Here is a 135,602-nt window from a genome sequence, read left to right as displayed (position 1 = left end):
GTTGAAATTTAGTATATTTTGAAGGTATTTATTAACGGCTGTGGTCTCTGCTCAATCTCTGTACATCTCTCTCATTATGGTTAAGGTAGTGAGGTGCAGACATTGCAGATGGGGCTGTGGAACCTGCAGCATGATCCCTGCAGGTGAGTGCTTTGCTCTGGGTTCATCTACATGAGCTTTGTTCCAGGACGCTGCTTTTCTAATCCTGGAGATGTAAGATTGCACGGGCACACACGTACTACTAACGTGGTTGTGGGAACTTCTCTTTCACTCATTGGAAGGGCCAACATGCAAGTTACAATGCATTCAGCAACAACAGGAGAGCCAGCAACTTACCTCTGTTTTAAGTCATTTGAAAGATAACACCTGAGGTATATGAAACAGGGAGGCATCTGTCCTTCCTTTTTGCAACAGGTCTTTTATTTCCTTCAAAAAACTGTAGTTAAGCTATAATTAAGGTTTAAATATACAAGAATATTTTTAATATTAGCTGGTGAGGTAATCAAGAATTGACCTCACTGACGTCAATGGCAAAACTCCCACTGACTGCGCTGTAGTCAGGTTTTCATTCAATAAAAAGATAATAAAGAATCTGACTCATAATGAAGGGAGGAAAAGATGAATCAAGCCAAGCTGTGTGGGTAGAGTTTTTCCTGTGTTATTAACTGTGCAGTGCCATCAAAACAACAAGGTCTGTCCTTATCTGCTGTAGTATTTATGATTATTCTTTACTTACATATGACTAAACACAATTAGCCCTCACGTTATTCCTGCCAGAGCATGTGTTGAGCTCTCATTGTTGTCAATGGAAACTGTTGAGTGCTGAGTTTTTCTGAAAATCTCTTGATAATATTTTAACACAAGAAGTATTTTTAAATTGTCATCTGAATTACAGCTTTTTTATAACATAAAGGTTGATTAAGTACTGTTTCTGGATGATTTTTTAAACAAATGTGCTTTTTAGTATGTATACTATATACATTAAAAATCTTTGTCTCTTTTTCTCCCATGATAGCAAAATGTAATGGTCGAAACTATCATAAGAGCAAATAATATGACCATTTATACCTATAATTTCATTTGACATATCTCGCTGAATGAACATACTAGAACATCATAGCCCAGAAACAATTTATTACAGTGTCCCTAATTATTATGGATTTGGGTTAATATTTGGAAAAATGTCTGATATAAACTATTCAATTAACTTTGTGTGTTTATTTCTCATGAATTATATTATATATAGTGCTTTTCTGTTAGAATAAATATTTACTGTCAGTTACAGAAATTGTCAAATAACATGTTAAGTCAGTTCTGTTTGGCCAGCCCTAAGTGGCTGTTGTTTTCAGTACTAGACTTCCTTTTTTTTTTTTTTTTTTTTAAAATTAACATTTTAATTTGTGTGTCATTTTTAGGCAAAACAGAATCACTCAGTTTTTTCTCTGGTATGGGTTATGCTCTTTTATTCAGTGCCTCTCATGGTCATTTGGGTTATCTTTACATAATAAATAATGCATCGATGCATTATCTTAATTGAGCCAGGGTACCAATATCCTATTATTTCCCTACCTTTAAAGCAACCCAAACCCAATCCTTGTATTATCTATATTAGCTGAGTTCTAAAGTTTGTTCTTTTGTTTTCTAATAGAATGTCCTTTAAAGTGTAAGAGCTGTGTGTCCTTATCACTATAACTGCACACACGTGTGTGATGAAGATTAGGATTATGCAGACTGTTCAGGTACCATTATCACATGGCATCCTTTTCTTTTGCCTGAGAAAATTTATCCAAGGTATTTCTAGCAAATTCCTTAAGTGAAACTAGAGTATGTAAGATTTGCATATTGAATAACAAAAAAAAGTGCTCAGGACTTTTACTTCTCGACTCTAACCGGCCGAAAAGATATACAGGTCTCTGTGTCCTGCAGTTCTTTGACTACCCAGAAAAATAAGCCATTCGGTGAATAGTTAACTTGGGGCACTTGGTCAAAATGAGTATACTGCCTTGGTTGCCATGGCCAAAATCTGCCCCTGTTCTAAGATGGCAAGAACAGGGTGAACTTCATGTGCTCCTTTAATATTATTTTCCATGCGGTCAATTGCTATTTCTTCTGGCAGTCTCTCTGGCTGCGGTCTGTGGAAACAGAACCTGGAAGATTAGGGGAGAATTAATGAATAAGTAGTTGCAAACACAAATTTGGAATGATTAGAGCCCAAGACTGCTATGAGTTAGCATGTCTCTTAAAAAGGTGCTACAGACCTAACACTGTAGTTTAGATGCAGTGGTCCAAATTCGGTGTTACATGACTAGAAATAAGAGAAGGATTTACTCACTTCTTTTGATACCATCTTGTTGAATCTCTGACTTAATAATTTCCAAATGATTTCACTTAAATTGATTATGCAACTGCTGCTGGTTTCTGTATTTCAGCAACTCTGAACGCGGGGCCCTCAGGAGAGCATAAAAATAGATTTGGGGCTGTCTTGGCACCACTGGCTTTAGGCCTGCCTGACACTGATCATAGCTAATTTGGCTGCAGAGCTCTTGGTTGGTACTGTACAATCTGAAGTTGATCCAGATCTTTGCTCTGTGTCTGTTCTTCCCTGTGAAGAACTTCAGGAAGAATATTCAGTAATGACCACCGTAGTGAAAATTGCCCGTAAGGAAGAGAGCATACCTTATTCAGTAAATACAAATACTTCTGAAACAAAGTTACATTGTGGTAATATTAAAATTGTCAATGCTTGCACATCAAGATTTATGTATCATTAATGTTTTTTGCATTAACTTTTTGTCACCTGAACTCTGGATGTTACAGAGCTTTGCAGAAATTCTAATGAGCCTTTCTGTGCTGGAATGCATCAAGTAAATTGCCCACAAATACAGCTAGACTTGTGCCGAGCTAAATGTGGGCACTGCAGTGAGTAATTGTAATTGCTTCCAACTGGGATTACTGTACTTTCAGTAAATCTATAGACATGGGGTGAAATATTTAAAATTGCTTGGTAGCTACATACTTGCTAGCGTGCCTCGCTTTTGAGAAATAGGAAACCTTTGTGATTCATACCTCTGTATCATTGCAATCCATGGGTGCTGCTTTGCCATTAAGTTCAGTGAACATAGGATTGAGAACAAATGAACTAATCAGAATACAAAAGTTCTTTGCAATAGGAGAGACAAGAAGAATTGAATTTGTGATTGCTACACCTGTGGCTGTGGAAATGGATCAATGGCATGTTGGCTAATGAAACAATGGTATTAAATATTATCTCTTTGGATGACTATTTTTTTTTTTTCAAGCTAGTACAATGCCATTTTTATGGACATAACTAACACTATTTTTTTGTGGTTAGAGCAGAAAAGCATTGCATAAGTAAGATAAAAAATAACAATTATTGTAATTACTGTCACTTTTGAAAGTTGACAAGTTACTGTAGCAGAATGATATTTTAAAATGCATAGATTTTCCTAAGTTGCATGAAAATGATACATGAACTGCCATATTCTTCGTACTCAACAACATGAATGCTTAAAAATATTTTTGTTCATTTGTTCCAAGATGGTCTGTGAATAATGATAGATTCATAAAAGCTAATTATAGTGAACTTCTAAAGCAACTGGTTGGTTGAGTTACTAACTGAAAAATCAACCTGTCTATAAATGATTCTGACAAAATGAATACAAATTTAAGTATAAATAAATACTTATTCTTTTATTCAAATAGGTTTTAAAACTGATTTAATCTTCACAGCACCTCCCCAAACATGGACAAACCAAAGAATATGCTGCCATGGGGAAAAGTGCTATAATGAAGGATATTTGAACACTGATAGCTGTAAATGCATATGCCAGTCTGGGTATCATGGGAATTTCTGTGGTATGTATATTGCATTACCCTGAACTCCTCTCAAATCTGTACAAGATCAAAGTACTTTTCTGTTAGCTACTTTTGATTTAGAATTTGTGACCCTGCTGGTTCTGTCTACCAGCTTGACTGCTTTCTGTTTAAGAGAATTTGTAAATGTGTAATCTATAAATACAGAGAAACGCATGTATAAATGTTTTTTTATTATTTTTGCCTGTTGCAGTATTCTCCTCCTCCCCCTCCAGCCCCTTTGTTTACTTTTGAGATTTCCCAGACTGAGAACTCTGTACAGATATGATATATTTAGGAAAGATAAAGTTACCTTCACATAATTCTGATTTTAAGTAGGTACCATTTTGTAACATTCCCGTTCATCTGCCTACTACTCCAGATACTGGTGGATATGATCTTAAGTTATTCTATTGCAATTTTTTTTCAATTTTATTTCCTTATTTCTGTTAAAATAGTATTTTTTTGTTAATTTAGTTGGCTTCTCTGTCTGGCACCTTCACTCAATTAAGGGAATAACTGGAATGTTTTGACAGCCATGTAAATATTCTGGGAAGGGATGACATCTCGGGGCAGTAGTGCATGCAACCATGCTACTGTTGTCCTCAAGGATAAATAAACAAACGTCAGCTCAGGGGAGTGCCATTGATCCCATGCGAGAGGTTGATGCATATGAAAGAGGATCTTGGATGACTCTACCTTCAGAAAAAGGGAAGTGCAAGGGCAGGAATTTTCTCATATTTTCCTTGACTTTGTCTTTCAATTTTTGACAAATATTTTGCCGCCTCTGTTTGGCATCGTATTTACATATGATGTTGTATTATAACAATGTGTACAGTTACATAGTCCAGGTCTTAAATTGTGCAAAGGATTTCTCAAAAATCTCTTGAAAGCTTTGTGAAAACAAGTATCTATGCTCTCTTAAAACAGTTTTAATACTCCTCATACTCTTTCTTTCTTTTTTTTTTCTTTTTCTCCCCCCCCCCCCGCACACTTGTAGACTATGTGTGTATGAATCCACAGGGCTGCTGTCTTGTTCATTCAGCTATTTTCTTATGATGTAGTTCTTATACAATTGTTGCAATGATTTTCCCTCACATTCTTCAGCCCATTTACCACAGGCTCTTCTATTTACGTGCTTTGGTCAGAACGTACAACTGGCATCCATAGCTCTGCTGTGCCGACCGAGTCATAGTTAAAGGGTATATTGGATTATGGGGTTTTCTTTACGCAAAAGAAAATCTGACTTTTCATGGTTTTAAGCTCCACTGAAGGTTGAAGCAGCTTTGATTCTTCTGCAAATCTGACATGAGTTTTGTTCCATGGTTTATGCTTATCCTGTTTTTTTGTTTTCTTCATCTCTTTCAGTGGTCTGAATTAGCATGCTCATTTGTCAAAATGTTACTCGGTTTTATATTAATCAGAGTTCACTTGCATGCTTCAGATGGCTTTTACTTTTTAGAGGTTTTGTACACTGTGCAATACTAAAAAATAGCCTAAGCAGCAAGGGACAGAGACAAAATCATTACACCTCCAGGGCAGGTATAATTTCCTATCTGTAGCTACTAGCCCACCATCCCTGATGACATGCTTCCAGTTTTTGTTTGGGACACTGTTTACATGATAAATACCCATTCTTGCTGTTGCTGCTAGCAGTTGGTAGAATCACTGAGGTGCCAGAGAGACAGTGTTTGTTTATTCAGTGTGACACAGCAAAGAGAGCAGAGCTTTTTGTATCGTGGAAACATACCTCGTGACTTAGTAGCGACGGATTTGACATTTCCTGTACCCCTTTTGTGGCAAGTATTGGCACACAGTCTGCATAATGATCTGACATTCACATGTGAGCACATGTTGGTATTTCTGTTTCCTGGTGCTTTAAACTTGCTTTGGCTTTTAGTGAAATTAGCTGAACAGATTATTGTCCTGATGAGCCAATACATTGTCATCCTTATGTCCTTGTTAATACAATACTGTGAGTCTGGCTGTATTATCCCTGTAAAAAATAGGGAGAATTTTGTAGGTGAGCTCATGCATTCCTTTACATACTTTCTCATTCTTCCTGTGCAACAGCCTCACTGATGCATAGTTCCAAATTTTTGCTCTGTCTTCTGTCTATGCATGTTAAGAAGAGCTTTGCAAGCATTTGGGAAATAAGCTGTAATTTGCCTGTTTATGAACCCAAAAATCACTGTGCTATGAATATGTCTTGAGAACTTAGAGAAAAAGATGTGGAAGAATTGTTAGTAATAATGATTTTAGCTGATTCCAAGGACACTCTCATACTGTAAAATCATTAGGACTTTTAAAACTATGTGGGGTATTGCAGTGAGTAAGAAGTGCAATGCTTTGTGCAGAATGGGTTTAACAGAAATTTATACTCAAAAACATGCCACTGGAACCTTAAAAATATAACTATAGTAGACATTTAAGGGAAATGAAGCCATAAATCAGTGTTGGCGACAGCCCCTTGGACAGATGGAACCAAGTTACATTCTCTAGGACCAAGCAAAGCCTCTAAGGAAGTATCTGGACCAAATTTTAATGAGAAAGAGTAGCCATAGCAGCTACATTTTGGGTATTGGTAACACAATGAGTAGTAGAAAAAAAATCAAAAAATATTTGTCAATGAAACATGAGAAGCCTGGTTATCCTTACCCTCTGTTGTGCTTTTCCTGCTGAACTGCTGGATGCAAGTAAAATGGCAGTCTATAATAAGTATACTGGATAGTATAGACTATATCTATATTCAGTTTACAGTGGAATTGCTGCAGTGCTCAGAGTCCAGCTGAGAATTGTACTGCGGGTATTGCAGTGATTTTTACCCCAGTGCTTGCAGGTGGCACTGGCAGAGCACCAGCTGTGAGTTACACACCGCACCATTCCTCAAACGCCAGCTTGCAGAACGTCATGCTCTGGCTAATGTATATCAGTCTGAAGTCTTTGCACAAGTTTCCCAGTCATAAGAATGGATGGAAGACAGCTCTAAATATTATTAGTGTTCCCAGCCAATGGGCAATGTTACACCAGAGAGCATTTTCTAGGCTGGCAATGGGAACACTACAGGGTAGCGTGACAGGGGGAGCTGCTCTGCAGCCTCTCCATCTGCGTTGCAGTTGTGTCCAGCCCTTCTCCACACAGTGCAAAAGCCAGTCACTGAACTCATTTGAAGGTGTCTGTTCAGTCCTAATTACATGTTTTGCTTTTCCATGTATGCTCAATTTTAGATATGCCTGATTGCATGCAACACCTTATTTAATTTCTGTTCTTTTTTTTTTTAAACAGAATTGGAGGCTGGAAGCACATTGCTGAGCAATCTCGTGGCTATTTTCATCTGCTTTGATAACAATATGCATACTGAGCAAAGAAAATATTTGTTCTCTCACTAGGAGATAGTTTTCATGCACATTCGCTGTATACGTCCTGTGACTTAGAGGAGCTTTCATGTTTCTAATTCCAATCTGTTTGATCTCCTACTTAAATTCTAAAATAAGTCTGTAGGAATTCATGCAGCTAGTGTATGTTTGGCTAAGAATGTATTGATAGTTTGTTTCATTTTCTTCTGTAGGAAAGAAGTAAAGTAATAAAGACAACTTCAGGCCTTACTGAGCCCATTATTTCCCTGAATTTCTGTATGTGAAGGGGAATCTGAAAACATGATTCAGCCTTACTTTGGCATTGCTCTTCTGTCATTTACAAGCAGAAGAGACTCACTTCTGAGTTACTTTAGCACTCATTTACCAAAGATTTTGTATGTCAAGGAGAATAGTAAATCCTTTAATGACTCCAGCTGTCAGAGAGAGTAAGACCCTAACATAACCAAAGCATAAAAGGATTTATCATAAACTAAATTAAATCATCCAAACTCAGCTCGTCAATAGATATGAAGCAATGGGCAGAAGAGAGAAATCGATTTAGCATCTTAGTAGATCAGGGGACTCGCTATTCTCTTGCAGTGCTTTTCCAGTATGCAGATAATAAAAACTAGCATCACTACAGTTTAAATCAATCCAAATACAGTTATTAAATGATAAAGTCACCGGGGAGGTAGGAGGTGTGGTGTGGTGTTGAAATAGCCTTTTACTGTGGAGTCACAAGTGAAATAAATTGGTAGGAACTCATTGTACTTGTGTAAGCTGCAGCACCTCTGTGCAACGTAGCAGGACTGGGAAGGTGCTCAAAGGATCCCAGGAACCAGAGCCGGGGAGTGTGCTGCAGGCTATGAGGTGTGTATATTGGCAGGTGGTAGATGAGAGCCTCGTGAAACAATTGACATAATTGCTGGCATAAAACAGTACCATGAGATTATACTTCTAAAACTGAATCACGCTGAAAATATTTAAAGGCAAAAATAAGAGAGAAATGAAACAGTGCTGGCCTTGGCCTGGCTTTGTCTCTTTCAGGTGTCCAGAATGACTTGCTGTCCGGTGGAGTTTATTGATAAAGTGCAGCTCAACGATTTTGATAAGGAACTCTGATAAACTTCCTCAAATTATTTCTGTAAGGATTAGAAACAAAGACAATTCTAATCTTCTTCTGTATTTATGCTGCATGCTTCAAAACTCTGATCTCAATAACTTAAATAAAAACAAGGCCTAATTTACTTGATGGAGCAGGTTATGTAGACCTTCAGGTTTTTTAAGAGAGCTAAGTTACAAGTATAAAAAAAAATTAAGATGCAATTAATGCTGCCTTGATAGTAGTTACAAAGACAACTGAACCCTTTCAAGAGAGAATGATTTTATTTTATTTTTCAAGCAATTACCCTAATGTAATTGCTACTCATAATCTGGTCTGCTTGATACAAATTCAGGATTTCGTTGAACATTCAGAGTGTCACAGAGGAATATCACAGCTTTGCGCTCTCTTTGGAAGAACGCCTGTACGTTGGTGATCTTATTATAGCATTTCTCCATCAAACAATTTGGATTCACTTTCCTGTAATACCAAGTTGTTTATTCTCATCACATTTCATAAAATGAATGTGAATTACAACAGGGTTTTTTCAGCTCTTCATAGAATACATGAATAAGAAATTCCTAAAGAAGAGTAAGGAAAATAGTTCTCTGTGAAGTTTAGCAATGATCTATAATGGATCAAGACACGAATAGCATTAGAGACAGTGCAGCAAAGTACCCTTGAGAATTTTCTTCCCTTTCAGGGAGAGTGCAGTTGTCACTAAATGTAAACCTTATTAAATCCAGGCAGATAGTGGTGTATTGTGGTGCAATATGAACCCTTGTAAAAATAACCGGTGGTAAACTATGTGAGATTGAGACAAATAATGCATGTTACCACACCTAATGTTTCTAACCAACTTTTCTTTAATGCCAGGTTCCAAAAGAGAACAGCGGTCATTAAAATATATGGGATTGCAGGCTTGCTTATCTACAAAACTCTGTATGTGCTGTCTTTGCATTGAAACTAATTTATGGTGAAAAAGATAAACACATAGAAAGAACTTGTGGAACAGGTAAAATTATAGTCTTAGTTTAAAGAAATCTCAACCAAATTAATCCAAAGAGAGAGATGCTTATAAAAGAAGCATAAACTTTTATGACTTACAAAAAATTAGATACAGAGGGAACTGATGTGGAAAATGCAATAAAATTACGTGTAGTCAGACTAAGACAGAGATTACTCACATGGACAGGATAAGGTTCCAAGCTATTTTAACATTCTTAGTACTAATATTGATGAAATCCATAATTTCTTTGTCAACATTGCGAATCATTTTATGATGTCTTCATCTTTTTACTGCATATTTTAAAAAATAACTTGTAGTATCTTTTGATTACACTCGGTAAAACTTTATCAGAACTTTATTTTGGTGGTGTTACATGATGTTTTTGTGATCCAATTCTGTCAGAAGCATTAAAATGACTGAATGTGTCTATAGCTCCAGCGTATATAATGTATAACTTCTACTAATGAAATTTCCTAGAGCCATCTCTGTATCACATGTTCTAAAATAAGGTATGAAGGTTTGACGCTTGGCTTGCAGTGATGGTTTAGCTTGGCGCAACTCTTAAAGTAGTTTTAAAATGATCTGCAAATCATCCTGAAGTAGAGCACCTAGAATGGGTTCTGCTGGTTGTGTTTTCAAGGTGTTTGTGTGGATGTTGTAATATGATCATGAATTCCCCTATGTCAGTAGATGCTGAAGCATATGTACATGTAATTTCATATATAATTTTCTCATTTGTACATATATTTCTGTGAACACAAAAGTGTGTGACTGAAAATCCAGCCTCGGAATTTTAAGTTAGGTTTACATGAACACCAAAGTATAGGAATAATTCTTAAACTGAGTGGGTTTTATCTTAACAACAAGTTAGTGGCATGGGTAGAATCTGCTAAAAAAGAACATGCATCTGTCTCTTTGCTTTCAGTCCTATATAGTCTACTGTTTCAGTGAGATGCAAGGATATTATTTAATGGAAATGAGAAATGCACTTTACTCATAATTATCATAAAAAGGGTTAATGCAGAATGTAGAGGTGGCTAGATACATTATTTTATTACAATAATAGACTCACTGAGGAAAAACTCTTTTATGACACATTCCATTATTGCTGTTACAGACCCGTAATTTGAAGATTACTGCTCAAAAACCGAGACGAAATGATTTTACAATCATGGGCCCATTAAAGATTTAAGAATTGTCTGGTTAGATTAGGAAGAATTTAGTTGTGGAAAATGTTGTGTGATTTATTATGCTACTTAAAAAGCGCACAGACACATGTATTTGTAAAGCAGGCTGCATCTGCAGAACAGCCAGATCCCCTCCGTGCTGCGTGCAGGGCCTTCTCACCTACGGGTAAACTTTGTTTTTATCGATCTGCTTATTATTTCTACTTTTTTAGCATAGTACAAGTATTTATTTTAACATCCAGTTCTCTCATCCCGAGTAGACAAGATGTGAAACTATTGATCCTCAGGCCAGTCATCCATTACACATCCGTTGAGATCCAGAGTGACAGACAAATGTGAATTACAATTACTGTAATTCCATCAAAGGGCTGCTAAGATGAGGCGCAAGTCTGTAGCTCAGCGAGGATAAGGATCACCTGAACCCCCAAGATACTACTGTAGCCACACTTTATATTGTTGAAATAAAAAGGCCTGAAGCAGTATCTCAGTGTGCTGAGAGATGTCCTTTGATGAACTGTGGTGCTTCCAGGCAGTAAAGCCCTTAGCCCTCTGTTTCACCGCTCTGCCAAAGTTTTTCACTATCAAATAAGAATCAGCAAAAGGGAACCTGAGTCTGTGCTTCGACTATAATGCGCTTTCTACATCCAATGCGATCTGCTTCCTGTAGGCGCTTCAGAAAGCGTCTGTCATCACCATTGCCCTAAAATAGTTTCAGCCTGGCCTGGCATTTTCTCATCCATTTCTGCCTTTTTCTTACCTGGTGTTTCCTTTCCCATGTTATAATTTGGTCTTTTTCTCTATTTCCCTGGCCAAATCTGACTTTGAAACTTTCTGCTGAGTGGATTAATTTCAAATAAGATACAGTGCCATGAGAGTAGCTCTGTGGAATGGTTTTATTGTAGACACATTTGAAAGTATTTGTTTAACTGAGCTGTGTGTTTAAAATTGCACTCGTGAGCTTATGGGCAAGTGAGGATTGTAGTTCTAATTAATATTTTTGAACTGCACGGCACCCCAGGCAAATTAAGTATGCTTTTCTCTCATATTTTAACCATATAAACAGACGTTTAGAATTGTGTAGCTGTCTTCCTCGATGCGGCACACATAATTAACAAATATCTGAAATATCTGTCTGAAAGTGTACCTGGGTGTGCATCAAATGGGCCTTTGGTATGAGAGACCCGATGATGTAAACAGCTGGACGAGTTACCTGTCATGGGCTCGGGAAACCCAGCTCCTCCCGCAGCCACTCGCTTCCCTCCCCACATCCACTTCTGTTACTATGCAAGCTTATTAGCATTCTTGCACGTGCTTATTTTTAACCTGGTTTTGGGCAGTACCTGATCTAAACCTGACTCTTAAGATGACAATCAGAAGTTTGAAACAGCACAAAGCTTTCAATATAGCATAGCAACTGTAATTTATGTTGTTGGATCTCTTTTGTGAGAATTTTACGCATGGTATGTGTGCTGCTAAAAGGTGATGTTCACTGTTAGCAAACACCTCAGCCTTACCTCAGCATCCCAGTTCCTCTTACTGCTGTCTCTTGCTTTTCTTATTCTTCCTCAGGAACGTCGCCCTTTTGATGCGATCACTCCACCAGGTCTAGTCAGAGTGAAGAGCTGAACCTGGGCCCATCGATGACAGAGTAGCTGAGTCCCTGTTTTTATAACTGAATTGCACCTACCGCAACTCGCCCTGGAGGGCATGCCAGCCAGTGCTTGTGCATTCCTCCGTGTGTGTCATTAGCACAGTTAGACCTTAATGTTGGATGGAAACCCCTTAAATATGAATTTTACTTGGGAATCACATCCCTTTCATGGGAAACTGGGTACAATAACATACGCTGTTGCTTGTTTTGTGATGTTGATTTTACCAGTCGGTATTTAATTTAGTGATCGGAGAGTTCGTGATGTAAATAGCCGCAGACTGCACCTCGGGTATCTCTCGTGATACAGCCACAGAATGCAAAGATGCTATTTTTTCAAAGCATGTAGGGAAATTTTAATGTGTTTATAGTGAAATGCAGCAAGACCTCATCTTTGCCCTGGAGGATTAAACTGTGCCCTCATTTGTGTAGTTTAAGAAAAGGTGCTGTCACGGAGTTTTGTACTGTTGTTGGTATCTGTAGCTGAATTAAACTGCTGCTCAGCGAGCTGCCGCTCATGTCAGAACAGCGCGGCAGCACTGTCAGGGCTTTGCTCCTTGGAAGAGAGAAGCTGTGCCACCAACAGAGGAGCAGGTACTGGTTTTCTGGGGGAGGATGTGAGCACCTGCAAATGGGGAAACAATGAAAAGTTCAGGAAATATGTGAAGTGGGGCTGGCTCATTTTAGCAGTTCGTCACCTGAACAAGGGTGTCTTTCATCTTTCACCGTTTTGCTATTCTGCTCATGAAGTTCCCAGTTAACTTTGTCATCTTGCTGCTTGTTGGAAACCGAGACTTTGTCTGTTTTCAGTGGAACAGGCTCGTTTTACGTCGCTTATACTGATCCACGTTGCGTTGACTTGCTGTGGACACAACCCTGTTTGTATGACCAGATTACTTGTTTCACGCGCGGCAGGGCCTGGAAGGATCTGGGTCCCATCCCTTCGGACGAGTGACCCGCAGCGTGCTTTGAAGGGAGTGGAGAGCTCCGGGGACAGCCGAGTTACTAGAGAGGCTCTTCTCCCTGTGCACATTACCGATGACATCTGATTTAAAGCCTTCAACGCGTTCACTTTCGCGAGCCGTGGAGGAGGCAGCTCCAGCAGGCGCCTTCCCGAGCCCCCGCTGCCGCCCACGGGCCCGCAGCACAGCTTCAGAGAGAACCCCGTCAGGCAACAAAGCACCGGCTCGGCCGGGCCGAGGGGGGCTCCCCCAGCCCGGCTGCGGGGGCCGGGGGGGCAGCTCCGCCCGCCGCGGGGCCACTTCCCCCGGCAGGGGGGGCCGGCGGGCCGCGGCGGCGGCGCTGGGCGCGGCCTCCCGCCATGGGGCCGCGGGCTCCCCGCAGCCCGCCCGGCGGAGGGGCAGCCTCCCGCGGGGCGCTGCGCTGCCGCCCCCTGCCCGGCGCGGGTGCCGGGACGCGTCATCGCCGCGGACCCCGCGGCGCAGGGGGCCGGGGCGAGGCGGGAGCGGGGCGCCCCGTGCCCGACAGGAAGCCCGGCGCCCTGGCGCTGCGCGGGCAGGCTCGGCCCTCGCCTTCCCTTCCGCCCCGGGCCGCGCTCCGCCTGCGCCGCCCGCCGGCTCGCGGCGGCCCCTCAGGTGTGCGCGGCGGGGTGCGGAGCGGGGCGGCGCTCCCCTCGCCCTCCGGCCCGGCCGCCGCAGCTGCACGGCGGGCCTGTCACGTGGGGCGGAGCGGCGGCGGCGGCGCTGCGGTCTGTCCTCTTCCACCTGCCCCGGAGCGGGGAGCGCGGGCCGGCCATGGGGCTGCGGCGGCGGCGGCAGGCGCCCGCGCTGCTCCCGGTCCCCCGGCCTGCGGGAGCACCGCGGGCTGGCCGCGCCGCCGGCTCTCGCGGCTCGGCGTAGAGACGAGGCGGGCGCGGAGCTGCCGTGGTTCCCCCCGCGCTGAAGGGCAGGCGGCAGCGACCCGCCATGGAGAAGGCAGCGGCCGCGGAGCTCCGGCAGGGCGCGCTGGTGCCGCTCACCGCCATCTGCCTGGGTGAGTGCCGGCCCGGCCGCTCCCCGCGCGGCGGGGCATGTCCGGGCACGGCGAGTGGGGGGGCGCGGGCACCTGCGGCGGGGCTGCCGGGCCCCCTCGTCCGCTACGGGAAGTTACCGGGGGGTGGGTGGCGGGGAGCGGGACGGGACGACGACACACCAAGCCGGGTCGGCGGATCCCCCTCCCGCCCTTGCGCTTTCTAAGGGGGCGGGGGGCGGCGCGGCCGCGGGTCCCGCAGGGCGCCCGCCCGGGTCGCCGTGCCCGGCCGCTCCCCGGCGGCGGGGAGGCCGAGCGGAGTTCTGCCCGGTCCCTGCGGAAACCAGCGTTTTGCCCTTGGCTTTGAAACGGCGACGGCAACCCCGCATAGCGCTTAAAAAAAAAAAAGTTTAGACGTTATCGGTGCCTTCTCCAGACTTTTAACTCTTGTGAGGCGCGATGCGGGCAGCGGCTCCCGGGGCGGTTACGAAACTGCCCGCGGTGCCGCCTCGCCTGCCCGGCGTTCGGTCGCGTTTCTCGCCTGCCTGTCGCTTTTCTGAGTGGCAGGGTGGAAAAGCATTTTTTTTTTTTCCCTCCCCTGTTTCTCTGCCATGTTCTGCTCTTCTCCCTCCCTTCTGCTTGAAGCAATTGCTTTCCGCTGTGCTTCGCAGCAGGTGTTAAGTTATGGCAACGTGATGAAGCCTATTACTGGTTTCCAGTCTGTCAGTCCTTTCTGTCAGGGAAGATGTTTTTCGTTGGGGAGAAGCGTTGACGCCTGTGACTGGAACGAGCGAGCGGAAGGCCCCGCGTATTTAACAGGGGCACGTAGAAATTGGGAGTTATTAAAGCTGACTGCTCCGTTCCTGCGTGCTGCCAAAAGATTCTGATGGAGCAGCGTTGTCGGAAGCACTGCGTGCACTGAGTGGTGCCAGAGCTGCTCTGAACTCTGCTGACGGTTATTAGCTCCTCGAACTAGAATGTGCTAAAACCATAGCTATTTGCTAATAAAGTGGATTAGAGTTCATTTTTACTAATCCCAAATGACAGTTAGTATTCGTTACGTAAATGATCGGAAATGGGTATCTGTGGCCAGACTGCTCGTTCTATTTTTGTAAAAGTGTTTTTTTTAACATCAGTGCTTGCCTAAAAAATGTAGGAAGTTGAAGTTGAAAAGCTGCTCTGGTTACTTCAAATGTATCTATTTTAATTAACGGAAGCGCAATGTAAAAAGCTATCTAAACTACACAACAGTTTGAACATCCGTTCTAGCTAGTACAACTTTTTTTTGCAGAGACTTAAAGGGATGTCAGAGATGTGCACAGCTTGAGGATAACGTCTGCTGCGTTGTTTATTTAAAGTTAGAGAAAGATACAAATTTCTGCCCTATCTCTGAATTCCTTGGGGGTTTTTTTGTGGCCCGGTCAGACCTTTATTAAAGCTTTTGTTATTGAACAGAAATAGCACGGTTATTATTTAAATGACTAATAAGATAGTGACAGATTACATAAACTCCAGAGTTTAAGTGAGAACACGTCTTGTATTTAGCTGTGGGTAATGCCAGGTTGAAAGTTGAGTAGATTTCTGCTTTCTGTGACTTCTAGAATTTCACTGTCTGGCTCTTCTTTTCAGCTGGAATTTATTATTCCTATTCCTTGCACAACTGACAGTAGTGGAAGTTGAGAAACATGAGAGGTGGGAAGCTTGTAAGGTATTCTGCTTCAGTGAACCCATAAGAATATAATGCTGCTGCTTCAACTATTTTTGTACTTTACTTCCTGCTTGTCTGTCCTTTCCTTTCATCCTTATTTTTGGTTCTTTCTTCTCGCCATTCTTTTCTTTCACTTTTTGTTTTCCCGTAGGCTGTATGTGGCGTTTGGTGTCTGTATCAATGCACTGCCACTGACCATTGCTGTATGTGACCTCGTGTGTAAACTGCTGCTCCAAAGACTGGAACTGGGTTTGTTGCAACTGTTCTTTCATGAGGTCATTTTGTTTCTCATTCTTGAGAAATTCTGGAGGACATAGAAAGTTATCAGATAGGAAGTAATCAAAACAGCGAAGCTGATGTCTCTCCTTCTGGCTGTGGGAAAAGCCTGGTAGCTGTCATTTGGTTCAGAGGTACCAGGATGTAAATTTCCCTTTTGATCCAAATAACCGCTTTCCCAGCTGAAAACCTCACCCTGAGAATTATTTAGCAATCCAAATGAATGGTACATTAAGCTTCCTACACGGAGTTCAAGCCAACTGAACCGCTTCTGTTTTTTCTGGCTTTCCCATAACTGCCCAACAGTTAAGAAAAAGAACATCTAGAAAACTTTCTTATACACCCCTAGTCTCTCACCTGTTTTTATTTTGAAAATATTTTGTTTTGACAAGAGACAAGAAAACCAGCAGGGAATGGCTGTTCTTTCTTTTGGACCTCTGACACTTTTGAGAGCTGAGTGCTTCAGAAAATGCTGGTTTACAGTGCTCTTGTGGTTTGATTTGACGGTCTTGAGTGAGACCGAGAGTGAGGAAGACCGATACTGGAAACTGTAAGCTTATTCAGTCGCTGGGGAAAGTACCTGATGTGAAACTTAGCTTTATTTTAAAGAACTGTTCTTGACTGCTGACTTCTTAGTGTGAAAGAGTTTGAAAATGAGAGCAAAAAACTTGCAACAGCAGCCAATAGATGTTTTGCATTTGCAGAGGCAAAAGAGCATTTTGGGGGGTTGTCTTTCTTAGGTATCTGCCAGACCTGGTGTGCAAAGCTGCCTATAACTCTGTCCTTCTGGTAGCAAACTAGGGCTGCCTGTTTAACAGTCCTCAGAAGAAAGTAACGTGGCTCTGAGTTGGTTAATTCCACTCTATCACGCCCCTTGTCTTCATGCTACTTATTTCCATTTAAAGGGCATGGGGGCCCCTCATCAGCCGTGCGAGGGATCCTCTGCTTGGGAGCTCGTGTTCTGTTATGGCCATCGGGAAGATTTGGGTAGGAAACAGGAAAAAAGATTGTAGGATGGTAGTACAGACCTAGATGTTTCCATACAACGTATCTTCAAATGCTCCTTTCAGTTGTGGTGATAATAGTTATGCAGAGTATATTCATGTACTTTCTCTGGAGCAAAACAAATAATTTTCATGAAATTAAATTTGTGACTTAATCACTGGTTAATTTCTTCTCAGTCTTTATGGCTATATTACTATGGTTACAGGAACAGCAGTGCTTTAATACCGTGTGAGAAAATGTTGTGTCGCCATTATTGCTGTGATCCAAGGTTTGTCACAAACGGATGTGCTGCTCTGTCACAGAGCAAGAGTTAACAGAGCCAAGCTGTTTACTGGTACAGGATGGTGGTGTTGCTCCTAGGTGCACTTACTGACCTATCAGAGCAAGCTAGCGCCGTGAAACAAAGGAAATAATTACGTGACACGTTGTTATTATCATATAACAAATGTTACTGTACATTAATTACATAATAAAATCAGTGCTGTTAAGGTCCTTTGAACATCGCGTTAATGCTTATTAACACAAATCTGCAGCTCAGGGCTGTTTCTTAAGCTACAGCATATATACGCTGCCATTCAGTTGCCCTCCTTCCCTTGTGCGTTACTACAATCCTGCAGCCACTTAGAAGGAGCGAGAAGTCGCTGCCCTTGCCCTTGTGGTGGTACCCTGAAGTCCTCTGCGATGGGTTACGCCAGGAGCAGCTGTTCTCTCTGGTTTGCAGGGCCTGGCCTCAGCCTGAGGTCCATAGCAGTCTGTGTGCTTGCCGAAATTGCTGTCTGCATTTAGCTCTTGGAGCTCTGGCTTCAGGAATGAGAAAGTCCAAATTGTGGACATCCAGACATAAGTCAGGGAAGGACTGCTGTAGGCACCTGGGCTGCTGCAGTCTGGTGATAGTTCAGATCCACTACTGACGGAAAACCGTGGCTGGGCTTGAACTGCCAAACTAAGGGATTGTTTTTAGCTTTTCTATTTCCACCCCTTTAGAGGTAGGTACTTTTTTCTTGCACTCGTTTAAGTTATACCAGAAGATGGTCGGGGCAAGGGTCACCGTTTTGTGATGTGTTTGGACGGTGTCGAAGACAATGGGGGCCCATGCTCGTACATGCTACTCTGAGACATAAATACTGTTGTCAGCAGCTTCCCAAGTGACTGTTGGGAACAGGGACGGTTTCTCTTCCTCTCTTCTATTGTTCATTTTTTAATGATGTTTTTTACTAAATGCTTGCCAACAGATTGACTATAATAAGAAGCCAAAGTGAGTGCTTGGGCTGGGATGTTGTAAATTAAGTTTTGTTAACCTTTTAAACCTTTCTAATTCTTTTAAACATTTGTCATTTTATTAATAGGCTGTCTTTGTAGATTGTAGAATACTGCTAAAATGAGAGCAGGTAGTGAAATACACTATAATTGTTAGAGAAGCGCCTTAAAGAATGTATGGGGAGACTAATATGGAACTACATGTTTAACGCTGACCTCTGGAGCAACAATGACACAGGAGAAAATTTTGGCAATAACTACTATTACCAGATCACTCTAATGGTATATACTGTGAAAGGAGACTTCTGAGAAAATGAAGAGTATTTGGAAACTAATTTGTAAGTCAGATGTGTGTTGCAAGCACCACCTCATCCTGTTTTGATTTTACCAGTGGACATTTTTGAAAACTTCATTGCCTTTGATTAGTCAAGGTAATTGTGTTAGCTTTAGCAGTTTATTTTCAAGGTGACATTCACCTGAGAGGAACAAACTTTGCTTTATGCAGAGGAGACATATTTAAAGATAATAATCTCAGTTATTTTCCAGCATTTAAGCAGGTAAAGTGACTAGCTGTGATGATGAATGCTTTAGAGTAATTGTTCTTCTGTCTTCCCCAATTAAAAAAAAACCTGCAGAAGACAACCTAGAATAGATTGGCAGTTGTTTCTTTAGGTAGCGTATTTGACAGAGACTAAACTAACATTGTATGTTGACTTTTTTCGTAGCTACAGTGAAGGATAATAGTTGATTACATGACTTGCCTGTGTAGATAAGCAGAGTTCTTGTCAGAAGACTGCAATGCATTTATATTAACACCCCAGCAAACACCTAGAAATGGTTAACTACTGACTGCCACCCTGTGCCACTGGAACCTGTATCAACATTCTTTTTCTGTCTTTACACAGTGAATCTCTTCCTGACTGGGAAAATAGAAAGTGCTGTTACCTCGTTAGGTAAGACGTACTTTTCTTATTTGTATTTACTGTTCTTTTGGGTTGTTACTGTTTCTTCCCCACGCAAAGAGATCTTTTAACGAAACAGTATGACCTTTGTTTGAGAGAGAGTAACAGTGACATTTTAGGAAGTTTAGGACTTCTAAGTATTCCTGGGGTTATAGACTCCACCAGTGTCACTGTGCTAAGAAAAAATCATAAGCTTGAGGCTAAGGTCATAGTATGTGCTGATACATTCAGGGGAAAACTATGTTTAGGAAATGTGCCTGGGAATATCAAGCCAGGGACAGTGGCCCATTCCTGGGGGAGCTAAAACAAGAATGTTAAAAATGTCTCATGAATGTCAAAGTGGAAATTCAACCAGAATCACAGCACTCAGCGTAATTTCCTTCTCCATAGCATTAATGTGACTTACTGACATTACGGGTACATTGCAATCAGGGCCCTCTTAGTTGTAAGGGCCCTCTTGTGCCTGTCAATCCACAGTCACGTTGGTAGGCATACTTCATGCCCAAAGAGGTTGCAACTTCAGTTAAAAGAAAAACCAAATAAGGGAAACAGGAGGAAAGGAAATGGGAAAACACGAAAATAATTCTAAGGCAGTGGGTTGATTAACATAGGAGCTTGAGCATTCAGGTCAACGTGGGGGTTTGAGAGAAGGTTTAAATTGGGAAAAGGTAGTAATTTTCTGATTAGGTAACTTCCTTAAATTTAGCTTAGGGGAAGTGTGGATGAACCATATAGGACACGTGTTGTTTGCAACATAGTATTTCCATGCTTTCATTGGAAAAAATCCAGAATGTCATCTGTGTCCTAGTCCGTTCTGCCTGGATGGTTCTTTGGCTTTTGATGGAGTTTGCCATCCGTTGGCTGTATGGTATATGAGTTCACAAAGTGTAACTTGAGTAATTACACAGTGGCTGGCCTAGACTGGTGATACTGTCTCGGTCTGAGATATATAATGCTTCATCCAGTTGGCTCTGCTGCCTTCTAATGCTGTTCTTTTGCTAGAAGCAGAGTTGTAACATTTAGCTCTTACTCTTTCAAGTATGCTGAAAACTTCAGAGTACTGTAGCCTTCATGTTTTCTTGTGTTGATATAGTTTGTCTCCTGACAGCGTAACTGGAGCGGGGGAGAAAAATGATCATAAAAGGTCATTGCAATAGTGTGATCCATGTGTAGCTTCTCTTACCTGTGTGTTGGAGGATAACAGGTTAGGATAGTGCAGTCGTAAGGCAGATGACCCTGCCAGGAATCATCTCGCAGGAGATGTTCCTTAGGAGCCCTGCTAAAAGTTGGGAGGAATGCTTGCTGTCCTAAACACGTCCTGACAAAGCAGCTTATTACAGAGTCGATCTCTATGACAAGGTATAGCACGGTTTCTTTTCAGAAAGCAGGTAATAGGAGAAATAATGAGTTCTGGAGAATGCAGGTCAAGCCACCATCTCAGCTGTATTTGTACAACGACTTTAAGCCAGAAAAGCTGCTGCTGCTGACAGGGAGCAGTCCTCCCCCTGAGCCCCCTTTCCCCAGGTTCGCAGTGAGCCAGTTCAGGCTGTTGATCCAACGGAGCGCAAGCTCAGATTTTGTCAGATCAGCAAGTTGAACCCTTGGGCTGTGCCTTTGCTGGTTCTGATATCGGGGGCAGAAGCAGCCTGCTGGAGACTGGATAAAGTGAAGGGGAGCCTTAAGTCCTTTTTTTCTCCTCAGGCGTAAGGGATCTGCATTAAGCAATGTGTGCAAGCCCTCCTTGAGGGAGCATTTGGAGAACTCGGGGAGAGTTTCCTGCTGACCCTGACATAGCTACTGAGGAAGGGTATATTGCCAAGCGTTTGGTTTTGAGCGAAGGTTCCTTGTGACAGGTGCAAACCATCCTTTATCCCAGAGCAGATGGTTGGGATGTGTCCCTTGGGACTGGGGCACACCCCGGGGCATTGCAGAGGAGTGCGAAACTGCAGGATTTATTTTCTTCTAGGATCATCTGAAAATTTATTCCTGCACAGCTTAGTGCCCCCAGCGCTGTCCTCTGGTGGAGCTCGACGTCTGTTCTGTTATAGTCCCTTTTGCAAAAATAGGAGTGATATTATTCATGTAAAGTTTTGGAAACTTTCTTGCGAGTATTTGTGGTGTATTTAACTGGCAGGGGGAATCTACTGCTGTTTACGGTAGAAGAAATCCATTTGATTATTACAGAAAGAGCCTCATTAAGATTTATACCTGCTTGACAGAAACTGTCTGAACTCAAACCTCTTCTAGCATTTGTTTAAAGGTTTTTTTTTTTTAATCTATAAAAGATTCATTATTGTCTGTCTTGAGAATTCTTCTTTTTTTAAAAGCACCATCCCAGTAAGATTTTTCGGTGGGTTGGTTTGCCAGTCCAGGGATTGGTATTCCCTTATGTTTCTTCAGTAATCCTAAATGTGGAAAATGTAAGCCGTTTGGGGCTTTTAGTAAATTGGGTTTTCACTTTTCTTCTGGCTTTGTGCAGAAAGGCTGCAGAAAAAGAGTTGCAGAACAATTGTTGAAAAAATGTTGTCACCACTCTTCTCGTGTTGTCGCTGATGATAAGGCCTTCAGAATCCAGGACTGTACCTTTCTATTTAGAGACTTCCCTTTCCTTTAGATGTTTTGGCAATTTGAAAACGCTTTTGTTTATTTTCCTTAAGGAATCACACTGTCATGCTGAAGCCCAACTTAATAACACAGTACTTATGCATGTATGTGATTCTGCGAACTTCATGGCCAGGAGCTGAGGAGGGAAGTGGGGCCCCTTTATTGACACTGAAACGCCAACAGTATGAAATTGTGCCCTTGTGTGGTTTTTCTGTTTTGTTGCCAGCACTGAAGGCTTTGTTTAGTACAGGTTTTTCTTTCAAAATGTATGTAGGTGAAAGAACAGCTGCTGAAAGCAGTGCTTGGATACTTCACCTTGTCTGCCACACAGTAGTCAGTGCACAAGGAGTAAAGAGGCAGATGACTGGTTAGGAAGGAGATCTATTGATTTATTGCAAATACCGTAGTAATGAGCATTGATGGGAAGTGAAAGGCATCAGAAGCATCAGGCAAATAAGTGAGGTTTGGGTAAACACAGTAGTAGTTTTGGGGGGTGGATGGGTGTGTGTCCCCTGTTTGCTCCAGTAGGTTTAGGGGACTGTGGATATATCCTTAAAATAGCGTAATTATGTTTGGGCAATATGGATTCAGATTAGTGGTCCGTTCGAATCGGGAGCCTTTGTAAAAGCAAAGCAGTTGTCCTTTTAATTTTGAGTAGGGCAAGTCTGAAATGGTTGTTGTGTGTCAGAGGGGTAAAGCTATGGGACAATATTGAGCAACAACGACCATTGCCAGATGAACTGCCCAAAATGGCATATAGTGTCAGTGCAGCCCTTACCTTGCTTATGTCCTTAGATTTTTACAGCTACAATTCTTCTGTTAAAATGGAAAATCTTTTTCTTTTGTCCGTTCTTCTTTCCATGTCCCATGTTCGTAGCAGATGTGCAGTGTTAATAAGAAAAAGCATTTCTCACTGAGAACCTGAACTGTCACGTTACATCAGATCCACTGCTTACAAGTTAGGAAACTATACATTATTGCAAAAGAAAAAATGCTAGTGATCTTACCTCAAAAAAAGCTGGGATACTACAAATAACTATTGCTCAGGATCTTTGTAAATACTTCCTAAAACTGAGAAACAAGTATTTGGGAGAATAAAAGCTCTGCTTAACCGCACTAATGAATGTGTGAGTGGAAGTGCTCATGCGGAGTCACCAGCATGTCAATGGGGCTTCCTCAGAATGGAAACTAAAATAAGCTTTGTGTAATTATGATTCTGTTCTGTGTGCTAATGCATAGACTATGAATAAGGGATATTAATCCAGAACAGTATTTGGTACAAGGACAACAGAAATATTTGCAGAACTGTTGCTGGAAGCCTCTGGATAGTGCTGTCTGGTGTATTTGCTCTTTCTGCTTTGTGCATTCTGTTTCCTTCCCATTGAGAAGTTTTCGTAATCTGGCAGTTACAAAATGCAGTCTTTCCAGCTCCTTTTAAGTGGTTGCTAGCTCTAGGTCCTCTTATGCTGCTCTGATATGTTGATGCAGTGACAAGTGTGTGGAGGAGCACATTTATAGACCTAAACAAACTGAGAACTAGAGTTGAAAAGTCCCGTGGACCTTAGATTTGCTTTTATAATTCCGTAATTGAATCTGCATCTCAGTATTTTGCCAGCATGTAGCGTGGAGCCTCTCTGGTTTTAGAAATGTGATAACAAAGATGTTCTTGTTTTTCGTAACTGCTTTACTGCAAAATATTTGTTTGGAAAATAGATGTTTTCATGTATTTGTGTATTCTGTATGCTTTTGTGGCCTTTTAAACTAGTAGGAATTATATGCATACGTTTCAGTGGAATGCCCTGCTTGGAGAGTAAAAATAATGGCTTTTTATATGTTTTGCCTCAGGTAAGTTACTCACCTCATGCTTTTTATATTCCTGTGGTTCTCACTTCAAAAGTGCTTACTGTGAACAAACAGAATAGTGCCAGGCACAGATTTACTGGTGGGGGAATACTGCAGCCTGGCCCCAGACCCAGCCAGGAGCTCTGCAGGCAGCCCTGCCACCTGACTTGATTGCAGCCAGGCAGCTTTGCTGGCACATCTTCACCCCGTCCCTCCAGTGCAGCTTAGTCTGATCCTGACTGTGAATTGAAAATGATGCATTTATGTAGCTGAATTTCAAGCAATACTGTAAATCTGTGATTTATAACACAGTATATTTGGACACGTATGCGTATGAGGAAACTTGAGGTATAGGCAACCTTTTTTTTCCTTGCCACCTTTTTAAGCTACGAGAAAGTAAGCTTCTGTCAAAAATTGGAATATTCAGCTGCAATCCACAAGTCATGCTCTAGATAGTCATTTGGTTTAAAAATAGTTTTAAAAATATTTTTGGAGAATGTTCAGAATAGCTATTGCATTACACAGAATTTCCCCACTTGTAGTCTGCTGAGACTACGTTTTCCCATCAGAACAGCTTTCCCACTTGTCCTTGGAACATTTCACTTTCATTTTTGAATTGCTTAATTACAAATTGTAAGTATTTGATGTAGCCTTAAGTGGCCTGCTGTTTTCCATAGGAAGATCTGAAAGTGCTTTGAAAATATTGAACTTTATTTAACCCTGTTTGCTCCTTTCCCTGTCTGGAAAATTTCTGCTACCTATGGGAGTTCAGAAGGAATTTAGAGTACTTAGTAATGTTCAATGAAAACATTTGACATCGGAGTCCAGTTTACTTTTTTCTTTCTTGTTGGAGATTTTTTTTAACCATTACAAACTCTTCAGGTCTGTCATATGGTTAGGAGAATAAACAACATGTCCAGGAACATGTTACAACAAAATGAGCTTCTAGATCCTTTACACTGAATATGGAACTTCTTCAGTTGCTGGGTGACGTACCCAGGCTTTGGGAAGCTGGTAAGAAGGATTTCTGTATTACATCCTCTTGGCAGATCCATGCAGTAATATTGATTGTAGCCTTTGGTAGATTCATACAAGGTTATTGATTGATCCTGCATTGAAATGCAGGTTATGCTTACCTACACTTACGAGTGGGTGTCTTAATTAAAAACCGGGGCAGGGAAGAAAGCAGTAAGAGGATAAAACTGTTGACTCGTGTTTGTCTGCAATCCCCAGAAATTGATGAAAGCTCTTGTAGCTAATGTGAATTGTTGATTAGGCAAAGCATTAACAATAACATTTTTTTCCCCCTTATTAACAGCTGCTTGCAGTGGAGAACTGGAACAGCACACAGAGAGACGGGGAGTCATCTGTAGTCCTTCTTGGCCATTGAACTATCCTCCAGCTGTAAACTGCAGCTGGTACATTCAAGGAGATCGTGGAGACATGATAACAATTAGGTACGGTTTGATACTCTGTGGAGATAAAGGATTGCTTTGCTGAAATGAAAAAAAATGCGAGTTCTTATCTGATATACCAGTATGAGGCTGTTTGTTAGAGCTACTGAACGGTCAAAGGAAGCTGATTACGCTGGAGCATGTCTGCAGGTTGGGCACCTCTCTCATTTTAGAAATGTTCCACTGTGTCTTGTTTCTGTAGGCTACTTCTGACATCCATTATTACATATGCAAGTCACTTGTAGTCTTTTAATATATTTATCTTCACAACACCTGTGTGAGATTTCATCCACCTCTGATAGATGAGGAGGTGGGAAACAGCGATATATTTACTCACACTAAATAGTCCCCCTTCTCTTCATTGCTTATAAATAGGAATAGGTGAAGGCTATAAAACCTGGAACAGCCTCAGTGGGATACATAAAATTCTTAGAGCAAAAATGGCTTTTCCTGTAATGCCTTGAAATGGTGCTATGTTTAATTGACAGTTGAAGATAATAATTGCTTATTGTTACTTGTTAACCAAAAGACACATGCTTTTCTGCTTAATACTTATTTCCAACAGAATTAAATAATAGTTAGCATTTGTGGCACAACTTCTGCTCATTCTATAAAAATACTATTCAGAAAAGACTAGAATTTATTACAAATGGTTTGTTAAGAATGTTTAGGCTATAATATCAGCATATTGTGAATGTGCTTAATTTCTCTGGGCTAATTGTAGTGTCCTTCTTAAACCAAGAATTTCTTATTTAAAAAAAGGAAAAAAAAAAAAAGCAAACCTAGGAAAGGGGTTTTTGTTTGGTTTTTAGTACTGTTGTATTTAACACCATCTGCTCATTCTTTGCTCAGCTGCTTAAAAGGACTGCAAAACTCTTCAACTGCAGATGCTCAGCAATTAAAAACAAATCTGCCACAGATGGAATAATAGGAGGGCTCCACCATCCGTAGTTCAAAATAGGAACTACTCATCAAAAGTAAGGAAGTAGATACCTGCCAGCATTTGAGATCCATAAATAGAAACACGCTTTTAAACCCCATTAAATTGTACTGGACTTGGGGAATTTGTTTCAAAGCAGAGATTGTTGGAAACTCTGAGGAAGCATATAAATGAGACACAGGAGTTGGCTCTGGAGAATAGTACTGCAATTTATGCTATGAAAACGTCTCAGAGCTCCCAGTTAGAATTAGGATTCTCTTCTGCAAGTAAGAGTGTAACAGAGGCTAAAGAAATAAAGGAAAGTAGGATGAGGAAACTGGTAATAATGTGCATATACAGTTTACATGTGTGCATAGCAATATGATTTGAAAGATTTCTTCTTAATGGGTTTGTTTTCTCTCACTGCCATATCCTGCCCTTCTATGCACATGCAAACAATGGGAGCTATGTGTTTACATCCTAGGGAGTAGTGTTGTGATGTTACATTTCTGACTATAAATGTGCTTGGAATGACTCACTCCAGTGTGTGAAATGCAAAATGTTACAGCATCGGAGGATTTCTTTAGAAGGTTGTAACCCTCGGAATGCCAAGGACGTAAAAGAAGCAGCTGACTTGCCTAGGCTAGCATGATATAGGCAAACTGGGAAAGAGGGTTCAAATACAAACATTTTTTCCTCTTAACAGTTGGGTATGCTTCTTGTCCTAACAGTGTGCTGATAAGGGCATAAAAGAGTAGCTTTTTAAATTTTCCTAGGAAAATCAAACACAGTTCTTGTGATAACATCTGGATTTTGAAAGGTTTAAAAAAAAAAACCCACCTCCTTTATGTTACGTTATGCTGAATGCATTTCCTTTGATCTTGAATTCTCATTGACAGTAAGACAGCAATGTTATATAAGCATCATATTTGAGATACAGCAGGAGTCATTAAGGGGTAAAATTGCAATTGAACGTAGTTTTGATTTCTAAAACATTTGCAGTCGGTAGTCATTTTTTATAAACCTATTATTCAGCAGCTTTCAATAGAACAGTGCCCAGATCTACATGTGGATGTAAGATGCTGGCTCCTGTGGGCATGTCCTTTAGAAGCTTTGTCTTAATATCTACCTTTCATGCGTGTGTACTGATTTTCTTCATATCCTCACATTTCCATGCTTATTGTTTTGCTTTATAGTTTACTTCTTAGAAATCCTTGGGGGACACTTCACAAGAACAGAAAATACATATTCTTTGTGCTTACACCTCTCTGCTAATGATGCACGTTTCAATACTTTCTTCCAAGATTGTGTGTCTGATGGAATGGTGCTGTTGAGACCTGGGAACAAGTGTGTAGCTACCGTTTTCCAGGACTATGTTGTGTCACTTTAGATTCAGGTAATCAGTCTGTTAGTTATTGTTTTGGAAACTACTTGATTTTTCCTCCCATTTTCTCTATTTTTATGCCTGTTTTCACAGAAGACTACATAAAAATCCTGTAAGATCAGGTAAAGATGTCATATGCAGTAACTGCCTTTGTACCATCCTTTACAGGCTTTATATGTGTATGTTTCCTCATATCTGAGAAAAAGATCAAAATTGGTTTTGTTTAGCAGTTGCTGTTACTTGATGGTTGTAATTAACCTGATGTGGGCAGAGTATAAATGCATTGCGTCTTATTACAGGAATTTATGGGACTGAGAGTAAAATGTTCTCCATGTTCAGAACTCAAGAGTATTGAAAAGTGATCTACTTGGTGATCCACTCAAGCTGCCTCTTATTAATTGAGGCGGGGGGGGATCACCTTCATTGGCTTTCACTTCAGTGATTCATGTCACTGGCTTTGAAAAAAGAAATTTTCAGATACCATCTGAGTTTCAATTTCTGAGTAAAACTGAGGCCTGGTCATGTAAAGGCTTGCTGTCTGTAATTGTATGAAGAATTACAGAGACTGCTTCATAGTCTCTTTACCAAATTCACAGTGTTTCAGAACTTGATGTTAATTGAAAAAAACTCATAATAGCCATTTATTCCATTTGTGCTCAGCTTTTGAAAACACAGCCGCCATGTCTCTTGCCTAAGGTTACACAGTTAGCTGGTGCTTGGGAGCTGGGAGTAGAATAGAGCTTTCCTGACTTCCAGATCCTTGTGCTTTAGTGGTTAAGCAGAAGTTTTTAATGAGTCAATTAAGTCATCAGTTGTTCACAGTCTGCACTTGCTGTGAGAGGTTGGCAAATAGAAGTAACTTTTCTTGCTTAATTGGCTGGTCTGTTTTATTTTGGGACTGTGCTCTACTGATCTACCCATAATATTTATTCTCCCATTTTTTAATGAGTTTAGAGGGCCAAATTGGACATTTTTTTTTTTTTTTTTATTTATTTACTAATTACTTTCATTCAGATTTTACATCTGCTGGGTGTCCAACAGTGTACGCTTTTTTGGTTCATTTTCCTGAGCATCCCATGTTTGTCCTTTTCCAGTTCAGAATGCTTTTTTTTTTTGCTTTAATCTGTAGTTGCTCGTGCTTAAATTACTAAGAGGATTGTAGGGAATTCCCTACATTATTTATAGAAGTACTTTTTTTTTCTAGCTGCTACTGCTCCTTTCAGTGCAGATGGCAAAAAGCTTAGCTCTGCTAAGCGTTAATTTTGCAGGTAGCACATTTTTTTCATATTTTCAGAGTGTAAATGAGTATTTCTGATAAGCTGGTTTAATGAAGTTCGTTCCAGCAACATAAAAATACTTGACAGTTAATAGGAAAATATCATTGTAGGCTACTGTTGCTTCGCTTGAGTAATTTTACAGGCAAGATCTGATATATGGCTGATCCCGTAATTTTCTGTAAGCTCCTGGAGTCCTGCTCAGTGTAGGAGGTAACCTTTTTTCAGTATCATACCACTGAAAGAAAAATCAGATGATTTTACGTATTTCTGCAGAATTCTGTAAAAACAGATTTAGTGCTGTATTTGTCAGTTCACGTTGAGTTGTTCTGATTCTCAGAATTTGAATGCTTCCAGTGTTTAACAGACTATTAAACTCTTGTACTTTTGTATACAATTAGGTTTTTTTAAAAGGAATTAGCTGTGGGAGAGATGTTCCAAAAGCAAGGTAACTGGAGTTAGTGCTTTTGAATAGCATCTTTCAGAAGAAAGAAAACCTGCAAAATTTGGTCCGATAATTTTGATCTTTTACACCAGTCTCCTCCTCTATTCCTGTATTGTGTTGGAGATCCACAGGTAACAGTGAGAACAGCCTAAGGGCCAAAGCATTTTAAAGGATGTTCTGTGTTTTAGTGATGGATGTTGTACTTTGTTAATATTGCAGTTCTAAGTACTCGAAACACCATCGTTTGATTCCTGCAGTATTGTGCTTGAGTGCTCCTCCTCTCCCTGCCCTCTGAACTTGGGCTGTGTGCTCTGGTTGTGGAGAGGAAAAAAGCCTGGAGGAAAGCTGGGTTCTCCTTCCCTTTGTTGTCCAGCACTGAGATGCCAGAGCAGAGGAGTGTTGCCCTATAAGTGAAGCTTGTGGGTGAAGGGGGATATTTGCATCCCAAGGAGCAGCTGCAGTGCGGTGGGGAAGGCTGTATTTGAGGGGTGCAAAGGCTGGAGTTTAGTGCCACTGTGCACTGCAGCTTGCCTGGTAGGATGGACCTCTGGGTCCACGTCCCGCTCTTTCAGACCCATCGGAGTGGTTTGCTGGAGTGGATTAGTGGCCGAACAGACCAGCAGCCTCTGTTCCTTCTCTCGCTTTTCCTCCCAAACCTTGTGCTTCCCTGCCCAAGATGTTTAAAAATGCCGCAGTACTGACTGGTGCGGCGTGAGGTGTGGATGACATTGTCTATTAGTACTCTCTGTTTCAGTACAACTTGATGCTGTTTCTTGTTTTAATCACAGAAAATGATGTGGGTTTTGGATACAAAGGGCCTGAGACCTCCCTCAAGAACCGTATCTACAGACTTCATTCGGTACTTTTCCAAAGACTATAAGATGTTTGTACAGTCCTACAAGCAGTAGGAGCACAAGACTTCGTCCCTTATTTCCACTGTATACCCTCAATCATTCAACCATTGGGCTAATCCTTTTGACAGAAGAATTTGCATTCCAGTTTGAGAAAGTTCAACTGAATAAGTAAATGTCTCTGCGCTCTATTTTGTGGGTAGAGGATTAAATTATTCTTCAGAAGACTGTAACAACAGCAGCACTAGATCTAATTACAGATTATGAAAGAAATGAAGTAGCAGAGGTTGAACGCACTATTCAGGACTCTTAGGTAAAATAAATCAGTGGGCTATTTAATGTCAGATTAGTGTGGCAGAAACTTCTGACACAAAACCTTGTTGTTGCTAATGCGTTATAAAGTGAAAACCAATTATATATATTTATACGTGCACATGTATGTATTCATGTTGTTTTGTATTTCTTTACAAAGGAGGGTTTTTTGTGTTGAGATTTGTTGATGGCTCGTTCAAATATATCATGCTTTTGGTCTTGAGTAAAATCACCATCAATTTAAATGGGGCAAAATTTGCTTCCAGTGGAGACAATATAACTTAAAAGGATGCTGGAGTGGAGTGACAATGCCTTAGTCAAAGCAAAATTTGTTCAAAATATGTCTGTTGTTTAGTTTGCATGAGGTAGAATATAATTGCTTTGACTTTGCTTTTGCCCTTAGAAGAAGAAATTTTATAACTGCTATGGTATCTATTACATATTTTCAGAGAAATTGTGTTTATTCAATGGTGTTTGAACCTCCTAGGCAACTGTGACTAAGATGCTTATTGGCTTTTAAAAAGAGTACATTCTTGTGACTATTCTGTATTGCCTTTTTTCGAATACCAAGGCATTTGTTTCAGTAGCTGTGCGTCCCTGAGAGGCATGGTGTTTTCAGGGAGGCTGTTAAAGATTATACTTCCTTGCAAGTCTATTCTGCCTCGTCGCCCTTGTACTCAGTTGGTTTTGTGGTCAAAGCTTGGATTTCGTAGTGGAGAAGTGTGGGATTCTGCTCTGAATCTATTTCAGATCCACAACTAATACTCGAAAATCAGTTATCGTCTGTATGCCTGTGCTTCTGCTTTGGAAGGTGGGACTAAAGTTTCTTCTTCTTCCACACCCTTTATGATAAACTAAAAAAAGCCCTTTATTAGGAATGTACAATACTACATTCTCAAGGTGTAAGTAGAAGATATTGTTGATTATACACAAATGCAGGCTCTCCAGAGGTATTGCTATCATCTGCAAAAGAGTTTGTAAACAAGGCATGTGCATGTAGCTGACTTTTCTGTACTCTTCTTTTGTATGAATCTTAAAAGTGTTAAACCTTTTCTTTTCTCCGCCCCGAAAGAAATGCATTTTAATGTAAGGTGCAGACAGCTTATTATACAGGCAAATTCTCCCCTGGGTGTGTGCAGTCTGCGTTGTGTAACAACACTATGGGTGAATTATTTACCTGATAGACAAAAGTAGCTCTTTTCAGCAGTGGGGAAAATGAGTGGATGTGGGACTTGGCTGGAGTGCTGGGAACTGGGTAGGGTAGGAGAACAAATTGTTTAGCTCTTTAAGGTTGATCCTGGTACATCTAAAATAACTATAGCAGTAAGAGATCAAAAGATTTAGTAAATGATCTTGTTTGTATAGCAGAAGCAGAAGTTTTCTAGTCATTCCCCCCACCCCTTCCCAGTTCTGAGTTTCCATTTCTTGATTTAGTGACTGTTCCCTTTTCTTAAAAATTTTTGTTGTTGGGCAGATAGGTATTTCTAATACTTATCCAAAAAGTCTTGATGACAAGAAAACCCTACAAACAATCCTGCAAGTAGATGATAGAAACCCTTGTTGATGTCTGGTGCCAAAATGAGTTACAGAGAGCAAAACCAGTGTGGTAGCTGAGCAATGCTGTCTCACATCTCTTGCAACAGACATTACGTGGGTGCCCACAGTTTCACTGATGCTTTGTATAATTCCTTTTCATGCTGTAGTGCCTGTTCATACACTTCCTTAGTCATTAAAAAGTTTTTTGCGGAACACCTGGGACAGATACTCTTTAGTTTTCCTTTGCATGGCTGAATACTTAAATCTTTTCATTCTGACTGCACAGTCATCTAAAACTTCTTTGCAAAATATGCTGGTTTCAGAAGCTTGATGAGATCGCTTATAGCAAAGAGTTAGGTGGTGTGGGAATATTTCTTCCCAGCTGGGAAGACTCATAGAGCGTGGTGGGAGAAAAAGAGTTAGAAAAGAGGAAGGACATATTTCTGGGTGGATTGTCCTTGCCTGCACATATGTTGTTGGACATCTCTTAATTTCCATTTTAACTTAACACTTTCAGTGCTCTCTTCTCATTCTCTTGCTGATAATTTTTTTTTTGAGCGTTATTAAGCCAGTACGTTTGGTAGAACCTACAGGTGTGTGTAGGCTGGGTCTCCCGCTTAAATGAATTGGCTAGTTTATGTATTTGCTGCTTTTTCCCTTTCACCTTCAAACAGCAAGATCTGGCAGGCATTGACAGCTTTTTGTAAATACACAGTGATACCAGAAAATTATCTTTCAGTTTATCTTTTTCAAAGAATTCTTCTTTTATTCTTTGTGGAAGGAGGTCTGTATTTCGTAGCAGCTTTTCAGCCTTTCTGAAACGTCTGTCTAGGTATTTGCACAGAGTATGCACAAACTTCTACCAAGTTAATATTGTGTAGCTGAGTTATATGAAAGAGGACCAAAATTTATTTCTAAGTGTTCTGAACAGTGTGCCCTTTCCTAATGAGTGTGCTTCTCTGTGCAATGCTATTGTCATTGCAGATTACTGAATGCAAATGTAATCTGTTTCATCAGACAACAAATACCCTGTATGGTTCCCAAGCTACAGGATAGGGAGTATTACCTGGTTGTGTTCAGTGTTCTGCAAACAATTGGGGCACCTCTTTGCACTGGGTAGGCTACTATTGAATAATCACTGGGCTTGAGTCAGCGGAAGGGCTGGAGGTTTGACTGTAAAAGGTTATAGGCTTGTTTGCTCTGTGTTTGCATTCCCAGAAAGAGAAAATTTTAGTCTTTGAATTAAAAAATAACAGTGTTAGACTTTAGGTTCCATTTCCACCCCTTGCCGTCCTGTTCTCTTCTTGCCCTCTCCCTGCCTATCCATAGCTTGAAGAGTTGATTTTTATCTCTCCTATTTATCCCTTTAGGGTTCTTTGTGCTGCTCCCTATTGTTCTTTTTCCAAGACAGTAGTCTGTCCTCTCATCTCATAATTTCATAGCTTTTAAGTTTGGAAAAGACTGCTGAAATTAATCTACCTTCTGTATAATGTATTCTGGAATTTTGCTTTTACTCATACCTGTATTTTAGGAAGTAGTTTTGTTTAAGGACTCTGAGTAAAAAAGGAATCATCCTCTCAGCTTTTGGAGCTACTTGGCATGCTGTTTACGCCCATGAGATGGGTGCTTTTCCAAATTGGGTGAATTTGAGTGCTCTGTTTATATGTACTCAAGATACTGTAGGTGTTTCATTATTTTTGAATGTGATCTCTTTACGTCAGCACTGCTTGGTGCAGAAAGTCAGCTGTTACAGTCTGTTTTTTCTCTGTTTGGCTTTGTTCCAGATACATCTCCTCTTTGTAACTTGTGTTTTCTTTTGTTCCTAACAGTTTTAAGAACTTTGATTTGGAAGACTCTCAGAAGTGTGCAGTAGACTGGTTGATGATTGGCCCATCTTCCAAGAGGGAGGAGTACAAAGTGTGTGGATCTTCCATACCTCCGTCTTTCATCTCTGCAAGGGACCATGTTTGGATATTTTTTCACTCAGATGCATCAAGCTCAGGACAGGCTCAGGGATTTCGCCTTTCTTATATTAGAGGTAAAATCTTACAGTTTTGTTGGCTTCACTTATACTCTCTCTGGCAAAACTTAAAGACAGTAGTATTTTTTGTTGACAGGAGTCTTGGGCCAGTCTTGATGACTGTAAGGTGTTAGCGTGGTAACACTGATATTATTTCCACTTTGCTTTTTAACAGTATTTCTGAAGTGTACTGTCCTGACCAATTGACTTGTGACATGCAGGGTCCTGCACTTCGGCCACAACAACCCCATGCAGCGCTACAGGCTTGGGGAAGAGTGGCTGGAAAGCTGCCTGTCGGAAAAGGACCTGGGGGTGCTGGTCGACAGCCGGCTGAACATGAGCCGGCAGTGTGCCCAGGTGGCCAAGAAGGCCAATGGCATCCTGGCCTGTATCAGAAATAGTGTGGCCAGCAGGAGTAGGGGAGTGATCGTGCCCCTGTACTCGGCCCTGGTGAGGCCGCACCTCGAATACTGTGTTCAGTTTTGGGCCCCTCACTACAAGAAGGACGTTGAGGTGCTGGAGCGTGTCCAGAGAAGGGCAACGAGGCTGGTGAAGGGTCTGGAGAACAAGTCTTATGAGGAGCAGCTGAGGGAACCGGGGTTGTTTAGCCTGGAGAAAAGGAGGCTGAGGGGAGACCTCATCGCTCTCTACAACTCCCTGAAAGGAGGTTGTAGCAAGGTGGGTGTCGGTCTCTTCTCCCAAGTAACTAGCGATAGGACGAGAGGAATTGGCCTCAAGTTGTGCCAGGGGAGGTTTAGATTGGATGTGAGGAAAAATTTCTTCACTGGAAGAGTGGTTAAACATTGGAACAGGCTGCCCAGGGAAGTGGTTGAGTCCCCATCCCTGGAGGTATTTAAAAGACGTGTAGGTGACGCGCTTAGGGACATGGTTTAGTGGGCCTGGTGGTGTTGGGTTGACGGTTGGACTCGATGATCTTAGAGGTCTTTTCCAACCTTAATGATTCTATGATTCTAGGGTAGTAGACATTAAAAAGTGACATCAGATGGTTCTAAAAGTTTTGATACTGACTTTTTTCTCCTTGCCCTCTTTCACAGGAAAGATAGGTCAGGCTGTATGCCAGTCAGATGAATTCCGTTGTGCAAACGGAAAGTGTATTCCCAGTACTTGGAAGTGTAATTCCATGGATGAGTGTGGTGATAACTCGGATGAGAGAAACTGCACTGTCCCTCCGACAGAGCCTCCATCCAGCATCTGTCCCTCAGGAATGTTCCAGTGCAGTGCAGCCCACTCCACCAAGTGCTTGATGAACGAGCTGAGATGTAATTCAGTTAAGGACTGCAGTGATGGTTCGGACGAAGATAATTGTCCTGATCTTTCCTGTGGCAAAAGGCTGGGTAATTTTTATGGATCTTTTGCTTCCCCAGACTTATTCCGTGCTGATCACAGCAGATCAGACCTTCGTTGCACGTGGTACGTGGACACACAAGATAATCGACATGTCCTGTTGCAGCTTGATTTGCAGTTAGGCTACAACGACTATGTGAAGGTGTATGATGGCATTGAAGAGAGAGGTGACAAATTAATGCAAACATTTTCGTACCACAACAATAGGCACTCGGTGAGTGTGGAGTCATCAAAGGGCCAGCTCACTGTCTCATATCATGCCCGCTCCAAGAGCACTGGCCATGGGTTCAATGCAACCTATCAGGTGAAAGGCTATTGCCTTCCTTGGGAACACCCTTGTGGAAGCGATGAGGAGTGTTTCACAGATAAGCAGCATTGTGATGGCTGGTGGCACTGTCCAAATGGCAAGGACGAGGAGAACTGTCCCGCTTGCCAGAAGAATGAATACCCATGTGAAGGAAACAGTGGGCTTTGTTACTCAATACTTGACCGCTGCAATAACCAAAAGAACTGCCCAGATGGCTCGGATGAAAAAAACTGCTTTACTTGCCAGCCAGGAAACTTCCATTGTGGTACAAATCTGTGCATCTTTGAGACTTGGCGCTGTGACGGCCAAGAAGACTGCCAGGATGGAAGCGATGAACATAACTGCCTGGTGATCGTTCCCAGGAAGGTCATCACAGCTGCTCTGATTGGGAGTCTTGTGTGTGGCTTGCTGCTGGTGATAGCACTGGGTTGTGCATTTAAATTATATTCTCTGAGGACCAGGGAATACAGGTAAGCATCTTGCTTTTATGATGCCTTAGTAGCTGTAGCGTTTTTTTTCCTTTTTGTTTAAAGGGAAAAAAGTCGATTGTTAACCAGAGAATTTGCAAAATACTGTGAAATCAATCCAAGGAATTGATGACAATTAAAGAGCAGTCACAGCATTAGGCTTAGAGAAGAGTCGTTAAGATTTTCGGAAGCAGTGAGGGGAATGTCAGCTCTTCCGTGGTCTATGAGAAATATACATTTATTGTGCAGCCTGGCAGAACCTGTATCTAACTTAAATCAAAACTGTTTTGAGCAGTTTCCTCTCTCACCTCCTCCTCCTGCAACAAACCCCTTGCACTGCCAAAAACTGAATGCTGAACTGTTAAAGTGAAGTCTTTGCTGAATCTGAACTAACTCTCCCCCTGCCCTCCCCAAAGACTCTAGTCCTCAGTTCTACTAAAAGCGGTGTCCTGCAGTGGCGGGGCCCGTTCTGAGCAGGAGTTGTTTACCTCCACTGTTCCCATTGGTGTGAGCTGTGCCCCTTTCCCCCGGTCCTTATATGCCTTGCTGTATGGATAGTGTGTGTTTCTGTGTCTGTGTTCTGTGTGTTTGTGCAAGCCTGGTTCTGCCCTTTGGGAAACAGTCATAAGGGACTTTCTGAAGCCCGTCTCTTGTCGTGTGCACCAGCTCTGTGCCGTGCTGCTGACACCATTTGTGTTTTCAGCGCAGTGTGCTTTACATTCTCTCCTGATCAAATCTGCATGATTAAGGAGCTGGAAACCAGCCGCTGTGCTATATTGGGAACCTCAGTGCCTCGGTTCTGGCAGGACAGCCAAAGCTCTCTGCAGCTGCAAGCTGCCCCTGTTGTGTGATTGTTTCCAGTTCTTAATGTTGTCTTTTCCAAAAATAACCTTTGGGCCCTTGCTGAACAAGTTATCACTGTTACTAGTGTAAGCTGGCCAACTGAAAAAACTTCAGTTGCCACAGAGCCCAACCTGGGACTGCACCAAAGAGTTTGCTGATTTGATTCACTGATTCTTATACCCTCTGCTCTTACTCCTTTTGTTTATTTTAGCATCCTGATAAGATTTTCATGGAGCCTAGTTGAAGGTTTGCGTTTTTGCTGCTAGTGTGAAGCCCTCTGCACTGCTTTTATACATTAATGTGAGGGAGGCAGGACAAACTGACTGTTACTTCTCTTCTATGTTTTCCCTCTGGTTCTGTTTCCAGAGCGTTTGAGACCCAGATGACGCGACTTGAGGCAGAGTTTGTGCGGCGGGAAGCTCCACCTTCCTATGGGCAGCTGATTGCACAAGGACTTATCCCCCCAGTTGAAGACTTCCCTGTGTACAATGCATCACAAGTATGGAGACGCAAGTGCCAATGAACCTATCAGCAGCCAAACTGCTATAAATCAGATAGAATCAATCTGGAACTGTATTCTTTCAGTAGCTGTGCTAATTTTATGGAAGTCTCATAAAAATGTGTATGTTTTACTTGGAGCTGAAGAACCACAGTTATGCATCTTGGTGCTGTGGGTAGTTTTGAACGCATTAAATGTGTTTACGTGTTAGGGAACAGCAGTGAGATAACCACATGCTGTTTTGCAGTACATCAAGATAGAATGAACAGAGACAAAGGTCAGAAAGTAAATAGAAAAAAGGCTTTTCAAGCTGAAACTGTAAATGTGCCTGAAGCGATAAGAAAGTAAGGTCTCTAGCAGCATTTTTTGGAAATTCTGGGCTATTTTTCATTTACAAATACATTACACTGGGAAGCCATTAAGTCATTCTTCTGTTTCATTGCTGAGTTCTCAAAAATCTCCTGTGCTCTGTTGAAAGTATCCAACTGTGATGCAGTTCCTAGTGTGATAAAGCTCTTGTAGTTTGTTACGCAAGTGGAGAAGTAGTTTGCCTTGGCCTTTCTTCTGTGCTGTTGTCATCAGCTTTTGAGGATCCTCTGCTATTGCTGATGATAGAGGACTCAGTGGTCTGCAGTCTGGTTCATTAGTAGTGGTCTGATCGTGTGAGTGGAGCATCTTCCTGGGCAGACAAGTAGAGCTTAAACTCATAAAGGAAACACTTCAAGGGAGAGTCTTTTGGTACAGGCAGAGCTGTCTTTGGTATTCTTAAATAGTTCATTAGAAAATACGCATTTAACAAGGCAGTGTAGGGATCAAGTCTGAGAATTCTGGTAAGGTGGATATACTAGTGGAAAGAACAAGGTTTAGGAGAAGTCTTTTGAGTATGTGTGAAATCATAGTCTGTTACATCTGTGTTACAGGCTTCTGTGCTGCAGAACATTCGAACAGCTATGAGGAGGCAGATGAGACGACACTCGTCAAGACGGAGCTCGTCTCGGCGGCGCTTGGGCAGGCTCTGGAACAGACTCTTCCACAGACCTCGGGTGAGAGGACAGATCCCACTCCTGACGCCCGCCCGCACTTCACAGACTACCCTGGGTGATGGAATCATCAACCGTGCTGATGGGACTATTCGGAGTCCTCCACCTTCTCCCGAAGGACCTAGTTTAGAGGCAGATGCCCACGGCCAAGCCAGGGGCCTACAAGAAGCTGGATGTAGCAGCTTGCAGCCAGAGACTGAAATCACAGAGCCATCGCCTTCAAATGTCTTACCGAATACTTGCACAGCTGCACATGCAGAGCCTGAGGCTGGACACGCTGATAAATCTTTAGGTGGTGAGACCTCTGGCAGTGAGTTTAAGCAGTCCAGAAAAGTGGATTCAGGAAAGGCTTTCAGAGATCCTTTGTCTGAAAGTGTCACAGAAACGATCCATGGAGGGTCAGCATCCAGGAGGACTGTCCCAGAGGGCAGTAGTTTAAGTAGAAGTCATCCACTGAGTGAAGAGCCGTGTAGGTTACCCTTAAAAAAGTGGGAGTCTGCTTATTCAGACAGCCCTATGAATGTTCATATCCAAGTGGATGGACAAAACCGATGTTGCCCTAACTCATACCGGGAGGAGCCTTTGGGTATTCATGCGGCTTGTTGCCATTCTGTGGAAGTGCCAATATTAGAGTCCTCTACTCCCCTCTCCGAAATTAATACCAGTGATGATGAATCTTTACTTGTTTGCTAATAAAAAGTTTTGTTTTGGCCCTGTAAATTTTGTAACTTCATTGTTTATATGACAGTGCACTTTGATGATAGGTGGTATGTCTGTGCTCTCAACTTTGTCTCTTAAAACCAGTGTGCTTTAATCCCCCAGGGAGTACAGTACAAGACTAAATGGGACAAGTTTTTGTCTTCATTGCTATTCCTGAAACTCCAGTGGGGCCGAAGTAGGCCAGTATACGATGTCAGGGGCTAGGAGAGCAAGAGTGTGTCACTGCAGTTTGGAGGCATCTCCATCCTCTGGTATTTCTTCTGTGCATTTATTCACTCTGCGTTCAGGGAATTAGTGTTTCTTTGCTTTTCAAGTGGTCTTACTGAAACTAGAGAGAACTCTGTTGGAATCTGGGGCAGGCACCAGTCATTGTAACTATGAGTACTAAACTAGAAATAATGTTGTCTTTTTACACATCGTAATTTAATTAAAATTCAATTTTAATTAAAAATACTTAGAAGGAAATAAAATCCTTTGTAGCTTCCTCTTTATAGAAATTTTTCACTTCCTTTGCTTCCTTCAGAAATGTTTTGATGGCCATATGTACCTTGAGGCATCCACTAAAACCAAAGTTTCTCTATGGAATACCCAGAATGATGCCAGGTGTCTTATCTGCTACAGCTTTGTAATAAGAGATTAGCAGTGCTCAGTATAAGCGGAGTGCATTCAACCCCAGTTGCAGCAATATTTCTTTTTTTGTTTTCTCCCTACCCTCTTTTTCCCCTCCTCCCCCTCCTCCCTTCTGTTTTCAGGGACTTTTATGATTATACCACTTTGGGTGTGCCCTGAAGGATATTGAGGCTTCACAGCTCCCGTTGGCTGCAGTAGGAAGCACTGAGCACTTGGTAACTGTCAGGATCAGACTGCTATTTTATTTTGAAATAAAATCTGCTTCACAAGTTTGCTTGTAAATCTGCTACCTAGGTGCACATGTATAAATATTTTTTTTATTTTTTATTTTTAGATATTTTTGTTTGCTTTTTTCTTTTAAGAACTGAAATAGATCAGTGCCATTTTCAAAGCTCACACTGTGGATTGTACAACACTTAAATGTAAACTGGTGCCTTTTTTTTTTTTTTTTTTTAGAGTGTAATTAAAAGCAAGCAAGTTATTTACCTGGAAGAAGGGTGACATTGCTTAACCAGGAGTGACTCAGTGCAGAATGACAGAACGTTGCTGTGTGATAGCTTGGCCCTGTTGCGATGGATGGGGCATTGTCCAGGCTCCCCCATGCTCTAACAAGAGCTCTGCTTCAATTCCCCTGTGAGACAGTGACAAACTAAAATGCTTTATATAGGAATTGATGCTGCTACTCTGTAAATGCCTGAGTGCTCTGAATTACTGCTGTAGGAATTCAAGTTGCCCGAAGTTATTAACTGAACCTGTAAAATTGAGGTGGACCTGGGCTCGGCTGTCCACTGGACCCTCCTGGCTGGAAAGGCAAACAGGCTTTCGCAGTGAACAGTTAAGTTTACGTCAGTGTCAAAGATTTTTTTCCTTTAAATGGGCTATATTTTTCCCTGGATCTTTTACTAGGACTCCCTCTGGGGGAGTGCCTTAGAAAGAACAAGGAATAGGACTTTGGCTTTACTGAACTGTAACATGGAAGGATTAAATTGAAGTTTGGTGTTTTGTTTTTTTTTTCCCAGTTGCAAACTGGTTTCATACTGTGCATTCCAGAGGCAGAAGATTCAAACTCCTTAAGGGCATTAATAGCAGGAAGGGCTTGTGGCAAAATGCATAACAAGTAAGAGTCGTAGTTACATTAAATAAATACTGCTCACTCACTTTTTCCAAGTGCTTTTGTGATCAGAATTCATTTCATCAAAGGAAATGTAGTTTTGAAAGAGATGTTGCTTTCACAGCATTTGTAAACATTTTAGGTACATTCCACCTTTGCAAGGCCATGTACTGTAGTCGTTACACTGCCAGGGTTGTTGTTTGCATCTAAGGCTACAGGTTGTATTGTCTTTTTTTTTTTTGGTCTAAAGGTAATTTTAAATACACAGAATTGTATGTGTAAAGTAGTTAATTATAATTGGGAGGAAGATTATATTTCAAGGTTAATATTGTGCAGATACGAAGGACCTTAGAAATAAGTATATATTTAATTCTGTTACAGAAATGTATTTCTATAATAAAATAATGTTGATCATACTATGCCTTAAACTGTCACCACTGTAAGGCTTTTAAAGTTGAAATATATGTACTTCAGAATACTGCTATATTTTGGGAACAACCCTGAACAGCTAACACTGTATTTTATTTCAAGATGTGTAACTTCACATAATTTCTTAATTATATTGTCCATATTTTGTGTACTGATCCATTTGGTAACTCAGTGGAAATTTCATTGAGAAGGTTTTATTTTTAGAAACTTGAAAAAATCCAGGTTAATGAAAATTTGATGCTTGAAGTGTACAGAAATGTTCACAGCCCTTACTACTGGAATTTATAGCCTTGCATCGAGAGGTACAAGCCTGGTGCTCTTTGTAAGCACCTAACTTTTGTATTCTGCAAGACAGTATTCTCTCCTGGCTCCCCTAGCTCATTCCTTGGAGGGAGGAGTCACAAATTTACTGTTAATTTTGCAGAAGAAACCTTTATATCTGTGCTGTGAGCACAAACAGGTGTGTTGCAGTGTCCTGGAATGTCAATATCTGAAGAAACCACAGTCTGCCGTAGTGTACGTCTGCCCTTCCTCCAGCTCTTGTAAGCATTTAGCAGTGAATCAACCATCCTCGAGGACACCTAAGTTCTGTTTCATGTAAGCTGCCTCCTTGTATTCAGAACTTCTTTAAAAAAAAAAAAAAAAAAGGGCAAAAAACTGCTACTATGCCAGCCGTGAACAGGAAGAGCTCATTGTTACATTTCTTTGCTCAGTGGAAAATTCCACACTTCAATGACTATACAACCGAACATTAATCAGCTAATAAATCTGTTAAATTTTTTGTTATTTTAGTAATGCTTTTCTGCACTCTTTAAGGATTTTTGTAGACAGAAGGGAAACAAAGTATTTAAGATCTTAAAAAAAAAAAAAAGCTACAAAACTCCCCTGTCCAAGCAGCCAAAAAAACCTTCCTAAAAAAATCTCTGAATAGAGAATACCTACACAGGTTTAAGAAGAATGGAAGCTCATAGGCAGCATTAAGGGAAAAGTGACCCTGTTACGTTTTTCTCTTACTGCTATTAAAACATGGGGAATATTTCTGTTTGAAATTCTGGCACCTTCCAGCTGTGTATGACTCTGTAACATCCCTTAAATGTACTTGTTTTCTTTTTCTGTTCTCTGCTTTGTTTTTGGTTTTTTTTATTTACATGTTGTATATATTCATTTAGATAGAACATTTTAGAGTAACATACGTACAGGTATATGGTTCAGGTATGGCATCGTGGTTGCTGATGTCTGCTGGTTCCTGGACAATGATACTAAGCAAGTAAGATGCTGGGCATCATCATACTTTGCTTGTGCTTTGGATCTCTTAATTTTTAATAAAATTTCACGTGCCCAGAGACTGGGTTTCTGACTGTCACTCACCAAAGATCGAGGGTGCCTAAATTGTACTCCCACAGCCTTTGTTTGACTCTGACTCTGCATATGCCAACCCATGGCTCAATGTGTTGACGTGAATATGAAGGGTCGGGGTGTTTGTGTTTTGCTTTGGGTGGTTTTGGTTTTGGTTTTTTTATCTGCTTTTTCTGGTAGCTGAAGCTGTGGAGGTGCATCACTTTTTTAGATAGTAAATGTGAAACCTTACCACTAGCAATTCACTGTTGTATACAACTGCCTTTAAAATGCATGTATGCATATACCCCAAATAACAAAAAGAAGTCCTGAAATGTATGACTCTAGGTGGTTAAAAAAAAATCATTTCTGAAGTACAGCCTCTCATTCCCATCGCTGAGGGCAATGCTTGTTTTATTGATGCTTCCCCTTCCCAGTCTGTGCTTTGGAGGGTACCGCTGGCTCTGTCCTGCTGTTCTTCAGTAGAAGGTGGAGGCCGAGTTATTTTGTGTTGGCAGAGATTTACTCTACAGACTTGGAAATCCTTATCTGTGTTGAAGAGAATTGGACAGACTTTATGGTCGTCCAGATTTATCCGTAGCCATGAAGTACGGGAGGACACAGCTTGATGCAGAGGGATAATACCTCCTAACCTAGTAGAAAGAGTGTTTGCTTTGCTTTGTCATGAAGTGCTGATTCAGCTGCAATGATAGTGGCACAAGCAGTAATACTACAAACCATATCCTGATGTAAGTGAGGCCAAAATGAATATAGCCCATAAAATGGAAATAGAGTAATAAATGATACCTGTGAGTTTGCAGCAGAGTTTGTTGACAGCCTGTGCAGTGCAATAGATATGTCTTACGACAAACCAAGGAGCTAACTCGAAAAGCCTTGAGGGAATTATGTATTTTTTAATCAGACCTTTCTCTGAGAGGGAAAAGAACTGCTTTTGCTTATTTAAGATTTTTGGTCTTTGCAGGAAACTGAGTTTTAATCTCCCAGGCAGGCATTAGGATTTAAAATCCAGTACAAATGGCTATCTGCCCGTGACCTGAACCTTGCAGGCAGCAAACCTCATCTGTCTCTTGTCAGTCTGTTACCCTAGCAAACGATTCAATAGGCCATCCTCCGCTTTTCAGATTCTGGCTCTTGTGTTCTTGGCTACGGGGACTAAACGGTGACCAAGGCTGATGTGAGTGGTAGAGGTTTACATTTTATTCGCTCTTCATTCTGTATGTTTCCTGCCTTATGATGCCTTCTAGGTCTCCCTCCCTTCTATCGCTATCTCCTACCTTAGGACTTTAAGACAAATTCTTTTTGGCTTCTCAGCATCTTTTGGTCACTTTCTAATCCTTTTCCTTGGATTTTCCTTTTTCATTTGTCCAAGTGCAGAAGTTTCTCATTGAAGTTAGAGCACTGGTGAGAAGTGTCAAGGACCGAGGAGGGGAGGTTTAAAAAACCAAAGAGACTTTGCCTGTATTCACAACTGGAGTCGGAGGTGGAGGCAGGGCACACCCGTCTGAACTCTAAAGCTTTAGGAAGGGACAAATTCCAAGCAAGTTTACCTTTCATTTTTTTCTTTACACTTCCAATTATGACATGTACTTCAATACCTCTCAAAACTCCTCAGCAGCTGAATAATTGCTAACTTCTTGTCATTCGGTGCTTGGTACGAAGGGTCTGGAAAGTAACCGTGTTTTGTTTTCAAGGTTTCAAGAATTCACAAATAAGAGAGTGAAACATGAGAAATACCTTGACAAAGGCATCTGAAAATGAAGCGTGGAACAGCACGTTTGCTGGGGGTTGGTTGTTTGTTTGTTTGTTTGCTTTCCCCTCGAAGATGAGTCATTTTATTTAGCTTCAGCTCTTTGGCATGAAGAGGCACGTTTGCTTTCACAGCATTAGCGTGTTCACAGAAAAGCAATGGTAGCGGGTTTTGTCCCGGGCTTCCCAACCCACTACAACTCGTCACCAGGTGATGGTGGTGCTTTTCTGGAGCCACCAGCTTGAGTCCCGTGGTCAAAGGCTGAGTCAGGGTTGTGCTTTCAGAAGTGGTTGAGCGTGGCTAATGAAATCTTCTCTGCATATTTTTGGATACATTTGTTGTAAAGATGCTTCCAACCCAAATGTATTATTAAATACACAGTGACTCATCAATCCTTCCTGAGTTGGATGAAAGCTCTGAGCTGATACGAGTCTCTTTTCTTGACCCTGCTGAGATCAAACTCTTCTGGTTTACATATTAATGTGAACTGAAAACAACCAATTCCTTTATCAAGTTTATGATGGGGCCAGCAGCAGCACCTCTGCCTCATTCTCCCTATGCTTCTCATCGGTGCCCACCCAGCTCCTATTTCCTATTGAATGTCATCTTATTTGGGAGAGGGACTATCTTCCCAGTCTCCATTTTGCACAGTGCGTAGCACAGTGACGTCGTGATCTGTTGCTGCTTTTCTCGATACTGTGCTAATGCAGATAAGAATAATCCAATACATCTTTCATTGACTTTGTATTAAGCTGACTTACAGGTGATACTCCTGTTAATACTTGCATTATCTCATTTTCCCTCTGAAATTCTCTGAATGCTGTATTATTGCCAGCACTAAAAGAATAAACAGCACAGACTATTTTTCTGCATTGCAGCCTCTAATATTTTATGCTACATAAATATAATAGCATATAATATCTAGTCTCATACAGTATTGCATTGCTTTTAAAGCTTTGTTTAAACTCATTTCTTTTGGAAACAACTTGCTTTTCCATATCAAGTATCACAATATTCTTGGCATGCTTGTAGTGTCAGCTGTCTCCAGGTTTTTCTTTTGTTCAGTGGGCTTTAAAGTACTAGTGATTATGTCTCCTTTGGGCCTGTTGCTTCATCTTTTGGAAAATTACACTTACACGGGGTTGAGCACACTGCTAAATTTCATTTAGCATATGAATTTATCTTTTTAGTTCTGTACATTGATTTCTATGGTTAGAAATTGTAGACATTAGAAACTAACTTTTGCAAAGTCTTTAAAAAACAGTATATGTGATGTTGGGAGCACAGATGAAGCTGTTCCTAAAAATGAAATAAGACATCGTGGAAGAACTTTTGGGAATTGCTATGTAATTCGAAGATGAGCTCTACTAAACCATCCTGTTCTAAATTCAGCCTTCTGATTTAAGGCCAAATGTTGATTGTTTTAAAGCATGGCAGTATAATCAGGGAAAATGTGAGCCAAACCCAGTTAACAACTATGAGGCAATTGGTCCTTTAATTTTGCTTTTGATTCCCTTAAACAATAGCCAAGGAAAGCCTTGGTAGCAGTTACAGCACATCATTACTATTATTATTATTACTACTACTACTACTACTACCTTTCTCATTATCATACAGACTTGTTGTCTCAAGAGCTGCAAAGTTTCCATGCTGGCTGATTTCCATACCTTAATTATTTAAACAAACAAAAATAAAACCACACCAAAACTTAGCAGTTCTGAAAGCAATCATTATTGCTGGTTTTAAAATACATTTAATTTTCCCACTAGATAATAAAGTGTCCTGGTTTCAGCTGGGATAGAGTTAATTTTCTTCCTAGTATCTGGCATAGTGCTGGGTTTTGGATTTAACATGATGTTGTGGTTTAACCTCAGCCGGCAACTAAGCCCCACACAGCTGCTCACTCATAACCACCCCCACCCCCACCCCCCCTCCGGTGGGATGGGGGAGAGAATTGGAAGAGTAAAAGTGAGAAAACTCATGGGCTGAGATAAAGACAGTTTAATAATTGAAATAATAATAATAATAGTAATAATAATAAGAATACACAAAGAAAGTGATGTGCAGTGCAATTGCTCACCACCCGCTGACCGATGCCCAGCCAGTCCCCGAGCAGCGGCCCCCCCCAGCCAGCTTTCCCCAGTTTATGTACTGAGCATGACGTCCCATGGTATGGAATGTCCCTGTGGCCAGTTGGGGTCAGCTGTCCTGGCTGTGCCCCCTCCCGGCTCCTTGTGCACCTCCAGCCTTCTCAGTCGGTAGAGCATGGGAAGCTGAAAAGTCCTTGACTAGTGTAAGCACTGCTCAGCAACAACTAAACCATCGGTGTGTTATCAACATTGTTCTCATCCTAAATCCAAAACACAGCACTGTACCAGCTACTGGGAAGAAAATTAACTCTATCCCTGCTGAAACCAGGACACGAGAATAATGTGATAACACCCTGATGTTTTAGTTGTTGCTAAGCAGTGCTTATACTAAGTCAAGGACTTTTCAGCTTCCCATACTCTGCCAGCGAGGAGGTGCACAAGAAGCTGGGAGGGGGCACAGCCAGGACAGCTGACCCCAACTGGCCAAAAGGATATTCCATACCATATGATGTCACACTCAGTATATAAGCTGGGGGGAGTTGGCCAGGAGGCAGCAATCGCTGCTCAGGGACTGGCTGGGTGTCAGTCGGCAGGTGGTGAGCAGTTGCATCACCTCTTGGTTTTTATTAATTTTTTTTTTCCTTCCTGGGTTTTGTTCCTCTCTCTCTCTCTCTCTCTCTCTCGTTTTACTTTCCATTACAATTTATTATTGTTGTTGTTATTATTATTTTATTATTTCAAGTATTAAACTGTTCTTATCTCGACCCACAAGTTTTCTTACTTTTGCTCTTCCGAGTCTCTCCCCCATCCCACCGGGGAGGGGAGGGTGAGCGAGCAGCTGTGTGGTGCTTGGTTGCCAACTGGGTTTAAACCACAATATAAAGTTATTGAAAAAATTAATCTGTTGGAAATTATACCACAGAAAGTGGATTTTGAACTATGGAAAATAAGGCTCAGCCACAAGAGCCTCCGACATGGGTTAAGTGTTCGGCTGCTGCTTAGCCAGTAGAAACAGGGGAGGTACGCTGTGAATTAAAAAAGAAAAGGCAAGCTGAATATATATGATTTTCATTAGCAAACTTTATATATTAATAACATTATTTAAAATATGGAATCTCTCCACATGTGTGCATATGTACATACAAACCCACACCTTTTTCTTTAGATAAATATATATTTTAATCTCTTATGATTAACAGCTTTATACAAAGAAAAGAGTGTAAGTTGTGTTTCTTTTTGGTGTCTGCCATCTGAAAGTTCTGAGAGAGAGGGATAGATATTTAAAAAAAATACTTCTAAATAATGAATTGTGTTGGAAAGATACGTTCCTTGAACTCACTCCTTATTTTGAGTCTATTCTTAAATCTTTGTAGAGCGTGTGGTACTTGACAAACTAGGAGATTAATGAACCCTTAATTTTTGTACCAGGGCCTGGAACGCATGGAAAGATACTTTTAAAATTAAATTCACATGGCTGTTACCAAGGCTACTGAATGTGATAGTTTTTGTTTTCAAAAGTTGCAGAAGAATAGTAGCGATTCAAAATATTGCTCAGAGCTGTTCTCGCATTTTGCATTTTCAAAAGATTCTTTGGTGTGAAAGTGGCCGTATTGCTACAGCAGCAAATCTCTATATATTAATTAAATACACGAACTAGAATTTTTCTAGTGTTTGCCACAAATAAAATATGCAAAACACTTTCTAAAGAGCATCTGATGTGAGAATGATTTAGGCTTGTTACTTGGCTGAGCATAGTTGAAATGGGGAATTTGTCTCTGAAGCAATGTGACATCACCTGATGCTTCAGTAAAAAGGAGAAACGTCGTGCTTTGTTCCCGTGTTTCCCTCGAGTTCCCACTGCTGAGCCTGCTGCAAACCCCTCCAAATCTCTGTCCTCCCCTGTTGGCACCCGAATTGTGCTGAGCTTCACGCAAGAGTTCCTGGGCGGTGCAATAATCTTCATCCCCATCCAGGATACAGGAGCCCAGCTCCACCTTCGCAAAAAGGATTCAAAATTGAGATATGTGAGATTTTATCGCTACTTCTGTATATTTTTTTCTCTGTGGCACCAAATGACGTCTGAACAGTCAAGCAGGCTGTTGATTTTTTACCTTTTACTCTAAAGTAAAGTCTGCCCAGGCTGGTTAGTGTTCAGCACAATGACCCTGCCCCTGGCAGGACGGATGCACTGTGCTCTTGCAGGTATGCGGAGGGACGATCTTTTGGATTGTAACTTTGAAACCTCATGTGTTACGTGGGGATTCACCCCACCCAGAGACAGCAACAGGAATTTTCCTGCTGGGATGAGTGTCCCAGGGTTTTCTTGCTTTCTCTTGATTTCTCCACTTTGATTTTGGGTCGGGAGCTGCCCTACTTTCGAAATGCCTAAATTTGTATGTCTCTGATGGACCCTTATGGCTGCTAAAATCAGTATTCCAGAGCTGTATCTGTGCTGCTTTCCCCTGCTGAGCAACTATGCTGCCAGAAAAAAACAACCAGCACCTTATTTTATATTTTATTTCTTTTCTTTTTTTTTCCTCTTTTTTCTTTTTTTTAGGGAAAAACTAAAAGCTACAGATGCCATAAAGGGTGTAGCTCATTTTATGGGCTTCACTATTGGAGCTCTAAAAACATTTTTTTTTTTTTTACAGAAAAACTTTTTGCAAAAATCAGCATGTAAACAAGAAGCCACTTCAGCCTCGGAGGCCGCGTCGTTATTTCCTTGCAGCCATCTCGCTTGCCAGTCGTCCAGAGCGGGCCGAGGGTGCCTCCTCCTCCTCGGCAACTCCCCCCTGAGGGTAGACCACAAAACACAGCTTCTGTCCCCAGCACGTCATGGACTCTGCGAAGAGCAAACGTGCGGGTGGTTAATGCGGATCCTCAAGCTCTTCTAAACAAAAGCGCGATGCCGGGGCGATGCAACGTGTGAATGAACGTGCATCTTCCCAGCTGGGGCCGCTCGACCCTGCTGCACAACCAACTGCCCCTCCAAACCTTTTCATCTCCAGCTCAGCCACAAAACAGTGTTTGCGAAGCAGGGGCAGGTTAAGACCAGGCAGCTTTAGGGACGCCCATCCACAGCCCTTCCCCGGCCCCTCACAGAGCTGCCCGGCGCTGCGCATGGCAGGCTGGCAGGGCCGGGCCAGGCTGGCTGCCAGCCCTCCTGGCACTGCGTCGGCCCTACGGCAGCGGTGGGGACCACTGGTCCTGGGGAGCTGCCGGCAGCGGGGCCCCACCACAGCCGGTGGAAACCTTCCAGTCAGAGAGAAGGGCCTGGCTCTTTGAAAGTCCTCACCTCGGAGCAAAACAATTCAAAGCCAAACACAACCAAAACATAAAAGACTTAGGTGCAGTTTTAATTTTACATGAGTGATAAAGTAAGGCTTTCTTATCTTTTGAGTATGAAATAGTTCATCATGCCATGCGGGGCTTGTGCAGCGGGACGTGCTGGTGGCACAGCGGGAGGAAAGCAGGGCTGGAGGGAGGCAAAGCTCTCAGCCATTTATTAGTCCTTTTGTGATAGCTCATTTAGTCTTCATATGCTTAAAGTTATACCCCTGTGCATCTCCTCCAGGACAGGCTGCCATGAGCGAGCTGAGCAGGTGGGGAGATGCACAGGGACGTGGAAGGAGGCAAACGTGCCCAGGAGTGAGAAAAGCAGTTGCTCAAAGGCAAGTGCTGTCTGGCCAGAAAAACGCCGCTGAAGCCAGAGCCACTTTGTGCCCAGGGGCTGCCTGTGACAGCAGTGGTCGGGCTTGCCACAGGCGGTTCCCTGGCTGTTTTAGTGCCGATGTGTCAGAGGTTAAGCAGATCCCTGCAGACCCGAGCACAACCAGCAGCCCCAGGAGCGCAGCGAGGTACCATGGCACTGGCTTACCTATTAGCCTATTTACACACTTTGGTTTATTTCTCCAGTAGACTCCAAGAAAAAACACTGGCACTCCAGTTAAAATGATAATGAGTCCAACTCCACAGACGACCGGCTCGGAGTATAAGCTGAAGATCAGCAGAAATGCCCAAAATGCCAGGTAAGTGATGGGGACGAGGAGGTTCACCTGCCAGGAGAGAGCAGAGCAGAGCACAACTGTGCAGAGCAACAGCAGTGGCCGACCAGCGGCAGGGGGCTGTGGGGGCCTGCGGGCAGCGCTGCGGCTTCAGGACCCCTGTGGGTCGTGCCCTCCTTCCCTCCACTGCTGTCATCCTCTCTGCCCACCCCAGCAAGTTCACAAGGGGTCTGCCTGTGTATCCTGTTTTTACACTAATGGCACTTTGGGACATGGTTTGGGACCTTAAAGCATTACCACTACCTCAAAACATAAGCCATTCTTCAAAATGGGAGGATGGAGGGCTTGGTGTGCCCATCCCGCCCTTTGCATCGCTATTGTGACCCAGAGATTTAGCTTTAACATTGTCACCTTGATAGGTCTGAAGATTTTGGGTTTCTTCCAACGTAACACGATCAGGCCTATAATTGTCACTCCATAGCAGAGGTAGTTAATAAATGACACGTAGTTGATTAGTGTGTATGTGTCTCCAACGAGCATGATGATAAGAGTGGCCAAACACTGCAAAGAGAGAAGCATGGTCTTACCTGGGTCATTATTGGAAAAGGTAGCTTAAAAGCAATAAAACCAAGCAAAAAACCCATGAAAGCAGTTAAACTCCTTTTTTTTATGGCCCCTGCTGGGCATCTGCTCCCTTCTGCAGTTCGATGCGTTATCCCCAAGCTGTGCCTCCAGGGCTGGGGCTGAATGGGGATTCGGGGTTATCTGGAGCATGCTGAAGCTGGAGATTCCGCTGCCCAGGCAGGCAGGGCTGGGAGGACTGGCAGGGCTCCCCTTGGCCCCACTCACCCATTTCTGTTGCGTGTTTTAAAAGCTATTGAACCCTATGGTGAGGATTTCTAATAAAAGAAGGATTTCTTGCAGACTAACACATTGTGGTCAGTGCACTACATTGTTGCAGGTGCCCTGTATATTATAAAGAACAAGAGCTTTGCCCTTTCCCCCCACCGGCCCATGGCTCATGCTGCAGGTGACCGGCATCGTTAACCTTTTGAGCATTACTCATGTTTGGAAACTGGCAGATGGATGGTAGAAATTTCCATGCCTGCACTTGCTTTTTGTACTGTATTTCTGCGTAACTCTGTAAAGTCAGGAGAGCTGGCTCAGGGGCCAGGAGGTTGGTTCTTGGGTCCCACACCCCTGCCCGTCAGTACCCCAGGAGCTGAGCTGAGCCCCTGCCTGCACCATGTACCGGTCCTACGAATGTTGTCTGCTGGTGGCCAGAGCCTGAGGGAAACTAAATATCCAAATCCCTCCAGAGAGCGCTCAGGAGTTGGGGCTGTGTTACTCCAGGCTCTCTTTTTGCTTATGTCCCTTTTTCTTAATTAACTGTTTCAACAGCAAAGTCCTCTGGGGAGGGAGGGCTTCGGCGCCACCGGCACCAGGAGTTATGCTCCATCACAATCAAATGACCCTGTTCCCCTGTTCAAAGCCTCGAAGGCTTGGCGTGGGGGATTTCAACACATTGAGCAGTCTCACCACAAAATGGATTTAAAATAGGACAGTATTTCATATTGGTGTCATATAACATGTTCCCTGCTTTCTTCTGACAGGCGCATGGTGTCATATGCACATACGACCCTTTCCTGCCACTAACGGGTTTTGCAGCGATGCTGCTCGGAGCAGTGAGATTTTGTGCGTAGGTGACACTGATGTGTCAGATCTGCTCACGGCGTGGGCGTGATACCCGAGTGGTACGAGGCTGCAGAGGGGCGTGCTGCTCCCCCCAGTCGCCTGGCCACAGACGTGGCACGGCAGGCGGGAGAGACGGCCGCTCCCCATTGTCTTGCAAAAAAAACCCCAGTCTCTATTTTACATTTAGCTTGGCCCCTTGATTTTTGAAAGGATTATTAAAAATACAGGTCTCACTGGTGGTGTTAAAAAGGCCTTTCTCCATGTACAAAGAAATCTTTCTCCGTGCAAAGAGCTAGGTGCGACTCATTAGAAGGCAAAAAGGAACCTGATGTATTAATTAGGTTTGCTAAAGTCTGACCCAGTTTGCTATTGTAGCTGCCTACACGATATTATTTTTATATTTCTATTTGTTAAGAAATTAATATTTTCTAGTAGCATTTGCTATACCCTGAGCTGCATTAAAACACCTTCAAATGATGAATTGACATGCAGTGTCGGTTCTGTGAGTTGCACTGTAATTCAAGGGGATGGTTTGAGCAGAGCAGAGGGCTGGCGTATGCCTGATTGATTGGCCAGCTCGGCTCAGGCTGCCCACTCATGTTGGGGCTGTTTCACAGTGAAACAGCTTCTGAAACTCAGCGTGTTATTTCAGCCGATGCATTTTTAAGGACAAAGGAGCTTTGCTTCATCGGCACCAGCAGAGCTGAGCTGCCGGGCAGGAGCCCATGATGGGGCCAGAGCTCTCTGGCTGCCCGGGGCAGGGCAGACCGTGGGCAGTTTACCCCGAAACCCTGCATGGTCAACGTGCGAGATGTTTGTGGTGGGGCACTAAGCCCCAGGAATGCCGTAAAGCCTCAGCTAGATGGGTATTTTGTCATAGAAGTGGAATGTGCAGGAGGCTTATTTGGTGAAATTTGGTCTGGGTGTATTGTGCCAGAATAGCTGTTAGAGCCAGGAGACACAGAAACGAGCACCTTCCTAGTGCATCTGGGGTCAAACCCTTGCTGTTTTGATATCAGTGGCAAATCTGCAGTTGGCAGCAGTTGATGCAGCCGAGATTTCAAGCAAAAATGCCCTTCGGGGAGTTCCCTTGCTCGGGCCATGCAGCTGGGGACGGCAGCACCAGGAATCATTTCCCTCCTTAACATCTTCTATGCCGCAGTAAAACCCATCACATATTCTAGCTTCACTATTGGTAAAAGTGTATAAAGCTCTTTGTTTCAAATAACTTCTATAAGTCATTAGTATCGTGGACATTTATGCTGTATAAAAAGTTAGAGAAATCTTCTTCCTGCAGGAGCACACTGGCAACCTGACCAGCGCCAAGCCCTCCCAACACTTGGCCTGTTGGTTTCTGATCTTTGCAGGTGTATGCCTGATGTACCATTCAGCAGATGCTTTATTCAGGGCCACTGTAATCATTGTCCCTACGCAATTTTTTGGCTCACAGAAAAGAAATACCCCTGATCCTCAGAGCACTGCCCGATCATCCCTCACAAGATGTCTTGCTCGTTGAGAGTAAGTAACTTTTGGAGCACTTTGTCCTCTCCCTGGTACCCACCACGTCTCTGGCTTTGGTGGCAGATTCTAAACAGCCCTGCTTGAGTGATATTAGCAGTGACCATGGAGATTTCCAAATGTTTGTGGAAAGCAGGCAAAATTGGTCAAAAGAGCTTGTCTTTTCTTAAATGAAGTACCTCTGTTTCAAAAGTCAGTCTCTATCTCTGCTGTGGGTAGGACAAGTGGTAATGGGCTTATATTGCAGCTCAAGTTAGGTATGAGGGAAACCTTCCAAGCGTCACAGGTGGTTGGGAGTGGGAGAGATTATTTCGGAGGCTGAAGACCGCTCCTCTCTGGGGCCGTGAGAGCTGCTCAGCCAACACCCACCAGCAGCACTCCAAGGCTACTTGCTTCTCCTCCTCTGGGGTAAAACGGCCTCTCAAGGATATTTTCAGCTCTCCTCTCCGTGATTCAGTATTTCTAAGAGCAGATTACAGGGCGACAGAGCAGGGATGTTAAAACTTACACAGACGAGCAGGGCGGGGATGGGCGTGCAGTGCTTGACGTGGATCATGGCAAGCAAACTTGGCAAGTGGCCTTCTCGGGCACCAGAGAAACATAACCTGGAAATAAGAATAGTAATGCTGAATCCACTGGGTGCACAACAACCTCTTCAATATCTAGCCATATAACGACTCTAATCTCAACCGCCCGCATCGGTCTTGCCATGGAAGGGAGCTGTGGCCTGTGGGTGCTGGGCTGTGACTGGGGAAATGACTAGAGACTACCTGCGTAACCTGGCGTAAGTTATTTAAACTAGACCCTTCGGTATATGAGGCCTTTAATGGCTAATGTCATCTGTGAAATGACCTGCTCTGAGATGCTGAATTACCTCTGAGGAGGAGGACCAAAATCTGTCTGGTCCCTGCCTGCTGGTCAGTGTTGCTTCCTTACCCAGGGTGGGATGAATACTGTGAAGGTTGTGTGGTGATCAGCCATACATAGCCAAGGCATAAAAACCCTCATAGATAATATTTCCAGTGTCAAAAGGGTTTTGGATAGGATTTAACATGCCTTAAGATTTCACTTTTAAGTGCATAACCTGTTACATATGCACTCAGATTTGTTGCATCTCATTATACTCATGGAAGTGCTCAGATAAATAACTTTCCTGAGGTACTTAAGACTTGAGTTGTTTCCTCAAAAAAAATTTATAACTTTTTAATTAAGTTCAGAGAGGTCAATTAATATAAATAGACTTTATAGACTACAATATAATAGACTTTACAGATCCTGGCCCCACTATCAGCAGTGTGCACGCAAAGCATCTTGCCTGAAAGGAGTTTTTCTAGCACGGGAATGAAAATGTCTGTAACTGGGAACAGCACCAGGCCCTAAAACTCCTCTTTGAGCGAAGCACAGTTTAGCTTGCAGCTACTGGAACTTTATTGATGTAAAATTACTTTGGTTCCACGCTAAAGCTGTGTTTGGCTCTTACTGTGAGTTACTCCACATCTGCAGACACTTTCACTAGTTCGTAAGGATTATTTTGCAAGAGATTCCGTGATTCAATATTACATTCGCTTATTCGAAACAGAGCAATTCATAACTGAATGTATCCAACATGCCCAACAACAACCTCATGCTCTACAACATCCAAAACGTCTAGCTAGCATTGCTTTAGCAAATGAAATTAAAACAGCCCCTCCCCAAATTAGATAACGTTCATAAAATTGTACTCCATCTAACCTTGATGAGGTAAAAAGGTATCCATTTATTCCTCCAAATGTAGATAGGGCCACTGAGACTGGCATAACCCAGGAAAAATAGCCCAGTAACTTTTCACCAAATGTCTAAAGCAACAGAAGGCAGAGAAACTGAAATACACTGCAAAGCACAGAACCGAAATCAAAGTGTATTTTAGACATCCAGGGAATGGTTTACTTACTACCGCCACAGCGTTGGAGGACAAGAGCTCTTGGGGTGACATGGCAGTGAAATATGCAATGTTGGTGAACGTATACACAAATGTCACCAATGGGATGGATATGAATATGGCACGAGGTAGGTTCCTAATAAAAGAATTAGGAGGGTAGATAAGAAATTACAGTCATGCACAGCGAGACCACAACAACCGTGTACGGCCCGGGGGAGGTCACCCAGCTGGGTGGGTTCATTGGTTGTTTCTCTGGAGGGGAGCAGCACTTCCATCGGCTCTTTGACCCAGTGCAGGTTGGAGAAGGCTAAAAGTGCTACGAAATGCCACATCTGCAGGAGAGCTCCCTGGGACAAAAATACCATATGGTCCCTTCGGGTTGTTGGTTGGGATCGAGACAGCGTGCTGCTGAAAAATGAAATAGCTGTTTCTCAAAAGCCCTATGTACAGGCACCAGCGGTGGAATAAAATGCCTTGTTTTGCTTTACCTTCACCTGCCCTGAAAAGGAACGGGATCCGGTTGTTCAGGTGGCTTGGCCTTGGCCTTGGCCCGTCCCATGCCGTAAACCTGGTCCGGTCATACAACACCGTGGCAACCTACAGTAGTACAGATGTACTTGACCTCCAATCCAGAGACCTCCTTAGAGGTGGACACCTGAACCATTCTGTATCTAACGCAATAATGCATTTTTTGTTGTGTGTCAGATTTGGAAAGAAGTTTTTAAAAAATGTATTTAACCTTAGTGATTTTGAACAGATTTAGTAAAAATGGGAAGTGTTTTTGGTTATCCAATTATTTTTTTATGTTTTAGTTTCCCCTCAGAGGCTGAAAAAATAATTAAAAAAAAGGCCATTCACTCCTTTTTCTCTATTTCTCAACTAAGGCCGTATTTGCCTTATTTAAGTCATAACTTCTCATTATTCAGCTTTGAAATTGTGGTGGTCCATTAAAATGTTGGTGTTTTATTGAGGGAACACATTACCACACTTTCTTTATTCCTGCCAAGATGTCTGGACATGCACTTTGCCACTCACTAGTGTGAAGGCACATGCAGAGCCGCTCATAAGGCTGCAGCTTTAATTCATTCCCATCCAGGCTGTGTAATAGCTTAAATTCTCCTTGTTTAATTGCTGTGTGCATTGGATGCCCAGAAGCAACTAACGCTCCGAGAGCTGCTCTTGGCATTTGTCATTCCACTTCATCAGCTCAGAAATGTTGAAACATTTGAGCTTTGCTTTACTAAACTAAAATTCACTTTCCCTCCAGCTTTCCCAGCCTGCTTATGATAAATCATTTCCAAGCCCCTTCCCGTACCCAGGACCAGCAGCGACCCGACATTGGTCGCCCCGGCGGGCAGGTGCCCGCAGCCACGCTGGGGCAGGGCGGGCTGCCTTCACCGCGCAACAACTTTCTAATCTTCTCTTTCAGGTGTCTGTGGAAGATCCCCTTTGGGTGAAAAAGCAAAGTGACTTCCAGCATAATTCAACATTTTTGTAATAGAAGTGATTCTCCCTATAGATACTTGTGGGGCATCTCATCAATGGTTAGTTTTCTGCTATAGAAGCACTGTATGATTGAATAGTGCCATAAAGATACCGCTTTGTCTATAGGCTGGTTTGATTCAGTTAATGCCTTGTGCAATATATTTTTAATTTCAGTGATTCTTTAACTTGCCTGCTATCTGTTCTAAACAAAAAATCTCTCTCTCCTTTAGAAAGACTGGTCCCATAGACGTGGAAGGACATTGCTGCAGCTTATTAAATGAATAATATTACCAGATGGCTCCAATGTCTCAGCACTTCAAGAAAATGTGGATGGCATGGAAATGGATACTTGCCTGCGGGGATCAACCAGTTCTTCTGTTACATAGTTCAAGAAGTTCCAGCCACTGAACGCAAATGACCCTTGAAGAAAAGCTAACGCTAAATGCCCCACGGATGGAGTCATCCAAAAATTGAATGCGTTGCTTGGTGTCAGCTCTTCATAGTTTCCTGCACAGAGAGCGCAAGCAAGAGGTTAAGCCATCCCTACCTACCAGAGATACTGGAAAAAAGGTAAACTTTTGCTTTTTATTCTTTATTTTTATTCATTATTCCTTATTGGATTTGGGACTTCATGCTCTTCATGTCACCATGGGCTGGCATTGCACTTGCAGTGCTTTCTGCGGGACGGTGTCCTGGGGAGGCAGCTCGGGCTGTACGCACGGGCATCCCTCACTGCCACCTGTGCCGCAGCACCAGTGTCACCGCTGCGACTCATGGGACCCTTTGCCAACCTGCACTGTCTGAGGATGCCTCCTTAGCGGAGTAAATTCCTACCTGTTCTTAATGCGGTTTTCTTTTACAAGAATTTGGTGTTGTTTAGTAGAAATATTGAAAAATAAAATGTCTACGGGGCTGGAAGATTTGTCAAGATTGTGGGACTATTACCACTGAGAAAACAAGTTTTCTGCTCTCTGTAAATGTCATATTTCATCTTCCTTTATATGACTCATCATATACACGATAAAAACATTGTGAGCCTTTTGTGTTTTCTGCTTTCCACTAAGTTGGTGAATCAGCGAGACTTTTTTTTGCCTATTTTTAATCTTATAAGTGACTTTTTGTAGGAAATAAGACTAGTGCCCAAAATGAAGCAGGTGTCTTCCTGCCCTAGGCAAGGCATCGCTTATTCATTTTCCACTCAGAGCACTTCAAATTTAAGGAACATACAACAGATTAAAAAATTTCAGTAACTATTCCAAAACATCCTCATCTGCCCTCCTTTGTTCTATCAAAACCGACAAGGTGGGCCAGAAAGAGACTTGTTTAAGGGGATACAGCTGATTTCTCTGTTGTGCCATCCTTTCCACGGCTGTGTGGGCATACAGCCCCACAGCTTGGCTAAACCCAGCGCTCCTTTGGGTCAGTTTGTAAGGAGGAAACAGTGCAGTAAGTGGGAAAAATCAAGTCTATCAACAGTACCATACCCATGTTCGAGTTGTCTCACAGAGTACCTTTAAAGATCTGTATGAAGCCCACAATAATGATAAGGGCCAGGGCTAAGAGTTTTCCTGCTGTAAATATATCCTGAATGCGTGTTGCCCATCGAACGCTGGAGCTGTTCACCCAGGTCAGGAGGACTGGAGAGCAAAAGACTGAATTCAGTGAAATGAAATTATGTTTATTAAAGAACACACAGTCAAAGCATTGAGAAACACAGACTGACACGCACGTTCCTGTGGGGAGCTCTAGCGTGGCCGGGAGTGAGGGTGAGGAGGAGCGTTGCCTTTCCCTAGGAGAATCCCATCTGCAGGGTCATCCCTGGCAGCCAGCGGCCTTCCCCTCTTGGGCACTGCTGTTGGAGCTCCCCCCAGCTCTAGTAATTGTGCCTGAGTAGTACTCAACGTGCAGGGATCGCTACCTCCTCATGGAAACGGTGAACGTTTTCAGTCCCCGTAGCTCTGGTTTGCTTTTGCTGGCTCTGTAAGTAATTAATGCAGAGCCGGTGGCGTGCTGCGCTTCCTACATACTTGCATTTGTGAATGTAAAAGAAGACTAGGAAGGGCTCAAATGGTGGTGGGTAACCTGTGCTGGTGGGTAAGCCATGCCAGTGGGTCACCCGTGCCGAGTGCCCATGGCTCTGCAGGGAGCACAGCACTGCCCCACGCCACAAGCTCACCTGCCACCACTTTCCCTGGGACCTGCAGGGATTCGGGTGCCGTTGTGCCCCGCTCCAGCCCACTGTGCTTGCTGTGGGCAAGTGGGAAAGGACTGAATATCCCGCACTGGTCACGGTGCCTGTCCTGGGACCTCCCTGCTTGTCTTTTGGGTTGTTGCCATGACCCCAGCCTGGTTGGAGCTGGGGTCCCATGTAAAACCGAGGCAAGCTTTGTGCGTGTGCAAGAAGCAAATACTCACGTAAACACACCATGGAGAGGATCCTGGAGGCATTATAGGGGGGGATACAGTTAGGGAAGACGGGCTGCAGGACATAGTTTGAGAAGGTCAGCGCAATGACGGCCAGACTGGTCGGGTACATGATAAGCACGGCGCTCCACAGCAGCAGAAACCTGAAAAGACAAGAAAAAGCACAAGAAAGCAGTGCTGGGGGTGTGCTGGAGGAGGTAACGCACACTCGGCTGTGCAGTGCTTCGGGACAGCTCCCGAGGCATCAGGACTGAGCACCTTCATCCCGATCACACCTAACAGTCACCTACTTGTGCCTCTCCTCATCCTTTTTCCCATCTTCCCAGTGCAATCTGGATTTTAAATTAAACATTTTTAAGCAAAGCACAGTTTAGGGACGTATGGAAGAGTGAGGATTATGCCCAGTGGGCATGCTTTGATTTAGCTCTGTATGTCAGAGTGAAAGCATCTCTGTTGCCCCTGGGCTGACGTGTTGCCGCAGCAGGTGGCAGTCCCTACATTGAAGGAATCTCTGAATTGTTTCGGCAGGGCACCCAGCTGTGGGCCAGCTGCACTCTTGGGGCTGCTACTGGCTCCCCACCGGTCATTGGGGCATTTCTTGTCACCATTGTGGTTGGCTCTGCGACCTGGGCCAGAGCAGTTTAGTGCTGCAGTATTCTGCGATTGCTCAGCTGGGGTCCACCCAGGCTGGTTGTCTGCCTCCAACTGTAGCTGAAGATGATTGCACCGAATGAGGTAACCTTGCAAATATAAAGTGTGAGATATTTTGGTTTCTCACTCTGGGAAAAGGAAAAAAAAATACTTATCTTATAAAAGCAGCAGTGGATCTGGTTAGTATTTTAAAATATTTGAAGTATTATTATTTCTGTAGTGAGAAGTAGTCATTGCAAGAAAGTGAAATCCTTCTTGCTGCGTACATACACACAGAGATACATACACATTAATTCATTCATATACATGCACAAATGTAATGTGCAGGGACACCCAGCACAAATGAGGATCAGCAATGATATATCCAAATAAGACAGTATAATTTCCAGATTACGTGGGTTGCTCTTTTAAAGGCTGCTCCCTCCCAGCATGCTGCCTGCTGCCAGCCCCTTAAATCTGGCTCAGCTGGGGGAGTCCTTCCTGGTGCCTTTAACCTGGAGGGAGGGAGTGCTGCTTGCTGGGTTCTCCTTGGGCTGAGGCGGTAAGTGTCTCTCAGTCCCATCCTTTACTTTGCCTTGCTGTTTTTGAGAAGTATGGGGCAATCTGACACTTCCTTTTTCTTACTAACTACCAGAGAGTTAATTTGGTAAACTGGCATGATGCAAGAGCTGGTTACCTTCCCAAATGGCACTGTTGTTTTTAAAACTCAGGGTCTTTTTACTTTCTCTTTATTTTGTTGTGTGAATAATTTTTTTTTTTTTTCCCAATTTCTAATGTTTTTCATCATGGTGCAGAGCAGTTTCCTCCAGTAATTGCTTTGTGCTATTTAGTGCTGTGGGTGGTGTATCCAGCTTGGGGTAGCTCTGCTTGCTGGGTGAGTTAACCCAGCTGGTCCCCACTGAAGCCTAAATATGACTTAGACTGCAATAATAGTCCGGGAGGTCCCGGGTGACTGGAGGCTTGCCAATGTGATGCCCATCTACAAGAAGGGCCGGAAGGAGGATCCGGGGAACTACAGGCCTGTCAGCCTGACCTCGGTGCCAGGGAAGATGATGGAGTGGTTCATCTTGAGGGCGCTCACAAGGCATGAGCGAGACAACCAGGGGATCCGGCCTAGCCAGCACGGATTCATGAGAGGCAGGTCCTGCTTGACCAACCTGATCTCCTTCTATGACCAGGTGACCCGCCTAGCGGATGAGGGAAAGGCTGTGGATGTGGTCTACCTGGACTTCAGCAAGGCCTTTGACACCGTCTCCCACAGCATTCTCCTAGAGAAGCTGGCGGCTCACGGCTTAGACAGGTGGACTCTGCGCTGGGTCAAAAACTGGCTGGACGGCCGGGCCCAGAGAGTTGTGGTGAATGGAGTTACATCCAGTTGGCGGCCGGTCACAAGCGGTGTTCCCCAGGGCTCAGTACTGGGGCTGGTCTTGTTTAATATCTTTATCGATGATCTGGATGAGGGGATTGAGTGCACCCTCAGTAAGTTTGCAGATGACACCAAGTTGGGTGGGAGTGTTGATCTGCTCGAGGGTAGGAAGGCTCTGCAGAGGGACCTGGACAGGCTGGATCGATGGGCCCAGGCCAGCTGTATGAGGTTCAACAAGGCCAAGTGCCGGGTCCTGCACTTCGGCCACAACAACCCCATGCAGCACTACAGGCTTGGGGAAGAGTGGCTGGAAAGCTGCCCCTGTACTCGGCCCTGGTGAGGCCGCACCTCGAATACTGTGTTCAGTTTTGGGCCCCTCACTACAAGAAGGACGTCGAGGTGCTGGAGCGTGCCCAGAGAAGGGCAACGAGGCTGGTGAGGGGTCTGGAGAACAAGTCTTATGAGGAGCGGCTGAGGGAACCGGGGTTGTTTAGCCCGGAGAAAAGGAGGCTGAGGGGAGACCTCATCGCTCTCTACAACTACCTGAAAGGAGGTTGTAGTGAGGTGGGGGTCGGTCTCTTCTCCCAAGTAACTAGTGATAGGACGAGAGGAAATGGCCTCAAGTTGTGCCAGGGGAGGTTTAGATTGGATGTGAGGAAAAATTTCTTTACTGAAAGAGTGGTTAAACATTGGAACAGGCTGCCCAGGGAAGTGGTTGAGTCCCCATCCCTGGAGGTATTTAAAAGACGAGTAGATGAGGCACTTAAGGACATGGTTTAGTGGGCCTGGTGGTGTTGGGTTGACGGTTGGACTCGATGATCTTAGAGGTCTTTTCCAACCTCAATGATACTATGATTCTATGAATAATTTGCTGATAGAGTTAGGATGCTGGTGGTGCTGAGTGAGGTCAAGTTCAGCCCTCATTGCCCCTGTACAAGCCCCAGCTGTGTGTGCCTGGCAGTGCTGCTGGCAGGGCTCAGGCAGAGCTGCATCCATGGGGCCATGGGGTTTGGTGGGCAGAGCTACCAGCTCTTCCCTGTCACATTTATCTTAGCCCATACAATTTATGTAGGCCGAGAACTGTGTTCAGCTAAAAACGTTCAGTGGGGAGAATGATTCTGAAAACAGTATTTCAGGCAAAATTGGCCCTTGCTTCTGTGTTGTAATATGGAGTGCGTTACAGTTGGTGTTGGGCAGAATACGGTTTAATGGGAATGTGAATAATTCAGTAGATTTCTGACAGTCAATTTGTTTCATGCTGAATTGAAATACATGTAGGACTGATAACACCAATTAAAGTAAATGCAAAATTTTAGCAGAGGATGACAAAGTTGCACTGTCAAATGGGAAGCTCAAACAAGAGATGGCATTAAAATAAGAAAGAAGCTTGCCTAAGATGTATGCCCACTTTTATCTTGTTTTTCCAGGTAAGTTTTAACCAAAGCCTGGTTCTGAGAAAAAGATATCCACGCTGGTCACTCAGATCGCATTCATGTCCCTGAACATCCAGCTGTTGGGGACGGGGCTGCACCGTTGAGCACTTCCCTTGCTCTTCTTGCAGTGCTGTCGGTGGCTGCCAGGGGCAGGATCAGGATCCAGAGGCCCAGCTGGCTGGGGATGGCTGTTCTTGAGTTAAATTGCTCATGGGGAGGTGGCGTTTGCTGTGGCTGGCAGGCAGGGATTAATCCCAATATGATTATCCAACACTGAGCCTTCTAGGAAGTCTTTGCTTTTAAAGCACCACATTTTATCATCTGTTGTGTAGGAAGAGTTAAGAGCACAATCTCCTTAGCAAAGAACAACTGTTCCAGATCAGCTATAATTAATTTAAGTGACACAGGGCTGAAATTTCCTGCAGACATAACTGAGTTTCAGATGTCCTTGCTATTGCAGTGCACACAATTTGACAAATTGAGGTGCAAGCTGAAGGGCTGGAGGTATGCTTTCTGCCCTAGGCAGTAGTACAGAGGGAGCGTAACCAGTGCTGGGAGCCCAAAGTCCAGCTTGAAGCAGGGAGATGTCATGGTGGCACACCTGGAGTTACTTTGCCCGGCTCTTCAAATGGAAAGTGGGGGAATTACTGCCCCGAGGGCTGAGTTGTGGCACTGAGGATGTCAGGAGCTGAACCCTATCTGACAGGCTTTCACAGTTACTCAGTGATTTACAGCACTACAAGAACCTGAGAAGTTAAATCTTCTCTCGTTGCTCACTAAGAAGTGAGCAGACCTTTAGAAACAGGCTTGAGACAGCTGAATGTAGAGAAAAAAGAAGATGTAGCTGCTCTTGTGATATCTCTCCCCGCCCCCCCCCCCCGAGCATTGGAGTTTGTGTGGGAAATCTGAGCTCCTGCATGTGCTGATGGGAAAAGGGCTGGTAAAATAACTTCCCTGCCTGTATTCTGAGCAAACCATGGTTGTGTGTAACGAGTGTCAATACCTGCTAGCTGGATGGCCTCTGCTGTGTTTTTTGTTGTTGAGTCTGATCCAAAGTCCATTAAAGTTAATGGCTAACCTCCCATCAATGTGCGTGTGCATTAGATAATATTATAATATTGTAATATTATAAAATTAGATAATATATTAGATATCTATATATATCTAGATATATAATAGATATATAGAGATATCTATATATACCTATTATATATATTAGATATCTATATAATAGATAATATATTAGATAATATCGGCAGTGTGCCCAGGCGGCCAAGAAGGCCAATGGCATCCTGGCCTGTATCAGAAATAGTGTGGCCAGCAGGAGTAGGGGAGTGATCGTGCCCCTGTACTCGGCACTGGTGAGGTCACACCTCGAATACTGTGTTCAGTTTTGGGCCCCTCACTACAAGAAGGACGTTGAGGTGCTGGAGCGTGTCCAGAGAAGGGCAACGAGGCTGGTGAAGGGTCTGGAGAACAAGTCTTATGAGGAGCGGCTGAGGGAACCAGGGTTGTTTAGCCCGGAGAAAAGAAGGCTCAGGGGAGACCTCATCGCTCTCTACAACTACCTGAAAGGAGGTTGTAGCGAGGTGGGGGTCGGTCTCTTCTCCCAAGTAACTAGTGATAGGACGAGAGGAATTGGCTTCAAGTTGCGGCAGGGGAGGTTTAGATTGGATGTGAGGAAAAATGTCTTTACTGAAAGAGTGGTTAAACATTGGAACAGGCTGCCCAGGGAAGTGGTTGAGTCCCCATCCCTGGAGGTATTTAAAAGATGTGTAGATGAGGTGCTTAGGGACATGGTTTAGTGGGCACGGTGGTGTTGGGTTGATGGTTGGACTCGATGATCTTAGAGGTCTTTTCCAACCTTAATGATTCTATGATCTCTAATTATCTGCTGCTCCCTGCTCCCCCCCCCCCATTTTAGAAACATGCTGGAATAAGTGACAATCTGTGGTGAGACATGCTGCTTTTGGGAAGGTGTAGCATTCATGTGGAAGCGCCAGTCATCCCTGGACCAAAACTGAGTTTTTTGCAGATATCGCTGCATACTAATTTCCTCACCTGTGGAAAGAAATGAACAGCGTGTTTTGATCTGGGTCTCTAACAGTCTAGTGGACTTGGTAAAATTGGTTCTCAAACATATATTTGGGATGTGCCTGTACTCCCACGAGGATCTCACATTAGATATAAAATATCATGGAGTCAAAGCAGCCTGTGAAAATAGAAAATTAGAGTGTACCCTGCTTGTGTGTCATTAACAAAAGGAAACAGTTTGAAATAGATGCTGTAGTACAGATCACCTTGTCACAGGAGAAGCTGAACTGGTTTAAGAAAGTTGGAGCTAGTTTCAATATTATTAATATTATCCTACACTGCTGAAAGAATTATTGCCTTTGGAAAGTTTAGATTTTTGCAACAACAACAACAAAAAGGAAACATAGGAGTATATTTGAAGCATGTTTTACTTGCAGTCTGGAGTGACACTTATCAAAGCTTTGGCTTAGAGCTCTCCGCTGATTTCAGTACTATTGATTTTTAGCAAGGACGTATGTCTAGTCATCAGTCACTGCTGGTAAAGCAGCTACGTTACTTGCAGCGTTATTGCTGAGCATTCAGAAGAAGTTGTATTCGTGAGAAATGCACTAGTGGGTTTTTCATGAAGCTGAATTTGTTCATTGTCTTCTGCAAGAATACATATTAAGCCTATTGTTTACTACTTTGGGTAATGTTCTTTTTATGATCTATACAGACATGCAAGCCCATATGCATATAAGATGAGCTGCACTCAGATGGCTCCAGCAGCACGGGATGTGACACATTCCCTGCAGTTAGTGTGCTCATACACAAATGCTATTTAAAACTAAGATGATTTCTAAATGAAGACGAAAACAGGAAGTCTGCTCTCTGGCCTGACCAGAGCCCAGTGCGACAGAAGCCCTCCCTTGCCTCTTCCTTCTCCCCTGGCCGGAGCTGCCAGGGAGTGTCCCTTCTGCAGGGTAATCTCCAGCTGAGTTTTGCCATCACCACTGCTTTCAGCAGCATTTCGTGCGCTGCCCTTTAGCTGTACTCAGACTTGGAGCAGGGCTGCTGCTCTGCAGCCAGAGCTTCTGCCAGCTCAGGAGATGGCCCTGTCCTGCCTCTCTCTTTTATTCTATTCACCTTCTTACATCACACCTAGCGGTGTTACGAATTTTTTTTTAATTTATGCAACCAACTATCAATACTGGCAGGCACAGAAGCTGGGGTACGTAGTACTCTAATGGCTGTTAAAATCAAATAGTACTTCTTTGTTCCTTATACCTATGCAGGAAAACATAATAAATGGGGAGGATTTTGGGGGGCAGGGACAAGACAACAGAAGTGAAGAGGAGATGTTGTGGTCTGAGTGGGTATGGCACGTGCTCCTATAATAAACAACTTTGTGTGAATAGACCAAACCATCCAGGTTTGCCATTTGGGAAAATCCTTTGGCAGATGTGCTAAAGCTTTGTGTGCTGAATTTGATGTTCTTTGCTGTAGAAGGATTAAATCAGAAGAGAAAATTGAACTTTTGGAGAAGCAGTGTTTTCCTCCTCAGGGGAGGCACAGTGCAGGCTCCCAAAGGGTCCTTTTTAGCTCAGAGCCCCACGCGTGAGTGCCAGTGGGGGAATGGGCACTTCCGAAGTGGAAAACTGAAGGTGCCTGTGAGAGTTCCCCAAAGCTGCAGGCTTTAGGTGGTGGCTCAGCAAAGTGCAGCAGGGTGCAATCCCAGCCAGGCTTTACTGGAAAATATGACTGACACCCCCCCCCCTTTTTACACTAAAACCTACCTGGAGGCTTCTTGCTTAAGGCAACCCTTTGTCATACTTACGACATGGTTTATTTTCTTGGGAGAAAAGGTAAAGTCTCTTTGCAAAGCAAGAATGGGAGCACTGCTTCCCTTCAGGTGACAAGGTTGTGCTTTTTTGATATTGCTTGTGCATTGCAAGCCTGGACACTAAGCGAGCTGCTGCCGCAGCAGAGGTCCCTGCTGTGAGGTGAGAGCGTTGCTCTGTCCCCAGGTAAATGCTGGGTAGCGATCAATCAACGGGCGTGTGATTTGTTACAGTAATTGCATAGCCTGGTGCTTTCTGGTACCATGCAAATTCTCTGAACATAGAATCATAGAATCATTAAGGTTGGAAAAGACCTCTAAGATCATCGAGTCCAACCGTCAACCCAACACCACCAGCCCCACTAAACCATGTCCCTAAGCACCTCATCTACACATCTTTTAAATACTTCCAGGGATGGGGACTCAACCACTTCCCTGGGCAGCCTGTTCCAATGTTTCACCACTCTTCCAGTAAAGAAATTTTTCCTCACATCCAATCTAAACCTCCCCTGACACAACTTGAGCCCATTTCCTCTTGTCCTATCGCTTGTTACTTGGGAGAAGAGACCCACACCCACCTCGCTACAACCTCCTTTCAGGTAGTTGTAGAGAGCGATGAGGTCTCCCCTCAGCCTCCTTTTCTCCAGGCTAAACAACCCCAGTTCCCTCAGCCGCTCCTCATAAGACTTGTTCTCCAGACCCTTCACCAGCCTCGTTGCCCTTCTCTGGACATGCTCCAGCACCTAATGTGTTACAGAGAGTGAGCTGAGGAACAACTAAAGCCAGGTTTAGTTGTACTTGATTTCTACTTTTTCTTTTTCTCCCCTAGAAAGCATAATTCTTTTGGTTTTGTGGAACTCTGATGGTTTCTGGCCTCCCTCACAGTGATATTCCCAGGATAGCACTTGTGACCGCTTGTGCAGTTTTATGCTCTGTTTTCATGGTCCTTGCTTGCAGACTCTGTTCCCGGGAGCAGGCGATGGGGGAAGCTGCTGACCGCCTGCTGCAGCGTCCTGGGGGAGCAGGGGCTTTGCCGTGCAGCTCCTGCTCTCCATGAGAGAACAAACCTCAGTGAAGATGAGTTGAGATTTTGGCTAACCAAGCCAATGTTGTTGTTACCTCAATCCGTGCTGTGATGCCAGTGTAATTTTCTATGCAAAGTGGGACAAGGTTCAGAGGAGTGATTCCTCCAACTGAAGAAACATGGACTTTCATGAGAACTAGTATAAAGCAACGGCTTAAGTCTGACAAGCATCAGAAAACTACCTTGTCACCTAGCATGTTTTCAGATGCTGGCTGTGCCCAGTGCCTGGGTGGCACTGAGCCGAGGCAGACACGAGCAAGGGCACAGTGCATGGGACGGGGTGACAGCCTACCAGCGTTAAGCCTGTGCTGATTTACTCTAGCTCAGCAGCCAGCTCAACTGTTACGAGTTTGTTTTCCGTCTCAAATGAGAAGGAATATTCTTTTCTTGTTTTCCTTCTTCTTTGTCTAGTTTGCAGTTATGGTGCTTATTTTTCACAAATAAAACACCAACATGTGGCATGGCCTCTTTACTTGCAAGTAAGTGAGCTGGTCAGAAAGTTTTGGTGCTTCTCTAGTGAGCTGTTGGCTCACAGGCTATTGATTTCATTTTTCTTGTTGAAGACACAATAAAATATACAGTCAAATATAAATGATTACCTCTTCTTCCTTGTCCCTTCCTCCCTTAGCCACACTATTCCATTCGTGGTATTTTCAAAGAGAAATCATTCCCTGAGTTAGCATTTCCCCCTCTTTGAATTTACACCACTTATTTTGTACAGTTGCAGTAAGTGAGGCAGCGCTGCAAGCGGGCACCTGTGCCTGAGACGCTTCTGTGGACAAATCTTTCTCCAGCAATTTTCTGTATTCTACTGTAGGAAAGTCTCACAATGTAATGCCAGAGAAATATTTGCTGCCTTCTGCACTGATAGTTAAAGGAGGACTTTGGCTTATGGGAAGTAGCTCTAGCCTGGCTTCCCTGATGCGTGAAGCTCCTCAATATAAGGTACTAATCTTTTATGGTTGGTACGCAGGAATGTCACTTGGACACAGCGTCATTTACAGCACCGTTCTTTCCTTTCATGGACTTTTATTGAGTTAGAGAGGGAAGTGAAAGCATCTGTAGCTCTGCGTAGGGGCGATTTGGTATTTCTAATGAGAGCAGAAAGAATGACTTTGCAAAAGCATTTTACTGACAAATGTTTCCTGTCTCTTCCAAGTCAGATATCTCTTCCACACTTAATATACTTAGTATAAACATGTTTTCAAATTACTTTATAGAGATAGGGTACTTACCCAGCTAACCCACCAAAAATCTCTGTGACGTAGGAATAATCCCCTCCTGATTTGGGGATAGTGACTCCAAGTTCAGCGTAACATAGCGAGCCAAGGGCAGCCACCCCGCCACCAAGCACCCAAATAATGAGAGCGAGTCCCACTGAGCCAGTGTGCTCCAAAACTCCTTTTGGTGAAATAAAGATCCCAGAACCAATGATATTACCTGGAAAGGACAAAAGGTTTGCAGTGAGGTAAAAGAAAGCGAGAAATGCACTTTTTGTTTTTTTAATTAAAAAAAAAAAAAAGGCAAACCCACAGCCCCCAACCAACCAACCAAGAATCCCCCACCAAATCCTCTCTTCCAGATTTTGCTTGATTGTATTTTATCTGTTTATGCCCTGGGGAAAGTGTTGCTGTTTATCAGTAATCAAGGATGGTAAGCCCGTGCTCAGTTCTGCTGAAGCATGGTAAGGCTCAGGTGAGCATCTGTGTTTGCAACTAGCGGTTTTGTGGCACGAACTCAGACAGCTGCTGTCACCTGCCATGCCCAAGTATTTTATCGAAAGGAGTTAGAAGCGTCCTTGTAATGAAGATTTTCACCTCCTCCTGAGAGGAATCTAAATAAGATAAGGCCCATCTTCAGGGGGGTTGGGAAGTCAAAAACCCCTCCATAGCATTATCTATAACGTAGGGGCCAAGAGGTGCTCTTGCCACCAGGGCAGATTTAAGATTGTGCTTGAAAAGTCATCTCAAGTTTCAAATATTAGAAATTAATTAACATTTTATGTTTGCAATACCTGTGCTGCTTAGTCATTGCCCATAGATTTTTAAAGGGATATTGTGGAGTGACTGAAATATCGGACAATGTGGACTTTGTCCTACTAATTTTGTTTAATTAGCATGTGAGCTGAGGTAGTGCTGGGTGTAGGAGGGGAGTGCTGGATATCACAGATGCTCTTTGTTTGTGTGGGGCTGGCGCATGGTTGTCCTCCCAGACCAGCGGGAACTGCTCTGCAAAAGGTGCTTCATAGCTTCCTAGGGTCTGGAAGGAGACTTTTTTTTGTCAGTCTTGGGACTTTTTGAGCAATATCTGAATAGCACTCTTTTCCCAAAAGGATGTGAAGACCCTGATGTTGTAGGACTCTGCTGAGGGCTTTCTTCTTTTGTGAGTTAGTATTAAAATCTTCACTGACAGAGTTGAGTTTCAGCCTATGCTGTTGAACAGCATTTCTTACCAGTGTAGATACGAAAATAAAATACTGGATACCGGTCGTTAATGAGGTATTGTCATCTAAACCAGTATTGTCATCTAAACAGCTTCTCGGCAGCCTTTGAACCTGCACGTCATCAAATCTAAGCTGTCTTCCTCCCCTCTGCTTTTCAGCTTGTAATGTATAGCAAGTTCCCTAAACACATCTAGTTATGCCAAATTTTGCTGCATTTGGCTTCAATTCTGTCCTCATGTTTCTTAAAGCAACTTCTGGAAGTGCGGCTCATCCAGCTGGTCTGCGCTGGTTGTGCTCGTCCGTAGCTGTGTGTTTGCAGCATGCGTGTTGAAGCAGATAACTCTATCTGTGCTTTGGAATGAAATTAAGGTAGAAAATAGACAACTCTGGCAACTGATAAGTAGGTGCCTGCTTCCCAGCAAGAGCGGGAGGGTGGAAGGCTGCGGGGGCAGCCCTGCTGCTGCCGAATCCCTGCCAGATTGCCCAGAGGGTTTTGGGCTTCTTGGAGCAACGGGCTGCTTGAGGCATGAGGGTCTTGCCGCAGGTGAAGCTATTCCCCGAGTATTAAAGCGTTAGTATTGCACTGCAATGGCAAACCAGAGGATCTGACTAAATACAATAATATGTAATGCAATAAAGATACATTCTTGGGATGGGGTGGTGGGACATGTGCTGTGCATTTGCTGTTTGCTGGCACGTCAGCTTGTGAAAGGGCAGTGCTGCGTATGAGGGCTGTGTCAGTGTAAAAGCTGGCTTTTCAATGTGCAGTTGAACCACATTATGAAGTGCCCCCAGGCAGCTCAATCTGTGGTGCGGCGGCTTCAAGTAAGGCTGGCCAAGCACGGCAGTAAGGAAATAGTGGTACAGATTAAAGAAACTGATGCAGACCCCCCACAAGCTGTGAAATCGGTTTAAAAAGGCATGACACTGAAAGAAATTTTTTCAACTTTTGATTTTAATTTGTAAGCTTTGCAGCTGGCCATGTTCCCCTGTGTAAAAGTCCTTCCACGGGCATGGGCAGGCCAGAGTAATTTTCTTTTTAGGTGAAAGTTGAGAGCCACAGCTGCCATTTTAGAAAATAAGTTGAATAGCACCAAAATTTTGATAATGCCTTTAAAGCAACAGTATTAAATCTTATATCATCCCTGAAAGCCATGTAAAAAGAAAAAAAGATTTGCTAGTGTATTGTTAAAGGGCTCAGCAAGCGACTTCTGTAGCTAGCTGGTCTGTCTCTGTGACAGTGCTCAACCTGCTCCCACAGATGACGGATTTTGGAGCATGAGCTATGGGGTACCTCTGTACAGTGATGTGGGGGACCCTCCCACCATGTCTGACACCATCCTCTGCAGACGGGTGCAGCGCTGCATGAAGGCTGGGGCCATCTCTCCAGGTCTCACTTAAAAAGTGGCAAAATGCAAGGCAGGGGCAGGTTTGTATTCAAGAAGGAGCTGCATATGCAAGGAAACAGATTACAGGTTGACTCGAAGGCTATTTAAAGTTTTCCTTTTGGCACAGGGGACAGCCATGCAAATCCCCTCCCTCCACCCCAAATTGGGGCCCAGGGTGCAGGGATGCCCCTTTGGCACCACAGCTCACATACAAAGAAATGGGAAGGTGTAAAATGGGTGGAAGCAGGGAGATTAGCAAGGGAAAGGGAACAGCCAGCCCTGCCCACCCATGGTCTTCCCTCCTTCCCCCCTGGAGCTGGTGGCGGTGGCCGGGTTGGGGTCAGTGGCTCCCAGTCCAGAGGCTGTAAAATATGATGTGAAGGACTGCAGTTTACTCTAGAGAGGAGCTCTAGAGTAAACTGCAAATGTACTGACAATATTTGTAAGGAATACATTTTTGTGTGCATGGGCTGCTTTCTTTAATGTCCGTGATGCACAGATAAGATTAAGCCAGAAATAACTGGCTTAAATAGTGATGGAGGAGATTGGGGGTAAAGCTTAGAAAAATCTTGGCAGTGTTGAGATCTTTAGCCATGGTGGGAATCCCTGGGGAAGACTGAGGGATACGAAGGCAGAGGTACTCAATGACTTCTTGCCTCGGTCTTCACCGGCAAGTGCTTGAGCCTTACCATCCAAGCCACAGAAGGCAAAGGCGGGGACTGGGAGAATGAAGAGCCGCCCACTGTGGGAGAAGATCAGGTTTGAGACCATCTAAGGCACCTGAAGGTGCACAAGTCCATGGGACCCAATGAGATCCATCTGCAGGTCCTGAAGGAACTGGCGGATGAAGTTGCTAAGCCACTATCCATCGTATTTGAGAAGTCATGGCAGCCTGGTGAAGTTCCCACTGACTGGAAAAGGGGAAACATAACCCCCATTTTTAAAAGGGGAAAAAAGGAAGACCCAGGGAACTACAGGCCGGTCAGTCTCACCTCTGTGCCTGGGAAGATCATGGAACAGATCCTCCTGGAAGCTATGCTAAGGCACATGGAGGACAGGGAGGCGATTCGAGACAGCCAGCATGGCTTCACCAAGGGCAAGTCCTGCCTGCCTGACCTAGTGGCCTTCTATGATGGAGTGACCACATCAGTGGACATGGGAAGGGCTACAGATGTGGTCTGTCTGGACCTCTGTAAGGCCTTTGACACGGTCCCCCACAACATCCTTCTCTCTAAACTGGAGAGGTATGGATTTGATGGGTGGACTGTCCGGTGGGTGAGGAATTGGTTAGATGGTCGCATCCAGGGGGTAGTGGTCAACGGCTCAGTGTCCAGATGGGGATTGGTGACAAGTGGCGTCCCTCAGGGGTGCGTATTGGGACCGGTACTGTTTGATATCTTCATCAATGCCATAGACAGTGGGATCAAGTGCACCCTCAGCAAGTTTGCAGATGACACCAAGCTGAGTGGTGCGGTCGACACGCCAGAGGGATGGGATGCTGTCTAGAGGGACCTGGACAAGGTTGAGAAGCGGGCCTGTGTGAACCTCATGAGGTTCAACAAGGCCAAGTGCAAGGTCCTGCACCTGGGTCAGGGCAACCCCCAGTATCAATACAGGCTGGGTGATGAAGGGATTGAGAGCAGCCCTGCTGAGAAGGACTTGGGGGTACTGGTGGATGAAAAGCTGGACGTGAGCCAGCAATGTGCGCTCCCAGCCCAGGCGGCCAGTCGTATCCTGGGTTGCATCAAAAGGAGCGTGGCCAGCAGGTCGAGGGAGGTGATTCTGCCCCTCTACTCTGCTCTGGTAAGACCCCACCTGGAGGACTGCGTCCAGCTCTGGAGCCCTCAGCATAAGAAAGACACGGACCTGTTGGAGCGGGTCCAGAGGAGGGCCACGAAAATGATCGGGGGGTGGAACACCTCTCCTATGAAGAAAGGCTGAGAGAGTTGGGGTTGTTCAGCCTAGAGAAGAGAAGGCTTTGGGAAGACCTTATTGCAGCCTATCAGTACTTAAAGGGGGCTTATAAGAAAGATGGCGGCAGACTTTTTAGCAGGGCCTGTTGCGACAGGACAAGGGGGAATGGCTTTAAACTAAGGGGGGGTTAGATTTAGACTAGATATAAGGAAGAAATTTTTTACACTGAGGGTGGTGAAGCACTGGCACAGGTTGCCCAGAGAGGTGGTGGATGCCCCATCCCTGGAAACATTCAAGGTCAGGTTGGACGGGGCTCTGAGCAGCCTGATCTAGTTGGAGATGTCCCTGCCCACAGCGGGGGGTGGGGTGGACTAGATGACCTTTAGAGGTTATTCTATGATTCTATGATCTCCCACCTGACACCTCCTGCTGCAGGTGGGATAGACATCCTCCGGGACCAGAAGCACTTTCTATGCATTAAAAAAAAAAAATCAGATCAGGGATGTAGCTGTTATCAAAACTAGATCATACTAGAATAACAGTAAAATTAAATATAGCTATCCCTTAGCTGAACTAGCACAGGCAGCTCTAACCATTGCTACAGCATTAATCATGGCAGCTTGTGCTGAAAGAATGAGTTTTGATGTGGATGAATCGCGCAATATTATTCATAGCGCTAATAGATTTGTTCTGGGTCTTCCCTACTGGGAAGCTACGTGGCTGGAGTGGAGTGGTGAAATCTTTCAAGCAGATAGATGAAGAGTTAATGTATTGCTAAAGCATACATAATACCTGATAAAATTTATGAGGCTTTTTGGTCATAGTTTCTCCTGCTGGCTGAAGCATTGCAACATATTTGAAACAAACAAGCTTTCTGGAAGACTGGTTGTGCCCTGTTCAGGAACTGTAACAAATCTTGAATTTAAGCTGCAAAAGAAATACCTGCCTTAGGAGTTTAAAAACTGTCTTGACAAAATCTCTGTCACTGCTGTGCGCTGCAGTTCTAACAGTTATACTCGTGCATATGGAGGAAGGCCTTAAGTGATAAAGGACCCTTAAAAATGATCCTCTACCTGCCAGCATAGATACCTGTGTGTATCTATTTTTCACAGATCAATGCACCTGAAAATACTGCAATTTTGGGAGAAGCCAGTGGTATTTTGGGGAGCATACTGAATTTAGGACATACTGCTTTTCACCACAATATAGCTGTAGGTTTTAATTGCCTCTTTGGGATGGGACGGTATTCGTTCCTGTTCTGGCAACCCCAGTACTGAACAAACAGGAATAGCCCAAAGGCAGAATAACCCATAAATGAGTCCCCTGGCTCCTTTCACACTGTCTCCTCCTGCTCAGTGCTATCTTTTTACCTTAGCTCAGGTTTGCTGCTATTTTTGGAGGCAAACAGCAGATGCAAATACACATCCTTCAGCAAGCTCTCGGCGAGAACTTCCACCCCCACAGTCTGTCACCTTTTCATTGTGTCAGTACATGGAGAAAGGATAAAATCCAAACACAGTGTGGCATCCCCCCAAACTGATAACGGACAAGAAATCTAGCAAATCTTCAAGCTGATGTGCAACGTTAGTGTGGTGTCTCTGCAGACCTGTGCTGTGTGGGGCTGATGGGGTGACGCCCGAGTGCTGCTATGGCTTACACACTGGCGAGGGGGTGAGAGCTGACTGCATGCCTGGCTTTCTGTACTTGCTCAGTGGCTTCAGTGTGATGGGCAGACGTGCTGGTGGGCTGGGAAGGGTGGGGAAATGGGGAGATAAGCGTCGGCAGCACTGTGGGAAGCAGTGTGATCAGGCCACGCTGTGATGGACCTGGGGAAGAGAGAGACGAGTCCCGGTGGGGTGTAACCGCAGAGATAAGGTGGCGGCAGTTGTCTGGTGTGGCAGTGATAAAGTGCAGTTTCAATGCACAGACAGAAAGTCTATGGTGTGTTTTTTAAATGATGGCATTTGGCTTTGTCACAGCCCTGAATCTCTCTGTGCGTTGGGTTTCCGTTGCTAGGAAAGGGCATTGCTTGCTCCCGGCTGCCTGGGCGCTGGGCAGCAAGGGGTGTCGGCAGTGGGGCTGTTACTCCAACACAAATTGCTGTGGGGAGGAGGTGTCCGTGGCACAGCGTGGCTTAGAGTGACGCCCTCCTGTTATGGCAAGACTGCCAAAGCAGTCCTCCTCATGTGCAAGTCTGTATTGAGCTTGAAATAGCTAGTACTTTTTTTATTTAAGGATAATGTTTTCTGGGTGCAGCTACTTGAAGGAGCAGGACAAGAAGGACCAGGCAGCCTTCTGGATGGTTCTTTCATATAAACATTCACAGGATTTTTTTTGTTAAATTTAGTTAATCATATTTAAAAAAATCTAATGTCCTTTATGAATGAATATATGATAAGGCAAAATTCTCGTCCAACCTCATGATGGATTTCCTATTATTTTGCTCTTGCAACATGTGCAAAAAACCGTATCAGCACGAGTGGAAGTGCTACGCCCCTTCCGACAACAAAATGTTCTTATGGAAACCTGCCATGAATGTGGTAAATGTGCCTGGGAAGTACCTTCGCTTCACTCGGCGTAGGACATGTTTAAAAATAGATATAGTGGAGATGCTGAAACGCTCCAAGAAAGTGAGATGTCAGAAACTGCCTGAGGAGAAGCAGAGTTTTCAGGAAGTCTCATGTTTCTTAGCAGAAGTTCTTAGGCCAGAAGACTTAGCAGTAAGGCAGATGCTTTACCTACAAATAGGTATTTCAAAGCAAGCCTTGGTCAGCAGGAACTGGAGGGAATTTGGTGAGCAGCTCTGGGGCAAGAAAGAAATTGGTAGTGCAGTTCAGGGCGACTCTCGTTACTGTGCTCACCATGTCAGCGATAATTTGTTGCAGCTTTAGTAGTGCTGGTACTTCTGATACTGCATTTATTTTTTTCTTCTAAGATGTGAATAGATGGAAAAAACGAATTCCTTCTTGTGAAACAGCCACTTTCTCTGCTCCTTCATGGCCTCTACTAGAGTTTCTTGCTACAAAACTACCTCTTTGAACCGAAAGGAAACTAATACTTGAATTGCATATATGTTTATGGCATGGACATATCTTATAAATATAATACAGAATAGGCTGTCTAGAACTAGTATATATATATAAATTCTTGTTGGTAATAATACAGCCTTAACCCTGCCTGGGAGGTATGAGCCAGTTACTGGAAGTTGTGTGACCAATCCCAGCAAGTATTACTAAGTAATCACACTAAACAGCACCTCATCTAAAAATGCTAAATTACAAGCTTCTCATGTGGACGATGTTCTCGCCACCTCAAGATCAAGCCTAAGGAGGGACTGATGCATTCACACAGCACAATCGCTTGGGCAAGGTAAATCCATACTCATGTTGTGGTGCCGTGCGCCCCAAGCCCACTGCAGATGCTCAATGCGTTACACCAGCCACAAAAGCGGAGGATGGAGAGAGATGGTGCCATGTGGAATGGGGCAAGGGAAGTGTGCCAAAGAGGGGAGAGCGGGATGATGAGCCTGAGTTTATCTCTGTCTGCTGGCCCAAGTCCACTCCCTTGGCATGTGAAAATGTTTCTGCTAACAATAAAGAAAAAAGAATTATACTCGCTTGCTCAGCCCTCTTGTATTCCTAACCTTAAACAAGTATCAGTTTTCTGCAGGACAGAAGCTGTCATCAACCCAGCACTGTATTGTGTAGCACCAATGAGCCTTGAAAAGACATCCTGCAAAAATACTGACCTCTGGAACGAAATCCTCTTTCTGTTCTAGTCAGTTGAGAGTTTGTAAAAGAGATATTTGAGAGCCTTGAACTTGACAAATTCTGTGAATTTATTTTTTTGCTTATTCACAATAACTATGGTCTGTGATAGGGATGAGGAGAAAGGTAAACCTCACAGCTATGCCTGCTTGATGTTAAAGAAAAGCATTTTTGTTCTTAACTTAGAGAAATTGGCCCATAAAATTGCTCAGGAGCTGCTCATTGGTGTGAAAAGATGACCCCGGCAGGACTGCCAGAGCCAGTGAGAACTTGGGTGGTCTGCTCCCACGCTGCTAGTTGCACACATTCACTATAAGACCCTGGGGTGCTCTCGCTCAGCTGTGCAGCACTGCCAGATGTGTTACTTGACTGGAGAGGTGGAAAGACAGCCATTTCTTCCTTTTTTTTTTTTTTTTAACATTTTCTCCCCCCCCTTCCTATTTTTCTAGGGTATGGAAATCACTCTTAACATTGTCCAAAAAAACCCAAAATCATGACACTGGATAAGATCTTAGAAGTGGTATATTTCAGGCTATTTTACTTGCCTTCTGTGTTTTGTAATTTTTTTTTTTTTTTTAAGGCTTCATGGTTCAGATTTTGACAACTTTCTAGAACAACTCATGAGGGTTAGGAACATAATTTTTAAACAAAAGCTGAGGTTCTTATGGAACAATACCACTTTAAGTGGTACTATGAAAGGGGGGAAAAAAGGCAACACACACCTAGATATAAAAGATGACAAAATACGGTGCTGTATATGGGAAAGAGTGCATATTGTGGCAGCTGACTATGGTGAGACAATAGGATGCAGGTAATAAAAGAAAAAATCCTATGATATAGGAATTTGCTTTTTAAATTTTTAAAATGCTGAACAAATCTTTTCCCAGCTGCACTTTGTATGCGGCGCTGTAACCTGCTGCTGGGGAGTTTTATCTGAGAATGGAGCTCGGTCTGTCCTCTGTGAGCCACACTCACAGCCCAAAGGGCCGGGGCGCCTGCGACCCAGCGCACTTACTGGTGCCACCGAGCCCGCTGGAGGTTGGACAAACCCAAAACAGCTATTGTGACATGGCAGTGAACTGGGTGTGAAGTGAGTTCAGTCTGCTATCAGCCATGCTCCACCTCCACTGACTTAGTGGAAGTGGGTCCCACACCAGGTTTTTGCCGAACAGAATGCCACCCCCCCGTCCTTTCAAATTTCCAGTCTATCTAATTGCGTTTGGGATCTTTTGTGCTTGTAACTTTGACGTTGAGACCTGGCCCTGGGATGGGTTTCCCAGACCAGTCACTCACATGCACAGGGTGTGTTTTTTCTTGTAGGTCAGTGCCTCGTGCAGAGCTCAGCCATTCGAGAACCGTGGTACCTACTTGAAAATTAGGGCGTGGGGCTTTACTGAAAAATCCAGTGTTTTCAGTTCACCTCTGGCTTTTGAACTATGAGAGTGCATTTAGGGTCAGGTTTTGATGTTTTTCAATGTAACCGTGGGAGTTGAAACTCATCTTTTAAACAAAAGCTGAATTCTCATTAAAACACTTCAAGAACCACACTTTGAAGGAAAACACTAAATATCACCATGCTTGTGAGGAAATAAAGGGACCTGGTAATACTTTGCATATTCACTTAGCATGCGAAGTCCTTAGGGCATCTCTTATTTATCTGCAGCGCACAATCCACACGGACTGTAAAAATAATGGATCTTGCAGCCAGTTGAAAGTATTCAGCAGTTCTTTAGGAATGGCCTTCCTGATTGTATTTAGAGACCATATTTCTGATAAAACTAAGCAATTTCCTGTGTGGTTAGCAATGAAAAATATCACTCATGCCTTTTTTACTGCTTGTGCCTCTCATTAAAGATCTATGTTATACATCTGAATTTCTGAATGGGTCTGTAATACGGACTAGAAACTTGTCTAAGCAGCTCTTTCCCCTACAAAGTGAAATATTAACAAAGAAATTCTGTGCCTTTTTTTTTTTGGCCACAGTCAGGTAAATCACTTTGTGACTAGTTGTTCAGTGAAGGATTACAGCGGGCAACATTCCTGAAAAATTGTGTATGGTTCATGAGCATAAATCCTGCCAGACTCCTGCTTTTCTTGAGTGCTGTTTATTGTCCTCAGGAGATGGTACTCCAAAGCTCAAGGCGGGTCACCCAGCACTCGGTGGCACGCTGCAGGTAATGCTGTGGGGAGATGCGATGTTTGAAGACAGCCTCTGGCAGGTAGTGCTGGTAGAGGGAAAGCATGTGTTACCTGAGTGTCCTGCTTCCTTCAGCGTCATTGTGGAGGTGCGTCCCATGTTTATTGAATCAGAGCAGGAATTAGGAAGATGGTAGTCAGCATCATCAAGGATTATATCCCCAACTATATATCGGGTGTTTCATTGGTACAGTTGTAACAGATGGTCTGAGTAAGTGTCTAGGTATCTCAGCTATGAAGGGCAAGTCCAGAATCTTTTCTCAGTGCCAATGTGGGGAATGTAAGCCATTATTTGTCATTTTTTTATGAAGCTGTAGAAAATGAGATTTTTTAAATTTTTTTTTTATTTTTTAAATGAAATGTTTGAGACAGCCTGGTTTCAGTTACAGGTTATATATTCTTTTGTTATATTGGTATACTGTATCCTCAACAGCAGATACAGACAGTTTTCACTGATAGCTGTGAATAGAAGAATAACCAAAAGTCTACCCATCCTCTCAGGACTTCCACATCTAAGCAGACGTCGTTCAGGCCAACAGGATGACAGTCTGTGTCATTGCCTAAAATAGCTCTCTTACAAACCAGTGCTGAAGATTTGCATCCTGCCTGGGATTTAATAAATAAATATATCTTATTTGAGTATGAAATATTGTAAAGATTTGAGATTACTGTTTAACAACAACAACAAAAAGCTTAGTCAAAAGAAACTGTGCTTTACAAATTGTTTAAATCCAAATTACGTCAATAATGATGATGATGTAACTCATCGTGGATATTTATTTATATATTTATTTAGCAGAAAACTGCTAAACTAAGCAGCCTCCAGTCCAGCTAATTGCCAGTTACTAACTGGGTTTCAGAAGTTAAGCACTCCTAATTGAGGACATTAGTGACCGGTTTTGATTGTCACTGCCTGTTTGTGAACTCAGGGCACGACACACCTACAAAACCAGCCAAGAAGTAACATGCGTAGCTCATAATTTTGGTGCTAACCAGAAATCGTGTGGCAGCACAGGCAGTCCCTCTGGCTCTATTTATTTCCAGTAAATAAATTTGCCGCTCTCTGCCCTGGCTGACCTCGGGCTCTGCCCTGACCCACGCGCCGGCACTGCCAGGAGCGTGACAGCTGCCGTGCACCGAAGCTGTGCCGTGGCACTTAACAGGATGGATGGGCACAATGTGCTGCTCAGCCTTTGCCCTGCTCCTCTCCAGCTTATTAACAGAGGTGTAGCATTTAATACAAGAGATTATAAGCGTGTGTGTCCCCTTAAAATACAAAGGGTAAATGAAGTTCTGAAACAACAAAGTATTCAGGCCTAAAAATTACTAGGATATAGGGACTCCGCTGAATTAAAACCAGCAAACACTCCAAGTGCGTTTTCTTAACCTCTAGTCAAGCATGAATTTAGGCTCTGTGGCAGTGTTTTAGATATTTCATGTAATGGCCTTGAACCTCTTTGCTTTTAAATAGCATTCAGAAAACTCTTAATGAAGAATAAAAGAATCTATAGAGCTTGGCGTTAAAATAATAGACATTTAACTTCATATGCGAGTAAAACATGTAACTACTGTACCAGTGGAAAATGAATTATGGCTCCTCTGTTAATACGCTTGCAAAAGAAAAACTGAAAAATGGCTATAAAAATAACAGTGATGATAACTTAATTTCTACAGGGATTGGTATTTAACAAAATTAAATGATCTTGAAATCTGACTTCAGTTCAAATATTTTTGTTAAAATTCCTAGCAAGTAAGAACATGACCAGTCATTATAAACTGTAATTCCAGCATTCCAAGTGGATTTTACTAGATTAAGAATTTATAATCTGATTATGCTACACCCAACTTTAAAGATTTTAAAAATTAGGCTACCTAAAATACTGGCAAAAGTGTTTTCTGTAACTTGTCATAGACTTATACGGAAGATATTTGCCTTCTGAGCACTAAAATACAGGCGTAGTCCATGGGGACCTGAAGAGCCAGGTTTTGCTAACAATGAAGGCGTGGTTAGAACAGAAAACTGAGTAAAGGAAAGTAAATATTTCACTAACAGTAACTGATGTGGGCTAACAGAGGGTGTGATAGTCTGTTTTAGACCTAGGGTTAAATTTTGCTATTGCATAAGATACTATGGAGATTTGTCAATCGTTTTAATATTTATATATTTAAATGTAATATCTATCTATTGAAATGACCTGCAGCATCCTCACAAGGATGCTTGCAATTTATCGTATTGCCTTTTACCGACTGGAATATCTAATAAGCCAGGCTCAGTTTCCTGCAAAACTGTTTCACTTCAGAAAAAAAAAAAAAATCCTTTAATGAATGTAAAACCCCAGAGAAACATGGTCGGTTTTTCCACCCCTTCCCGTTTCCCCGGAAACCAGGGTGCAGCGATGCGGGGGGCGGGAAGGGCCGGCAGCCCCCTGCCCCGCCCCTGCCCCGCCCCTGCCCCGCCCCTGCCCCGCCCCTGCCCCGCCCCTGCCCCGCCCCTGCCCCGCCCCTGCCCCGGGCAGCTGCCCGTCCGCCAGCCACACCCGCCCTCTTCAGGCCGTGCCGGGCATCGCCCTGGCCGCCGGGCAGACACGGCCCCGGCCCGGGCCCGGCCCGGCCCGGCCCGGCCCCGCCGCCGGGCGCAGCTCGCAAATGGCAGGAAAAGGCGAAATCAGGCAGTGCCATCAGCTGGGAAACACGAGGGTCTGGAAAGCGCCTTTTCCCTGGATAGCTCGGGGAGCTGCAGTGAGGATGGAATATCGTTCTTAACCTGAATTTTAGGGAATGTTATTGTGGCTGTCACTTTTTTGGTTTGCTGTTTTCCCCAGTGTTACTCTAATCAACCTGTTGGCAAGACAACTGCATGTATCGTTCCCTGCAGAGAGAAGCAGCTCTGTTTTCTTGTCTTTGACACTCAAAAAATATAAGACTGATTAAATGGTAAAGAGAACTGATGAGCAGAAATAGCAAGTGGATACTGCTGGTACGTGAAGGCTGCACTGTGGTGATTTTGGGGGTGTGTGAGGCAGCTCTGTTGCAATTGGATGAAAAAATCACAATCTAGAGAAGAGAAATCAAACTTGTGAGAACTGGTAACCTCAGTCTTCCCGGGACCTTTAATACATCTGGGGCCACTGGAAAAGTTCTCTGAAAGTAGTAAGCTGCACGTTTGGCTCTGGCTTAAGGTGTATAAGCTGCATCTTTACTGTAAATGACCTCACTGTAAAAGATATTATGTGGGATATTATCGCTATAGTACTTAAGAGTCAAATGTAAATGCTCCCTTAACTGAAAACAGCACTGGAAACTCTAATCCCATTCTCTGGCTTGCAAGCATCATGCTCTCCTGAGTACACACGTGGGCATACACTGGGTATGATAGATTAATTTAGAAATCTGCGTGTTCAAAATTGCAGGGCCCAGTTTAGCACCAGGAAGGAGACATGGTTGTCCCCATCAGTCAGTGCTGGTCCCCACCTGCATAATGCCTCCCTGCACTGGAGACCAAACACTTGATGACGTGTGCAGAGGACAGACCCGCACTAAGGTAGATCAATGGTGAGGAGATGCTGGGGATCAGGCCTCTTAGGAGCATGTGAAATAATAAAGGAGAAGATGGATGTCTGCTAGTGCATGGTTTTATTCCATTTTATTTGAGTAACGCTGCTGCAATGTGTTTATATCAAAGGAGAAGTTAAAGCCTGTATGATAGAATTTTTGTTGTTGTTCTAAATTGAGAACTCCTTTTATTCTGCTAATCCTTTCAGCAGCTGCAGGCTCTGTCTGCTCTTTTCAGGCACACAGTCCACTGCTTTATTTCCCGCTCCTCTGTTCTGACTCTTGTACTTGGTCTGATTTCTCCACTTCCTTAACTTCTGACTTGTTCTGCTCTTCTCTTGCCAGTGTTGGGATATGTGGGCTGCATTTCATTATCACGAAGAGCAAGCCTCAGCCTCCCGTGCCCTTCTCTATACGCTGCAACAATAAGGCAGAAATATTGGGAAAAGCCTTTCTCCTAGGGACTAGGTGGCATTTTCCTTGGGATATTCTCAAAGGAGTAACACTGAGTGAGCTCCAGCACGCTGCTGCACTGAAAGCAGCCTATGCAGTAGCAGGGCTGTGTGTCCAGGTGGGGATTGCTACCAGCCACCTTTGCTGAGCTTCATATTGCACCTCCCTTTCCTGCCTTCTTCCCTGGCACCAGGGACCTTGAGTAGGGTTTATGCCAGGGCAGTGCTGCCAGGTGAAGATGAGGGGCCCCAACAGAGAGCTGCGGAGCAGCCTTTTTGGTGAGTCCCACTGCATCGCCACTGGCAGCAGCGCAGTGGGCTGCGGGGAACAGGGACTCAAACTACCCCCTTAGCTGTGGGACTTCAGCACATAAAGGAGCTACTGTGACCCTTGAAGCCAAGCACTCCCGTGGCGTTAGAGAAGGCTTCAGCCCTTCCACTAGTTTCCAAAGAGTGCTAAAGAAGAATGCTAAACCTACGTTGAGGTTTTAAGAGGGATGTAGATGAAACCCCTCTAATGTTCCTAAAATCCCTGGGTTGCCCTGGTAAGAAAGTGCAGTACTGCACACTGCTCTCTATAAATAGTGCAGCTTTATGCTGTATTAGCCCTTGTTATCTGTCCAACGTCTGTTTTCTGTGCTCTCTGGACCTCAACATCCTCCTGACTTGGAGTTTTACCTGCAAATGGCAGAAATATCATTAAACCCCCGATGCAGAAATGGGCAGGACCTAATGCCCTGCCCTGCATGCATGCTGGAGGAGGTGGGGGTCTTCTCTAGGACACCGTGTGACTGACTACTACCAGATAAACCCTGATTTTAAGGAAAGCAACTGATAGTGGAGCAAGGTCCCCCCGTAGCGGCTTAAGAAGCAGATGCCAGCCCATGCAGCTGATTTAACATTTGTCCCTTGGCTGAGAAATCCTGCAAGTGACAGCTGCGTCTCTGGGACAGCTCTCACGGTGTCCCCTGCACCTGCAATTATTTTCAGCATTTATCAAGAAGAAAAGCACTTACAAAATGCTGCTCTAAAGCTCCCCAACTTAGCTTTAATAACAGCCAAAGAGTTCAGCTGTGTTGGGGAGTGCTGTGGGTCAGACAAGGACAGTATGACAAGATACAGCTTTTTGCCAGCCCAGACTCTTCAGCCCTACTCATGCCAATGGCAGGGACCCTCACACCATTTTTTAAGCATAATTTGTTTCATGGAAAATGCTGGGGTTTTTTTTTTTCCTTTTTTTTCCTCCCCCAGCTCTATTCTTCTTGCTCATTGTGACTGAGCATGGTAAACAGATTACTCGAACAGCCTGGAAAATTGAACAGCAACTGCTGTCCAGTGGGAAAGCCTCTTCCTGTCCATTCCTGAAAGCTGTCAGTCCTCATGGAAGTATCATCATTTATCTAATTAGAAAGATGCAATCAAAAGGCTGTATGCAATTTCAAAAGTCACACAGTACACTAATGCAAGTTCACAGAAGGATCTTTTTTGTTAGATGAGTCTAGGCCTTAGTGGAAGAAACCAACCTGGAAGCTGGCACCATCTCCCTGACCCCCCCCCCACTGCTCCCCAGCCGCTGTGGCACCTCCCTGCCTACCTCACACAGCATCCCTCTGCAGCTTTTTGCTGGGAAAAATGTTCCTCCTTCAATACGTGTACATTCAGCAAAGTGAACACTGTGAATTAAAACTTTATCTCTGCATGCATTGGGGCCCTTTCAACCCTCAGCTATGGCTACCAAGAACCTACACATGAGCTGTGTTTGCCCCAGGGCTCTGCAGCAGCAAAGGGACACATGGGGCAGCATTATAGGAATGAGCAGGTCTGGAGAAATGACACAGCTTGAACTGACTTGCTCAACTGTAAATAAGGCAAAGCTTAATTCCCCCTCTCACCCCTGGTTTTCTCTGAAATTATCGGGGTTTATGCATCCTGCTCTGACCCTGCAAAGTAAGTCCTGCAAAAGTGCGCTCAGACTCAGGCCAGTTGGTCAATTTTTTGACCGTGCTTATGTAGCTTCTGCAAACCTGTGACAACATTATAACCTGGGATCCATTAAGAAGAGCATCTCTAAACTAGACATCACTCGATCCTTAATCTCTGAAGGCATATCATGGGAATTAAAGCATGTTAAACTTTAAGGTAAAGCTTAGTCTTCAATATTGTCCTGAACAGTAAAGGAGTTAAATGCTGACAGCACCTTCCTGAATTGAAATTCCAGGCAATATATATTTAAAACAAAGCAATATGAAAATAGCAGTAACAAGCCATCCAAATACACCAACTGTTGTTATAGCTCAGGTTACGTTATTGAGAACAAAGATTGATTAAGAATCTCCTATAGGCTCTACTGCTGCTGCCTGGGATCTTACACAAACCTTATTTTGGATGCAGATCTAAACAAGACATGAGCTCTTTAGCAAAGCTTGCTGCTCTCGCAGGTTTCACAGCTCCTTGATTGGAAATCATTCAGGCTCTCAAGTTTACATTCTTCTGGTTGTAAATCTGTGTTAGCAAATTCTGGTGTAGTTAGTTGTACCTCTATCAGCATGGTATCATTACATCTCTACGTGGCTTTGTCTCCGTTTTAGCAAAGAGTACAAAGATATGCTTATGTTTCACTATGGTCAATGAACTGAGGTGGAATTTAAAAGTGAAAAAGGATATTTATATTTCCTGGGGTGTGCACAACTGCTGCACAATGATATTTGATTTAAAGCTTGCACCTAATTTTAAGTGCACTTTAATAACTATCTCAACCTGAGTTTAAATGAGATTTACAAATACTTATCAGCTTAGTATACACTTCTACAGGCATCACTTACAATGCCATGTTGCTGTCCTCATGTATTTAGAAATTGGTGCTGACTTGAATCTTGACTTTATTTTTAAATCTTTTATTTATTTTTAAAGAATACATTTAGATAACTTTACCAACAAGAACTAGAAACTTCTTGATTTCCAAAAGAAATGTCAGCTTTTCTTGAAGCTGTTAAATATCTATGATCTGGGAATTTCAGGAAAATGCCAGACCTGTTGTAATATGATCTCAAGAGTTAGCAATATTACTATGTAATTTTCTTTTGTGCATATGAATCCTGTATTAGCAAATACCGCAACTATCTCTTGAAATTAAGTATCTTCAAAATTAGTAGACTTCATGTTGCTCACTGATGTCTTTATAAATCAAGTTTGTGTAAGCAGTTGACCAGCTGTATAAAAAACTTCATCCCAAAAAGTCACTCCTTCCCCCGCCATGGAAATGTTTATTTACAGAATGTTTTGAGTACACAGAAACATGGAATTAAATTAGCTAATCCTGTAAAATACAGATTAACACAGACCTGAACACCCCTGCCATCGCAACATATAGGACCCTGGTTACGATACAGTTTCTGTTACGATACAGTTTCTGTTCTAGTTCTGCCACAGATCGGAGATGTTTGACTCGTTTTAGGTAACTGTGAAAGAAGAAAAACAAGACAATAGACCTCTGCTTGAAGTAGGTTCTTTATAAATGTCACTTTACAGAAGTTTTGTTATTGGTTTGGGTTTTTTTCAGTTCTGGTGCTTTTGAGCAGCTAAATCTCAGCTGAGAAGTCCTTGGACTATCTCAGAAGGCCACAAAGGGATATGTAGGGATTTCAATAGATGGTGTTTTCAGAGACCTGTCTTCAGGGAGGTCCTGTGAGTTGGTGGCTGGAAGTGAATTTGCTCCTCTTGGCCTTTGTGTGCTGCTTTCCCTGTCTCTGAAATCAAGATGACGATCCCTACTGCTGCAAAGGACAGCCAGGCTGCCTGAGCAGCTCCTGTGCCCTGACCATGTTTGGTCAATGACAAGCATTTTTATTATTAGATTTGAGGTAAAAGGAGTGTATGAGACTGGTCCCCTATAACTTTAATTAACGAGAACAGATTACACTTGTCCCCATTGCTCTCCGCTGTGCTGTGCAACCTGAACACAGTATAGTGCATTCACACCCAACTTCCCTGTGGTATGACTGCCAGCCTCACTCTGTTATGTGGGTAGTAACGGATTAATGTGGTTCATACCTAGCTGCTTTAATTTAATTTAGGGCCTGATCCTATGAGGCAGTGAAGTCCTCAGCTCTCGTTGATTTCAGTAGGATTTTAGGGACTCGGGACCTGTTAAGAAAAGGGTCTTTAATCTTCTGTCAGAAGCCCGAGCATGCAAAGGGGAGCTATTCCTTCTGTACGCACTCGTAATATGTACAGGATTTGGGTACCTTTTGTAATAGTCCGCTTAAGTCTTAATGAGTTGCTAGGGAACTGGCCGTGTCCACAACCAACAAACATGTAGACGTTGTGTCCTACTGGTCTCTGGCAGAGTTTACTGTAAGAAGTGGCGTTATTGCAACAAGATCTACTAGCAGTAGTACAAAAAAGTAGTTCTTCAGCTTTTTTTTTAATTACAAATATTTTAATTCTATCATACGAATAGAAATTGCTTCCGAGCTGAAGGCTAGGCATGTGAGGACACCACCCAGAATCAAATACTTCTTTCCCTTATTCTTTAAAGTATTGATTCAGCTATTTTTTAATTTACTTGAGTCTAAGTACAGCATTTGGAAGCTTAACAAGCTTGGATACTTTCTGCTCTCTTGTACTAACTAATGCTATTACTATTTTCAAGACACTTATAAAAAGAGCTGATTATTTATGTTTCCAAAGTGTATGGCTTTTCAAGTTTTCAGATTGCATTTAGGAGTATCAGAAACGATGAAACTTTTGTGTTTATGGAGTCCTAGAATGCTGTTTCTGAAATGGTTTCATCTCCCTTTCATGGACATCAGAACTGTCTGCATTGTTTTAAATTAGTGATAAAACAAAAACCCCAACTACCAAAGAAATAAGTCTGCTATCAAAACAGGACAAAATCTGGGCAGAAAAAAAAAAAAGTCATGGGGAAATGGAAATTAAATATAGTCTGAGATGACCTCCCTAAAAACAAGCAAGCAAACCCTGTTCTATTAAGCTCTTGGGAGAGCTGCTAAAGAATTTTGAAATAATCCAGAGAAGGAACTCAACCCCTCATTTTCATTCTTCTCAGTCCATTCCTTGCAACTCCCTAAGAAAAACTGATCCCTTGGGTGTTTTGTACAAAAGGATGAATTTTTATGATATAAAAGCACACAGCTTAAAGCTGTAAGTCCTTATATTCCTTGGCAGTCATTATCTTCAGGTTTATGAAGAAGCACATTTTGATCCTTTCCAAGGCATGGGTTGGCAGGGAGGCAAGGAACTCTCTTCTGAATTCATCAACCTTCCTCGTGGGGCCTGAGCAGGAGCGATCTCACAGCACAATACAGCATTATTAAAAACCCATCATATATGACACGTGCTAATAGTTTTTTCTCCTTGTCTCATCGTGGTTGCACAATGTAACAGCAAAAAGATGCAAGACACTTAGCAACTACAAGAGACTAGCCAACTAATGATGCTTCTTCTTGTCAGACCTGTAGCTTGCACGTGTATTCAAGTGGAATGACCTTTTTGCAAGGTCATGATGAATGCATCTCTATGCTTAGAGAGCAACTTTTTCTAGCCTGACTGCTCATCCCTGTGCGATTATCTGAACCAGAGTTAATGTAGCATAATTAACACGTCTGTGAGTTGTCCAGTGTCACAAGTGAACTAGAGGTTTTGTGATGGGCAGCCTTGTGACATTCATTGTCATAGTTCATATAATATTGTGGATTTTAGTTCTCTGACCCAGTGTATTCAATAGAATATTGATTCTTCCTTAACTTGATTTTTCCTGGCTTTTGTGACTCTAAATAAGGTCCTTATATTGTTCAAACATAATTTTTGTGGTATATTATATTAAGATGTTTGGCCTGATCTAGATTATGCAGCTCCATGTAACTGATGAAAGAGCTATTGTTTTTCACAGCAGAAAAACTGCCACTCATCCAGATCACCGACCTATTTCTTGGAGTCAGAAGTAACCTTTCTGAAGTCTTACTGATTTTTAATGCTATGTTTTATACTATTGATCTTGAAGCCCCATGTTTGAAGTGCGATTTCAACAGTATTTAAGGATCAGATAAGAAATTTCAACTTAATTTTCAGATGCAGAAAGATTTTATGTTTCCATAAGTTTTGGTACTATTCTAAAGAAAGTGTTAAATGAATCGGAGCAATTCAGCCACGGGGGTTATTCCATTACTCAATGATACAGAAATTCCTCAGGCTTAAACATCACCAGTATATTCCTCTCCACCTTTCTTTCTCTGAGATCCAGTGGAATTTGTCTCTCTTGTCTGAAAGAGATGATGAACCATGTCCAGGAACAAGAATTTAATTGGCTCACCCTAACACTAGATTGGGCCGTTCATTACTCTGAAATCAGAAAAACAGAATCTACAAGTTCCTGAAGATGGGAACAATTTGTGGACAACCACTCCTCTAACCTTGCTTTTCAGCCCTGACTTGCAGAGGCCAGTGCCAGAAGAACATATCAGGAGAATAAACTAATACTGCATAAAGAGATTTTGTGGAGACTGGCATGTGAAGAAATGTATTTACCATTATATATGGCTTTCCTCTGCAGGAGAACAGGGCTTGCACATTCTCTACGCTTTCTCACTATACAAAGAGGGATTACAGGCATTTAAAAAGGAATTAGGATGCTGAGATGCTCAGTCCATGCTGGATTGCTGGCTCCCTGCTCTTCACCGTGGAACATCTGCTAAAGAACTCTTTGGGACACTTCTGGGTTTTTCAGGACTAGCAGAAAAAACAACACTGTTAGGATGTTTTATATTTGGGGCACTTTGGTACTGACAAATGCCTTCTCATTTTATCATGCTGCAATCAAGATGACAAAAAAAGTGTGGCAGCTAGTAGAAACTCCCCCCACAGCCCAACAAAAAACGGGGTCTTGAAAGGAAAAGTTTGGCACACAAAAAGCTCCAAACACAAAAAAGCTAAACCTCTACCAAACCCATTTCTGCTTGTTGTGAGCCTGCCAAAGCAGAACAGACTTTCTCAACAGAAAAGGTTACATTATGCTAGAAGGAAATGAGCTGCAAGGCACAGGAAAAAGGAACACGAGTGGAGATTTATGGCACCGCTGAAAGCAGGCACTGTACTGCCAGATCAGGAGTAGAAAACTACCAAAGGATGCTACCTTTGTTTTTTCATCTATCAAGGAAGAAAGAGAGTTTCTGTTGCAGGGTATCTATAAACTACTGACATCCATTGCAGAAAGCCCATCGCTTCAGCCTTCTGATCAGAGTCATTGCGCCCCAATCAGAATTTTCTACTTTTTTAGAAGGTAAGAAGGAAAAAAAAAACAACTAGCAAACCCCACCTAAACTAAAACCACCCAAACCAAAACAACCAGTCAATGAATACCTGACAGTTAATAACCTGGAAACAGAATTGTGTTACAAATGTTGCAAGTTTTGCTCAAGTATCACTAACTTTATAAAGTACAAATTGAGTTTTTTTTTCACAAGATCTTCATTATGCCCTACTGCTGTTCCTGAAGATCATATGGGAAGGATTTGTTCACGTTGACATTTTTTACTTTGGTTTTTTTGCTGCTGTTTTGGCTTTTGCTTTTCGTATTGTACATGAGGGACTTCACATGCTAAATTCTCCTGGATACACACTGCAGCAGAAAGGCACATCTGTGGACAAACAAAACTGTTTTCTATGCCCAGAAAGACTCAATTAAGAAAAATATAAAGTTAAGGCTTTTTTTTTTTTTTTTCCCTTTTTTCTGCCAGGAATCTCTAATTAGAGCTGCTCCTTTTTGCCTCCCTCTGTAAATTCAGTCTCAGAGGTAAACTGCTAGCCCAGAGAAGCTGCAGGATCTCCCTGGATTTTTACTGAGCTAATTTGAACTTTGCCATGTTTTTTACTTGCAAGTGAAACTGCAGCTTGTTTTCAGCTCCCTGAACTCAGGTGAAAGGCTACCCCAAATGATCCTGACGCATAACTGTATGTTGGCACAGCCTCAAAGAACATGAGAACACGGTATCACCCCTAAAGCATATCACGCCATAAATGTAACTTGCACAACACATTTTGGATGGGCATCCCTAGGTTTCTTTCTTTCAGATTGTAGGGTCTGACCTTTCTCAGTGGTATGTGCCTTTCTTTCATACTGGGTATCATACCAAATTACGGACACCAATCAGCTTTTATGTACATATGGAACCTGGACATGTAGTTTTCAGTAGTTATGAGTTTGAGCCTAAGGCTCTGGACTGTATGGAAAAATATCTTCACAAGTGCCTCAAAAGTGTCTTTGTGGTTTCTCGCTACTAAGGAAAATGTGCCATTTATCTTGAACAAAAATTAACTCCTGCCTTTATTTAACCATAATTTGCATTTATATGAGGACAAGATGTTGAATTACACTTCTCTACAGTCCAGAGCAAGATCCTGAATTATTGTCCTGAAAAAAAATCAGTCATGTATGTGTAAATACTTTGTGTGCTACATCAGCAAGTGCTATGTGGAACTGAATGCTCAAAATACTAGTTAGCAAGGTGTGTAACAGAGATAAGGAGGATACTTTCTTTTTAGAAACGCTTTTTTTTGAGAAAGAGAACCACTGAAGTAATCTGTATTACTCTCACAAGTCAGCAAACAAAACTGTGTCCTGAAACTTCAGCTAGCTATAAAAGTGAAATGCTCTCACACAGATTCAGAAAGGGTGAAGATTCTTGCTGCAACACCACCATTTTCTGTGACCCTGGGTTGGATCACAGAAATTGGAAGAAATCGCCAAGAGATGTGGGTGTGTTTCTTGTGTTTTTCTCATACATCTCTGTTTCTGATGCAGTCCTGTAACTTGGGTACTACTCCAGTGAAGTCCATTGGGGCTGTCTAGGAATGATCTCCTAATGATTTGATATGTTACTTGATAAAGAGATGGATCTGATGGGTGCCGGTTGATTCAATGACCAATAACCAGTCTCCTTAAGCAATGGTGGCATATGAAACATGATCGGAAAAGATTCACCAAGTAGCTGGCATTAATAGCTATTCATTTCCACTTAAGTTACTGGTTTTTTAATGAAAAACGTGAGTATGAAGGCTACTCCCAGTTCCACGTGTTCTCCTTCCCCCGTGTTAAGCTAGCAGCTTGCTGAATCCTGTAGTAGACTTCTGTCTATAAAGACCATCTGCGGGATCTAGGGCACGTTAGAACGGCAAGAGATGTAGTGGCAAGGAAGGCTGGTAAATAGTTTTCTGTTAACGGCAAGGAGGAAAAATCACATCCAGTGCAATCATACCTCTGAACTTGGTGTTATCTCAGAGCGCTGCCCTTGGAAGTGATTATTTATGTAAATGAAAACTTCCCTGCAGATGCATATGTAATTGTTAGTAAATAAGTACAATGCCAGGCAGGTATAATGACAACCCAGGAAATTTATTTGGTCAGTCCCTTGATGGATTATCATGATGTGGACAGTAATTTGCATTACATATTAGGACAATCCTGACATAAGGAAGCATCTCCAGCGTAAGGGGGCTTTTCAGCTTGCATGCATTCTGCCGAGACCATCTATAAGGTGGCTGACTGACATCAACTATGGAAGAAAGTGAGTGTGCTGTTTTCTGGGTGATGTGAACAGACAAATTCCAGAAAGCTACTTCCAGAAATAGCAATAACTGAACATATTGCTTGCTGGCCATCTGATAACAGTTTTGATACTATCATTGGACTTGAGTCGGGAACCTGCTTACAGGGGATCTTACACCAAGCTTGTGTGAGAGTAGAATAAGCACTGCAAGCATTTTTTTAAGCAACCCAAAGTCAGCTGACACATATAACTTGTCCACCTGTGCTCAGCAAAATAAGGAGATGTATTTAGTTTTAGCTGAGATTTTATTGTGGCTCAATTTGTAGGTCTTCTAATGGGTCTTATATAGCCTGACATAAAATCATTCACGTGTGTACAGCAGGCTTCATAATGTGAGTGCGGCCCTATGGCTACTTTCATGTAGTTTTACAAGCTGCATAAATAAATGTTTTAAGAGATGTTCAACTGTTTGTTTTATAGAAAACTACTTGAGCCGTACAAAAAAACCCAAAGTCAAACATCTCTTGCTAAATGTCTTATACATGCAATTTGCGTATACAGTTGCACGTGCATTTCTAACGTAAGAACGGTGAATTTTATTATTCAGACCAAAAGCATCAGGCTGGTATCAGACTTTAATCAGGCTGCTGTTTCTAATTCTTATACTTTTCTAAAGAACAGTGGAATGTGGCAGAAACTACACAGAGCCAAGTCATGGAGCTTCTTACTTAGTTTTTCATTTACATAGGCAAAACTCTCGTTGAAGGCACTGAATAAGAATTTCTCTGTATAGCTAATATGCCTGTGCTTATAGAAAAGATACATGTCCAATAATCTTAATTACATATATAGCTCTACAAATAAGATATAAAACCAGCTATGTAGAAAGTGCATAAAATAACTGTTGAATTAAATATGGCATAGATTTCTGTGTCTGCTAAACCAAATACTAATTGGGTTTTCAAGCAATTAGATAGTATCTGTAAGTTGTTATTTAGTAGATAATAAAGCACATATGTTACTACTTTTTAAGCTGTATCACTTCATCTGAGTATTGGAAAGCTTAATTTGCAGTGTAATTGAGTACATTAGAAGATTACGGGCTGGAGCCCGTGAGAGATTTGTTTTCACTGTACGTAACCATATTTAACACAGAGTGGTTTGGGTGCTCCTACAGCGAGTCTCAGGCACTTTCCAAAATTCTGTGGCAGAGATGAATTGCCAGAAAGATTTGTTACTACTACTAAACGCTGTGTTCAGCTTTACAGTCATTAAGTATCAGTCTCTTTTTAGCACTAAAACAAAAAGGTTTTGTATTTAGTACCTGCATTTACATTAGGATACCCCAAAGAGGTGTCTTCTGCCTCAACATGAAACAACCTTTGGAAACAGCTTTCTTCTCTAAGTAGGCTTGTTTGTATGCAAAAAATAAAGCAATAAATAAAGTAATGAAGGATAGCCTTATGTGTTGTGAGAAAGCTAGGCTGCTGGGAGAAATCAGGAGACCGTCCTATGGGGTGGATATAACAGGCATATTATATTCCTAATTTGATGTACTTTGTTCTGCTATTTTTTTCTGAATATTTTCTGTTAGATGAAATGGTATTTCTTACGGCAAAGCCTTTCAAACCTCTACAAAAAGAGGATAAAAATTTGAAAGGACTTTTTGTGAATGTATTAAGATGGCATGGCAATTCACTATATTGACAAATATCTCAGTTGTAAAAGTAGTAAGAAAATTGTCCTATAATTCAAAACATGGAAAGAAGACGGAGAAGGAACACCTGCTTTGTAGGGAATTAGCACAGGCCATGGGAGCTGCAGGGCAGCTGGCAGGATGAGGGCTGCCTCTGCCCTCCCGTAACACAGTCACTGCTCCCCAAACCATTATGTGCTCCGTGATCACGGGGCAAACTGAGCATCTCCTTAGCTCTAACAGCCAGAAGCCTGTGATGTTTAAGCTGGATGAAGTGATGTACCTGCATCTAGAGGTAGTTTTTATTTCCTCAGATGCAACTATGAAATTTCATGGGGTCCTTATGGACCATGAAATATTGAGAGACCCTGACATTATTGGAATACTCTCAAATATACCAGATAATGGTGTTCATACCTACAAGCCTTCTCTTTCACCTCATTGTGCTAGGGAGCACAAAAAAGACAATCTGATTTTTTTCTTCCAACTACAAATCATATAATGCTTTATTTTAAACAAGCAGAATTAGTGTATAGAAGGCAACCACGAGCTTATTAATCACATATTTATAGGCTCATATTTACAGTATTTTCTAAATACTCCCTCGTGTTTCCTCTTCCTGTTACTAATTACTAGAAGATTATCATTCTCTATATCCATCCTGCAGCTGATTAGAATTGTAGAGCAGTCAACTAAAACAGAGCATTTGCTGTAATGCTGGCAGATCACAGCATCAAACTTTTATCTGATAATGCAAAAATATCCTCTTACATTTTCTGTATCTGCAGCACTTTTATACACTATTTGCATAAAGATAACCTACAAGAACATTTAAAGAAAAATAGAGAGCATAGTCTCCTTTTAGCTCCATGCAGAGCAAGAAGAGGTTTTTTCCAAAGGTGATTTCTTTTTTCTTGGTGTTCTCAAGAAATATGACTTTGCCATGGGACACATCAGAGTCTGATGTCTAAACCCTTGAAGGGAAAAGGGTTTCCCTCCCTCACCCAGAAACGGGAAATACATGATGACGGCTGACATAAGAGTCCTGGTCTGTCATCAGTTCAAAAGGCTATAACACCGACTGCACCCATTTTTTCCCCACATTCAATCATTTGGAAAGAAGTCTTCCCCTTATGTTAAATTTTATCATACAGAAAATTTGTGAGCTAACAGGTTGCCTAATACCAGTTCAGATCAAGTAGTTTAGTTTTTTGCTGAAAGAGTCTTAAATAACATTTCTCTTGTTTAGCTCAATAATGGCTTGCAAGCCGATTTGGTATAATTTACAGTGTCCTCTAATTACAGGCTGTCATGTTTTATGTAGTGACATCTACAAAGCTATACTATACTCTTACTATATATCACTTTGTTACTGAAGACCTTGTGATACATGATGTAATTTCACCCACCTGCACACAAACAAATCAAACCCAAAAATAGGATCCTAGAGTTGTTTTTCAAACTTCTTTTATGAAAATATGGGGAAATTTGCAGCAGAATTTTTAGGCTTTATTTGGCAATGCAGGTAACCTGCTCTAATACTTAAACCGCTTGACAGTACTAGACTTTATCATAAACGTCAGTATTTTTCCCTACTCAAATGTCTTTGAATAGATGAGAGGCTGTTTCACAAGATTTATTTTGTACAAGAGTTACATATATATGTATTCTGCTTGCAACGTGTTGCAAATAAGTCAGGTTGATGAAAGTTTGACTGGGAAGGGATCTGAGAGAGCAGGGTAGCAGTCTTGAGATACAGTTATCTAATACCAGGACTAACAAATAACATAGATGCTGTAAATTTTCCCTATGGCCAGCAGCAACTCAGGCGATACCTAACCCTGGAATTGCCTTACAGCACTGTGCCTTGTTGAATACCCACAAGTACCCCACTCTTACACAAGGTCATCTGTGCTCCACTGAGATCCAGAAACTAGATTTTTCCCCTTAAATATGCGAAGGGATTCAACGTAAAGATATGTCTGTATACCTGGAATACATCTTCCCACAAACTGCAGTTGTAGTTGCCCATTAGATTTTAGTATTTCACTATGGGAACAGAATGAAATATTTTCCTTTTATATAATAGTGTTGCCATTGATGCAAGAGATCCTGTTCAATGGCATTAAAATTTCTCTCTCTTTTTTTTGCAAGACCCTATCTACCTAAACGGGGCATAAAAGGATAGAGGGCTAACAGCATAAAATTGCAGTAGGATAGTATGATAGCCTATAGGAAGTATGCAGTAAAGTCCTCTTCCTCAAGCTTGGGGACATCATTTGCGCAGACACAATGGGGTGTCCCAGCCAATTCTGCTATTGCACAGCGTATTCCTGCAGATGCAGCAGCTCCTGTCGTGCCCACTGCCATCTCCCCGTGCTGCCATGGACCTTGCCCCAGCAAGTCTTTCCAACAGCTCATGGTGGAGAAGGCGATGGCTGGGTCTTCTCACAGGGTTTTGAGGCTCGCTGGGTCTGTACAGGCTGCTTGTATTCAGCTGGGAAACTGCTCCTTCCCCAGGCTTGCCCCCACTTCTCTAGCCCAAACACCACGGTGATAGAGCACACCAAGGGAAGGTGCTGAGCATAGCCTGCCCTGATTTATCAGTTTAGACTCTACTATGGGAGAAGTGTGAGAAGCAGGCTCAGCCCCGCTGGCTGGCAGCTCTCAAGTGCAAACCAGAAGGTTTGTCGGAAAAGACACCGACCAGCAGCAGCTCTGCCAGCGATCAGCAGGTGCGGGAAGCGGGAAAGTGCATTGCTGCTGATGGCCGTGCTGCCAACTCCCGCACAGCTATCGTGGGTGCTGTGATGTTCGGCGGCTTTCTGAAAGCCCAAGCTGCCACCTTCATTTTGAAGAACCCCAATCTCAGATAAAAGAATCAACTTTTGTTTTAGCCTTAGAAAGAAGAGCCCCGCATAAGCCTTAACAGCTCAAAAGGCCATCAGGAAAACGCTTTAGAAAATCTCACGATTTTGCGTTCAGCTGAACGGCTGGGGTAGAGGGGGCTTTTACTCATATTTTGTTGGTACCTCAAGATGGACCGTGCATTATAGGCGATAATGAAATGCCGTCCCGTCCCAGCTCTCTCCCTCCACCCAGCTCACCGCTGGCCGAGATGCGCCGTCCCATACAACATCGCCCGGTAACCTTCCTGGCACCGGTAACGGGTGGGGAGCTGGCGCCCCGGTACACCTGCCCGCGGGTGCTGCGCCTCGCCGCACCGCCGCTACGCGCCGCGCCGGTCGGCCCCGAGCCCCCGCCCCAGCGCGGGGCTCAGGCGAGCGGGACGGGCTGCGGGACGGGCTGCCAGAGCTGCCCCGCGGGGGCACCGCGCGACGGCGACGGCGCGGGCCCTTACCGATGATGATGGCACAGGCGCTGACCAGCCCGATCTCCTTCTTCAGCGCCACCCGCTCGGGGCCGCCGGACGCGCCGCGCTGCTCCCCGCCGGCCATCGCTGCCCGCGCCGCTCTGCCCCGTTGCTGCCGCCCCGCGCATGCGCCGCCCCCGGCCGGGGGGGTGGGAGGGGGTGTCCGAGGTGGGGGGCGCGCGGCGGCGGCGGGACGGTGGTGGGGCTGTCGCCGCCTCTCTGAGGCGAGGCACCTGCGGGGAGCGGGCGGAGGGTCCCCCGGCTCCCGCCAAGGTCCCTCGCAGGGTGACAGTGCCCGCGGAGGGCTGTGGGTTGCACGAGGTGCGTGTGGCGGGCGTGACAGCCACCTCTGAGAAACCTGCAAACGTGTCCCCCGAGGAGCGGCGGGAAACAACCACAGTAACGCCAAAGTTAGCACAGTTTGGTAAGTGCCAAGCGTCAAATGACCAATTTGGTCATTTGGTTTGTCGGGCAGCAGTGTCTGCTCCGACGCCCAGGTAGCCTGCGTGCCCACAGCTCATTTTGGATTACTTTTATGATCAACCAGCCTAACTGCGTGTAGGGCTTACTTTCATAGTGCTGTCTCCACGTGAATCTTCTCAGTAGTGGTCCACCTACAGTTGTGCTTTATTAGTTGTGGTAGTGCAATAATTTAAAGGAAGAAAACGTTTTATTGCTTGTAATCAGTACTGACAGCATGTGGCCAAGCAAGCATAGTTAAAATCAACGAGGCAATGCCCAAATGCTGACTGCTTGGTTCCTGCCTTTAATTTTCTTGTTTGTTTCTTCTCTCCTCCTTCCCGCTTTGTTTCAAACCTCTCTGAAAGAAGTTAAACCTCACCAGCCCTCCCAGCTGCCCCAGCTGCCTTGCTGGGCAGGCAGCGGGCTGTCAATAAGCTGCAGCTGGAGTCATCTGTTGGCAAACTTAAGGAAATAATAAATATTTCCTTTCCTCGCACAGGGGTTGGAGCATAAAAGTTGGGATACTTCATTGCAGCAAGAACATAGGAATACCAAGGTAAATGTAAGGAAATAATGTCATGTAGTAATTCACAAATCCTTTGCTCTTTGAACAAACTGCCTTCATAAGAGTGTCAATGGATGATGTCTCCTCTGCTCTCAGATGAAAGCAGAAAATGAAGTTGTAGCTTTAGAACCTGGGCTCTTCCCTCAAGCTGTAACAGCCAAGGGTTTATTGATGGAAATCCCTGGTTCATTCCTTGTTTATAAGTCAAGATGAACACCTTCCTGAGAGCAGTTCTGTGTTCAGAGAGGATCCCCATGTGGGTGACCTATTCTGAAAGTGCATAGGTTAGAAAATTTTCCTAAGAAGATTATGTGGTATCTGGGAGGTGTGGGAAGGAGATAGTATGCATCAGTGAGGCAACCAACGCAGTAATGGATATTGGATGTGGTGGGGTGGTATCTATGGGAGAAGGAAGGTCTGGTCCTTCACGTCAGTGAAGGAAGGTGGGAAGTGCCTGTGGTGATGTCAGTCTGATTTTGTTTGACTTTAGAATGAAAAGTATGACCTGAAAACTGGTGAGTCATTTGAGGAAATCAGTGGACTATTCTTACAAAGTTGATAATCATACACGATTTTTACTTTATAAAGCTGCTTTATACTGCTGCTGTTATAGAAAGGTTTATTGATTTTCAGAGGCTGAGACTTGTTTCCTAAATTGATTTATCGCTCTGTGGAATTGTTGTTTCTAAACGAACTGCCTCACTAACTACTTCTAAAATGTCCTTTTATTGAATTACTATGTACTTTTTATAAGGAAGCATTTTACAAGAAGAATTACTTTCTGAACTATTTAAACAGTATTACTGTGCTCCTTTTAAAGACAGAGAAATGCGAAGACTAAAAACAAAATTTCAGATGTTCAAAAGTAACCTGATGTTTTAGGTATTTATTCTAGGTGGTTTAAATGATTGGTTTGGAGCTATGTTCAGAGCTGGTAGCAACTCAAGTAATTTCAAGTACCTCTGAAAGTCTCTACATGCTAGTCTTATATGGACATTATGATTAACTGTGAAAGTTGTCTATGACAGCCTATTTCTTTTGTAAAAGCTAAAAAAATAGATTGAACTTCATCAAAAAAGTACAAAAATCAAGAAATATGGGAATGAATGGTGTTGCTAACTGTATTGCTGAGTTCTAAGAGCCTAATGAAGTTTAGGATCAATTAACCTTTACAGAACAACCACAGAATCTGTTAAATGAATGACCACTTAGAAGGGTAACACTGCACTTGATTTCTTTTGCTGTGGTAGAAATGTTAGTTTGCTCTAAAATATGTGTATAATCTTTGTGGTATTGCGTGAAAGACAAAAATCCCAGTCAGCCCTCTTAGACTGATTAGCGAGGAACAGTGCATGCTGGCTGTGGGATGATGAAGACAAATACTAGAATTCAATTAACTCTAATAATCATCTTCAACTCAACTGTGCAGTAGCTGCAGGATTTATTTATTTATTTTTAAAAAACATTCTGGCCAGTTTAGGGGGCTTTGCCAGGGAAAATGCTAAGTACTCATACATGTGTGCGTTCTGCCTGCTGATATGAATACTTTGTATTGTAATTGTTTCTCCTTACTGAAAGTCACAAGGCACAACTGTGTGACTTTACTTATATGTTTTCAAGTATTTTGCTGGTAATAAGAAAGAAAAAACCTAACAGAAAAGCACCAGAAAACTCTCCAACAAACCATTAAAACTGAGAAAAGTGGAGGAACCTTAAGAGCATTCTGTCTTCCTATCCAGTTTCACATCGGGTGCATTTTGAACAAGGCTAAAAGAACAGAGCTGGGACAGGAGAACCATGGGGTGACATCTCAGCTTCGTCCAAAGAAAACCTTTTGCAGCAGAAACATTAATGAACTGGCACATCTCATTGTGGCTCAGCAAGGCCAGGATGTTGTCTATTACACCTTATGGTTTCAGCACCAGATCCTGTTTTGTGAGTTTCATCCTTGAGGGCAGCATCTGTGCCGTTGCCTTTGTGTGGAGCTGTTCCCAGAAGGAATAGGCAGCCTTTGTGGCTGGGCAGTGTGTGCTCCCTGGGCCAGGATGCTAAGAGGCCTCCAACAGGGGAAACCCAACCCCTCGGCTGCCCACCCAACTAGGGATCTTACAAATGTCCATTTGAAGGGACCTGTACCCTTGCCCTGGGAGGTGAAGATAAAGATACATGATTGTCTTTTTCTCAGGATGCATAGCGTTATTTTGGTAGGTGCTTCTTTGTGGTATCTGTCCTAGAATGTACTTCCTAGTGCAGGCAATAAGCTTTGTAAGCAGTTTAACCTAGTTACCAGGTAGTGTGGGTAATAAACAGGGTGGGCAAACGGGGTTGTGTGCAGCTGTGTTGGTGATGGAGGAGGAGGGTGGCTGTGCAGCAGCAGTGCAGTCCCTCCCTGCCACATGAGACTGAGTACATGGTGTATGGGATAAAGTCATGGGTGGGGGGATACAGCCAGGAAATCTGTGCTGGTAACTTAATTTAGGATTGTAGGCCTGGACCCCTGTAGAGTACTTCATTTTTCTCATTTGTCCTTGGAAAGAGGATACATTTTTTACCTAAATCCATATAAAGAACATTGATTTACTGATTCTCTTCCCAGTGTGTGCATAATAAATGACTTCCCTTTTCAAAGTTTTAAGTGTTTTACTATTGCTGAAGGAGTAAGCAGGTGGCTGTTTACAACATGAGCTTTTGATATGCCCGCACCCATAGCAAAACACAGGAGTGTAAAACAGCAGTGGGCCAGAAACCTGTTGGAAAAGACAGCAGTGACAAAGGTTGCCCACATTAACTGCCAAAAAATGCCTTTTTTTTTTTTTTTTTTTTTTTTTTTTAGGCTGAGTGCCTGCCTGCTTCACTGTGTTTTTTGCATGAGGGTGAAGAGAGGACTTTTCTCTTTTTGTGGTAGTGTTGGCTGCTTATTTAGGTTGTATATTCTGTCCTATGGTTAATATAGTTCCAAAATGAGCAAGTCAGAGGGCATGTGCATTCTAATTAGTAGTTATCTGAGACAGCTCTCAGAGCAAAGACTTCTTTTAAATTGTTTTGGATCTGAACATACTGTATCTACTTGAATGACGAAATGTTAGTAAGCAAAAAAGCCAAAGTTCTTTGTAGGAAGGCAATTGCTGCATAGCAACTGCACAGAGAGGATGCAATGAAGCTTGCATGTGTTCTCTTTTGTTGCTATTTTTGTCCTCATTTTCTCCATGTTCTGAAATGTACAGAAATTATTAAAGTTGTTGGAACCAGTTATTTCATTCAGTGCTAATCAGGCTCTAAAGAAAAGAGAAGCAAACAATGCAGTTTGGTTTTTGTATTTTGGGAAGAAATAATAAAGGGAGTTTAATACGCCATTTGCAAAGGGATGCTGCAACTAAGTTTTCAAATGAATATGGTCTTTAATGTATGTGAAGTGTATGGGAAGAGAGCAAGGTTAAAGAAATATAAAGACTGTCCGTGATAGTAGATATTCTTTCCAGTCTCACTCCATTTTTGTATCCATCTAAACAAATTTCTATTGTCTTAAAAGATAACCAACCCTACAAAACCGAAACATACCATAGTTGTTAAAACATAATTCAACTTTGAATTTAATAGGGTCACCATAAACAACAGCTGGGAAATAGTTTATCCTTCCAAGTAACTATCTCGTAGTATCTTTAAATAAAGCAGTGGGCTGACTGGTTTAGCAAAAAGAAACTTGGGGAGTAATGGGATTGTAAAGTGATTCTTAATTTCTAATAAACTTGAGAGTAAGGTTTGCCACTGTCCATGACAGCCATGTTGAACAGTGTCTGTGGAAAGCCTGTTACGCCCATACAAAGTATGAGAGACTCTGGTCTGAACTGTCCTTGTGGATGTGCCCTGTGCCAAGCCCATGTTAGGGGGATTTGGCTAGCCCCACAGCTGACTCAGGACTGTGGGGTCCTACTGCAACAGGATTGCTGTTACTCTGTGCTTCATCACCTTTCTGTAGTGGTACAGAAACTTGTAGGGCATTAGGATTAAGAGCAAGCATACAAGCAGGAAGAAGGCCCATTTACTTGGGCGGTGACATCAGTGGGAGGGAACCATATGAAGCCTTTCACTTTAATGTGAATGAGTCCCAACAGGCAACCATAAATGTAGCCAGGTGCAGGTGGATCAGTTACTTGTTGAAAGCATCCCATTTTCCATCATCTTAGAATCATAGAATCATTAAGGTTGGAAGAGACTTCTAAGATCATCGAGTCCAACCGTCAACCCAACACCACCGTGCCCACTGAACCGTGTCCCTAAGCACCTCATCTACACATCTTTTAAATACTTCCAGGGATGGGGACGCAACCACTTCCCTGGGCAGCCTATTCCAATGTTTCACCACTCTTCCAGTAAAGAAATTTTTTCTCACATCCAATCTAAACTTCCCCTGGCGCAACTTGAGGCCATTTCCTCTCGTCCTATCACTAGTTACTTGGGAGAAGAGACCGACACCCACCTCGCTACAACCTCCTTTCAGGTAGTTGTAGAACACAGTAAGGTCTCCCCTCAGCCTCCTTTTCTCCAGGCTAAACAACCCTGGTTCCCTCAGCCGCTCCTCATAAGACTTGTTCTCCAGATCCCTGACCAGCCTCGTTGCCCTTCTCTGGACACGCTCCAGCACCTCGATGTCCTTCTTGTAGTGAGAGGCCCAAAACTGAACACAGTATTCGAGGTGTGACCTCACCAGTGCCGGGTACAGGGGCACGATCACTTCCCTACTCCTGCTGGCCACACTATTTCTGATACAGGCCAGGATGCCATTGGCCTTCTTGGCCACCTGGGCACACTGCCGGCTCATGTTCAGCCGGCTGTCAACCAGCACCCCCAGGTCCCTTTCCGCCAGGCAGCTTTCCAGCCACTCTTCCCCAAGCCTGTAGCGCTGCATGGGGTTGTTGTGGCCGAAGTGCAGGACCCGGCACTTGGCCTTGTTGAACCTCATACAGCTGGCCTGGGCCCATCGATCCAGCCTGTCCAGGTCCCTCTGCAGAGCCTTCCTACCCTCGAGCAGATCAACACTCCCACCCAACTTGGTGTCATCTGCAAACTTACTGAGGGTGCACTCAATCCCCTCATCCAGATCATTGATCAAGATCTTGAACAAGACCGGCCCCAGTACTGAGCCCTGGGGAACACCGCTTGTGACCGGCCGCCAACTGGATGTAACTCCATTCACCACAACTCTCTGGGCCCGGCCGTCCAGCCAGTTTTTGACCCAGCACAGAGTACACCTGTCTAAGCCGTGAGCCGCCAGCTTCTCGAGGAGAATGCTGTGGGAAACAGTGTCAAAGGCCTTGCTGAAGATATCTTGCTCTATCACGTTCAGTCTCTATATGATAAAGGTGGAAAAAAATGGTGCTTTTTATATTTTTAGTAACATGATATTGTACGTCTGTGTTTTCAGAAAGCTCTAGTAGAGGAAGCCGTGTTAGTATGTGACTCCTGTGTGACTCCCCAGTACCTAAACAAGAAAATGGGGGATGTACATTTGAAAAGGGAAGGCAGAATCTTTTCCTCTAGTCCAATAAAGGAAGAAATTGTCCAGAGTGGCTTTTTTTGGGTAGCTACTCTTCTCTGCAATAATGGCAACAGGAAAGAGGTTCCTCCAAGTGTGGAACAGTCCTGGGATAGGTCAAAGAGGCTAATTATCTCATGCAAACTAGCTAAGCGTCTGAACCGGGTAAAAGTAATTCCTATGATTAAATATAATCCTAATAATTTGTTGCTTATGTTTCTGTCATCCTCCTTAATTATTACAGATTATATTCACAACAAATATTATTTATGAACAATGTCATTTTATGTTCGTACCTTGCCAAATGATAACGTGAGAGCTGAGTAATCAGAATGTGAACCGTTCTCTAGCAACAGGTATGAAGATCCTTCACACTCTCCACTGCCTTGCCCTAGCAAAGCGCTGCTCTCCAGGACAATTTAAACACGGTGCGCCAAGGGGTGAGTGGAGTTCCTCTTCACTGATCCATAAGGGTTAGTGTGGGTGCTGGGAACGCACTGTATGTATACATAGTCTGTAATGACATACGTATACACGGAAATCCAGCAGCCATCTTTAACCAAAAATGTCCTGTGGCATGCAGTAAGGCAGTGGGAAGTCTGTGTTTATAATAAAACATTCGATTGTCTCTTCTTGTTTCAAGTTTTTGGGAAGGATCCCTTTCATGTCAGTAAGAGGCAGGAATGTAACCAAGAGCTGCAGTTAGCAAATACATGATCTTCAGGCTTACAACAGTGGCTTCTGTGTGGGCTGAGCTTTAAGAGTACGTTCCAGGCTTGCTGAATGGGGACCTGGATGGGATAATTGGAAAAACAGGCTGAGAATCAGGTCTTCTGCGAAGCTCTCTGATCTGAGTTATTTCTGACAATGAAGTATATCTTCTGAATTCTGTAATGTATTGCATCCATTGGGCATTGGGAAGAGCCTTAGTAGGTAAGGGTGACTGTTTTGGCTGACTGATGCCACTCTTTCATGGTCCTCTGCAAGATCTGGGAACTTTAATCCCATGATTTAGGAAGCTCAGGAGATTCTTCAGGCAGTGTCATTGTGTTTGAGCTCCTCTGGGAGGAATGTGGGTCTTGTTCACAGCAGAGGCTCGCCTAGTGTTAATAACTCCCTCCACAGCCTCTACAAAGGGCAGTGTTTTGGCAATGTACAGCAAAGTCAGGGCCAGATACTTCACTGCACTTAGTGCTCCCTTTGAGCAGCAGGCTTTTATCCGTAGCTTCTGGTGACCAGAATGTTTGCTGTCTTTTAGGTAAATTATTCATCAGGTATGAACTGTTGGACACTTAGATATCTGTGTAAAAACTCTATTTCTAAATTTCCACCTACATGAAGTGGGCCATTGTATGTTTAAATTGTATCACCCCTTCAAAGATATTTCATGACAGCTCATAAGTAGATGAGTGTAAGTAGATTATGTAAAAAGCTATTTGTACGTTGTTGATGAATGAGGTTTCTAGAGCCAGAGTTATTGAAAGAACCTAGTTTCAGTTAAGCACTGGTACAATTGGTGTGTTACCAGAGTACACTGAAATGCAGTGGTGAAAAGGACCCAAAAGGATGATCAATTTCAGAACAATAATTTGTTTTATGCATTTTTTTTTTAAGATCTCTGACAACACTGTAGTATTTCAACATTTCACCACTATAACCACTAAAAAGCTTTTCTTAAATCACCATTCTAAATTTTCTTTGTTGTGATTAATATAATTCTATCTTTTCTTCCTCAGTGGTCACTGGGAAACTGTCTCTTATTTTTTCTATACTATGCTTTGGTTTATCAATTTGCTAGAACACTTATTTTAGTCTCCTCTTTTATAGATTGCAAACACTAGATTTCTTCATTTTTTTTCCTCAAAGGACATGCTTTCTAAACCCTGTTCTTATTGCTGTCATCAGGACTGGCTTCAGTTTCTGAAGATGGTGTCTTAAGTTGGACATAGTATTGAAGCTAATGCATTGCAACTGCTAACTGGGTTGGAATAGTCACCTCCATTTCTTACAAGTGACATTTCTCCCAGCTTGGGACTTTTTTTGTGTGTGTGACACAGTTGCGCTGTTGACTTTAGGCTTTTAGCTTGAGGTTCACCATAACCTGTTTCACATCCTTTTCAGAAGGAAAAGTACCACCAGGTCCTTTTCTCTCTGCATTGCTACCTACCCTGTCCTTCCCTATTCTGCATCTGTGTGCTAGATCCCTTCTTTCTTCTTGCACCACTTGTTCAGCTGAATATCAGCATCCTGACTTTATGCCATTTCACCAGCTAGCTGACATCATCCTGAATTTTATTCTTCACTTCTGCGTTTGCAATTGCTGTCAGCTTGGTGCACCCATGAATTCTTAGTCTCCGTTTGGTCACTCAAAATGAATAATATTGGTCCCTGGATAGATTCCAGGGGACCCACCTTGAAATTTCTTTCCAGTTTGTCAGTGCATTGTGAATAATTACCTCGAGAGGGATAGGGATTTTTTTTTTTTTAAACCAGTTACACAGGTAACATGACAATTGTTACTTGGCTCTTATTTCATATTATCTTGCTTATGACCATGACACATTGGGCAGAGTTAAAAGCTCTAGTTTAAAGGAAATTAGTTCATATCTACCACTTCCCCGTTATCTACTGAAACAAGTTCCCTATTGGACATGAAAACCACAATTCAAGTCATCCCTCCTTTCTGTGAACTCTTGTCACCCTCTGAGAAGCCCAGTAGATGGCACTCTGGATCTGTAACTCAGTATTTTAAAGTAAAAGTGATCACAATTGCCTCCTGTGCTGATTATTTTAAGTACTTGTTTCTCAAAGTTTGGCGTCTAAGCTTAAGATTAAAATTACTGTAGTAGTAAAAGTCTTGTTGAAGTGGGTTTGGGTTTACGTTGTCATTAAAAAAAAAATCTAATAAACCTTCAGTGTGTATTTGCAAAGCACAATTTTATATAGTATGCCATCGAGGGAGTGAGCCATCACTGTGAGGGTAGCTGGAACACATTCCAGTGTTGGCGGTGCAATACACTTGTGTATCTGTGCCTGATGCATGAAGAAGCAAAATAGGAAGAACAGAGGACTGGGGATCCTTCTGCCGTGTGTTCTCCCAGTCTGAGTATGGCCCAATTGTAATTTAGATGAAGGGATGGAGGTTATTGTCAGATGAGGCCAACCATTATCACCATGATCCATAGGTCATAGAAAAGGTATAGTCTGTTTTAAAAACTTCAAGTAACATTAATTCAGCTAATGGCATTAGCTCTGGAATTCTGTTTCTGATTGTGTTTAAGTTGCCTGAAACCGTACCTACTGCTTCATTTTGATAGCATCATGTGGCTGCAGTTGGGACCTGCTGGCTATGCTCTTGCTGAGTGCTCTGTAGGGTTCTTCAATGGTTTGGGGAGTGGAGCCTGGACCCTGCTTTCTCTGGGGGCCCAAGGCGTGGCTGTGTCAGTGTGCTGTGGGCCTGCACTCAAGATGCTGGGGCAGAGCAGCTCTCTGCTTGTAGGGGGTAAGTCAGCTGCAGAGGAAATCTCCAGGCTGCTAGTCCAAAGGTTTACCACTGAGACACGATGGAGCAGACTGCTGCCTCCTGCCTTTTTGAATGCTGTCTTCCTGATAATTGATTTTGTCAAGGCAAAGTCTGTGGTGTTTAACCTAACCTGTCTTGGCTTTGCCTTCAAAGGGACTAATGCTTAGGATGCCACTTAGCTCCATTCATCCAGGATTTTGGAGCTCTCTCTCAACTCCTCCTGACCTGTGAGTACTCCTGAGCCTTCCAGGACAAAATAAAACAAGTTAGCTGAGCCACCTGGCAGTGGTTTGAACCGACTTGTTTGACTTTGCCCTAGAACTGACTAGAAGTGCTTACACAGCCAGTTACTGGGTCTCAGCTGGAAGGTGTTAACAGCTGAGAAACAGAAAGGAACAGCTTTCTAAATGGCCTGTGAACTGTGTGCCCTGGGTGAGAGGCTTTACATTAGCCTGTTGGCTTTCCCTGGAAGAGACAAAGTGTGCTCCTATGGCCTGTTCCAGTGGAGGGGGGCTATAAGAAGCTGTCATGTCTCAGCTGCTAGCTAGTGTATTTTCCTGCAAAGATGTGTTCTCTGTCTGTGCAGCACAGATGGGATTGCTGTGCCTGAAGGTGTCCAACGGAGCCCCACAATGTACTTTGCAGGGGTGTTGCGAGTGGCTTGAGGTGGAGCCTCCATTGTAGAACCTTATTTTGTTGTGTACTTCAGAGAATGGGGAAGCTGGTTTGGCACACCAGGTTGTCTAACAGTCTTTGAAATACAAAAAAGCTTTTTTTCCCTTTCCTGTCAGCAAGCTGGCGTATCTATTGTATCATGGAACAGTAAGGAAATTATAACATTTCTTATTTGTACAATATTATAATTTTTGAGAAGAATAACAAAGTTGGAATATGCAGCATGCTCTTCACTTAATGTATTGGTGAATATTTGCACAGAGAACCACAAATAAAATAGATTATCCTGTTATCCAGGAGCTCATCTATATGCAAGATGAAGAGCTGTCTTACAGACAGAAATGTATATTTGGTTTAAGTGCATTGTGCTTAGAGTTCATACACATCCCCTCCAGTACTTACCTATTAAGAGTTCACAGAAACTACACTGTAAACCCAATGGAATAATTTTTATTGAATAATTTTCTCTGGTAAACAGGGAAAACAGAGCTGCAAGGAGGTTAAAATCTGGGCTTGGCTTCCCCACTAATGACAAACTCGGGCCTCAAAATTTGCTGAGACAGAGATGACAGGCTCTCGCAAGCACATCAGGTCATCCACCCACCCCTCCTTTCTGGTTGCTGCAGGGTACAGGTGCACTCAGACAGAAAGGACTGGGTTGCTTTTGAGCTTTGCTCACACACAAGGCAGAGCAAGAGGGAGGTGTGGATAGTGTATATACCTGTCCCACTCAAATGCACTAGACCAGCACCACCAAACCTTTCTTTCCTCACACTGCTTGAAGAATATGGACTGTAAGAGTACTGCAGCACTATCGGTGGTTTTCTTTCAGTTCTGGGTGGCCATTTATAACCTGCCAGCCTTGGATGGTTCACTGTCAAAACAATTTGTGTTTAAAGAAAAGCTGCATGGGAGCAGGGATGCTACGGGTAGGTAGGATTGCCAGTGAGCCCGTTCACTCACATCTACTATGTGCCCCAGCCCAGGAAACAGTGAAAGATGCTCAGACACTGGCGTTTAATGTGATCTCGGACAAATTTCTTACCTCTCTGGACTTGGTCGCCTATCTCTAAAACAGATGTTTCCTCCCCATTGCAATCTGCCTGGAGACTTGTAGTCTTATGTATTGTATTATCCTCTGGTATTATCACTGGTGGGCTTTTTCAAGTGGAGGAGGGACAGGATGCCTTTTCTTTATGTTAGGCTTTGACAGTATCATCACAGGGGTAGGGGATTTGCTGTGCAGTGCATCATCCCAAACATTTTTGATGATAGCATCAGATTTTTCTCCTACTTGCCCTTTTCCCTAGAAAGGGGTTAGGCTCTTTGGGTGTTGCCTGACAAAATTCAGGAGGTGGGTGGATGCGGTGAGATTTTCTGGCTGTACCTCTCTGTAGGGTTACCGAGAGTGCAGAGGGCCCTCAATCCAAACAGGGAGCAGCCTGCACAAATGCAAGTAGAAGCAGAAGATTCTCCAAGGCAGTATGTTTCTTCTTTCTGGAGCAACTTGGCAATAGAGAAGGAGATTATGTTGGAAAGCAGCTGGGCTGTTCTCTGTGTGTGTGTATTTGGCCAATCATCCCTCATGTGAACACATCAACCTCTTGGAAAGATACAGTTTAAGCCAGGTGTTGGTATTCACTTGCTGTCTGCACATCACAATAAGGAAATGTAAGAGGAATTTGTAAGCTAGTGAAAGGCTGTGTCTCTTACAGAGAGGAGGACCAGAATCTAGAGCTCATTCTTTGCTTATAATCTCACTGATCTCTCTTCTAGTAGCATTCTGTCAGTTCACACAAGTGTTGTAGCAGGATGCCTTCATGTCCCGCAGCTCACCCTAACTTCAGTGGCTTCTTTCTGCCTCCCTTCAGTACTCTGCCCAATGTCCTTTCTTGACCCTCTGCATATGTGCTTATGTGACTCCTGACCACCTTCATCCTCCTTTCAAACTTGGAAGATGTAGACAGACAGACATACCTACAGCATGACTTCAAACCCTCATTTTCTTGGGTAATCTTGCTAAAAAGAGCAAAGTGTCCAACTGCAGCCAGTTCTAAAGCACTGAGGTGCAGAAGTCCAGCACTACATGGTGTGTAGTATTGAAAATAGTGATAATCTAGACCTTGTATCACCTATGGAACTATTGAACTGCAGACTGTTTGGCAAGTGTCTTAATGAAATGTGCTTAAGTGCTTTGTTGAACTGGAACCACAGTAAGCCTGTGGCACATGGAATATTTTCAGCTGGACAGTCTCAAATTGTTGAGTCAAGTCCTGTAGTGTTTCAGGAATAGCTCAGGGAGCTGCTGACAGCTCAGACAAATTGGTGTTTTTCTACCTGAGCTGTTGGCCATTCAAGCTCAGCTCAAAGCAAATCTTTGGGGCTTTGGGGAAGCCAGTGACAAATCAAAGAATCTTGTTTAACTTGGCTATGGTTGAATGCTGCACTTCCTTGTGAGGCTTGGTATACTCCTCTGATTCACAAACAACATCTGCTTCTCTTCACTGACAATTCCTAAGATGACCTCTTGAAGGAAAGGGAGCAAGCATAATTTTCTGAAATGCTGGTGGTTCTCAATGGAGCAATTGCAGGTGTGTGCAGAAGGCCAAAGCCAAGTGTGCTGGATGAACACCTGTGTGCTGCCATGGCTGAATACATCTGCTTTACCTATTTCTCTTTGCTTACCCAGCACTGATTGCTGATGGCACCACGTGGTACATGGATTTCAGGGTGCTCAGCCTCCTAAAGTCTAAAGGGCATGGTTAAATACTCTGCAAGGACTAAGAAACAACATGTATCTAGGTGTTCTTTTTGGTACCTGATGTTAAGTACTACCAATACTTAACAACATCTAAAGGCTAGTGCTTTCACTTCTGCTGGTCTCTAGTCACAGTATTTTCTATCTTCATATACACAGCTCCTGTCTGTTCCTCTCAGTGTACCCACCATGCCTCATGCACATTTTACCTTATGTGGACAAAGCATACGTGGACCTGGGTGGTAGTTTTGTTTGACTAGGGGCTTCCTGTAAATGGCAACCAGAGGGCCCAGCCCACCCCTGTGGCACAAGCTTTTAAAGTCCCATTATTGCTCTGAATCACACCTTCGTCTCCACACCCTGAGTCATATATTAAAATAAAACTGTGGGAAATAATAAAACCCAGTTATATGAATGTGTTTTTTATTATAAGAGTTCTTAAATTTTTTTTTATTACTGCTTTGAGGCCAACTCATCATCCTTTTTATGTTCATTACAAAAGTCTTTGCTCCTGTTAACTTGAAGTGAAAGGAACACAGTGCAGGGAGAAGAGCAGTTCCTTGCTGGCATCCATTCCCTTGTCCTCAGCATGCCTCACAGTCTTTACCACAGCTGCCCTACAAGAGCCCTCTGGGATAGGTGGTGTTACAGGGGAGGTTGACCAGGCAAGTTTTCAGAAGACGACTCACAGAACAGGGGGTCAGATCAAGTTCTCTTTAAGTCTCATGCCTAGCACTCTAGCTCATGGCCTCTATTGTTCCAGGTACTCCTGATATGAGCCTACTGTCCTTTGTCAAGCAAATATGCAATAGTTTTCAGCTTTGCCAATGTCATGTCTGCTTTATCCCTAGAAGAGTGAGAAGTCTTTCTCAGTCACAAAGAGGTAGAAGATGAGATTGGAGGGGGGGAGGGGGGAAAGAAAGTAGGAGGCGGAAGGCTTGTTTATATCTGCTAATGAGGAAAGTAGATTGTTCCCATTTAAAAAGGAATAATCTGCAAGACCACGTTTTTGTTAAGTATTTAGGCTCTATAGATTGGGGAATGGGTGGAGCCCTTTTCTTCCTAGGGCTTTGTAAATTAAAGTGTTTGTATCTTGACTGAAGCTTGGGAAATTCCTTTTCATCTTCAGTTTTAGATCATACTTGACCACACCAGTACCAGGGCTCCTTGCTCAAAAAACAGAACATCATCCATGCCATTTTCTCTTGCCCTAAAAAGTAGCTGAATGTACAGAAACTGAGTCCTGGACCAATGCTCCACTGGAGCCTGGCATCATACCAAAATAAAATAATTCCTCTGTGCACCTCTGGGTACAGTTTCCAAACCTTTTTTTTTTTTTTTTTTTTTCTTTTCATGTGTCTCTGCTTTCTCAGATAGTAGCACAAGCCTTAGCCTGCGTTCTAGGAATAGTCTGATATTCAAGATCTTCCTCCATTGCAGGGCATGCTACTTTCTGCCATCCCTGTCACACGTTTATCTAGGTCACCTGAATTTCTTTTGGCTTTTAGGAGAGAAGGTGCTTCTGAGACTACAGCCCGAAGCTCTGATGGAGCAGGTGAATCAGAAGTTGACTTCCTAGTTACTCTATGAGGAGAGGGTGCTAAAGTCTTCATTACAGATTTGCTGTAGCTTTTTTCTGAAGCTTCTCATAGAGGCACTACTGAAAAGATGTTTTTTTATGATGTGGGCTTCTCATCATCTAAAATTCTGCTGCTGCCAAACTTACAGTTCATAGGACACCCAACAACTGTCTGGTGTTGAGGACTTGTGATGGTGAATGACTTCCCAGTAGTCTTTTTATATATCTACTTCTGCCTGTTTCTGGACATGTATTAAATAATTCTCCATCATCAGAAATGGATTAAATGTTCCCTGACTGACCATCCACAAATCATTCAAATAGCATTCTTCTAGTTTATTGAATGTCTTTTGTGACATGTATTATTCTCTGCTTAATAAACCATACAGGATCTAAAATTGTGGCAAGTCCACTTGATCTCTGAGGATGGCATGTATTTTGAAATTATTTTTACCTCATTAAATCATGAGACATTTTCTGCTTCATTGCTAGGAAATAAATAGAAGTTCCTGTCAGGTAATCAAAAACCCAACAGACCAAGAAGCCAGCTCTTGAAAGACACAATAGATCAACAGGATAGCCCCATGTGGACCAAATGCCTGGAAACTGGGCATCATCTGAAAAGAATGTATACAATGGTTGAAACCTCTGGGTACAGCTGTGAAATCCCTGCAGGTATTTTATTCCCTGTCCTCAGTAATTCAGGTGACTTCTGTAAGGCTAATGCCTGGAGAGCTCCCATGGAAACTAGAACTAATGATAGGTAGAAATAGAGCTGGGGAGAAGCATGTTACAAAGGCTTCACAAAAGCTCCTAATCCATGAGATCTAGCATATACTATTGAGGATATTGAATAATGGATTTGCTCACTGTACAAATATAAAGCTTGTTATAGGCACCTTTCACTAACTGTGGTGTTCTGAAACTGTTCATCCAGGCTCTAATGTCCACCCTTTTTGGTATTGAGTTATTGTACTAGGATATATTATCAAACTGAAATACTGGCTGTTTCACTCTTTCTGTTTCTGTGGTTTTTCAGAGCTTCTGCATTTCTGAAAAGAAGTGTATTTTTAAGGGAAGAAAACGATAGCTTTGAACCTGAGTGTTTCCCCACAGGATAGCTGTTCATGGTCCTTTTAGTTTTGTGAGTAATCAGTCTGGTCCTGGGCACTCAGTATCTAACATTTTGCATACAGTGGGTGGGTGACTTATATCCATGGCAGTGGTGCCTGCGGGTAGGTAGAACAACTGGGAAATTCAGTTCTTATAAATCTATAAAAATAGCTAAGAGGTGTAATGTACTGTAAAGCTGCCACATTAACATGCACTGGGCTGTCTTTTCATTGTTTTGATATGCAGCAACAGTTTTATGGCTGTCTCAGAAGGTGTTACAAAGCTTTGTTTCAGCATGGATGATATTCCAAATCCAAATTTTGCTTCATTTTTATGTGGTTTCAGAAAACTAAAATTAACTAGAGTGCATTTGCATTTACCCTGCTTGTCACAATTACAAGGCAGGTGCAGAAATAATGAGAGTTGGTTTCATTTAATAGCAAAGATTCAGCAGTGTTTGTCCTATCCAACTGCCTATTTTTTTTTCCTTGTAAGTGAATTGAGAACCAGAGCTTGAGATGCACAATCACTAGCTTCAGTTGCTTGGCCTTTCTTTGCCTCTCTTTCCCGATGTCTCCACGGGGTCTCTCAGGAGAGCTAGTATAAGTCAACTAACACTGAGAAGCACACGTGCAAAAGTGTGTCAATCCCCAAAGCAAATGGGAGCAAGGTGGCCAGGTGTGTGTTGTAAGGTGACAGACACCAGTGCTGCTTTACTCTTGAGACAGCACCCCAAGAGGCATTTGACAGTTAGTGATATCTATGCTTTGACTCTCTCCGTTTAGTTTGCCTTTGTTCCCCTGCAAACAAGCTCTTGGACTGCTCCTTCCACCCCCAGGCTGCCTTTTCCTTCCTCCTCCTCCATCCCTTTCAATGGAAGGGACTCTCTTGTTGACTTCGTGACTTACATTCGTTATTCTCCATGCTTTGTTGAGGAGCATGTTGAGGAGGGGAGGAGGAAGTGGAAAAACCCCGAGGGGACTGAAGCCATGATAAACTCAGGTTCAGTGTGAAGAGATACACAGCTTTCCCCCCCAATGGCTGCAGTAGGACAACTGTCGGGGCCTTTCTTGTGTTACTCCACTATCCTCTTGTAGAGCAACACGCATTTATTTGCAACAGTTCCCAGGGAAGAGGTAGCTCAGAACCCAACGGAGAAGCCCTGTGGTGTGACAAGATCTTACTTGGACCTGTTGCTCATCTGCATGATGCCTAGACTAGGGGGAAAAGCAGCCCAAAAAGGGGTCCAAGAGCAGAACAGCGCCCACCCTGATAATGACTTATTCTACTGTGTTTGCTGTCTGAAAGGTGAAACAGCTTTGAGTGATAAACTTGCCCCATGGTGTTCCCCTGAGAAGGCATCCTGACCTCTCCTCCTGTGTGTTTTTTTGGCGGCGTGTGTGTTCTGCTGTTGTCAGAAGCATGAAGTTCTGTTCTGTGGCCCAGAAAACCTGACTGTGCCTGCCTGGCAGCTTTCTTGGTTTTGCGCTGATTTCATGTGAAGTTGCTCAGCTTAGGCTGACTTCTTGCCTATCTCCATGCTAGCATCTGTCTGCCACCCTCAGCATATCATAAGTGGTATGACTTGAAGGAGTGGGATTTCCAGGGTGGGGCCTCAATCCTTCCGTGAATTTTCAGTTGTTTGGTTCACATCAGCAAAGAAGGATTTTGGTTTATTTTAGTCTGTATAACTGAGAACTGATGACCAGATACAGCTCATGCTCTTTGTGAAGGAGCAGAAGTCCAGGGAGGACAGCTATAAGGAATGTTTCCAGATAGAATTCTTGCTATCCATTCCGGAAATAGCATATACATGTCTTTCCTCAGTGGTTTAGACTTGTGTCTATCCAGCTTATACTGTCTGATCCTGTCCTGGGGCTCAGACCTGCAAAGCAAAGAACATTCAGGTTATCATGGAGAACTGAGACTCCCTAACATAGAGGTTAAGAAAATATAGGTTCCAACAGACAGTTGGCTTAACATTATGCATATATTTCCTGTCTTCATGTACTCTGTTTATTGTCAAACATATTTCTGGTGCTTAAAATAATATTAAGTTTACCTTTCAGTTAGGAAATGCCTTCTGAGGTACAGTTTTGGTACAACTGAAGTTGTATGAGAACCAAATAAATTAATGTCCAAAGCAAATCATGCTCAGTGTTTTAGTTCCAAAGATGGCAAACGTTTACGTGCATTTAGCCTGTACTTTACCTTGTTAGAGAAATAAAACTGAGGAGGTTTGGATCTACATGTAGCTGGCTGTTAAAGGGAATTGCTGTAACGGTAGTAATGGAGTCCAGGAACTTTGCCCGGTTTCTGTTCGTCCTCTTTCTGGTCACTGAAAATCTGCTCAGCTCTCTTTCTCAGCATTAAAATGGGGATCATACTATGCCCTTCTTTTCTTGTGGGGAATATGACATTTGTGCCAAGGTGATTCTGGAAAGATAGCTGAAAATGAGCAAACCACCTTGGAAATTACCACCTGCAGGTGATGCAGGCTGATGTGATGTCAGTAATGGCTATTTTGTGCATCTGTACTGTAAGAGCTTGTTACATTAGAAAATATCAAACAAAATACTTCTGAGATTGACAGAGAAGACAATATAATCTCATACCTTTTAACTATCTCTGCTTTATGTTGGTACAGTGTATATATAGCTGATAATTTTGCTTTTACACTATACCAGCAGACTGCAACTCTGGCTGAGAAGTATCATCAAAACAGCGTTGATGTGGAGAAGAGGCACGAGTTCTGAACAGCGATTTTAAGTGATGGGCATTAGAAATTAGTCTTAAATTCTTTTACAGTATAGGTAGTCCTAATTAATAACTGTGCTCCAATTTTAGTGGTAATAACAAATAGGTCACCCTGATTATCTTGAGTGTTAATGCACAAATAGGCATATTTTGCCAGAACTCTAGAACTGTGATGACAGGGACCACAAAAGTCTCTTTGCAGATGGCATGAACTTGAGTCTATGTGCTGGGTTCTGCTCCTTACGATGCTTCTGTGCATCTTGCCCTGGGATGGCGAGAGAAGGGCTGGCCTATTCCTCTCTTCTGGATGCCTGTACCACAGACTGGGCAGAAAATTAGCAGGAGAGGCAAAAGAGACATTGCACACATTCTTTTCTCTCTACTCAGAAGTGAGCTAAGGTCAGTGCTTTGCTCTGTGAGACAGCTTGCATTCTTTTCCTGCACACTTCCAAGGATGTCTTTAAAACAAAAAACCAAACAAACAAACCCCAAACAAAAAAACAACCTTCCCCCCCAAAAAAAACCCACATTTGCCTAAAGTGGGCCTATTTCTGTTTTCTTTGTGTATGAAACAGTGGTTTCATTGTTGATAATGCAGCTGAATAAAGTCTACCTGCTTTCCATTAGGGTAATAAAGTATTTATTCCTTCCTGGTAACCCAGAATCCTAGTGGGATTTCATCTGCTTTTGCACCACTCTTCACCAGAATCAACCTCTCTCCTGTATTTCCCTTGGAGAGGGGATAATATGGGGAAAGCACATTCAAGTTAGTATTTTCTATCTTTTTTTTTTTCTTCAAATATTGTTTTTAATCTGATTCTCATACCGGAGCACAGAGTAGTCAGAAAATCTGCTTTGCTTAAAAGGCAAATGCAGATAAACTTTGCTTATAGGAGAGCCATTTTAACTCTTCTAGTACTGGCCCTATTGCAAGATTTGCGGAGGAGAATATAGACACTTTAGTGTCTTAATTTTTCAAAGCTTCAGTGTTGTAAAAATTGCAAAAATTTTCAGCTTACTCAGTTTGCTTGAATTTACTTTCATTTTTGGGACTTCTCAGTTATTGTGGATCACATGTACTAATGAAGGTTTTTGGTTTTGTTTTTTCCTTGTCAACAGTACCTCTGAAGGAAAGTTCAGCATGTAAAAAGTTTTAAATGCTAGAAGAAATTCCAATAAATAATCGGTAGGTGAATGTAAACATGAATGGAAGAGTTATTGCCAAGAATTTTGAAGTATAAAAAAAACTTAGATGTGATTAACTTGAAACTGTTTTGAGACCAATGAATGCCAGTGAAGGATCTGATTCAGTAAACGGTGCTTAATGCCACGAGATGCTGACAAACTAAGCATTAAATTCAATAAGATGTATTTGGAGGATTGAGCCCCAAATGTGATTCTCTGGTTTCATCTTGAGCTGTGGGTGAGTAGGTGTATACTGTATGACAGCAAGGTTGCTGTAGTAATTATTCATTAGCTTTAAATAACAGGGTAATTATGAAGGTAAAATTCATATACCCCAACACACCCTTTTTTGCTAGCTTTTCAATTTCTGAAGAATGCCTACAGCCCTCTGCTTTGTGTTGTAAAACAGGGCACTGCCCCTAGTTGTACATGGTTGTTTCTTTGCTTTTTGCATGCTCTTTGCAAGAACGTGAACTGGGGTGAAAAGGTAACATGAATCAGGGAGGCAGGCGCTTGAAGAGAATAAAAACTCAGTTTCTCCAAGGATAATGAAGGTCACTCTGATGCCCATAAACACATGTATACTGCCCACAGGACTGGTTTCTCCCTGAAAATTCTTGAATTCTCTGTGTTTTCAATTTCTGTTCACTTCTTCTCTGGGGCAAAAAGCAGCTAGCAGAACAGAGACGAAGAGGACAAGTGGCAATATTATGGGAGAACAGGACCCAGTTTGGTAATCTATATCCTGGATATTTAACCATCAGGTGCTTTTGGGTGGCGTAGCATGACCAGTGAACTTGTATTACATAGGCAGAATAGGCAGAGTTTGAATGCTTCTGGATAAAAGTTCAGATCCAGGAATCAGTTCTCTCACGTGGATTGAACCTAATTTACCATATTCAGAATCTCAGAATGAAGTCCACAAAAATGATGCTGTCCTTTTACGTGTAATTGGGGACTGTTGCATATGATATGCTGTGGTTATGCTCCACACATTCTGTGTAGCAGCTCTGATATACTGCATTCGTGAAGGGCTGCTACAGTGCATGGTGCAGGGAGCCTGGCATGCGATGTGTGCTGTACAGCACTACGACCTGTACACGCAGCAGGTGAAAGGTCCTTTGCACCCTTGTGGTCCTGTGCATAACCACAGACTAACACAGCCTCATTCTACACTTCCTGTGCTGCAAACCCCATAACCCTGCATTAGACACCAGGGCCTTCACCTAGGGAAAAGGGGTGGACCACTCGGCAAGGGCAATGTGCTCAGCAGTGCTCTCCCAGCTAGCTTGTCAAGGACAGGCTGCCATTACCAGTTTCTTTTACTGAAGTTGTTCGGTTTTGCTGTCCTTCACCCAGCTGAGTGCTGCAACCATTGGCTAAGGGTTCATTCACTGTTTCTTGCACTATGAGCATCAACTTGTGAATGCCCAGTGGAACATAATAGAGCTTATGCCTAGAAAGGCATACATAGTTCAGGCCCTCGCACAGGATATGATACATATGCCAGATGTCTTACATTGCAGATAAATTCTCAGTGCACTGGACTTTTGGGATAGAAGGGTGTCATGGTTTAACCCCAGCTGGCAACTAAGGCCCACACAGCCGCTTGCTCACTCCCCCCTGGTGGGTTGGGGGAGAGAATTGGAAGAGTAAAAGTGAGAAAACTCGTGGGCTGAGATAAAGAGTTTAATAGGGAAAGCAAAAGCTGCACGCACAAGCTGCATGCACAAGCAAAGCAAAACAAGGAATCCAGTCACTCCTTCCCATTGGCAGGCAGGTGTTCAGCCATCTCCAGGAAAGCAGGGCTCCATCACACATAACGGTTACTTGTGAAGACAAATGCCATCACTCTGAACGTCCCCCCCTACCTTCTTCTTCCCCCAGCTTTATATGCTGAGCATGACGTCATATGGTGTGGGATATCCCTTTGGTCAGTTGGGGTCGGCTGTCCCAGCTGTGTCCCCTCCCAGCTTCTTGTGTACCCCCAGCCTGCTCGCTGGTGGGGTGGGGTGAGAGGCAGAAAAGGCCTCAACTCTGTGTAAGTACTGCTCAGCAGTAACTAAAACATCTCTGTGTTATCAACACTGTTTCCAGCCCAAATCCAAACCACAGCCCCATACTATGAAGAAAATTAACTGTATCCCAGCCAAAACCACCAGAAAGGGTCACCAACAGTACCATACTTGTCTGTCTGCAGATGTGCCTTCTTCAAGGTGCAATCTGGTAGGGTTGCTCTAGGATCTGAGAGTGAGCTTTCAGAATGAGATCAACAAGAGGATGCTGAGTTTGTGATCCCAGATATATCTTAGATGTGGGACTAAGCCTAATGCTTAGTACTCTTGCAAATCAGATCTTTTTTCACCACCTGGTAATATTCATGACTCGGTAGCAGTGGTGAGGAGCAAAGTACTAATAACGAATAAGTGCTAATCAGTTTTGGGACAGTCACCTGATGTTTTAGGCAAGCACCTAAGATCTTGTGTGGAAATCGCCTATTGTATTTTTCTGTTCTAATGGAGAGAATGTGAGCAAAGACTGTTGTCTAAAAAGACCCATGTGGACCACAATTCTCGTGTGTTTTGAACTCAAGAGTTGAAATAGTTCTAGTGTGGTTAACAGGCTGATGCAATTTCCATAGCAGCTGAAATACTGAGGAGACTGGAGAGATGGACAGACTTGTGGTAAGGGAAGAAATAAATTGTCAGAAACTTGAACTTTTGGAAGAAAACTGTCGCTATCTTGGGAAGTATGGAGCGTGGAGTGCAGATCTGTGAGACCAATCATTTGAAAACAGAATGGTTATTAGAGGGCTAATTCTTGGAGTCTAATGGAGGCTTTTCAACAGTGAGCTACTTTGTTGCTGTAGTGTCTGGGTGCTCTAGGGGCCCCTTTTATTATTCTGAGATACTCTATTATGTTGTAAAATCTGGTTTTAAGAAAAAGCTGAAAAAGAAAGAGTGATGTCTAAGCTTTTGGATATCTTCATAGGCAACAAGTGGTCTTTGTGTTAAAAAATAAAACCCCCAAACAAATCCACCCCCCCAACCCAAACCCCAACTGTCCCCAAACAGTTGTCCCAACAGTCCCCCAAAGGGACTTTTTAGTCCCTTTGCATTGTCACAAATTAAAAAATTAATAGTAAGACTCTAGGCCTGTAAGGAAAGGGAGAGCTCCTATCCAAGCAGCCTGGACAGGGTGATTCTTTTTTCAAATCCTGAGCATTTCGTTAGTAGGGCCCTATCTTTGCCTGCTTCTGTACCTCCTCTTGCTCTTTGTCCTCAAAGCAGCACTGTTATTTTTAAACACCCTGGCAGCTTGGAAAAAAATCTTATTCAGCTCTTCCAGTAACTATCCCACTCTGCTCGCATGCTCCACTGTGCCCTCTAGCAGAAACGGAGCACACTCAACCATGCGGCATGACGTGTAGCACGTATAGCTGTGCGGAGGGCTGGGCAACGACTCAGTGTTTGATATTACAAGAGTATTTGACAACTTACTGAAATAAGGTTGGGATCTCTGTAAGAAATACAGTAAATAAACAGTGCTTTACACAATAGGAAAGTGAAAACTGATACAGAAGTAATTAGTAACAGATAATCTGTGGTAGTGTAGTTTGCATTAGACCAACTATAGTAGCTAAGCTGTACACACAAAATGCTATGAGGAAAAATAGAAGGTTGAAACCACATACACTCTTTTATTGCACAATACTGTAAGCATGTGTGAGAGATATATATATAAAGTTATACATTGCTCTCTTATGCGTATTTCTTGGACCTCACACTGTATCATTTCATAAACAGAATCTGTAAGTGCCTATTGTATTGAGCCTTTGGTTATTTTTATTTCATAACACTAACATGGGGTTTTTTCAATAGTATTCATGTGAGAACATCTGAGAGCCGAGCAGCTCCTTAAGGGAAGCATGTTTACCTGTATTAGTGGATTACTTAGCCAATGGCCTCTGGTCCCATCACAAATTTTGCATCCTAGCATCACAGAAACACTAAACCATTTTGAGAGACACGTAAACACTTCAAATGCAACTTTTGAGTCCTAAAGACTGAGGCCTTTACGTTTGCAAAGTAAATCTTCAAAATTTGGATGCCTGGCTTTGGATGCTGATGACCATGGTTGACAATCAAAAATGCAGTCGTCTTCACAGGAACTAGTGGTGCTCAGCATCTCTGAAAGATTGAGAGAGGTTAGGTGTCTCAGGCAGGATACTGTGAACTAATATTTCTGTGGATCTTAGCCTCACATTGATCAAATTTAGCCCTGATTCTTACAGACTGTTGATGTATCAGGCAGGAACAGGACCTTTTCTTGTTGCCTTTCAGTGCTCTGTGTTAACCACAGAGTCATTCTTCTTGTGTCGCTCTAATGAAATGGTTGACATGTCAATCCATTACTTCAGAGGTTAATGGCTACATGGAAAGTAATATAGCAGGCCCTTGTGGCAAAGCAGAAACCCTATCACACTATTTCCTTTCTGATCCCCTCAGTTTCGACAGCTGTCATTGGGGGGCGGGGGGGAAGCTTTTTGTATCTTGAATTCTCTCAGTGACATTGGTCAGTGAACCTAGGATTTTTACAGTGGAGTGAATCCAATTTTTTTGTTCCTTTTTCCTTGTCTCTTCATTTTTAAAAAAGAATCAGTGTGTGGAAGTTTGAATTACTTTGTAGATGGAAGTGAATAAAAATTGGATTACAGACTCTGAGAAAACCAGGATTGTAAAAGCAGAACTCTCATAAAATGTCTGCTTATTAAACAGGATTAGCTATGGCATACAAGTGTTCAGGTGTAGCAGGCACAAGCAGAAAACAAGCAATTTTCTCACCTTTAGAGAATGGTATCCTGTCCTATTCCTTATGGTGTCCTGTACCAGCATAACATTGCAGTTTCAGTTAAAAGCTCTACACTTAGAAATGAAGAAATAAAGCCCTCATCCCCTGCCCCTCCCCCCCCTTATGTAGAGACTGAACAAAATTGCAAAATATTTTAAACAGGAAAAGCTGCTGCTAGAGTAAAAAAAAAAGAGGAAGGTTTTATTGCTAAATTAGGAAGTGGAAGTTCATATGAAAGACGTTTTCCTCAGGAAAAGATTGGTAAATGTGAGGCAAGGTGATCTGCTATTGCAATATAGCAGCTCTCATCTCTCCCTCCCTCCCTCCCTCTCTCTCTCTGTCCTCTTCCAGTATCATGTTTTATCTGTGTACATCATGTACCTGGTACCCAAACAATAATAGCAAAGAATGAGGTTCTACATGATGGTCTGGGTAGTAAGTGAGGATTCTGTAGCAGCAATGTATTTGGCATTAGTGACGGCTAAGGATTAACAGCTCTTTTTAGCTCTATGCTTTTTTTGATCTCCCCTTTCCCTTCTCAGGGGACCAGGAATAGTATACAGGAATCTGTATCACATTTGGCAGTCAAGATGTGTTCTATGCAGATAATAATTCATTATGAATATATCAATGTTCATACAAAAAGTTTTTCTGGAACATTTTAGGTGTAAACAGCAATGGTATAAAATCATGTAATTTCCCATTCTGCTTCTTTATCATTTCACAGGAGTGACTTAGAGTTATTCAAGCATGTTTCCCCAAATCAGGACTTACATATTTATCATAAAGCTTAACAGCTTATTGTTACAGTAGCTTGTCATCTGTTTTTTTGTGCATTAGTTTACTTGTTTGTTCCAGAATGCATGCTAAGGTTTTTCTGTTGATGATTCCAGCTACTTGGTTTAATTAATTACAGTTTGCTCAAAACCCACATGAAATAGCTGGTCTCCAACCCAAAAAAACTTAGGAAGAAAGAAAAAACCAAACATCCTTATGCTTGTGGGTTATATGAGCGAGATCCAGGAGTTCAGATAGCAAATGCTAAAAGACATTTCTTTGTGGAAAAGGAGGCTCAGCAAGGAATTATCTAATACTTTTCCATTCTTTCTTCTCAGAGGCATGCAACAGAAGGACAAAGTCAATGGTCACACGTTTTAACAAGAGACATTGCAACTAGATACGTGGAAAATTTTTTTTACCAGGAGGGTGGTCCAATACTGCTACAGGTTGCCCAAAGAGATTGCAGAGTCTCCACTCTTGGGGATGTTCAAAAGCTGAGCCTTGACCAACCTGCTCTAGTTGGCCCTGTGCTGAGCATGGGAGCTGGACTAGGGGCCTCCAAAAGTCCCTTCCAACCTCAGCTATTCTGTGATCTATATGTGGTTCTGTATATCTTAGTTCCATAAATGACTTATTATGGGCCAGATTTTTCAATACTGCGACACAAAAGTAGGAGATGTGTTTTCTACTCACTAGGATAAGTAATTTCTCTATGAAAAAAATGGGTGAATTCAGCATACATACTTTTAAAATAGACTCAATCCTGTGTGTGTTATGTATTTCAACTATTTTAAGCATAATGATTTGTCTTGTCTATTGTCATTCCCTTGATCTTGTCCTTTTATGGATGGTTACAATCAGATTTACAATTTTCTGTTCTGTTTTCCTTCATATAGGAAGGACCAACAGTGTTAAACTATTTAAACACTGTCAGTTTCAGTTATTTGGCCAGTGGGAATTATGTATGGTATAGGGCTATGAAATTTGATTTTTTTTTTTGTGAATTAGTAATAGTTTTCTCCTCATTTCCCAAATTTCCACATCTATGTACCAAATTCTTTATGAAAATCAATTACATTTTGAATGACATTGTTGAACCCGGGGTATCAGCATTCAGAATGGTTGGTTCTTGTAGATGATGTTTATTCCTTGATGATCTGCAAATAATTGCTGTGATTATTATGTTTGCTAATAACTTTCAAATAATAGATCTGAGGCACTTATAACAAGTTTCACTGGTTGAAAAAGGCTTTTTCCTACGTTATGATTATTTAATAAGCTAAGAAAAAAACCTGAAAAAAATCCTCTCTTTTGCAGATGTTACATCTCTTGTAATGTGAAATGTTATTCTAATGCTTTAGGAAGTGTTTATCTTTGGTCTAAGCAATTATCTGATCGGCACCTTCTTTCTTTTTCATCCCCCACTATCTTTTCTCTTGTCTGGCTTTTTCAGTTTCCCTCCTTCTTTCCTGAGAACTGAATAATAATTAAAAAGAAGAAGTCTCATTAAAATACAGTTAGTTAAATATGTATGTTTTAACAATTATTTCTAATGGAAAACTCTATTTGTGATGGCTGCTGCTATTACACGTATTTTGAAATCATTCTAGATTTGGAAAATGCATCTTGTGTGGACAGACAAAACCTTTCCCTTCCAGAGGTAATTTCTATCCTGACGGTGCTTGATTCAACATGCTTAGACTACATATGAGATGGAAAACTGGGGAATGGAGAAGCATATGTAGAGCCTGAAGAAAATAGTTAGTTATTAAAACAATTTAGCTTGCCATTAAATCTCACAATTTTTGAATATAAATAGGTTGCTCTTCCCTTTGCCTCATCTGTCATTTTATTATAGCAGAAAAACTGGTGCTGAACAAAATAGGCAGGGTAGCCTAGCAGTTCAAACAGAACTAGAAGCCAGGATCTTGATTTTTGGTCTGACTCCACCAGTGACAAGCTGTATCATCCTGTGCAACGTACTAAACCTCTGAGTCTCGCTTACTGCTCTGTAAATGTCATATAACTACATAGGATGCTGAGAGGTTTAATTAGAATTAATTTTAGTCTTTCAAGTACTTGGTGTTTCTCAGATGAAACGTGCTGTGCAAGTGTGAAGAATAATTATTATGTTGCGTCTGTGTTTTTCTGATACATTATTACTATTCTTTTATTAACCATGCTTTGAAAAAAACCCCACGGTACTTACTGGTTTTCAGTTTTGTTTGTATGGTTTAAAGTTAGTTCCTATGAGCACAGTAAGTAATTAAACTAATATTGGCATTGAGATGTGGGTTTTTTCATTTGAGAATGTTAATGGCTGTTAGTAGATTGTCACAAAATGTCTGGCTGTTTTGATACTTTGAGCACCTTGAATCATGCACTTAAGTGTAAGATGGGTCATACTGCTTTTAAATGTAGTGAAGTAGCCACGCAATAACAGCCTGCAAAGTCTCTGTTGATAGCTTCCTGTAGCTGGTCAGGCTTGACCCAGACGGCATTACAGAGCAATCGTTCAGAAAATTGTCCTAGCAATCAGTGCCTTGTGCCTCCTTAACTGTTTGCCAGTCTTGTCAGGAGCTGAGCATACCTTATGCAATAGGCCACCGCCTGTTTCTCCATTTTTTTTTTTCAACTGAAACACTGAAGTCCAGGGAAAGCCGAGATACGGGGGGATGACACGTAGCACATGGAAGCACGCTGTCTTGTTGGATAGGAGATAACTGTGTTGTTTCCAGATGGAATCACTGCTACACGAGAAATAAAAATAACTGATTGTAGCAGAAACTCCGTGTCCCAAGGACATAATAATTCAGAAAGTGTTGAGTTATAAACTGTGCTTGTACTTTAACATGGATTTGAGCATGTGATTAGGCTTTTCTTGTAGCTGAGCGTTCATGAGCCTTAAATAGAAAGGCAGTATTAACAAATAAGATCAGATCATTTTGGGATAATGAACTTCTTTCAATAAGGTTATTGTTTTATAGGCAGGTCACACTCTTTTTGTCCTCACTTGCCATGTACTCTAAAGTGCGACTGTACAATTATTCTAACACACAGGACTCCTGTATTAATTGCAATGAGATAAACGTGTCCAGAGAGACAATCTCTTCCAGTTGAGGCCACAGATGTGATGAAGCCGACTTACCTTGCTGTTAGACATACTGTCTGGAAAACTGCTTGAGCTGCTTTGGTGCCCTCCTATTCTAAAGTAGGTTAGAGCATAAAAATAAAAAGGAGATGAATGGGTTTATGCCATTCTTACACTTTATAGGCACAGCATGCAGATGATTGTAGGTGTACCACAACGCTACCTAAGCAAAACGCAGACACAGCTCATCCACTGAAGCTGCATTTTTGTCCTGTTCTAGTAAAACCACTCTTGAGCAAAGTCTTTAACAGTGGCAGTCTTACTGGTATAGTTGTCTCCACTGTCTCTGTCCTAAGTATTAAGTACCATTTGATGATCCTGACGGATGTAGGATAGGGTTGGCCAATGTGACCTTTGTCAACTTAATGCAATAGACTTCTTCGCTAGCATAGACCAGATATTAACTTCAAGATTCCAAACTTACCCAAAAAGTGTTTCTTAAATGCTAATCTGGCCCTGATTAAGGTCCGTTAACATGGGAACTCCAGGCTGATAGCAAAGTGCCACGTGCTAGTTGGCTTTCTTTTGCAAGTAGGCATCTTGTCTTTGGCTTACCTGGCAACTTGCGTATTTGTAGGATAGGATGCCAAATAAAAGGGTGCGCACATTTTGTAAGGCTTGTTAGCTAAAAAATACTATTTGATGTACTTTGCTATTATTGGAAGGAGTGGTGTGGTACTGGAATGTTCTCAGAACAGGGAATGGGCACAGATACATTTGATGACCCCAGCAGTTCCTTGTTTCTCCCTTGCTCTCTGTGTCAGCCTGTGGTGCCTACATTAACACATAGGATTTGAGATCTGAAGTCATGTCAGAAACTAAATGTTGGTTGTGCTGTAATGTCCGATGACCACTTGGACGCGTGGGCTCTGATGGTTCTGGCACCATACTGGGCAGCCAGCAGTTTGCTGTCCAGCACATCTCTGTGTTGCCCTTTGAGAAATAGCTGATCATAGATATGAATCTAGCTGAGCCATTAACAAAGAGATACCAGGTCTATGAAGAGACTGACAGACTGAAAGGGAATGCAGATGAGTACTACACATTTGCAAGTGTTTATTATTTAAAGTCTGTGACTGGGAAATACATAGAATGAAAGGGTCAGAGAAAGACAGCGTGCCTTGCTGGCTTTGCCTTTCAGATTTTAGGATCAAAAAGAAAGAAGGAGGAATATGTCACATTGCAGGTAATTAAGGATTCATCAGGAAATAAGGAACACTTGGTCCCTCTCATAGCTTTGAGGACAAAAGGTGAAGGATATCTGGTATAATATCTTCCATATGTGGCATGCTAATTGGAGGGATAGAAATGAGGTATTTGGAAAGCTGAATCTAAGCTCTTATAAATGGAAATTGCTTTTGCTTAATGAGTTTGCCGGTAGGCTCAGTGCTTTACACCTGGAAAATAAGAAAAGATTTTTGATTATATGTTTGTAAATTAGGGCTAGCCTACTTGTCGAGTTAGTCCTGAAGATTTAATAATCTATAAGTGAAGAATTATGTTTTTTCTTTCCCTATAAATATTTGGGATTTGAATGATGATTCCTAAGCATTGCAGTATCTTCTCGTTACCAATGCCTAAGAGTTGCTGTAAATGTAGTCTAGGCTGTTGGTATTTTAGTCCAAGTCTTTCCAGAATTTTGAAAACCTCACACTGGGAATGGCATACAGAAATTGTTTGTTTCTCAGACCTTAGGAAAGTGTGGGGCTTATTCTGATTAGGTACACCTTTGTTTTTGAGGACAAAAAGGCATCACTGCCACTTGGTTTTGATAGACATCCCCCGGCCCAGACAAAATGGTTCACTGTGTGCAGGTGAGTCAAGCCAGAACAAACACCTTCTGGGCAGTTATATCCTGCAAATTTACAAGTTCGTCTGGGATGGAGAGGACAGGATTTCTGTATGAAGGGCTGTAACGTGAGAAACGTCGAGAGACGGAGTTGCACGTTATTCCCGCTAGATGGCAATTAAAACACATCGGATAAATCCGGCTGGTAAAGCTCACGAAAGCTTTCGACTCTTGTAGCTTACTTCAAAGTGTTAAAAGCTGGGCTTTTGAATAAGGCTTTGGGATATCTGTATTTTCCTTGGAGTAGAGCATGCAATAATTTCCATATGACAAAGGAAATATTGTTAAAGCTGAACCGAATTTTGGATTGCACATTTGGATTCATACATGTCTTGGCAGTTTTGGAAAGGATGTATTTGGTTTCTGTGCTGTAGAACCCCCACCTCCTTGGGGAGGGGGAGTAGTAGAGTCAGCAGCAAGTAGGAGAGGTCTTGGCAGGGTGGCCTCTTGGAAATTCGCTGCCAGGAAGCCAGAAGAGCCCTAATTAGGCAGGCAAGTAGAGCCCGATCCAAAGCCTGCTGAAGTTAATGGGAGTATCTTGGGTTTGTGCATTTTTTCCTATTTCCAGGTAAATCTACCAAATGAGTCTGTCCTCTTCAGCATTCTGCTTTGTATGCATTACATCATCTACTGCAATTGCTAGCATACTAGGTATAAATGCATGTCTATATTATTTGTAATGAAGATACGGCATTCACGTGCTCTGTATGAATAACTTACAGGAATATGTGAGGTAATTGAATTGTTTTTCTATTTTTTTTCCTAATTAGAGTTTGAAACAATATAATTTTCTCACATGTGTGTTGGAGAGTATAATTTCTTTTGAATGAAGGGGAGGGGCACCTTTTATCCTGACTTTTGTCTCAATATATTTCAGTTAGAGTTCTAATTAAATGCAGAATGTCACATGTTGGGCTGCCCTAGCATACACCCAGGGACCTTAATAACAGCTGGTCCTGGACTTACAAAATGTCATAGCTAGCAGAATTCAGGCGAAAGCTTCTACAGAGTTAGTCCTGCTTCTCTATTTAAAGTTGCTCCAGTACTGGCAATACTCATCTCAGAGATAACTAATGTAAAATACTGGAAATGACTCTGTGCTCTATAATCAGGAAAAAATTCCCCATAGATTCAGTGGGAATTCTGCCTGGGTAAACCCACAGGTATTGTGTGCATTGTGAGATTGCATGCAAAGGAAGATCGTCCCTATAAACTAACTTTATGGCCTGATTTAAAAAAAAAATCTAAATAAAGATTAATGGAAATAGCTTCTCTGATTACACCACTACTTTATGCTTATTTGAGCAACTTTAAATAGATAAGGAAATATGAGTTTCAATCTGTGCCTGGTGCCCCAGAGTAATTGAAACTCCCCTTTGTTGCAGAAGTGCTGGCTATAACCACTGTAAAGCAGTAAAACGTCTGTTGGATATTCTTGCAGAATTCTGTTTTTGTCTGTCAAAGTTTATTCTCCCTATTCACACAATGTTAGTGTAATTTTTATACTTATTTTAAAAGATGCACTTAATTATTCATTACAGAAGCACAGCATATGAAAAATGGAAGTTTAGCATTTTCAGGATTTTCCTATTGGTAAGTCACAGTTGGATTCAGATAGCTTTACACTAGGTTTTGTACAGAGCTGAGACATTTGTGATTGCAAAAGGACCCTAGTTTCCTAATGGCTGACAATGACTGCTACACATTGTACACAGAGAAAAGTTTTCATGTTTTTCAGTTCAGTTGAGTTCACGTTGCATCCCTGAAAGGCTCAGTTTACTTCTACAAGATGTTGCGCTACAACTCTGAGGAAGTAAAGAAGTTCCCTGTTTATACGGATGGGTGACATAGCTGTCTTTTACCATAAAGACAGACGAGTTTGTCTGTCCCCATCTCCTCTCAGCCAACTCTTGATACACTCCAGTAGACGCTTTCATATTCTAGGCTTGGGCTCCCCCCTTACCCTTTCAGTTCTGTCATCCTCTGGTTGAACTTCTGCCATGCCACCTTTTTCAGCACAGTGGACAGGATGAAGAAATTGATCAATTTGCAAGGGATCATAGCTGGATTAATTTGGGAGGGAAATGCAAGAATTGGTGTTCGTGTGGGTACTTAGTGAGATGGGGGAAACTGTTGATTTCAGTCCTTTGACAAGAGCTTTCAGACTTGGAGGGTAGATTCAGGTAGGAATGTAGTTCTTAGGCAGTGATGGCTTAACACCCTATGTGGAGCAGTGCAGGGCTGTACAGTGGTACCGAGGCAACTGCTGAACAAGGTAGTTTGGATATGGGAAATAGTATAATTGTGTTAGTGCATTGTTCCTATGGGGCAGCCTGCCATTCTTCTGATGAGGATAAACCAGCCTAGGCAGAGCATGAAGTTAACACATTTGTGTCATGTCTGGTACCTGAGCTCAGTCACTGAGAGCTTGTTTCTGTATCTCCAAGTGGCTTTACATCCTGCCTTGTAGGGGTATCCTCCAGTATGTAGCCTGTGGAAAGAGCAGAGCCCTACATTGGCTCCATGTGGAGGGCACTGGGTCTCCAGCGGGGATACATAGGCAGGTGGTTTAGTAGGCCCATGTAGAGCAAGAGCTGTGGATTCGTAGCTCAAACCACCTTCCTGAGGGTAGGTGCTGGCTCCTGTTCTTTCGAAGAATTAAGTAGAAATAATTTGTTTTAAAAGGTGATTTTACCCACTTTTGTATATAAATAGTCCAGCAGTTTAATGAGGAAACCAATGTACAGTTCAGAGCCTCCTCAGGCAGGAGAGTTTCCAGCCTGCATCTCCCTCCTCCCAGGAGAGCTTTGTCAGCTGCCTGTAAGGAGGAATACAAGACTGTACAAGAGAGACTGAGTGCAAGGGAGGGAATGAATCTGTCAGTTAGTGACTAAAGAATTCACCAGAAATCAGGGTCCAGTCCCAATTCCCAATAGTTCCCAGGTGAGCTCTCTGAGCACCTGGCTAGGGAGACAGGTTCATGTTGGCTTCTCTCTCTTTCTTTTTTGGTCCAGTGAATTCTGAATTCCTTTCTGCACATGAGCACTTCAACAGAGTGCGCATTGCTCTCTGACTGCATTTTGAAAGAGTGGGGTCTTCTGATTGCTGTCAGACGTGGCTGAGACCATCTGCCAAGTCAAGAGGCTTTGATGGGCAGGCACTGAATTCTTGCATCCTGATCCAGGTTAGTGGTTGTATAGGTGCTGAGCAGAACTCAAGGAACAAGATGATATGGTAACAATTAAGGGTTCCTCTGGAATTAGGGCATATCCAGATGAGGTATCGGGTTTTTGTATCACAGTTTTGTACTAAGGTACCTACCTTCCTCCTAAATGATACTGTAAAATGCCTGCATCTTTCATGAAAGTTAATCCTTGGATCCCTAAACATTTTTGTATATTAAAGTGGCCTGTTATTCAGAATGCTTGTATCTACTGCTTTGATTTACTTCGGTTGCATTAGAATATGCCCAGGACACAGAATACCTTATACTTTCAACGAAGTTATTGCAAAGCCTTGAGTGACAGGCTATTGGTGGAGTTGTCCCATGTCAAAAAGGAAAATACAAGATGATGACAGTGCAGTCCCTGAACACTGGCTGTCAGAATCCTGAGGGAAGCATATGTTCAATTACTGTACATGACAGCATGTTAACATTGTTCCACTGGTGCTTAAGGATAAATTTTACAGGATTTCTTGTAGTGTCTGAACTGATTTGAGACTCTACAGAACTGAAATATGCAGAATAAGTTAGTGTGAGACTTCTTTACCCTGAATGAGGTGATATGACAGATCCTACAAATAAAACATGGAAGGTTTCATTTTTCTGGCAATGGGAGATCTGAGCAGAGCAAAGGCCTTACAGAAGAGTGTGATAACCGCTGGAGAATCCTTGGTCAGAGAGGACCGATGTGCTGATTCATGCTCTGGCACTCGGAGCAATTGTGCTGTTTGTTGGGAATCACTTCATTGTATCAGTAGAACTGAGGTGGAAAAAGTCTAGGAATTCATTCTGGCTCTTCATTAGACTTCATGACTCCTGGCTGTATTTTACATTGCAGTATCTTTCTGCTGCCAGAGAAGGTTTGAAAGAACCATGTGGCAATGTTTCCTGCCAGGAGTGAGCCTGATATTAGATTGCTGGTGGGCTTCTATCCCATCTCCCCAAAACCATAGATGACCTGCAGTTCCCCTTTCTTTAGTAATTCCAGGCAAGTTAATGGTTGCTACTGGAGGTTAATTAAAAGGTGGAAAGATGCCCAGAGAATGGAAGGAATGTAGTCCCAGTGAATAAGTCATGGAACAGGAAATGTGAGAAGACCTGGGTTCCAGTACCAGCTCTTCTGCAGAGTTGGTGTCTGTTTGCTGTCTGTCTTTTTGCTTGTCTGTGAAATAAAGCTAAAAGCTTTGCTTCTGCTTTGGAGTATTTGATGTTTGTGGATGAAAAGGTCTACGTAACTGCTAAGCAGATCTTAGAAATTGCTTTTTATATTGTGGGACCATCTCACTTCAGATATAAGCTCTGAAAGTCCATCAAAAAAATCTTCACTATTCAGGTGAAATTATTTGGGAATGAGTAGCAGGGTTTCAGATGCAGTGAAGCTATAACAATATTACAGTGCTGTAGTGTTTCAGTTCCTCATTCACTGTATGAAGAGAGGACTTAATTTTGAAAATTGCCAGGGGTTGCTAGACATCAGAAACAAACGAAAACATTATTACAATTAATGGAGGTAACATTATTAAAAGTAATGGGCAATATGATTGTACAACTGCTACTTATGTATTTATCCCAAGTTGTGTATTTTTTGCTGAGGGGTGGTAAGGGAAGGTGTAATGGCTCAGCAGCTAGTTAGAAAGGTGCTTTTCTAAGAGTTTTGTCTGATAGTGGAAGCAAAAGCCACATACAACACCCAAAGTGCGAGAGGATGAGTTCCAAGCTGGTCTGCTGTATTGCTGTGTTCCACCAGCAGTTTTAATGGATATCTGCTATAGTTCTGCTAGGAAAGGGTTCCGACTCTGCTCAAATTATATATATATATATAGCATGAAGATATATTTTAATAAGCTCATCTTCTGTTTATTTAACCACAAAGATATGGGTTACTTTTGCTTGACAGTCAGCTGTTAGCTATCTTTGCTGACATGGGTTATCCTATTTGAGATGTTTGGGTTTTTTCATTGTTTAGTTTGTTTAGCTTTAAAATCTTTTATGCTTAAGTTACCTTAAGGAAAGTCTTAAGACAGCAAGTAAATAAATCCCAAATGCTATGAATTCTGTGGTACATCCTCCAAATCCCAGATGGGAATGTGTCATGAGGAAAGAGATCAGCCATGAGTGTTTGTATACGAGCATTCAAACGTATAAAGTCATGTCTCTTTCCTGTCAACTTTGTTGTCTTCCAGTTAAAGGTTTTCTGGTTGGTATCTTGGAGCAGATAAAGGGCTAAGTATGACAAGGAGAGCAGGCAATTCCTTCTCAGCAGCTTGGAGCTGCTGTGTCACATCAGTCCTGTGACTGCTGGTGTCAAGGAGGAGGTTCTTGAGCTCTGGTGCTAGCATGTCCCATACCATCTGAGCACTGTTTTATCTTTCCCTCTCTGTGAAGATTTTCCATCACTTCTGACAGGACACAAACCTGTTGAAGTTCCAGCTGAGGGCCAATGTGAGACAAACATCCTCTGAGAACCACGCTACTAGATCCCTGTTGACCTCAACCTGTACTGCTAATTTTTCTTTGCCCAGTGAAAAGAATCCACACCAACTCAGTCTGGCTTGTCCTGAACTAGGTTCCCTAGGACAGCTGCAATTTAGTATTACTTCTTGGCATCCTTCACCTCTAATTTGAAAATAGTATGTCTCAGTGTTTAGATTTTTTTTTTTTTTTAAGCTTTTGAGACTTGCCTAGATTGAAAGGTGATAATAACTGAGTGTTGCTAAGGCAATTTCCATTGTTTTAAATACTCATTTTCTTCTTTCACGGTAAATTCCTGGAAGCTCAGTTTGACATTAGAGTGAAGAAAAACATTAAAAATTCCGTAGTTTAATAGTACATGCAGTAAATAAATTAAAGCAGATATACCTCTGAATTTCTTATGCAAACATTGTGTGACAGTATACGAATTGGGTTCTGTATATATCTTTGTGTACCTGTCTATGCAAGTACCTTTATGGTACCTGTCCCTGCAAGTAATCTTATCCATATGCAGTATTTGCGTATGCCAATTTGTTCTTTGCACAGAAAGCATTCTTCACTGTCTGGAAATTTTGCCCAGATTGTACTCTCACTTTTAATGCTTTCATTGAGGATTGTAAAAGAGTGAAAGGTAAAGAATTGCTCCAGGAATTCACATTCAGAAAATGCATTAAGATACAGGCAAAACTTGAATTTTTGTGGATGTGTAGGAGAAAAGAAAATCTCAACTGTGAAAGTCTGAAGGCAAGAAGCAT

At 42.8% G+C, this 135,602-nt stretch overlaps 2 protein-coding genes across 3 annotated transcripts; one reads left to right on the top strand and one right to left on the bottom strand.

Moving 5' to 3' along the window:
• Positions 1-14,018: 14,018 nt before the first annotated feature.
• On the top strand, positions 14,019-42,748 carry LRP3 (LDL receptor related protein 3). 2 transcript variants are annotated; one of them, XM_076349153.1, is made up of 7 exons: positions 14,019-14,167; positions 19,295-19,342; positions 25,116-25,254; positions 33,802-34,010; positions 35,048-36,134; positions 37,341-37,473; positions 38,394-42,748. In XM_076349153.1, exons 1-7 carry the CDS (start codon positions 14,101-14,103, stop codon positions 39,204-39,206), a joined length of 2,496 nt encoding a protein of 831 aa, XP_076205268.1. In that variant the 5' UTR covers positions 14,019-14,100; the 3' UTR covers positions 39,207-42,748. The 2 variants fall into 2 exon arrangements, with proteins under 2 accessions (XP_076205268.1, XP_076205269.1); XM_076349154.1 differs by lacking the exon at positions 14,019-14,167 and adding an exon at positions 15,537-15,835.
• Positions 42,749-49,206: 6,458 nt separating this feature from the next.
• Positions 49,207-98,489, bottom strand: SLC7A10 (solute carrier family 7 member 10). The gene is made up of 11 exons (XM_076348829.1): positions 98,360-98,489; positions 69,263-69,467; positions 59,632-59,783; positions 58,728-58,853; positions 57,570-57,723; positions 55,744-55,867; positions 55,545-55,648; positions 54,322-54,418; positions 51,012-51,161; positions 50,474-50,651; positions 49,207-49,438 (listed from the first exon to the last, which is right to left on the bottom strand). Exons 1-11 carry the CDS (start codon positions 98,454-98,456, stop codon positions 49,311-49,313), a joined length of 1,515 nt encoding a protein of 504 aa, XP_076204944.1. The 5' UTR covers positions 98,457-98,489; the 3' UTR covers positions 49,207-49,310.
• Positions 98,490-135,602: the final 37,113 nt, after the last annotated feature.

Source organism: Aptenodytes patagonicus, chromosome 11 (assembly GCF_965638725.1).
Source record: "Aptenodytes patagonicus chromosome 11, bAptPat1.pri.cur, whole genome shotgun sequence".
Taxonomy (NCBI): Eukaryota; Metazoa; Chordata; class Aves; order Sphenisciformes; family Spheniscidae; genus Aptenodytes; species Aptenodytes patagonicus.
Note: the sequence above shows the minus strand (reverse complement) of the source record. Positions and strands in the feature narration are given on the sequence as shown.

What these genes read in the sequence shown, in the direction of transcription:
- LRP3 (XM_076349153.1), top strand. Translation starts at nt 14,101, where the DNA reads ATGGAGAAGGCAGCGGCCGCGGAGCTCCGGCAGGGCGCGCTGGTGCCG. An exon ending in GCTCACCGCCATCTGCCTGG is followed by an intron (nt 14,168 to 19,294) that starts GTGAGTGCCGGC and finishes GTCTTTACACAG; the next exon opens with TGAATCTCTTCCTGACTGGG. An exon ending in GGAGACATGATAACAATTAG is followed by an intron (nt 25,255 to 33,801) that starts GTACGGTTTGAT and finishes TGTTCCTAACAG; the next exon opens with TTTTAAGAACTTTGATTTGG.
- SLC7A10 (XM_076348829.1), bottom strand. Translation starts at nt 98,456, where the DNA reads ATGGCCGGCGGGGAGCAGCGCGGCGCGTCCGGCGGCCCCGAGCGGGTG. An exon ending in ATTTTTGGTGGGTTAGCTGG is followed by an intron (nt 59,784 to 69,262) that starts GTAAGTACCCTA and finishes TTGTCTTTTCAG; the next exon opens with GTTTCTGCTGCTGTGGAGCG. An exon ending in CCTCTCCATGGTGTGTTTAC is followed by an intron (nt 58,854 to 59,631) that starts GTGAGTATTTGC and finishes TTTGCTCTCCAG; the next exon opens with TCCTCCTGACCTGGGTGAAC.